This window comes from Oryzias latipes, chromosome 8 (assembly GCF_053564925.1).
Source record: "Oryzias latipes strain Hd-rR chromosome 8, Olatipes_Hd-rR_3.1".
Lineage (NCBI taxonomy): Eukaryota > Metazoa > Chordata > Actinopteri > Beloniformes > Adrianichthyidae > Oryzias > Oryzias latipes.
Genome location: NC_136244.1, coordinates 4,064,621 through 4,206,628, shown reverse-complemented (window position 1 = coordinate 4,206,628; position 142,008 = coordinate 4,064,621). Strand labels below are relative to the sequence as shown.

General features: G+C 41.6%; 7 protein-coding genes and 1 long non-coding RNA gene across 13 annotated transcripts; 5 read left to right on the top strand and 3 right to left on the bottom strand.

The window, feature by feature from the left end:
* Positions 1–20,360: 20,360 nt before the first annotated feature.
* LOC101160911 (prostaglandin E2 receptor EP1 subtype) lies at positions 20,361–25,885 on the top strand. Its single transcript, XM_004071980.5, has 3 exons — positions 20,361–20,859; positions 21,815–22,719; positions 24,677–25,885. Exons 2-3 carry the CDS (start codon positions 21,853–21,855, stop codon positions 24,953–24,955), a joined length of 1,146 nt encoding a protein of 381 aa, XP_004072028.1. The 5' UTR covers positions 20,361–20,859; positions 21,815–21,852; the 3' UTR covers positions 24,956–25,885.
* Positions 25,886–29,057: 3,172 nt separating this feature from the next.
* On the top strand, positions 29,058–49,678 carry ilf3b (interleukin enhancer binding factor 3b). Of its 2 annotated transcripts, none has more exons than XR_013657648.1 (18): positions 29,058–29,185; positions 31,596–31,677; positions 32,013–32,236; positions 32,322–32,496; positions 33,846–33,993; positions 36,800–36,891; positions 37,980–38,075; positions 38,458–38,569; positions 39,122–39,219; positions 39,293–39,404; positions 39,500–39,613; positions 40,482–40,687; positions 40,762–40,929; positions 41,004–41,285; positions 46,874–46,997; positions 47,069–47,119; positions 47,489–48,988; positions 49,069–49,678. XR_013657648.1 is itself a non-coding variant. In XM_004071842.4 (18 exons), the coding sequence occupies exons 2-18, from the start codon at positions 31,675–31,677 to the stop codon at positions 49,197–49,199; spliced, it is 2,526 nt and encodes an 841-aa protein (XP_004071890.1). In that variant the 5' UTR covers positions 29,058–29,185; positions 31,596–31,674; the 3' UTR covers positions 49,200–49,678. The 2 variants fall into 2 exon arrangements, 1 of the variants encoding a protein (XP_004071890.1); XM_004071842.4 differs by having other exon boundaries at positions 48,599–48,988.
* Positions 49,679–50,636: 958 nt separating this feature from the next.
* Positions 50,637–63,483, top strand: farsa (phenylalanyl-tRNA synthetase subunit alpha). The gene is made up of 13 exons (XM_004071843.5): positions 50,637–50,848; positions 50,961–51,098; positions 52,746–52,844; positions 52,919–53,031; positions 56,826–56,918; positions 57,480–57,608; positions 57,683–57,798; positions 57,873–57,957; positions 58,032–58,131; positions 59,673–59,841; positions 59,924–60,001; positions 61,396–61,510; positions 63,019–63,483. Exons 1-13 carry the CDS (start codon positions 50,702–50,704, stop codon positions 63,122–63,124), a joined length of 1,488 nt encoding a protein of 495 aa, XP_004071891.1. The 5' UTR covers positions 50,637–50,701; the 3' UTR covers positions 63,125–63,483.
* A 1,723-nt stretch (positions 63,484–65,206) lies between these two features.
* Positions 65,207–68,258, bottom strand: LOC144994213 (uncharacterized). Its single transcript, XM_078951198.1, has 3 exons — positions 67,954–68,258; positions 67,230–67,498; positions 65,207–67,149 (listed from the first exon to the last, which is right to left on the bottom strand). The coding sequence occupies exons 2-3, from the start codon at positions 67,441–67,443 to the stop codon at positions 66,848–66,850; spliced, it is 516 nt and encodes a 171-aa protein (XP_078807324.1). The 5' UTR covers positions 67,444–67,498; positions 67,954–68,258; the 3' UTR covers positions 65,207–66,847.
* A 5,436-nt stretch (positions 68,259–73,694) lies between these two features.
* Positions 73,695–81,692, bottom strand: gcdhb (glutaryl-CoA dehydrogenase b). Its single transcript, XM_004071845.4, has 12 exons — positions 81,406–81,692; positions 80,002–80,117; positions 79,383–79,415; positions 79,154–79,294; positions 78,998–79,060; positions 78,713–78,883; positions 77,053–77,182; positions 76,274–76,490; positions 76,084–76,187; positions 75,856–75,981; positions 74,245–74,405; positions 73,695–74,176 (listed from the first exon to the last, which is right to left on the bottom strand). Exons 2-12 carry the CDS (start codon positions 80,102–80,104, stop codon positions 74,103–74,105), a joined length of 1,323 nt encoding a protein of 440 aa, XP_004071893.1. The 5' UTR covers positions 80,105–80,117; positions 81,406–81,692; the 3' UTR covers positions 73,695–74,102.
* Positions 81,693–84,490: 2,798 nt separating this feature from the next.
* On the top strand, positions 84,491–105,213 carry LOC101167211 (choline transporter-like protein 2). Of its 5 annotated transcripts, XM_020705497.3 has the most exons (23): positions 90,098–90,191; positions 90,307–90,437; positions 91,393–91,441; positions 91,523–91,596; positions 91,689–91,773; positions 95,728–95,812; positions 95,937–96,050; positions 96,144–96,204; positions 96,282–96,405; positions 96,507–96,590; positions 96,682–96,794; positions 98,733–98,864; positions 98,941–99,040; positions 99,168–99,260; positions 100,285–100,369; positions 100,443–100,705; positions 100,772–100,866; positions 100,966–101,069; positions 102,072–102,145; positions 102,218–102,288; positions 102,369–102,457; positions 102,549–102,633; positions 103,033–105,213. In XM_020705497.3, exons 1-23 carry the CDS (start codon positions 90,184–90,186, stop codon positions 103,185–103,187), a joined length of 2,274 nt encoding a protein of 757 aa, XP_020561156.1. In that variant the 5' UTR covers positions 90,098–90,183; the 3' UTR covers positions 103,188–105,213. The 5 variants fall into 5 exon arrangements, with proteins under 5 accessions (XP_078807321.1, XP_011476897.1, XP_011476896.1 ...); XM_078951195.1 differs by lacking the exons at positions 90,098–90,191; positions 90,307–90,437 and adding an exon at positions 84,491–84,647 and having other exon boundaries at positions 104,645–105,213; XM_011478595.4 differs by lacking the exons at positions 90,098–90,191; positions 90,307–90,437 and adding an exon at positions 84,491–84,647.
* LOC111947840 (uncharacterized) lies at positions 88,445–89,785 on the bottom strand. Its single transcript, XR_002873790.2, has 2 exons — positions 89,656–89,785; positions 88,445–88,583 (listed from the first exon to the last, which is right to left on the bottom strand). It is a non-coding gene; the product is annotated as an uncharacterized LOC111947840 (long non-coding RNA).
* Positions 105,214–114,745: 9,532 nt separating the features above from the next.
* Positions 114,746–130,870, top strand: rgl3b (ral guanine nucleotide dissociation stimulator-like 3b). Its single transcript, XM_004071981.5, has 17 exons — positions 114,746–115,087; positions 116,787–117,076; positions 118,072–118,116; positions 118,223–118,422; positions 119,279–119,436; positions 119,523–119,753; positions 119,833–119,936; positions 120,276–120,360; positions 122,507–122,578; positions 123,651–123,737; positions 124,354–124,386; positions 126,320–126,441; positions 126,518–126,607; positions 126,729–126,852; positions 127,309–127,623; positions 129,311–129,425; positions 129,513–130,870. Exons 1-17 carry the CDS (start codon positions 115,064–115,066, stop codon positions 129,650–129,652), a joined length of 2,235 nt encoding a protein of 744 aa, XP_004072029.1. The 5' UTR covers positions 114,746–115,063; the 3' UTR covers positions 129,653–130,870.
* Positions 130,871–142,008: the final 11,138 nt, after the last annotated feature.

Here is a 142,008-nt window from a genome sequence, read left to right as displayed (position 1 = left end):
GGAAAAAGTCAACAGAAATAAACTAAACATCCTTACACATAAACAGCCTGTTGAAATAAAATGATCTGTGACGCACTGAGGATTACATAATGTCATAACCTGTGATTACAATGAGAATTCAATTCCAAAATGATTGAATTATTACTTCCTGAGGTACTAATGAACGTTGAGTAAAATGACATGGAAGTGCTTCGATGGTTGCCAAGACTAAGAAAGGAAATTCAACCATTTTTATTGTTTCCTAAGGCAAAAAATCCATTGTGTGCAAAAGACGGAGTCTGATTTAAGCCAGACGAGAAATAAATTTCAGATTTGACAAAATGCAAAAAGACTTGCACGGGTTTTCCGGCTCCGTCTGATTACTGTAAGCCTGAGTCCCACTAAGGGGAAGCCAAACATTGGTTTGCTCAATGTACAATAGCCCTAAAGTTTAGTGACATTCAGTATCTTTGGAGTTATTGAGCATTTTTGAACAAATATGATCCATATTTAAATTAATGAAAATTCTTAAAACAAACAAAGTGACTTTATGACATAAACTTTCTTGTGGCAAGACAATTGGGTCATGATTAGTCAGAACAGAAAGTTTGGTGAGAATAGCTTCAGTATCTTCAGAGCTACTGGCCACCTTTATTATAATTTATATCTCTGTTCAAATTTGAAAAAATATATACAATAAAATAAAATAAAGACTGTCTCACAAAATATTTATTGTGGCATAATACTGATGAGTCTTCATTGCCAGCTAATATAAATGTGGACATTTATTCGTTATTGAGAGATTATTGAATTTTACACAATGTTGTTTTTTATAGAGTTTGCACTTTGTTGACGGTCCCTTGGCAGCCGCCTCGCTGCTGTTTCTGCATTTACAGATCGAAGAGAACAATTCTCATTAAAAGGCAGAAAAAGACAATTTTTTTTCTTTTGAAATGCATTTGTAGTTCACTCTCTGTGTTAATGCACAATGATTGAGAGACTTGCTGTCACATTTGAATGTTTACCAGAAGAGTTATTGATGCCAGAAGTCCGAAGCTGTGAAGATCTTTCTAACTTTACCAAGGCTGTGTCCGAATTCCCGCCCTAATCCCTAACTACTGAAAAACAAAATATCGCGGCACTATGTAGTGCCCTGGATTTTAAAAGCAAATCGGATGTCTTGATCACTACTTTTCTTTTTAAACGTTGGATATGACATCGTCGATTTCACAAAGTTAAAATCTCATTGATATGAGCATTCTGCAACGATTATTTATGAGTCCACTGTCTCCTTAAGATAAAAATGTTGATGGCAAAAATAGTTCCAACCCATCGCATTGTGGTCAATATTTGCCAATCTAGTGAGCGTCGATGCACACTAGTTTTTCGCAGAGACTTCTGGGAAATTTCTAAGGCACTGGATTTTGGAATTGTAGATTCGGACAGCACTACAAAATGGCAACTCACTATATAGAGCACTTTGTAGTCAGCAGTAAGGGAATTCGGACACAACCCAAGTCTTCTGAGTCCTGCACTCTGATTGGTTGATTCCCCCCTCCTCTAACCCCACTCCCCTCCTTGTTCCATTATCGGAGACAGATTTGTTTTGACACAAATGTCTCGCAAGGAATGTGTCAAAAGTCTGAGCGCAGGCGTAGCGCTCGCGGCAGCAGATTCACGCAGTTGTATTCCCCGATTAGAGGTTGTAACTCTAAATGTTGTGATTTTGTTTGTCAAATTTTACTGCGGAAGATTTCTAAATACAGATACAGATTTTTGGTGCACAAGTTCTCACATCAAATCTACAAGTTCATCCATTTAGACACATTCTACCATCACATCTGGCTTTGATTTTACTCAAATTTAAATTTAAATTTGAAGTACGCAGAAAAACAATTTCAGTCCCAGGTGGGAAAACAGGAAACAGATTTAGACCCAAAACGGAGGGGAAGAAAAAGACAACAACTGCTAGAACATCATGTTAAGATGGGTCAGCAATGAGCTTCAGAAGCTCGACTTCAGCCTCCTGGACAGAAGAATAACAACATCTTGGCTTTGAAATCTGACATCCTAGAGGAAGATGAACCATCTCCAGCTGTCCGTCTTCTGAAGAGAATGAAACACGAGTCCAGGATGGAGGTGTCCGTCTGCGGGGTGCATCCCTTTTTCACATCACTTCAAGGGAACTATTTCCAAAGTGCTCATAAAGTCAAACATCTGCTTGGCTGCCCCAGTTCTCACTGAGATCCTTTTGCATCATCCAAACCTCCATTTACTCAGCCATAACTGTGTGCTAACTCCCTCAAGTCTAACGTTACATAATCTCACTCTAAACATCCCAGAAATCATAAATAAACATGACTGCACAAAGGCAGCTGAAAGCAAACGGCTTCAGACATTTAGGACCTTTTCTTTCTTTTCCTAACACTGGCTGAATATTGTTTTTTTCACATTCACTAATGGAGTTTCCATTAAATGAATAAAGTAAGTGAGTGATAAGTGTTGGGCTGCTGATGTTTCACACTTCACAGAGGAAGCGAGCGCTCTTATAATGAAGATGGTGAAAGACGGGAACTATGGAGCGAGCATTTTGGTCACATCCGGGACAGCAGAGATAAGCGTTTGGAGCCGACAGACAGCTCTGCGGAGAAAGGGTCTACGATGTTCCCATAGTGGGATCTGAATTCTGCCCAAACCCAGGGAATCTTCTGAAAAACACTTGATTATGAACAAACATATGAAACAGCTGTGTTTTTATCAGGACAGAGGTTAACAAACATATAAACCAGGCCTTTGATGTCACTTTAAGAAGAATGTAATGTTATTAATGAGACTTATTTTAGAAGTTTTAGGCAATCAATCAAATCCTATTTGACAGTGTTTTACAACTAAACCAAGACGATTTTTTATCCATTTAATGTTAAAAAAGATTAGATTTATAAATCAGACAAATCAACATGTGGTTCCTGGCCAAGTTTTCCAATCCGTACACATGTGACTAAAGGAAATATCTTTCTGTGGCCTTAAACCGCTTTTTTATAGGTTGTCTAGAGGAAAAGGTCCTGTACAGTGATGCCTCAAAATAAAGACCTTACACAACGATCTGCATAAAAAACTCCACTAAAGAGAGCTGCACACTTCACATAACAAACCCGCCTTTGGCTAAAACAAACAAAAGGAAAATTAAAAAATTAAAATTTCCATTTTCATCCTGTCTTAGTGAGTTTTGCTTTTAACTGTTGTTTCCCCCAGGTTTTGCATAATAAACTGTATCCACTGCTGGGACAAACTGCAGATGTTAGTAGCATTTTGCATAACAAACTACTTCTATTGCTGGAATAAACTGCAGCATTTAGCATAGCAAACTGTATCTACTTCTGGAATAAACTGCAGATTTTATCTGTTTTTCATATAACAAACCACTATTACTGCTGGACTAGACTGCGTATTTTAGCAGTATTTAGCATAAAAAACTGATTCTAATTGTTTGTATTGTTCAAGAAAAGTTAAATAGAAGACAAGTGGTGAAGCTTGATAAAACAAATGCTATTGCAGTCCTGGTAAACCTCCTCAAGGTAACAAACAAACAAAAAATTTTAATGGGAACCTTTTTTCTACAAAACTAGCAAATCTGTGAGCCCATAAACAAACGGAGCTCAGAAAGGTTATAGTTAGAGATTGTAGTTTAAATTGCTCCCGTTTGTCATTGTTTTCCCCTTGTTACCCTTTCTCTAACCTTTTTGACGTTGATTTCTGATGTTTTGGTTTTTATGGAACAAAATATCCCCCAATAACTGTCTAAAAACTAAACAAAAGATACATCACACCCAACCACCAACCACCAGCGAATACACGCAGCGTTTGAAAGTTCCTAAAAGCTGTGACTTGTGGTCTGTTCCATTAATTTGTTTGTAGAAAATCGTTTGCAGATGTTCGTTCTCCGTAACAACTGATGTTTTCACAAAAAGGAGCATTTGCTTCTCACTGTAACTACATCGCCTGGTATGGTGGAACATCACTTCCAGCAGTGGAAGCAGTTTGTTATGTAGAACAGGATTTCATGGGAAATTCTGCATGTCCCAAAAAAAATCACGAAAATTAGGGAAAAATTAAAGACAAACCACTTTTTTGTAGCGTAAACACCAGTGAAACAGATTTACAGAGACAGAAAGTGTCATTAGGCGTTGATGTCAGAAATTTTGATTGATTTGGAAATTGTGTATTTTGTTATGTGAGGTTTGTGTGAGTTTGTTATGCAGATTGTTAGTTCCGTTTATAGGACTGCACCACTTCTCATTTAGACAACCTTAAAAAAAGAGGGTTGGGGTCACAGAAAGTGTACCCAATGTCAATTTGATTTAAACTTGATTGTTGTGTTCATTTGAGCTTCTGTGTCCACACAATGTTCATTTTAAGCCATAAGAACCCCCTGTGACATCAGTGTAGCAGAAAATAACACCAGAAATGTGTTCTGTGCTCCGCTTGGTCTGTGGTATATCCCACATCATTTTCCTTTTTAGGAAAAATGGATTTGGGGTCCTTGTGTGTTAACATTTACACTTAAAACTTTACTGAACAAAGGTAATTCCCATGCTACTGTGTATGATTGCTCAAATTGTGGAACTACAGTACTTGTTGCTCTTAACAATCCAGACCTAAACACAAAATAGCATGTAGAACACATAGGAAGAAGGAGATCTTAAGGCTGAGACACGAGGACACCACGTTGTGGCTTCAGGGTGCAGCATCACTTGAGTCATTTCCAATATAATTATAATAATTATAATAATTATTAACACGTTTGAAACTCAGAGATCCTTCTAAATCATTTCATGAAGATACATGAGCATGGAGGCATGAATTTCAGTTTGTTGAGAAGAAACTAAATAAAAGGAAACTGGAAAAACTTTGTCTATGTTGAATAAGAACAGGCGATGAGGGAATTTTAAAAAAAAACTATAACACATCATCATCCTGTACTACAAATATATATTCCTCCATCAGTAATATACTATTATAGCGGCTGGGTAGCTCGGTTGGTAAGGTGGGAAGCTACCATGCAAGAAACCAGGGTTCGATTCCCGGAGGGGAATGAGCAATGGTACTGGGGGCAATTACCATATCAATGGCGAGCAGTTAACATCACCCAGTGAGGGTCCTTAGGCAAGACCCTTAACGCTACTGCCTCCCGAGCGCGGTTTCGGCTGCAGCTCACCGCTTCCCAAGGGGATGGGTCAAATGCGGAGAAAGAATTTCCCTTCGTGGGATAAAATACAGTGTATAAAAAAAAAAAACTAAAAAAAAAATAATGACATACTATACCTCTGCTAAATGACTAAAGTGGATAGATGAAGAAATGTCCAAGTATAGATTCTTTTAAAATGACGTACAAGAAATGTATTCTCAACAAATACAAATACAAGTATGATAAAGTTGATTAAGTTAATTAAGATGTGTTAAGGATGAAACATTCTTAAAAACAGAATTAATCTAATTATTATTCATTTTTTTATGGATCTGTGCATCAAAAGTCAACCTGAAAGTAACACAAACATCACATGTTGGCCAAAACATACAAAAGATGGAGGGGGACACCAGCCCAATCCTGACAAGGGCTGTCACACCCAATGTGCTTAAATTGCAGACAGACAACTCCCACTGCTCTGCTGACAGCACGACAACAGAAAGCACCCCTCAAGGACAAATAAGCAACTTAATTATAGGAGAAACATGTTAGCAACAAAACCCACTTGACTAGCAAAGCCACAACAGAAGATAAGCAACAGCAGGAAGCGCAAGAGTTCCCATATATTAATATACTGTTTAGTGAACAACCATCTGTCAGGTTGATTTTTGTCTTTGTTGGTTCTTATCTCCCCTGTTTTCTACCTGTGGCTCCTTTTCAGAAGTTTCCCTCAACACACCTGTGCTCCCTCACGATACGGATTTTTTTTTGGGAGTTTTTGAGCTCTGGTTCTAGTTTCTGCTTGTTTTGGCTTTTTTTTTTTACTAATAGCAGCAATCTTGTTTTATAAAAAAGAAAATAAGACGAATTGCTTTAGCAAAAATGTGTTTTCTTGCGTCAGAATTCTGGTGCAGTGGTAGGGCGGTTGACCCCTGATCTGAAGGTTGCAGGTTTGATTCCCGCCTTGCCGAGCCTGCCCGTCAAAGTGTCCTTGGGCAAGACACTGAACCCCATCTTGCCTCTAGTGGAAGGTTGGCACAGACATCAATGAGTGACTGTGGCTGTAAAGCGCTTTGGCCCTTTTAGGAAGGTAGAAAAGCGCCAAATAAGTAAACACCATTTACTATAAAAATCATACTGTTGCCTACAGTATCTTTTAAAGCTCTCTTACTAGTCCTAGCCTTGAAGTTGCGTTAGCACCAGACGCAATTCATATCAATGTTAAGTCAATGTACAGACGCCAGGATCCTGCGGCGTGACTCGAGCGTCAGGCGCAGCATCTCAGTCCGGCTGCAGCAAGATTTAAGCGTTCCAGCACACTTTTGCCATCAGATGCAACGCATCTAGATTTAAAAAATCTGAACTCAGCTTTAAGCGCGTGACGCTCGATCACAGGGTATAATACAAATCCAATATGGTTAATCAATGCCAGGGTTCTCGACCTAAACTTCTATCCATTTCCTTAACCCACTGGTGCCCTGGGTTGCCGGGTACTGTTTAGTGAGGGCGGTGTACACCCCTGACAGGTCGCCCAAAGGCCGCCCAAAGTAGGGAAGGAAAGTGGCCGTCAATCAGACACAGCCCCTGCTGCAGGAGTGAAGCTCGCTGTACTGGGAGAGACTCTGAATGATGTCATGAACCCAGATATGGAGACGCAATTACCGATGCATTTGTGGAGCTTTTTAAAATAAATCAATCCGATCTCGAAACATCCTCCATGCATTGTAATGAGATTTACCCATACGTCCCTCTATGTAGCGAAAACATTTAGTGGTAGCTCCTCCCACACTTGTCTGGGGCGTCAAGGTTCCACCACAGTTTTGGAAAGGCGTTGAGCATAAAATTTTACGCGCGTCAAAAGAGAGCGAATTAGTGGGAATGCAGCATAACTTTTTGTAGTTTTCAGTTTTGTCAAACCAGAAATACACCGTTTTCAGTCTTGCAAAGAAAAGTCACAAAAAATCTGTTAGAAAGGTAAAGAAAACATGAGGTTGTCCTTGAATGACCATCAGCAGTCTAAGCCCTTAGCAGCAACACTCAAGGTCACCCGTGCCATCCTTGTACATAAAACCACTGGTATAATAATATGTGCATTTCTGTGACCTCCATGTCATTAGCATGATCCAAACGTTCCTTACAAACCCATTGCATAGAACTTGGTCCAGGTGTTCTACCCTGTAGTTCATCATCATTCCATTAGGGGCAGTAGAAGGGTTTTTCCTGCTCATTTCAAAATACGATGAGGCTCAGGCACCGTACACAGAACAAGCCACACCTTAAATGAAGGCATAATTACTAACTGAATGCATTTGAGACTCACGCAAGAGGCCTCAGGGAGGGGGAAGACATTCAGGAAAAATAAAAGACTGCCAGACAAAACAACAAACAGACATTTGATGACATAACCCCTCCCTCTAAGTCCGGCTACCAGACGGACGTCGAGGTTGTTCAAGATGGTCCCGATGGAAACGGGCGACAAGGTCCCGGGCAAGGACGTGACGAACTGGGACCCATTGACGATCCGCAGGACCGTAACCCCTCCCAGTCGACAAGGTATTGTATACCCCGACCCACTTGTCTGGATGCAAGTAGTGCTTTGATCATGTAGACTGGACCACCATCCACGAAACGAGGAGCCGGAGGGGACACTGGAGCAGGTTGAAGAGGCGAGTCTCTAGCTGGCTTCAACTTGCTGACATCGAAAACTGGGTGGATTAGTAGAGAGCGAGGCAATTCCAGTCAAACAGCCACAGGATTTATCATTCAGGTGATAGAGTATGGGCCGATGTAGCTGGGGAGCAGCTTCTTGGTTCCTCCCTTTAAAGGAACATCAGCTGAGGAAAGCCACACTTTGTCTCCCACCTTATAGGCTGGAGCAGCAGACCTCCGACAGTTGGCAACAACAGTGTGTTTCTCCTGGTTCCGTAGGAGCTCAAGTCGAGTTGCTCCAAGTACGACGACAGCGTCTCATGAATGCACCCGTTCCAGAAGAAGAAGCTACTTGCTCCTGGAGAGGAAACAGAGGTGGTTGACACCTGTAGGCTGCTTGAAAGGGAGAGTACCCTGAGGAATTGCTCAGGGAGTTGTGGGAATACTCTGCCCAGGGACGCTGAGACGACTAAGTCCTGGGATTCCAGAGACACATAGCTCGTAAGGTCGTCTTTAGGTCCTGATTATACCGCTCTACCTGGCCATTGGTCTGGGGTTGGAATCCAGAGCTTAGACTGACCTTGATCCCCAGGAGATTTCAGAACTCCTTCCAGAATGCTGCTATGAACTGTGGGCCACGCTCAGAGGTAATGTTTAGTGGAAGTCCATGCAACCGAAACAAATGCTGGGAAACGATCATGGCTAGTTCCTTGGCTGATGGTAGTTTCTGCAAGGGTATAGCATGCGCCAGTTTAGAGAATCTGTCAATGATGGTTAGTATAACACTTTTACTTCTAGAGCTGGGTAGACCGGTTATGAAGTCCATAGCTACATGGGACCAAGTTCTGGAAGGCACAGATAGAGGGTGCAACAAACCAGCAGGTAGGGTCTACTGTGTCTTGACGCTGGCACAAACAGGACAAGCTGTCATGACCTGTCAGCTACTCCCTCCTCCCCCCTCCTTCCTGTGTTTGACGTGACCAGCTGGATCCACTTACCTCATCTACACCTGCCTTCATAAACTCCTCCAGGATCATCAGCCAGTGCCAGTTCTTTGTTCCTCCTATGGTGCATAGTCTGGTCAGCTCACGTTTTTGTCTCACGTCTCGTTGTCTGAAGCTCATGGTATTTCTCGCTCTGCCTCAGGACGTAAACCTTCTGGATCCTCACCTGGTCGCAGTCCTCCAACGCTGCAGTCACGCCGCATCTAGAAACCTCCAGCCAGCCGCCTCTCCTCGCCTTGGTTCAAGCTTCGCCTACGCCGTCTCATGTAACCTCCAGCCAGCCGTCTCGCCTCGTCTTGGTCCAAGCCTCGCTCCCGCCGCTGTTCCCCCTCAAGGAGATTCCAGCTCAAGATTCCTCCAGCCAGCCCACGTTCTCTCTTCCTGGAAGAAAGTCCTGTCTAGTTCTGGTTCAGATTAAACCACTGAAATCTTACCGTTGTGTCAAGCCTCTTTCCGGGTTCCAGCATCTGGGTCATTTTTGAACTCACGTTCGAATCATGACACAAGCAGCTACAAAAGCCCATAAGTCAGAGGACATTGTGGGCCACCAAAAGCGTTGTGGCACTACGAAGCTGGTCCTTGTCACTCCAGGATGACAGGCCAGACGAGAGGAGTGACCCCACTTCAAACCATGGAGCTCAGAGAGGAAGGAACAAACAAACCTCCAGCTGGACATCCTGCAGGAATCGTGGCTGGATCAGAAACCGAAGCCTTCACTCTGCATTCCAGAGACCAACGAGCGGTTCCTAACACAAGATTGGGAGGAACAATAGTCGTGATCGCTGCTGGAGCCTCAGTCTCTTCCTCCTGCTGCTGGAACTGGCGTGACAGGGTGTCAAGCTTGGTATTCTTGCCAGGACGATTGGACAGCGTGAAGTTAAACCTATCAAAAAAGAGGGCCCACCTCGCCTGGCAAGGGCTTAGACGTTTGGCAGTTTGAATGTACTCCTAATTCTTATGGTCAGTCCAGACAAAGAAAGGCTGCTCAGCCCCCTCCAACCACTGAAGCCAATCTTCTAAAGCCAGTTTTACTGCCAGCAGTTCTCTGTTCCCAATATCATAGTTTCTCTCTGCAGTAGAAACACCCGCAGGGATGGACTTTGTTATCAGACGATAAAACAGCCCCACCCCAGACTCAGAGGCATCCACCTCCACAATGATTTGTTTGGAGGGATCAGGCTGAGTCAGAATGGGAGCTGTAGAGAAACGTCTCTTAAGCTCGGTAAACGCTTTATCGGCCCCCTCATTCCAGATGAAACGTACCTTGGCAGATTTGAGTTTATGGAGGGGTGCAGCAACGCCATTGAAGCCTCTGAGAAAGTGCCTGTAAAAATTAGAAACCCCAAGGAAGTGCTGGAGCTGTTTATGACCTGAGGGAAAAGGCCACTTTAGAACAGCTTTGACCTTGGCGCTGTCCATCTGCACACTCCCTGGCGAAACCAGATGACCAAGGAACCGTGTTTGCTTGGTGTGGAATTCACACTTCTCAGCTTTGCAGAACAGCTGGTCCTCGAGAAGGCACTGGAGAAAGGCTCTGACGTGCTGCATGTGGGTGTCGAGATTTGGAGAATAAATCAGAAAATTATCAAGATAGATGAACACAAATTTGTTAATCATGTGTCTTAGAACATTATTGACCATACATTGAAAAACTGCTGGTGCGTTTGTGAGTCCAAATGGCGTGACTAAGAACTCGAAGTGGCCACTAGTAGTGTTAAAGGCAGTTTTCCGCTCATCCCCCTCTCGTATGCGAACCCGATGGTATGCGTTTCTGTGGTCCAGTTTGGTGAAGACTTGGGCCCCGCTCAACAGATCAAACGCGGTCTGCAATAGAGGAAGAGGATAAGTGTTCCAAGTTGTAATGCTATTTAAGCACCAGTAGTCAATGCATGGCCCCAGGCCTCCATATCGCTTGCCCACAAAGAAGAACATGGCTCCAGCTGGAGAGGAGGAGGGACGTATGATTCCAGCCTGCAAACTCTCCTGAAGATAATCCTCCATAGCCTCCCGTTCAGGTGGAGACAGAGGGTAAATGTGTCCCTTAGGTGGATGTGTTCCTGGTAGGAGGTCAATAGCACATTTGTATGGACGATGGGGAGGCAGAGACTTAGCTCAGACTTTTCAGAATACTGCACACAGGTCATGATATACAGAGGGTATAATACTAAGATCTGGCGGATCAGGAGAATGTTGACTACTGACAGAAGAACGCACAGTAGCAGCAGAAAAACAGTTCAACAAAAAGAACTCCACAACAACACGCACCCAGAAGACCAGTTAATATGAGGGCATGTTTGCATAACCAGGGAAAACCTAAAATAACCGTGGGTTTTAAGTCCTCAATGTAAAACCTCATAGGTTCAGTGTGGTTTCCAGACACTGTCACTTTAATGTTCACAGTGCGTGAAGTGACCCTGTGAATGACTGTACCATTCAATGCTTGAATGTCCAAGGCTGGAGACAAAGGCTCAACAGGAATCATTAGTGTTCTAACCACTTCCCGAGAAGTTAAGTCTCCATCAGAACCGGAGTCAATTAATGTCTCAAAATCCTCCTGTGTGCAATCCTCCAGCATGTTCAACCAAGTCCTTGGTATGTGGCCTTGAAAGTGGCGAAAAAGTGGAGACACAGCTCACCAGTTCTGCCTTTTCTCTGGAGTTCTTTGGAACAGAACAGAAGTCTGAAGGCCCGTACACACCGGGATGAATTTCGCGCGCGATATTCGCCGATGTTTAATGCCTCGTCACTAAACAAAGGGCACCAATGTGAGTGTGCACACCGACGCGAAAAAAGCCACGCGTAAAAGCGTAATTTTTTAAAAAACGCCACGCGTAAAAGCGTCATTTTTTAAAAAACGCCTCGGTTTATTTTTGGGTTTGACGCGCCGCGTCAAAAACTATACGACCAATGAGAATGGCGCTTTTGCACACGTGTCTGGAGCTTCTGAAGTTACAGTAAAACACAACTTGGGGGCGCTCAAACACAAAACTGCCTTTCTGAGCACACATACCAGTGAAGAAGATAGACGCCAAGTAGCATCTACACTGCCGCAAAGAAATAATGACGGACATTCTAAAATATCCCCGAAAACGCTCACGATACATTTTCAGCTTTTGTACCAGTCGATAAAACTCCCCATGTTCTTCTCTTCTCGTAACTATGGGATTTACCCAAAATCGGCGTCTTTTCCGGCGTCTTTCATCATTCAACAGAACAATAATTTCTTCATCGCTGGAACTGCAGCCAGAGCTACTGGTGCTTGAAATATTCATGTTTTCTTTGTATTATTCTGACAATCGCGTAAATTCTTGCTCTCTTCTTCTGAGTGAAAAGCGACTTTAAGAAGCGTAAAGTTGCGCAGCACCACCTTGTGTACAGGAGTATTTCTGTTTTACTTTAAGCGCCATCAAATGTCAGGGAATGAAATTGCATGTTTGCTCGGCTCATCGTCAGCGACAATCGCCTGGGTATGAGCACAAAAAACGTGTTCAAAAACGCTGGCGAAAAACGGCTGGCGAATATTCGTCCCGGTGTGTACGGGCCTTGAGACGCTGCGTCACTCCAGACCCCGCTCTCTCATCCTCCGATCAATGCGCACAGCCAGGCTGATCAGCTCCTCCAGCTCCTCTTGAACCTCCCTCGCTGCCAACTCGTCCTTGAGTGCGCTGGAGAGACCCCGAAGAAAGACATCCACCAGCGCATCGTCCGACCAGCGGGGTCCTGGCAGCCAAAATCCGAAACTCCACGGCGTAATCTGAGACGCTGCGGGCTCCTTGCTGAAGACGGAGAAGCTCAGAAGCGTGAGCTTGGTGAGGTGTGGTCGGGTCGAACACCGTGAGGAGTTGGGTGGAGAAAGCTCGAAACGTGCGACACAGTTCAGCTCCACGGTCCTACTCTGCCAACCCCCATCGCTTGGCTTGTCCCGTAAGAAAACTCAGAGCGAAAGCCACTTTGCTCTGCTTGGAGGGGAATTCCCTAGGTTGAAGTCAAACTGGAGGCGACACGAAGTGAGGAACGCCCGGCAGTCCTCAGCGGTCCCATCAAAAGGCTCAACCGGATCATCCGAGATGGATAAGGAGACTGAATCTGGGGAGCTTGCTCAAAACGTCGGTCATGAAGCTGCTGAATGCCGGAAATGCAGTCACTCAGATCACTGGCGAAGACAGACATCTCTTTAGCCGTGGTGAGTTTTCTACACTATAACCTGTGTAGAAAACCTAATCTGATGTTAAATGTTTGCTAACTTGACAGTGGTGGCTAAAATTAGTTGATTTACAAACTCAAAAATCTATTTCAGGCAAAAACAAAGAGCGCAATCATTTTTGTGCACTCCAATGTATTTGCCTGAGCTTCATCCTCAATCCTTTTGCAAGGAGATTGTTAGTCATCAGCACAGAAACAGCATGAACAGAAGTTGAGTTGGTTGTTCTTTTTAACAGTTAGCATTGTGTGAATCGCATGTTTAGTTTTGACCCTTTTTCTACACTTAAGACTGGAACGCAAAAAACACTTAAAAAACACCACCAGAATGGTTCCAGTATCACCTAAAGCTTCAGCTTTATCTCCCATATCAAGTAAAACAATTTACTGTGAGTACATTTATTTAGGAATTTAGTCAACCGTACAAAGGAGAATACATTTGTCAATCCTAGTGTTGTATCTTCATCAGCTTCTGTTTCACATTATTTTGCTTTAAAGGTGTTTTTTCTTTTATCAAATTGCCACCATTATAGTTCCTTGCCGTAAACTGCATTATTTGGTTTTGCTTTATTTGTTTTGAAGAATAAAAAGTGCAACTTTGTTTCAATAAGCCCCCCTGAGCTTGAGTGCTAGGGGCCCTTGTGAATCTTGTTTCTAATTTGACCCTCACACTATACAATCCCTCCTAGGATACGATAAAACAACCCTTATGTCCTTTTTGAAATGCAGCAAGGCGTGGAGTCTTGTGTGAGGTTGTGGTAAAAATTCCTCAAAAGTCTTATCATTGCTTTTCAAAAGTTCTTTTAATGATTTTCAAAGCTTCCACTGATAACATCATCCTTGCTGACAACATCCCCTGACTCTGACAACAATCAGCCACAATCAGTAAAGTGTAGGTCAATAGTGTCCTCTAGCCTGACAAGCTTTCAAAGAAGCAGGTCTGAGAAGAAGTTAATGACGGTTCAAATAGGTGAAAGCAAAGCAAAAGAGCACAGCAAAGACCTCAAAAAAGGGTTTCAAGAGCTCAGCAACAAGCTGTGACATGGACGGATAAAGGTCTCTCTAGTAAAAGTAAAGTTGTTAAAATGACAGAGAGCTGTACAACTTAATTTAAATAAATAAGGCTTTTTACCGTTTCTGAAAATGTTGTTCTCAGGAACAGTCACCGTGTTCCCAAATTAGGATCAAAGTTGGGCCTGAAAAACCAACTATTGATAATGTGATAGCGAAACATTTTTTTTTAAATAACTTCTGGGACTGTTTAAGAAAATGTCTGTAAATATATCCTAATTCAATATTTGATTTTGTTAGCTTGATTCATATATCAAACTACATCATAATTTATAGAGAAGTTTCTTGACAGGAAATCGCACCTAGACTCAACAAAGAATGTCATGAAATGTCTGTTTTGTCTGTTTTCTCTGGCAGTCTGTTATTCCTCCTGAATCTCCTCCACCTCCCTGAGGCCTCCTGTGTGAGTCTCAGCTGCACTCAGTAATTATGCCTCTATTTAAGGTGTGGCTTGTTCTGTGTTCGGTGCCTGAGCGTCTTCGTACCTTCTCTAGTTTTTGTATTAAATCCTGCTCTAATTGAGAATTTGTGTCATGTCCTTCCTGCTTCTGGGTTTCTTCCCTGGCCACTCCGTTACATTACGCTCAGGCCATGTCAAACCCAGCAGAAGGATCCCAATCGCCACGGCCTGCAAACATTAATCATCAGATTAGGTTTTCTACACAGGTTATAGTGTAGCTTCACTTTTTTTGTGACCAATTCTTTTGCTAGTTTGACCTCAGTCCGCTGTGTTTGTTTGAAACTACAGTTTCTTTCATATATTACTTTTTCCAAATTGGTTAAAAAAATACATCAATACTTCAAAGAATAGGAGAATATCTAGGTAGTTCAAACGTTGACAAATCTCCAAAAGATGAGTGTGTGCCAGAAAACAATTTAGAATCTGAAGAGAATTAAGATGCATCAGGACCAGGATGCAGAGCAAGGTCCGCATCCTCCGTGGTGTGTGCATGGTGCCTGACTACTTTTCAAGGTTATAAAAATGTTTGGAAATTTTAAGATTTCGCACACTTCTCACAGATTGAAAGGCTTTATTTGTATTTATGAGAAACCTGACCTGGATGTGACACAGAAACAAGCAGAACCCTGTTACTGATGACAAATGGGCCAATCATTCTACCTGGCCTGGACAAACAGGAGCCAGTGCTTTCACACAGGAGGATGAAGCTAACCAGGTTTAGACTAGTACAAGAAACAGAGCAATTCACTATAAACCGTTCAGAGATCCACTCCAATAAAAATGGTGTTTTGGGTGTTTTTAACATGTTCTTGTGGCATTTTTATAATGATGGTGGACATTTATATAGAAAATTAATTTTAAAATTACTTTTTTGAGTACTACTTTATTCAAATGATCGTGAAACAAAGGCAGACGAAAAAACCCTGTTTGAACAAAGCGCCCATTGTTGACCATAAGCTCCCTGCTCCACTCTGATGCATCCACTTACAGACAAATAGATCCATGGACGTCTTTGTTTTCCTGGTCTGAGCTGGAATCTGGATTTAAACAGTACAGATGGATTGCTCCAACATTGTTCGCCATTTTTGCTGCACCGGTAATGTTAGATTACATGACTTTATTTATCCCACAATGGGGAAATTCACTTATCTGTGGCAGCAAAAACAACATTCATAAGTAACAGCAATAAAAAGGACATCAAAAATGACATTCTCATTATAAATAAATACAGCCATGAAAGTGGCGTGTGATCCACTGCAAACATGTGATACAATTTTTTTTTAAATATCCAAAAATAAATAAGTAAAAGAGTACAGGAACAAGAACATTTGCAAAACAACAACAACTACAACAAAAGTAAACAAATAAATGAGTGAATGAAAAACACCCGTGTCACTGTAACACGGTGTTGTACAGTCTGATGGCTGTGGGGGGGAATGACCGGCGGTAGCTCCTTCTCTGGTGCTGAAGGAGCTGGTCAGCGCCTCTACAGTTTGGTGCAGGGGGTGGGAGGGGTTATCCAAGATGGATGTCAGCTTAGCTAACATCCTCCTGTCCGCCACCTCCTCGATGGACTCAAGTGTGCAGCCCGGGACAGAGCCGGCCTTCCTAACCAGTTTGTTAAGCCTCCCCATGTTCCCCCTGATACACAGCCCACAATGGCACTGTCATCTGAGAACTTCTGCAGATGACAGTGGTGGGAGTCGTAGGTGAAGTCCGATGTGTACAGGGTAAACAGGCAGGTAGATGATGGCGTCATCCACCCCGATGCCTGGTCGATATGCAAACTGCAGCGGGTCCAGTGCTGAGCTCACCTGGGTGCGGAGATGGCTGAGGAGGATCCTCTCCATAGTCTTCATCAAGTGGGAGGTGAAGGCGACAGGTCTGAAGTGGTTCGGTTCTGTGGGACGAGGTACCTTTGGAACCGGAACCAGGCAGGAAGTCTTCCAGAGGACCGGTACCTTCTCCAGTCTGAGGCTCATATTAAATATGAACAGCATCACCACACAGAGCTGGTCTTCACACTCCCTGAGGAGCCTGGAGGTGATGTTGTCAGGGCCTATTGCCTTCCTGGCCATTGTTCTCCTTAATTCCATCCTAACCTGATTCAGGGTGAGGCAGAGGGGGGTTGGTTGGTTGGTGGGTGAGCGGTGGCTGGTCTGGAGCTGTAAGTTGTTGGGGAGGTCCCTTTGTTCCAGTTGGAAGAAGGGCAGAGTGGACTGCTTGGTGCTCAGGTGTTAACAGCTGCAGCTGGGAAGAGACGCCTGAGTTGGAAAGGTGTGAAGAGGGGGCCGTGTGGATGGAGACGGGGGACTGGGCAGAATCAAATCTGTTAACGAACAGATTCAGATCATTTGCCCAGGCTTGGTCACCTGTGACCTGGCAACCAGTGATGTTGGGGTTGTTGTGAGGGACTGTAAGTTAGTGGGAGAGTATGTAAGCAGATGGGTGGTGGTAAGTGGGGGCGGGGCTAATAATAAAAGGGTGAATTTCTAATAAACTAATGCCGCCGTGCAGAGAATATGTCCTAGAAAACAACAGGATATTTTATTTTGGCTAAAAACTACATAATTATTTAATTTTTTCCCCATTTGAAATGGTTTATTTCAAGCAATCAAAGCAAGAACAATGCACCAAACAATACAATCATCAGTTATATATTTATACAATGACATATCAAACCTAGGATAATTAGACATTATATCAAAGATTGCTGGAAAGGGAGTGGAAGAAAGCAAATTTATAGAATCCCACCCTGATCTACCATAACAATTTTTATTTCATGATTCATAAATATCAGGTTCATGACTTTTATCAGACAGAATTGAGAATCCTGAAGTATCAATAAATCACATGACATAGATGAATTACTTAATTATTGTGTAAAAATACACATAACTCTATTTTAGCCATCAACATAGCACATTCAGATCAGTTATCTCAAAATATGTGCAGATTATTTTCATTAGAAACATCCTGGCTGTGATTAAAAATAATATTATGTAACAAAAAATAGACATTACACTGTTTCAGAAATTATAATTTATAGACCACTGGGAATCCTTTGAAAAAAGATGAAGAGATGATCAGAATGTGACATTAAACCCCACTGTGACTTTGCTGATCACACTCCAGTATTTTAAAAAGAAAGCACTTCTTTAGACTCCTCTTTCCCTATATTATCTTCTCTCCATGTAGCTTTTATAATTCCAACAAGTCTGGGGATCTAAATTATTTGTATGCATGCCTGCATTACCCAGCATGTAATGACTGAGCCCAGCAGAACGTGGACTATAATGGTCTGAATACAGCTGGAGTATTCCATTAAAGAGTTCTGTTACAACATGCTGTAGATAGCAGAGCTCTGTTTTCAGTGCTGGTAATGCCTTTTGTGTTTTCAAAATTAGTTTAAGTAATTTATTCGTACCGATCTGTAAGACAGGTTAATGCAACTAAAGCCAAAAAGTTGTCTGTGATTATAAAATAGAAAATAATTTCAGAAAAAAGGATTAAGCTTTTTGAAACAAGCTCTGATCCGCATTATATACGAAATGATCTCAACACCTCCATAGACAAATGCTGTTTTCTGACATTGAAAACGGCATGATCTCGTTTGTTGATGCAGACGTTGAAAAATGTCCTGTTCTGTCATTTCTCTCTGCTACGTGATAAGACAAAATTGTCCCTAATGAGAGTTTCCCCCGCTTGTCCCTGTTTTGTTGTCCAGAACTGGATGTCTTCTGGCTTTGTAATTGCCAGGTTTATCAGCAGATCACTCAGTCTCCTCTCTGGCTCCTTTTCCATGTTCACTCTTCCATTAAGATGTCACGTTCCTCCTCACACGTCTGACAGGGCTGGATTAACCTAAGCTGTGTTTGAAAGCTCCTCTGTGGAAGCTGTGTATCTCCTCTATAAATATCTATGTGGTTCTTCTTGGTTTGATATAGATCAACAAAAAACACATAAAGTTAACTTCACTCACAAACAAGTGTGTTTAGCAGAGCTTGCCGACTTTTCAGAGGGATCAAAAAGGGAACCAGGCTTTGAAATCTTATATAATGATAAAATAAGGTCTCAGAAAGTCAGATAAGCGGCTGCAGTTTAGTTTACGTCTATGCGTCAAATCTACATGTAAGCCCTCAGGGCCGAGTCTCCTTCAGTGTTCACTATCTTGCTGTTGTGATGTTTGTTATCCTCAGGCTAGTTTCTCGAAGGCTTAATGGGCTCTTGGAGACTCCAAAAGACATTCAAAACAATGACACTTTTCACTCTGGAATACATTAAATTGTGTGATACTCAAACTCTAGAAATACTAGATAAGATGCACTCAGATCAAATATTGATCTACTACAAGCGTTCCCAGTGGAATTTTAATGATGATTATGCAATTTTTAGCCACAATTTTTAAAAAACTGTCGTCTTTTTAGAGCATAGTTTCAGAAGAGCGTAAGGAGTTCATCAGAAATTCACCTCTGAATTGTGGGCGGGAATGTTGGTGCAGAGCAACCTTCGCTTCAAATGGTTCAGGCTTCCACGGCGTGCGTTAATTTCTGATAATGCACACTTGGTCGGCCGTTAACCCTTTCATATACTACAGTGAAATACCACATCTAAAAAAGAAGTTCTGGTCACATAGCCCAAAATTTTTATATCACTGCACTGCCTAAACTTAGCCTGTTGGTATTCCAGTTATTGCTACTAAAAAAAATCATCAATAGATTATACCTTATTCCACAGTATATCACAACAGCAAGACAGTATAAAAGATGAGTGATTTTATTGCCTTTTTTTTAACCTGCTTGGTTAATTTGATCATTTTGAAGACTGAGATGCAGCGTGAGAGAAAGATAGAGAAGGATCTAAGGATGAAATGAGACACGAGGAGGAATTGATCGTGATTCTTTCTCTCTGAATTGATGCTGTTTTTTAACCTGTCATGGCGATCAGCAAATCGCTTTCCTTTGCCGCTGCAGTCGAGGCTGTCACCATGACATTAAATAGTATGAAATGGTCCGCTTTCTGTGAAAAAGTGATTTAAACCTTAAAAAGAAGACAGGATTAAAGTACTATAATTTGATTGAATACTTATTTCTTTCGTCAGTGACCGTGGTGTATGTGAGATAATGTCCTTTGATGTGTCCATTATCCCATGTCAGATGGTTCAGGCTTCCACGCCGCACACTTCGTCAGGTATTATTCCTCACTTAATATCAGCCCAGCTGAAAGAACTGCTTTTTTAATATTAATAACAGTTACCAAAACAGTTTGAAATACATATTTTTCTATCCTTTCATTTGTAATGGCCGTCCACTCGGCTGTTCTCATCTGCTCCCCTTCCAAAGCCCCCCCCACCCCCACATCCCCTCCTTATAAAATGTTCTAGCGACGTCGCTGGTTTCAGCCCAAGTTCTTCAGGTCCAGAGACATTCCAGTTATCGGTTCACTGCGCTGGCTGTCAACGTCGATATTTTTCCAAGCTCAGCGGTGAACAATGCGCCACATTGTGTATGTGGTGTTGTTTTAATTTTCCCCAAAGATTCCTGACATTGTTTCCACAAAATAGGACAGTAATTTAAGACGTCATCTCTCCGAGAAGGAGGAATTTCTCTGGATTGTCCTATTTTTTTAAATATTTACTCGCAGTTACTACAGCAGTGGGCCATTAAAAACCAACCCCAGAGCAATACATCCTGGAGGTTGCAGCAACAGGAGTTGGCCCGTCGTATGGAGAGCTGGAACAGGCTTTGCGATCACAGCTGCAGCTCCACACTGTGACAGACAGAGGCTTGCAGGGGAAGATCTCAGCTGGAGCACTTTGATGGAAGCTGACCGCAGAGAAGCTGTTTAGAGGATCTCTGGTCGATATGCGGAGAGTTGTAATTCCTGCAGAACTGAAAGGAATGATCAGTAATAAGCCAAACTCCAATCAGTCACGACAGACGGTTTCATGTCTGTTGTCACGCTCTCTTGGTGAAATGAAGCCACAAGCTGCTGATTTTGAATATTCATCTGTTTCCCCCAGGGAGCCTATTCACCCCCAGAGCCTCTGCCTTGAGGATGGAATAGCTTTCTTTTGTCTGAGACACCCAGAGGCAAAGTGAGCTCAGTGCAGCAGTGGGATATAAAAGGCAGAGTCAGGCTCAGGCAAACACAGAACATGCTTGAGCAACAATACAGGGAGGCTGCATGGTTTCTTCAGCTGCAAGGCAAGAAAACCCTTCAGATGAAGTCAAAGCATGTCGGATTCATCGGGGAATTTATGAAAAGTAAAGCAAACTGAGAATCGTCTCAATGGATTTCTCATTTCAGAGGTGGGTGAACAAATTTCTTAGCCTTACTTTAGGAAAAAATCCTAGTTTGGCCTGATGAGTAATGAAAAATATGAAGATCTGTGCTTTTGAAGGGTTCTAAAACACGTTAAAAGTTGGAAACTAAAGAAGGAAAAGTATAAAAAAGGCTGTAATAACTTGTAACATAGAAGCTTTCTTTAATAATCTCCTTGAAAAAACAAACCTTTGTCTCAAATAATTCAAAAGAGACAATCTAAAACTTTTTATTACAGTAAAACACCACAATGAATATGTTCAAGTGTCATTTTGTTCAAATTGAACGAAATATTGGGTTATTTTCACAGAGATGATAACATTTTATGGCTGTGCGAGTCTTGGCCGGGCTCCTTAATCATCTGTCCTGCAGAATTATTGATCTCTGTTTAAATGAATGCCCGTCTCACCTACGTGCATATTGCATGTTCCCCACAATCTGATTGAATGCGCTTTAGTGACCGTTCTGCGGCGGTTGCAGCTCTCTTACTGCATTTTTTAAGGAATGCGAGCTCCAGGCTCAGAGCTGTTTGGGCTTGTTTCTTCTCGTCTGGAGGGAAAAGACCTTTCTTCCTGAACCTCACACGCCGCTGCTGATAAATTAGTTGTTTGAAGGGGAACAAAAACAGGTTTTATGTCTTTGTGGAAGAATTTGCATGGTATTGATTTGGATTAAGTTACAAAATCGACAAAGATTACTCAAAGTCGTGAATTTTGCTGAGATTATATGCAAGGAGAGGAGAACAGAGTTTGCTTTCATTTTTATTTTATTTTTTCTTAACTTTGATCCCAGGAGGTTTTACCAGAGAGTAATTAGGAAACCAGAAAAGGATTTAATATTTATCTGAAGAGTGTTTCTTCTTTAAGATGAAGAGGAAGCGTGTAGCCAAACATCAAAATCTAGTTAATTTACCCCAGCCTTGCTTCTTGTTTTGTCTGTCAGCCTCCTCTGGACTGAAGGAAGCTCACAGTCCCGCTGGGATGCTGGCCATTCAGCACTTCAACTCCTCTGGCGCCACGGTCCCGTCTAACGATATGGCCATGCTCCACAAACTTGAAATGAAGGGCTTAGCGTCACCAAACGCCACCGCTCCGCGGAGCCCCACCTCCGCCAGCCTCAACATGACCCTGGGCATCCTGTTCAACATGGTGGCCCTCATCATCCTGGTCAAGGCTTACAACCGCTTCCGCCGCAGGTCAAAGGCCACTTTTCTGCTCTTTGCCAGCTCGCTTGTGGCCACAGATCTGGCCGGACATATTATCTCCGGATCCTTGGTTCTGAGTAGATACTCCGCGAGCACGAGCTCCTCCAACAACGGGACCTTCTGCTTCCAGGGGGACCCAGACAATCCAGATCCCTCCTGTCAGTTTCTGGGAGGCTGCATGGTGTTTTTTGGTCTGTGCCCACTTTTTCTGGGCTGTGCCATGGCTGCGGAACGCTGCCTGGGCATCACCATGCCTTTGCTGCACGCTCGCCTGTTGACCACGGCGAGGACGAAAATGGCGCTTGCCGTCATCTGGTTCCTGGCCTTGTTCGTGGCCCTGCTGCCCGTCTTCCACCTAGGGGACTACACTTACCAATACCCATGGACGTGGTGCTTCATCAGGGTGATGCATGGCACCAAAGCCACGGATCTGGCCTACATGATACTGTTCTCTTCTCTGGCACTGAGCTCTCTGGCCGTGGCTTTTGTGTGCAACACCATCAGCGGGATCACGCTCGTGAAAGCCCGGCTTAGGACGAGGTGCCCCTCCCAGCGTTTCTCCGTAAGGTCCCACGATACAGAGATGGTGGTGCAGCTGGTTGGCATCATGGTCACATCCTGCATCTGCTGGAGCCCTCTACTGGTGAGTTCACAGAAACGCCAGTGTGCAGCTCAACGTTTGGTGGAAAAAGTGAGAAAATTCAAGAAACAGGGTAAAAAAAAAGGGTTTAGTTGCTACGGTTTCACACTTGGACATAAATACAGAGATTTTATTGTAAACAAGCTTTCAATTAATCAATGAAACTTAATTTTTCTGTCATTTTTTCACCTACTAACATTTTGTTTGCTGCTATTTAAAAAACAGTAAAGATAAAAATAAAACACAAAAAAAGTTAAATAAAGCGGCAAGTCTATGTTATTCTCTTGTAAAAGAGAAAATAAAACCTTTTTACAAACAAAATCAGCCTGAATTTAGCTTCAAAATCCTGTGCATCAAAATGTTAAAGACAAATTAAAAACTTTTTAGTTTGATTATGATAAATAAGACAAAATAAGTAAGTAACGTTTTTTTCCTCTAAATTGTCTTTTAGACTTATTTTTTTGGATATTTAGGACCTACTTATTTCTTTTTGTGTCAAAATGCTTTTATCCATTGTGTAGACTCCTTCTACTTCTATTTTTAATATTATTATTATTTAATACAAATTGATTTTCCTCACATATTTCTTTTAAGTTTCATTTAATGTGTCTTCAATGTTTTTTTTAATGTGTGATATTGAGATTTCTGAATCAATAAATACAAATCTGACATTTTGGTGTACAAAACTCAAGGTAATTAAAGTGAGATTTCTGGTCTACAGCTGTTGCTTGTAAAGATGTATTCTTTAGTTTTTATGTCCTGCAGCTGTCCCAAAGAGCAAGGACCAGATTTGTTTTTGCAATTCCTCTTAATGCATGCATACTCATGAAGTCACTCAAATTTGCACATACCTAGTACCCGGTGTGAATTTGTTTCCTGATATTGTGACTGAACCCCCTCCAGAAAATCATGACATCACACAGAATTAAACCGAATGGAGTCAAAATCTCTTATGGGGCTGAAAGCAAATATTTCAAAATTCACTCATTAAACCAACACACACGTGTCGGGATATCCGAAAAGGAGATTTTGAAATTATTATGGGATGTCCACAGGACCTATAGGTTGGCGGCGATGTTATGGCAAAGTGTGAAATTTGTTCATTTTCCCACAAGGAAACTTTTGTTTGAGCGATCAAACACATTCCTTAAGGTTAGGCTTTCAATCAGAACCGACACGTTGACCTTTGACCTCAAGAAGAGGCCGCAATTTTGAATTTGAAGGAAAAAAATCCCCTTTAATACCAGCAACCACTTTAAAGTCCTAAGGATTTTAATCCTCCTCGAGCATCACTGAGAAGCTACTTTGGAATTTCTAATTGATTACTTTGATTTTGGTCACACTCAGGCGCAGTTTGAGCTGATATTGTCAGACATAAACAACGTCCAAATAAGTCATCGTCGTTTGAGGAGAAGGTCGCCTCAAGGATCACTGAACCGCAGCCGCCTGCACAGCTGGAGCCGCCTGCGCAGGCGGCTCCAGCTGTGCAGGCGGCTGCAATTGAAGTCAATGTCATCAGTGACCAAGCTGTGTACAAGGTTACAGATTGATGCATAATTGTTTTTTTATTGTGTGTACTAGCAGACATGAGGTGATTATTAATGAAAATCCAATAATGAAAATCCAATTCCTAGTGTTCTGATTCCAACGAGAAATACCATGTTGTGGTTTTGTCATCACAGGGGAAAAAAATTGTTTTCTCGTGATGGCAAGAAAAGAGATGAGTAGGCCGTTCTTAGCTTCCATAGAAAACTGCCTACATTAATTGCTTTTTTTCTCTTTTTCTTTTTGTCATGATAACGACATTTATTGTTTCATTGGTATAAGAAACAATCTTGTTTTCTTGCAATAACGTGACATTATATGTTGCAAGAAAACAGGCAAAACAAAATAAAAAAGCAAACCACACAAGTTAAACCACACTAGTTTGACCTTAAAGATGTTTCTGTTTGCGTTCCAGGTCTTTGGACTGATCTCAGCTACCCTCTCCTACACTGGCTCTCTGGACACTGACAAAACCACCCAGTACAGCAAACTGATGGTGACCGGCGTCAGAATGGCCACCTGGAACCAGATTTTGGACCCCTGGGTCTACATCCTGCTGCGGCGGGCCGTCCTCAGAAGAATCTACCGCATTACCAAAAAGCGGGCCAGTTTTAAGGGCAGAGCCCTCCGGTCGAGCCGCTGGGAGACCAGCTCCCTCTCGAACTCTGTAAAAAACAGCGTCAAGAAGATTTAAATGGAGAAAAAAAAAAGGACCTTTTTTATTTTATTAGCTGTTTAAATGAGGGTGGTTCCCTCATAAAGTGAAAACAATTTGTTTGTTGTTTGTTCTAAGTAAGAATGCAGTGTTTCACATCTGAAACGTTTGCTTATAACGATGTTTTAGTTGGTTAATTGTGACAACAGACATAAAAAAACAGATTCCCCCACATTACCATTAAAGAATTAATTTTCCTGTCTGAGTGCAATAGTAATGTGAGAAAACAGTGGTGCCTAAAGGGTTAGAACCCTTACTTCTAATTTTGCACACAACTTTAAGCTGATTTACACAAAACAACAAATCTGTGATGCATGAGGGATACATTAAATTACAGATGAATGGTTCCAGTTACAGGTTGTATACCTGACTCAAATAAGCTGAACGGCTTTTAAGACAAATGTAAAACAGAAATGACTCATAAAGCAAACAAGTTCTCCGGATCTGACAGCTCTTTAACGTGGATTTGTAGTTCAAAAGGGTCACATTTGACCTCTACTCCTTTAAACGGCTTCATTCTGAACTTCCCTTGAAGCACCATTCCAAATAAGGAAAACTGTCATCCAGATCCTACGGATAGTATTTTGACGTATGTCCTTTCTCCTGATGATGTCATTGGGTCGTAACAAAAGCATCTCAAGTCCAAACTTGGTGTGTAAATGTTGTCTGTCTCTGTTTCAGTGTAAAAGTCAAAGACTTGTGCCGATGCTCATGACTGAGCGCATAAGAAGCTGTGTTATTACCTCAGCATGAAGATGTGAAAAACACATGAATGTAGGTGTTGGTGTTGTATTTGTGTGCATCCCCCCAGGTGTCTTAAGGGCACAGAAGTGAAGCTTTAGATGATCTTGTACAGAAAAGTGAATGTGTGTTTGTGTATTATTAAATGGTTTCTTTTGAAATCCTTCACTGCCGTCTGGATCTTTATTCAAACCTTTGCGTGGTCATATAGACGGAGTTCAACAATGACATTTTTCTGTATAACAAGAAGGAGATTCCTTTGGAAATTGCACATTTGTGCAGCTACAGCTACAACATGTTGTTTTGAGCCTAAGGTGGCCAGAGGGAAGTGGAACCAAGTCGGTCTGGAACTTGGTCAGATCAACATTGAGGGCCCCATCAAAGCGCAGAGAGGCAGTGATGGAGGACACAACCTGGCTGATCAGCCTGTTCAGGTTGGTGTAGGTGGGACGCTCGATGTTCAGGTTCCTGCGGCATGTTTCATTGATGGCCACAGTGTCCACCATGAAGGCACAGTCGGAGTGCTCCAGGGTGGTGTGGGTGGCATTGTAGGGCTCCACCACAGCAGTGGACACCTGGGGAGCTGGGTAGATGGAGAACTCCAGCTTTGGCTTCTTGTCGCAGTCCAGACAGACGCTCCATCAACAGAGAGGTGAAACCAGAACGGTGCCTCCACCAAAGCTGTGGAACACCAGGAAGCCCTGAAGACCACTGCACGGTCCGCCTGAAGACACACATGAAAGCAAATACCAGATTCTGTTGTGTCATTGCAGAACTTGAAGAGAAACATAAACACTTGCTCTGAATTTACCCACCAGTTTGCAGATCCTGTCCAGAACCAGGTTGATGATTTCTTTACCGATGGTGTGATGCCCACAGCCGTAGTTGTTGGCAGCATCCTCCTTGCCGGTGATCAGGGTGGAACAGCTGTCTGTAGGTCCCAGTTCGCACCTCATCTGAGGACACAGATGACGAATCTGTTTAGTCCTCAAAAACATCAGCGCCTTCATCAGAACACGTTCAGCTGTAAGTGATGCTCATCGATAACAGTGGGCTCCAGATCGATCCAACACAGCTCGGGGAACGTGCTGTCCACCTCCAGTTTCCCTGAAGAAGGCGTTGAATGAAATGTCTCCTCCTCCAATTGTTACGGGAATCTGGAAGATCCAAATGCAGGAACAAAGAGGCCATTGGAGTGAGGAGAATAATTTAATTTAACAGAAGGCACCACTCCACTTTTAGAAAAGCCAAGCCCATGACGAACCAAACAGAAAACTTCAGCAAGCCACAGAATAGACACTGACTCATGACACCCTGTAAACAGACAGAAGACGGACAGATGAGTTTGATACCACCTGACCTGTGATGCTAATTAGAAATCATGCTTAAATTTCCATGTTTCTATGGACCAATTTCTAAAACCTCTCTAGGAGTACCATATTTTGTATTCATATTTTTTCAGTTTAATTTTTAAACAATTAATTTAGACAATTCAGAAGTAAAATTAGATTTTTTTAGAACTCGTCAATTTTAAATTCGTTATTTTTTGTTTTTGTTTGACTAGGCAGAAGGGCACGTTGGTGTAATTGGTAATGATGAGATGAAGCCTCATCAGTAATGACAAAAGGTGAACTTAAGTGAGAGAACCAAAAACACAGTTATTACAACACATTTGTGCAGATACCATTAATATAATGATTTGAATGTCTAAAGCAGACTGGCAAAACAATGGCTTCTGCAGAAGTTGTGGATCTTAAGCACACACTCATCCTGCTCTGACCTTTCAAACCAGCACACAGTCTTCATTTCATCTGACATTTCAAACACTTGGGATGTGAATATTTTTAGCCCAAAGCTTCATTTCAAAGCCCAAAACACAAGATTGTTTTCATGTGTTTTAAAACAGTTTACACAAATATTGGCTGTGAAAAGGTAGCAGATACAGACGTTTGTGACCGCAAAATATGTGCAATAGTGACTGCAAATGGTATTGGCAAGATCCCCCACCAACAAAACCTAAAAATGTACACTATATTGCTACTGCTTAAGTCTGGTCTGGGTTTGGGGGTTGCCAGGAGAACAGTACATTTTGGACCGCATTGTGGTGAATTTGAAATTTGGTGGAGGAAGAATTATGGTGTGGGCTTGTTTTTCAGTACTTGGGCTTGGCCCTTTGGTTCCAGTGATAGGAACTCTGAATGCTTCAGGATACCAAAACATTTTGGATAAGTCCATGCTCCCAACCTTGTAGGAACAGCAGGCACCTCAGTTCATGTGGGAGTCAAGGCAGGTAATATGGTGTACATAAACTTAGAAAAATTCATTCATCTTCTTCCCGTTTGTCCCTTTTGGGGTCAGGGGGCTACCGGAGCCTATCCCGGCCACTTATGGGCGAAGGCAGGGACCCTGGACAGGTCGCCAGTCTGAAAAGAGAAAAAAAGAAAAAAACAAAAATATTTGTATTGTAAAAATAAACTATTTTCAGATGTTTCTTTTTTTACCCTTTCTGAACAGTTTTAATCTATGTAGGGGATGAAAGTGGACATTTCTCAGTTTTAAAACTTCAACTATTTATGTTCTGTTGATACCAACATAATTAATGCGTTTTGAGCTAAGAAATTAGATAAAAATATATGTCAAGGACAAATTGATTAAAAAAGAAACAAAAAGTTTATTATTTTAAACTATTTTTGCCTCGTTTCTATGTAATAAATAATATACTCTAATAGTGATACTACAATAAAAAATTTATTTTTTTTGCAGTGAAAGTATAATTGTATCCAAGATGTGCTTTTTTTCAAAGAAAATTTTCCACAATTGTGATAAAGAATTCCAATTTTACCACTTTATATAAAATTGCTTCTTTTCTCTTCCTTTAAATCAATTAATCGCACTTTATGAAACAAACATTACATTTTATGGATTTCATGTATACTGCATGCATAAGTGAAAATATGTCCATAATTAGAAGTAATTTTAATGTCAAGAAGATAAAATCATTTTCTTTTATTTTTTATGTCTTCAATCAGTTTATAAATTACTAGATTTGATATATCTATTTTTTTTACTGTCTTTTTACTTTGTTTAAATTGCTGAAAATCAAACATTAAAACTCTACTATTAATCGTTTTTCTTTATGAATAGATGCGAAAATTTTTTTAATAAAAACAGTTTGTAACATACATTTTCTATACATACAGAACAACAAAAATGATAAATGTGCCATAAAATGGGATTGATATGATTTATTTTAAATAAACGGCGCATAATGACATCCAGTTTTGACCCCGCCCCTTGTTCAGTACCCCTTGTTCAGTATTGCTGATATTCTATTGGATGAAATGGAACCTCGTTGGTATTTTGTCCAATGAGCGCCATCGTTTGAACATAGTGGGCGTGTTCTTTCTTGGCTAACTGTTGCAAGCTAACTAGTGCGCAAGACGCGCAAGCTCTCGAATTCAGATCAAGGCAAGTAACGTGTTAGTTTTATTTTATTTCACTTTATTATTGTTTTTGTTTATTGGTAATCGTATAAATATAAATAAACGCGTAAGATTGTAACACTGTTGCAACTTGAACTTAAGTTATATAAGTGTTTCTATTGATTCGCTTGTCTGAGATATATGCTAACCCGGAGTCTCTCTTCTACTCGACTGTTTTGATGTTTGAAACCATTTATTAATTCCGTTGAAACATTTAGTTAATTGTAACACGAGAGACACTTCCATTCTTGTTTTTATTGGTGGTTTCACCTTGGTGTTGCGGGCTTATTTCTTTAAACGGTTGTTGTTCAGTCGGATGCGGCGCGCGTTAGCTAACTCTGCGGTCTTCATTCAAGGCTCTGGGTCGAAGCAAAATGGCGTCTGTTTTTTTCCTGTCTTTCTTTGAATGTCCCTCTCCGGGATTATTTGTTTTGACAATAAGCGTGTCTCCAGTTGAATTTGATTTAGAAATAAAACATTTCCCTTGTTCTTAAACCTGCGACCTAGTAGATGCCGGCCTTTGTGTTCGAGTGGTTTGGGTAAAGGCCACACAAGGCGACAGTAGCCATCTTTCTCTTGGCGTTTACCCGTGGGACGACATGCCGTTAACGGAGATGTTGGGGCTGTTTGTTTATCATTTAATGGGGTGCGCGCGCAGCTGCAATGAATAATAGGTCCATTTTTTACAACAGATTGTTCGCTGTATATTAAGATAAGTCATTCATTAAACATGATAAGCAGACTAATGTTGGCTTTGCTTTTTCGTATGTTCGTTGCCGCCTTCATTCTTGTTTAAATATTAGATTTCCATCTGTTGTTACTAGGTGCCATTCTGGATTACTCAATATCCTCCCTTTTGATTTATTGTTGAGTTTCAACAAGTCATGTAACTGATCGATGTGTGCTGCCTGTCAAAAACATTGACGTATGTTTTGAATGCAAAAATAGGTTTACATGTGAATTATTGAGATTGAGTCTGCAAACAGAACAATTTTAACATAAAAAGTTTCACTGTTTTTTAAAATAATGTATTTAATTTAAAAGTACTTTGTTAACAAAAAAACACAAACAGCCATTGTAAATTTAACAAATAGTAAACAAGAATTTAGTAGATGCAGTAAACACTTCACATTTAAACCCATCTATAGATCATACCCATGTTAAACATGCTTATTAAAGACTCTGATCATCTTGTGGGCTATTCTGAAAGTGTACCCAGTGCTCTTCTTATTAAGATTATGCCGGTTTTAGACAAAACTTAAGAAACCTGTGTCGTTTTCTATAACATAGTTGTCTGCATAGCGGCAGCAGTTCAGTAGAAACTACCCCGCCCCTTTCCCCGTCCCCATTTCATCTGCTCCTAATTAACAATGATTTGATAAAGTAATAACCAGAAATGCAATTCTGATCTTAATTTTCCTAATAAATTCCCACGATGAGGGAAAAATGCAACTAGAACATGTTGATTTTCCTCGGAGCGGGTCTTTAAAATCCAATAATAATAATAATGGATTGGATTTATCTGCGCTTTTCAAGACACTCAAAGCGCTTACATTGTGTCCATTATTCATTCACTCCTCATTCATACTTGATGATGGTAAGCTACGGTTGTAGCCACAGCTGCCCTGGGGCAGACTGACAGAGGCGTGGCTGCCAGTTCACGCCTACGGCCCCTCTGACCATCACCAGGATCATTCATGCGCATTCACACACCAGTGGAGCCACACTGGAGGCAAGGAGGGTGAAGTGTCTTGCCCAAGGACACAACGACATTTTGGCTGGTGGGAGCGGGGATCGAACCGCCAACCCTCCGATCATTGGACGACCCGCTCAACCACTGTCGCCCTTATAATTTAGACCCCTGTAAAGAAAGGAAAATGTCTTTCTGTTGTAGATTCTTCTTCCTCTTTCGGCTTCTCCCATCAGGGGTCGCCACAGCGAACAAGTCGCATGATTAATCTTCTTCTTTTCCATATTCCAGTGTTATCTGAGGTGCATGGATGTCTAGAAGAACTAGTTGGACTAAATTCCCTCTGAATTTTAAACAAATGTAATAATTTAATCAAGTTATCGGGTTTAAATTAGATGAGTTTAAACAGGTGAGGTTTAAATTATGTTTCAATGACTTATTGACATATCCACCCTAAAGGGGCTCCATAATTCTGCTAAAATAAACATTAGGTTTCACACAGTTTTATTCATTTGCATTACAGTGAAGGAAGAGCTTAAAGCATGCATGTGATGTTGGGACACTGAGTAACACAACTTCATCACTAATTACTCACTTACTAGGTCTTTTTGTTGGTGCCTTTAATGCTTTAACTCACAAAATATCCACAAAGGTTTACTAAAAACATACATCCTGCTCATCCTAGCTTATTGTTTTCCATTTATAGAGGCATTGACATCCACCCTGCAGAGCTTTCAGCGCCGGTTCTTACTGAAGACGGCAGTTATTACGGCTCTCCATCTCTAATGGTAATGTTTGGAAGCAAAGCACTCTTTTTCTGTCTTATACAAGTCAAACTGTCAGTGTTACTGTAGACATAAGCACGAGACCTTTTGTTTAGACACATTGTTTTGCATTTTTGATTATCTACTAAAGTTTTGATAAAAAAATTATCTGGGTTTTCTTTTCAGCTAAATAGAAACTATCTTGGTTCAGTTCTGTAAACTTGGTTGTTCATTTCCATAAAAGTGTACAAAAGTGTCCTCCGGGAAACCTTTTTCTCTTTGTTTTTCTTCTTTTTCAAAAATTGTAATTCGAATTTGTGATTTGGTTCAACAAATTTCTCTACTCATTTCCTCTCAAGGCTCCCCCATTGCGTCACAGGTTACTGCGCATCTTTGTCAACGATGACCGCCATGTCATGGCGAAACACTCTGCCATCTATCCAACTCAGGAGGAGCTGGAAAATGTACAGAACATGGTTTCTCACACAGAGCGGGCCCTAAAGGCTGTCTCCGACTGGCTGGATAGACAGGAAAAAGGGACCTCCAAACCCGACTCTGACGCTGCAGACGCTGAGAAGGAAATGTGAGGGAACTTTATGTTTTCAGCTTGAAGATGGACTCTACGGCCAACCTCTAACTGGTTTGTTTTTCTCTGTTGTTTCTGAAAGTGATTCCAAAGACCCTGCCACTCGCACTCTGCGTGGCGTAATGAGGGTGGGCTTGGTTGCTAAGGGTCTGCTGCTAAAGGGGGATCTGGATCTGGAGCTGGTGCTCCTCTGTAGGGAAAAGCCCACCACCGATCTGCTGAGGAAAGTGGCAGAAAACCTTTCTGCACAGCTAAAGGTGAGAACAAATAAGGAAAGCACATTGGTTTTATAAGGGAAAAAAAGCTTTCTTTTTGACTTTACAACAAAAGTATGTTTTCTGTAAATTTCACAGTGGGGCTGCATATCCCTATAGTCTTAATTCTCATTTACCTAAAATAAGGCCTCGGGAAAAAAAACACAGTTATTCACTTTAACTTTTTAGTGTCATAAAGTTCTGTTGTTTTTCCACTTCAAAATAATACAAACGTAACATTGTTAGAACATTCTACCACATTACATGGTCACACGTGTTTCCACACATTTTTTTTTTGCAATTGATCAGTCTCAGTGGTGTGATGAGGCTTAAAACCGGACATAAAATCATCAAAGAGCAGATGTTGATCAGGAGAGTTTTTCTAGAAGTCTTTAAGAAACAGATTTTCAAGGACTTTAACTAAAAGCAAAGCTTAAATAACTATCAGCATAAAAAAGAAAGCTGCTGATTGTTAGGTGTTGGCACATCTAGGTTGCTCTGCTCATTCATTTGTCTCCAGTAAGTTAGACTACTGTAACGGCCTGCTCATTGGCCTTCCCAAGCCAGCTGTAAAACAGCTTCAGTAAGTCCAGAACGTTGTTGCCCGAGTCCTGACTAGAACCAGGAAGTGCCATCACGTCAGTGCTCAGGTCTCTGCACTGGCTTCCTGTAGCTCAAAGAATAAACCTTAAAGCAGCTCTACTTGTTTACAAGTCTCTCCATGGCCTTGCACCAAAGTACATCTCTGACATGTTAGCGCCATATGAACCATCTTGGACTCTGAGGACCTCAGGGACCGGCCTCCTGCGGTGCTCAGAGTCAGGACTAAACACGGGGGATCTGCGTTTCCGTCTCATGCAGCTAAAAGCTGGAAAGTCCTTCTGAGGTTGTGAGACAGGCCTCTACTGGTTCAAGGTTGAAATCTAGACTCAAAACATTGCTGTTTAGCCGTTGATATAACTGAAGGCTCCTTATCGACACCCCTTTTCATTTTATACTCTCTTTCCTTTCTTTTTAATTACATTTCATAAAGATTATGTATGTTTTTAATCTTTGCACTGTTATGTATTGTAATTTTAATGCATTTTTCCTGTTTTGTGAAGCACTTTGAATTGCTTTGTGTACAAATTGTGCTTTACAAATGAACTTGCCTTTCCTCCTGGAGGCTCAATGACCGTTTTCAAGGCTTTTTTAAATATTCCAGACTCCTGGACTGTTTCTCAGGAACAGCTTTGAAGCTTGTCTGCTTTATCTCATAAATGTTGTTGTTTTTCCTGTAGCAAAAAGAAGACCAGAGCTGTTATTGCAGCGTGTTCAGAAAAAATAACCCTCTCTCTTTATCTGCGTCTCAGCTGATAACGGAGGAGAAGTATGTGGTGACCCAGGACATCCAGGAGGCCAGCATTGTCATCCAAAACACAAAGGAGCCCCCGCTCACGCTGACCATTCACCTGACGTCCCCGCTGGTCCGCGAAGAGATGGAGAAGACCACTGCTGGAGGTAAGCCCCCCTCATACAGAGGAAGGCCTCTTTGTTTGATTCCTTTACGACCTCCCCTTTTCTGTGGCGCCTTTCGTGCCAGAAGGCCAGGCAGGCATCAAGGCTAGACAGATATTGTTTATTGGGCCTTCAATGGAGCTAGAGGACAAGAACGCTGACATTTTAGCCCTGCTGACACTCTCATAGTTCCATGTAATGTGATTGTACATTTTTGATGGCCCAATATACAGTATAGGGCAGGTAGATGACAGAATGCTGAAGACATGGTTTTTGTTTCCCCTTTAAAGATCAGGTCATCAATGAAATGAAGGCTTACTGAGAATTAAACTAAATGCAATAAAAAACAACAAGAGACCACTGTGTTTGCATGTTTTATCACTGATGATTAACAGTTTGCATTGCAGCAAAAATGAGAAGCAAACATGCGCTGAAGCTGTCTTTGGTTGTTCGACCCGGCTGTGGGCCGAAAGTCTCTGGCGGTCCTTACGCTGCGTTCACACCAAATGCGATTTGAGTGGCACGTTTGCGTCCACCACCTCTGTATTGATGCACAGCAGATTCACTGCTCGCCGCTTGTTCACAAACCTGCTGCGTGGGAGGAGCTGCCATGAAAGCTTTTAGCCTCCTCAGTACATGTAGGACACAGGTGATCAGGAGAGCTAAGGTTTATTCTTGTTTTTCTGAAGAGCTCAGAGATGTCTGTAATGGCGTCTCTATGTTTGGGTTCATGAGATCATTCAGGATTTAGAGCGTCACACCGTCTACTACAGCAGGCGCATCTGAATGACGGCCGCTTTCAGCGGTACTACCGTGTCTCTGTGACCTAGTCAGGTTACCTGCAGTCATTGGGTAGAAACAACCAAAAACGTCTTAATTGAGCGCGGGGAGAAATGGCCAAATAGGGACACGACTCAAAGGATTCTGGCTGATCTGAGTTTGCTCAGTTCGTTTGGTCAAAGGTCAGTTATAACTTGTAAACCTCTGCTAAACATACTTGTTTAGCAGAGGTTTTATTTGTTTTGTTTATGCATTTATCAAGCTTCTGGTGTAAATATTTAGGGAAGGAATTAGCATACGTTTGGTGCTTCACTACACCATAAACACAAGGAATTCACAAGATGCACAACCAGAGCTGCAAATGTCCTGCATTGGATCTTGATGACTTTTGGTGGTTTTTAATTGAGGTGGTTCTTGTATGATGCATCTTTAGCATTCTATTAACCGGGTTTGTTGACAGAAGTTGATATTTCATAAAGTCAAGATGCGTCATTTCTGGGAAAAGCAGCACGTTCCACCCAAAATTAGCCTGTCTGTAGACCGATTTATCCTTTAAATGTATCGTCATTATTGCTGATTGGTGACCAGATCTTTAGGCTGTGACTGTTGATATTTATTGTTAATTTGCATTTAGTTCCACCATTGCCTTCCAGCATGGTGGGTGGGTGGGTGAATACTGATGACGTCAGCGCAGCCCGCCTTGACAGTGACTCAACATTTCAACTGGATGCCGCTGATGCACGAATAGCGTTTGGTGTGAACGCAGCTTTTAAAGGGAGAGGCCCAGGGTTACGGATAACGACAAGAAGCTTTGAAATTGGCTTGCAGGTCCAATGGTTTTGCATAAATCAGTGGCTGCATTTCGTCCACAAACGGGCTAGAAACCCCCCCCCCGTTGTGCCGTTTAGTGTCCGCAGTAAAACAAAGTGGTCTCAGCTGGGCTGACCTTGACCTTATCCGTATCCCTGAGCTCACTCTCGACGCCCCGTTTGGGGTCTGGTTTTCCCTCCTGAAGCCATCAGTTTTGCTGCAGTGTGGACTTGTTTTTGATACCAACCCATTTGTGCATCTGATATTTTATCTGCCTGTGGTTCCAATTCTGATTCTCTCTGTCAAGCCTTCTAGTCTGTCAATTTTTAGGGATGCTGGACCTTTGACCAACTGGCCGCTCTCTGTCTCGGAAGGGGCAAAGTGCAGTGTACCCAGTTCAGGGCCAAGGGGGAGGGGCTCCGCCTCCAGTTAACCCTACAGCAGAAAAGTGGACCTCTCTAACGCACAGAAGCTAAAGCAGCAATTTGAGCTGAAGCAACCACGAAGAGACAACCTCCCTTGTTTTAAACTCTTTTTTTCCCCATTTCACCACTACTTTAAACTTAATGCACAATTATTTAAAGTCCCACTTTGGTTATCTTTTGATCATGATGCAGTTTTTAGTCAAAATCAAAAAACATAGTTTCTGCAGAGCGGTAGTATTTCATGAGAAATTTTACGTCCGAGTTGTGAGCAGGACTGTTGGCCGCAGCGTACGCCCATCCTGACTTACCATCATCCCTTTTGTTTACACTCTCTCCCTCTAGCTTACAGCCCCTCACAGCTCCAAGGTAACATTAAAGAACAATCACGGTCGTACATGGATCTAATTGCCTGTGGGTGGATTGTATTTTCTACGTCACCAATTGTAATGCAGTTTCGACCTCAATTTTCTTTCAAACGTCCTCCATTATGAGAAAAACGACACAGTAAATACGTTTAAACAAAAAAAACCACAACCTTCCTCAGAGTGGGTCTTTAAGAATTTATTTCTTACTCCAAACCCCGTCATTGGATGAGTTTTAGCTGTAGTCAGTGGGTTTGAACCCACTTAAACTGGGAGGTTGAGCGGTTGTTTGCTGGTTGTCCAGTGGAGGGGCCCCCTCCCCCTCCCCCTCCTGCCTGTGGTTTGAGAAGGCTGCCTGTGTTCCCCCTGGCCGGCTGACAGAACTCCCCTTGGTCAAACTGTACCTTGTCTTCTTATTCCACCTGCCAATAGAAACGCTTTCAGTCATCGATCCCCCGGATGTTCTGGACAGGCAGAAATGCCTAACTGCCTTGGCATCTCTACGCCACGCTAAGTGGTTCCAGGTTTGAATCTTGACTTTATTTGTCTCTAAACCAGAAGTAGCTTTGAGTTTTTGGTTTCATGCTGTTTGTTATCGTGTTCTTTTCTTTATTTCCTCTTTTGGAGTGTACTCTCAGTAGTATTACTCAATGAGCTGGGTGTTGTTTCATAGAGAGCATTCGTCATCACACCGCTGCACATTACCTTTGCTCAGGTTTTATAACCATAACTGTTGTTTGAAAGGAAATTGTTACTTGTCTTCCTGGATTTTCCTCCTATAACTCAGTTTAACTCCAATCACTCTGGGACTAATGCACTGTGTCTGGGTGCAATATTTCTGCAATTTCAGTGTCGCTATGAATGATTTGTTGCTCTGTTGGTTTATTCTGTGCCACATATCTGCAAAGAACCACATCTAGTCATTGACGGCCAAATGCTAACCATCGTGGATGAGCCGTGTCCTGTCATCTCACCGTAACTGCTCCATCTTTGCAGCTTGGCAAAGCTAGAGTGTGTGGCCTCCACCTTTCTCACGCTCTTGCTTGTTCTTGTTACCGTGTGCCCCCCCCCCCCCCCCCCCCCCCCAAAAAAAAAAACAAAAAAACAAAGGGAATATTGCACCTGCCTACCGTAAAATTACCGTACTGCTAACCTTTCATTGATGGCCCACGTAAGCTACACCTTAACTGATCCTCCTCTGTACCACGCCAGAGCAGATTTCTGAGTATGAGGTTGTTTCTCCCTCCTTCTCCCTCTCGGTATTTAAATCCAGTGCATGAAACCCCACCCCCCACCCCCCCACCTCACATAGAAATGTTTGGCACTCAATACTAGCGCTGTAGATTCTCCTGGTTGCTGATTTAGCCACGAGTGGGACTGATCATGGATAAGGTTTTTCCCCCCAAAGAGACGATCAGACGAGTCTGGATGTGTTAACAATATGAAACTAAGCCGTTCTAGTCTGTGTGGCTTCATTTTCATTAGTTTTTAGTTGGATGTTGTTCTTGCTTGTTCCATATAGTCTTTCATTTCTTTCTATTGATGTTTCCTTCTGGGTTTATTTAACTGAAACTTGTTGACCCCCCCACCCCACCCCTGCTTTTGTTTCCAGGCTAGAGCGAACGGGCTGCGCTCCTGCGTCATCGTCATCCGCATCCTGAGGGACCTGTGCGCCCGTGTTTCCATGTGGGCGCCGCTGCGTGGCTGGGTGAGTTAAGAACCCCAAAAGTTATTTTTTAAGATGAAATGTAGATTTTGTACAACAGATTTCTCTGGTTTACTGCAGGCTTATGTTCTAAAAATAACCCGCAATAGATGAAATTCGTAAAGTGGGATGTTTTGAGGCTGTTAAACTGCTCACTATACACTTTTTACACAGACATAAACATGTTCACACTTTTCTCTCTTGATTAAACTCTTAAAGTTCAAACCTGCAGACACACGGTGCACTTTTTACAATGAAATAAAAGACATGCTAATTGCACTGAAAACAGCAAAATGTGATCCATGATATAGCGAGGGCACACTGTATTAGCAACTTGAGTCTGTCACTTTGACTTGAACGTGCACTGTTGTTTGCTGCGGTGCAGCCTCTGGAGCTGATCTGCGAGAAAGCAATCGGCACAGGGAACCGGCCAATGGGAGCAGGAGAAGCTCTGCGGAGAGTTTTGGAATGTTTGTCCTCAGGAATCCTATTATCAGGTGAGCTTTTTACGCCGCTCCTGTTAAATGTTTGCCTTATTTTTGTTTGAACCATTGACTCCACATGAGAACTGAAGCGAGTGAGTGTGACGTCACCCGTAAAAAAACGAATTACTGCCGGCTCCCACCAAGTTAAGTCAATTCAGTCGCCATCTTTTGCGATATGGACGGCGCCATCTAGGTGCCAGATGACGTCCGTAAGCGCTGATTGGACAAAGCTAGTCTGAGTCAACATTTCTATGGCTTGTTGGAAGTTCACACCCCTACCACTTGACGGCGGGTTCGAGAGAATCTGTCATTGTTCAATACTTTTACTGAGGCATCTGATTGATCAGTTTATAACTTGAATAATTTGCAAGAATGGTTATTCTGAGCAAAAGAATGACTAACAGCTGTTTCTCTATAGAAGTCTATGGGATTTTGGCTTCTTGGAGCCAGTAGGTACTTCCTGTTTGGAACGCCAGGGGGGAGGGGTCACTCAGTCCAGTTCTCATGTACGGTCGGGGGTTTCAAAACACACCTACAAAAATAACAGTTCCTTTAACGCCACAGAGGGTCCTGGAATTTCTGATCCGTGTGAGAAGGAGCCCACGGACGCCGTCGGTCATTTGAACAGCCAGCAGAGAGAAGACATCACCGCCAGTGCTCAGGTGTGCTCTGTGAGAAGAAACCACCTCTGATTCCATAAATGCTCTGCTGACATGACCTTCTCTCCATGCTCAGCATGCCTTAAGACTGTCAGCCTTTGGACAGCTTCACAAAGTTCTTGGAATGGACTCGCTTCCCTCTAAAATGCCCAAAAAGGCTCGAACTGAGGCTCCTATTGGTTACACAGGTAAACAGCACCGTGGGAAGCGGTTATCAAGCGTCACCATGGATACCAGGAACATTTTAGTGAAATATTTTTCTCCGTTTTCTTCTGATCTTTAGTCCAAATCCCACCAAGCACGACCTACGCCACACCAATGAAAAGGCCCATCGAGGAAGAGGAGGGAACAGATGACAAGAGTCCCAACAAAAAGAAGAAAAAGCTGCAGAAGAAATGTGAGGATGCCTGTGACTCTGCTGTGCAGAGTCCCACTCCCATCATCCATTGATCAATTGTAAAAGTCTTCACGGCATAGTTTCTACGTCATAAGTAACTCTTTTTCTTTTTTATCACAACAAATAACAAACAACAATTCCCTGAGACCAGTTTGACCAAAAGTCCACATCCAATAAATTGTATGATAAATTTATTTTCTAGTTAAAACAGAAAAAAAATTGCATCGAGGCAAGATGAGACATGTAGTTCAGTTAAGCAAATATTTGTACAACCATGAATAAAGATACATATTACAGTCACAACCCCAAATAAAGTTAGTGGTAGAGACGCTGTCATTTCACCCCCGTATTTGATTCTTTGTTTCCATTCTGGTGATGTTACCTTTTTCCAATTTCCTGTTATGTTTTTTTTGCAACCAAAAGTAAAATGTGCGATACATGTGTTTGATCAGATCCAAATTCTCCTGGAAATACACCAAGCCAACACGACAGGGCGCTCAAAGGAATGTCCTGCTTTACCATTGTTTCAATCTCCCTCTTAATATTTTTCCAAAATTCACTAAAACCCGGGCAGTCAGAGAGAACATGTGTAAGGTCTCCAATTTTTCCACATTTCCTCCAGCTTATGTCTGTAGTAAGGAACTCTTTTTCAAACTGCGTTTTTTCATCTGCTCCTGATTCACAACAGTTTAGGGAAAATTACTCAGAAAATCAGCTTAATAATCAAAAGAACCCCACAAAAACACGTTTAAAACCAAACAACCATCGTTTTCAGCTGAGCGGGGTCTTTAAGACGATTTCCAGAAAATAATGAACATTATAAAGAGGCCTTTGTTCTCATTTTTCCTGTAACTTTTGCATTTCTCAGCTGCTGAGGAGAAGGCCGAGCCCCCTCAAGCTATGAACGCCCTCATGAGGCTGAACCAGCTGAAACCGGGTCTCCAGTACAAGCTGATCTCCCAGACGGGCCCGGTTCATGTTCCGGTCTTCACCATGGCCGTAGAGGTGGATGGGAAGTCCTTCGAGGCTTCAGGTCCGTCCAAGCGCACCGCCAAGCTGCACGTCGCTGTGAAGGTGAACGTCCTGCCGCTTGTGTTTCGCTTCAGTTGTTTTTGGAGTTGGATCTAAAGCTGCCAGTCTTGTTCCAGGTTCTGCAGGACATGGGTCTGCCCACCGGAGTGGACGTGAAGGCCGCTGAACCGGCGGCCAAAGCAGACGAGCCGGCCGCAGCCACGCCCGCAGAAGAACCTAAACCCGCCACAATTCCAGCCGAAACTCCTGCAGCCACCAACGCAGACCAACCCGAACCCTCAGAGGTCCGGCAAACCCCCCCCTCTCTCTCTCTCTGCTCACTCGACACTTTGATCATGTCCGTTTTTTTTCCTGTCAGGCCGCTCGCCAGCAGGGACCAATTTTGACGAAACACGGCAAGAACCCCGTCATGGAACTGAACGAGAAGAGGCGGGGCCTCAAGTATGAGCTCATCTCAGAGACTGGCGGCAGCCACGACAAACGCTTCGTGATGGAGGTGGAGATTGACGGGCAGAAGTTTCAGGGCACCGGCTCCAACAAAAAGGTGGCTAAAGCGTACGCAGCCCTGGCCGCCCTGGAGCGCCTTTTCCCAGAAGGCTCGGCGCCCGAGGCTGTTAAGAAGAAGAAGGGCCTGCCCATGGTGAGGACGGCTAAATGTGGACCAAATGTTTGTTTAGCAGGCAGTGTATTTGTTTGTCGTTGTGAGTCCCTCTCTGCACACTCAGTGCAGTGTGTTACCGCATCACATTTCCATCCACGAGTCAAATGCAGTCCAGATCATTTGGGTGATTTGAAGGGGATCCGAGTGAACCCCTTCCTTCTTTTGGTTTTGTGTAGTTGTGTGTTTCTTACATTTCTTGTGTGGCGCCTCGAATCCGCCCTTCGTTGTGCTCCTTCGCCATAATCACTTTTCTCACCGTTTTGCAACGCTTTTGGTTTTTTCTCGCAGGGCACTGGGTTCTGCGTCCTGATTAGCGGTTAGCTCGTCAATCTCCTCAGAATGCATGCAGTTTGCCAAAGCTACAAAAATCGTCATGGCGATCAGATCTTTGTTTTCATTCCGTAAAACTGGACTTTTTTTTTTTTCTGTGAAGGTTTGAACTTTGAGAGTTTGAACAAAAGAGAAAAGTGCAAAAATCTGCATGTCTGTCTGAGAAAAGTGGATACGTAGTGAGGAGTTTATAGCATTAAAACATATATATGAATTGTAAAAAAAAAAAAAGAGGACTATTTCATGGACTTCACCTATCATGGGCTATCTGTAGAGCGTCGGATGGTTCCACGGCGTGCGTTAATTTCTGATCAGGCATACTTACAAGCCCATTAACTCGCCTCTACCATGATCACTTACGAAAGGTTTTAATATTCATATATGTATATATGTATATATATATATGTATATATATGTACACACAGCTAGAGAAAGTTCACCTCTTACCGCTTGTTTTTGTCCAGATGATGAAGCAAAAGTTTGTTTTAAAGAAGCCGGCGCAGAACATTTAAGCTAGCTGTCATGTTCAGCTCGTAGTCTCGGAGACCATCCTCATGGTAGAAGCACAGGCGGAGTCTCAGGACTTGGTTTTAGCTCAAACTTTATTTCCAATTTCTTCAACTGGCATTTAACAGTCATGCCCCGAGCTCTAACTGCTAACCAACAACAACCTCCCAATGGTTACAACTCACACCTTTATAGGATTTCACCTTTGGGAGGTACCAATTCCCAGGTTCCCACAGATAATCTATTTACACAATATATTAAAATATGTACATTCAAAGTTTCCCCAACCCCTATAAAAATAGATAATTTCCCCATGCAAAAATAGAATTCACCGACTGTTCCTAAAACATTTCAATAATTCACTCAAATAATAAAATCTTCTTCTTCTTTCTCTTTCGGCTTTTCCCATCAGGGGTCGCCACAGCGAATCATCCTTTTCCACCTCACTCTATCATGGACATCTTCTACCCTAACATTAGCCAACTTCATGTCCTCTGTTAAGACATCCATGTATCTCCTCTTTGGCCGTCCTCTTGCCCTCCTGCCAGGCAGCTCCATCTCCAACATCCTTCTACCAATATATCCACTATCCCTCCTCTGAACATGTCCAAACCATCTCAGTCTGGCTTCTCTGACTTTGTCCCTAACACAGGCAACATGAGCCGTCCCTCTGATGTACTCGTTCCTTATCCTGTCTAACCTGGTCACTCCTAAGGAGAACCTCAACATCTTCATCTCCGCTACCTCCATCTCAGCCTCTTGTCTCTGTCTCACTGCTACCGTCTCTAACCCATAGAGCAGAGCTGGTCTCACCACTGTCTTGTACACCTTTCCTTTGAGTCTTGCTGGCACTCTTCTGTCACACAACACTCCTGACACTTTCCTCCACCCGCTCCAACCTGCCTGCACTCGCCTCTTCACCTCTTTTCCACACCCCCCATCACACTGAACTGTTGACCCCAAGTACTTAAACTCCTGCACCTTCTTCACCTCAGCCCCCTGTGACCTAACGCTTCTACCTTGATCCCTCTCGTTCAGACACATGTATTCTGTCTTACTACGACTGACCTTCATGCCTCTTCTTTCCAGAGCAAACCTCCACCTCTCTAGCTGTTCCTCCACCTGCTCTCTACTCTCACTGCAAATTACAATGTCATCCGCAAACATCATTGTCCAGGGAGATTCCTGTCTTACCTCGTCTGTCAGCCTGTCCATCAGCATAGCAAACAAAAAAGGACTCAAAGCTGATCCTTGGTGTAGTCCCACCTCCACCTTGAACTCCTCTGTCTGACCTACAGCACATCTCACCACCGTCATACTTCTCTCATACATGTCCTGAACTACTCTGACATACTTCTCTGCCACTCCAGACGACCTCATACAGTACCACAGCTCCTCCCTCGGCACCCTGTCATACGCCTTCTCTAAATCTACGAACACACAATGCAGCTCCTTCTGACCTTCTCTGTACTTTTCCATCAACATTCTCAAAGCAAAAATGGCATCAGTGGTGCTCTTACGGGGCATGAAACCATACTGCTGCTCACAAATCTCCACCTCTTTCCTAAGCCTGGCTTCCACTACTCTTTCCCACAGCTTCATTGTGTGGCTCATCAACTTTATTCCTCTATAGTTGCTGCAGTTCTGCGTGTCACCCTTGTTCTTAAAGATCGGAACCAGAACGCTTCTCCTCCATTCCTCAGGCATCTTCTCACTCTCTAAAATCCTATTGAACAACCTCGTTAGAAATTCCACTGCTGTCTCTCCTAAGCACTTCCATACCTCCACAGGTAGGTCATCAGGACCAACGGCCTTTCCGCTCTTCATCCTTTTCAGAGCCTTCCTAACCTCATCCTTTCCAATCTCTGCTACTTCCTGCTCCACAACAACCACATCTTCCTCCCTTCTTTCCCTGTCATTTTCCACGTTCATCAGCTCCTCAAAATACTCCTTCCATCTTTTCTGTACACTCTCTTGGGTTGTTAGCACCTTTCCATCTCTGTCCTTAATCACCCTTATCTGTTGCACGTCCTTCCCATCTCTGTCTCTCTGTCTGGCTAGCCTGTACAAGTCCTTTTCTCCTTCCTTTGTGTCTAACCTGTCATATAGCTCATCGTAAGCTTTCTGTTTGGCCTTTGCCACCTCTCTCTTCACTCTACGCTGCGCTTCCTTGTACTCCTGTCTACCTTCCTCAGTCCTTTCTACATCCCACTTCCTTTTAGCCAACCTCTTCCTCTGGACGCATTCCTGTACTTCCTCATTCCACCACCAAGTCTCTTTACCGTCTTTCCTCTTTCCAGATGACACACCTAGCACCTTCCTACCTGTTTCCCTGATAATTTCTGCTGTAGTTTCCCAGTCATCTGGAAGCTCATCCTGACCACCCAGGACCTGTCTCAACTTCTGCCTAAATTCCTCACAAGTTTCTTCATTCTGTAGCTTCCACCACTTGGTCTTCTTTTCTGTTTTCCCTCTCTTCTTCTTCCTGACCTCCAGAGTCATCTTACACAACACCATGCGGTGCTGTCTGGCTACACTCTCTCCTACCACCACTTTGCAGTCAATAACCTCTCTCAAATGACCTCGTCTGCATAGGATGTAGTCCACCTGAGTACTCCTACCTCCACTTCTGTATGTCACTCTATGTTCCTCTCTCTTCTGGAAGTAAGTGTTGACTACAGCCATTTCCATCCTCTTCGCAAAGTCCACCACCATCTGTCCCTCCAGATTCCTTTCCTTCACACCAAACCTGCCCATCACCTCCTCATCACCTCTATTGCCCTCACCAACATGTCCATTAAAGTCTGCTCCAATAACAACTCTCTCTCCTCTGGGAAAACTCTCTATGACCTCATCCAACTCACTCCAGAATCTCTCCTTCACTTCTAACTCACAGCCAACCTGTGGCGCATACCCACTGACTACATTCACCATCACCCCTTCAATTTCTAACTTTAGGCTCATCATCCTGTCTGAGACTCTTTTCACCTCTAGAACACTGTTTACAAACTCCCCCTTCAGAATCACACCTACCCCGTTTCTCTTCCTATCAACACCATGATAGAACAGTTTGTATCCTCCTCCAATACTACGTGCCTTGCTGCCCTTCCACCTTGTCTCCTGCACACACAGTACATCTACCTTCCTTCTCTCCATCATGTCTGCCAGCTCTCTGCCTTTCCCTGTCATTGTGCCAACGTTAAGAGTCCCTATTCTCAAACCTATGTTCCTGCCTTTTCCCTTCTCTCTCTGGCCACGGACCCTTCTGCCTCCCCTCTTTCTTCCACCAACAGTAGTCAAATTTCCACCGACACCCTGTAGGTTAACAGCATCGGTGGCGGTCGTTGTTAACCCGGGCCTCGACCGATCCGGTATGTCTAAAGTGTTGTGGATGATTCGCATGGTTATTTTGGCAATTTTTACGCCGGATGCCCTTCCTGACGCAACCCTCTCTATTTATCCGGGCTTGGGACCGGCACAGAGGCAACTGGCTTGCAACCCCTGCGGCTAGACTCAAATAATAAAATGACTAATCTAAATCTCCCCTGCTAACTTCACAATGATTTTGGTTCCCTCCCTGGAACCAATATAAGGTCCTTGTACCCTTAGGGACCTCTTTTGCTGGCGGACCATTCCTGACATAGAAAACAGAGGGAAGTCACCACAATCAGACAAGGAATAGACATACATGCAGCAGCGGTAAAACATAAATATTTAAATCTATGTGCTTTCACAGGTGCTCCTGACTAGAAGAACGTTGCTGCTGCTGCTTAACTTTAACTGCATTAAAATAATAAACTCTGTCAATTAACCTTTTCTGCCTGTTTCTTTAATGTGACAACTGCTCGTTGTCACACTAGCTGACCGGAACTTCTGTTTTTAGGTGTGCATTATCACTGGATTATCCGTTTATAATTCACACCCACCAGACAATCAGTATCCAGAATTTACCCGGACTGTGGTTTAACATTTAAAAAATCCAGGGATGGGGATTTTGACACCGGGGTCTAAAATTGGATAGAAGAGCAGATGAGTGGAGTGAGAAAAAAATAACATGGAATCTGGATGAAAACTTTTGGATTGAAAATTATATTTTAAAACCCCATTTTAGAGTTTATAGGTTCAAACTTTTGTTCTCATTTTAGAGCCAATTGCACCAACGGCTCGATGTACCTCATGTAAAACTTTGAGAAATGCTGCCTTCAGGTGGTTTTTCAATGATAGGAAGAATGAGAAACAGCATCACCACATGGATGCTAGAGCAGGGGCCCCTAAGCGTTTTCTTGTCAGGGCCACAATAACTCTTTTTCTTTAAAACTTTACATTTCTTTTGTCTTTCCTTTATTGGGAAGCCCTTTGGTACCTTAAAGGAGTTGTAAAGTGCTATATGGATAGGGGGTGCGCTGTTTAAAGAATTTAAAAAGCAGCATAATCGCTCTAAGAGAATGAGCTAAACTGTAAAAGATGAACTACAACGTAGAAAGGGAAGACTGTCTTCTGTTCTGTTTGACAGATTTTAGAGGTCGGGGCACAGACTGCAGAACGCTGGAATAAAATGTCACGTTCTATGCGGGTCTCGATCGTGCGGCCAGATTAAAAATAAATACATTAAAAAAATCATGGGATCGTTTGCCCATCCCTGCTGTAAACAGAAACAACTAAACCCGATTGTTATTTTTCTTTGTTTCAGTTTGATTTGAAGTCAAATGTCGAACCTCTCTCCTTTGCAGCACCCTCCACCGTTTGCTATGATGGGTGGCGGGGAATTAGGCGTGGCCAGGGGCCGAGGAAGAGGAGGGCGAGGCCGAGGAAGAGGCAGAGGCTTCAACAACGGAGGCGGCTACGGCCAGCCAGGTGACGACCCGACCTTCCCCGCCGTGTTGGTATTTAAGGGTGTTGGTAATGAGCGTGTGTTCCTCCCCCAGGTGGCTTTGGATCCTATGGTTACGGGAACGGTGGTGCCAACTCTGGCTACAGTGAGTATCAGTTCAGCCTTTTCTGTCTGTCCTGGAGTTAGATGGAGCTCTCCGGGAAACCTCTCTTTATTTTTATTTTTTTGTTACTGTGAAAAGCGATTTTACATTTCTCTGCTTGAAGCCACCGGACTGAATGTGATTTTTGACTAGCCTCCTCTTGTGAGCACCTCCTCCCCTCCTCCTTGAAGCTTGTTCTGAGGACTTGCCTACCTGAGCGTGACAGGAGCAGAGAAATCTAAAAAAAACAAAAATAGTTCAAATACATCTGACCTGACGTGTCGCTGCCATCTTTTTAAGGCAGAACTTTTTCAGCTAGAATCTAATCGATCCTTTTTTTTTTTCCCTTCTCTGCCCTGTCTCACTCTTTAGGTGACTTTGTCTCAGACTGCTATGGCTACCACGAGTTTGCAACATAGACTCCCTCAGGCTTAGAAAGTGAAAAAAACAAACAAAAAAAAACTGTCCCGTAGAGAGGATTAAAATGGACAAAATTCTCAGAACTTCCTTCACCGCCGGGCCCTGGGACGGCAGCGACAGCGGCCTTCTGCCCCTTCCTTCCACTTTTGCCCTGACGCTTCAGGGAGACCATCTTCCTTCCTCTGCATGCATGTTGCCCCAAGATGCCCTCTGTCTGTGTGGATGCATCCGAGCGGCAGGGCTTCTTCTTCACCAATAATGGAGGGAGGGAGGGAGGACCTTTTGCATCGAGCTCAGCTTTCCTCGTGTTTGTTTGTTTTTATTTCAAACAGCACTCCTAGAGAGTTTTCACATTTTTATTTAACCTTTGCGGGTTTTTCATTTTTTTACACCCTGCTTTAGAGGAAAGCCGTCATGTCTGCGTCACCTGTTCAGCATGAAACTGACCAATGGATGACCAGGAAAAAGTCTCCGTGTTTTACTTGTTTTTGTATTTGTGCCATTTTTTTTTTTTTTAAATAAATGTGACATTCATTACTTCTGATGTGTTTTTCTTCTCTAGAGTTTAAAGCTACGTTCACACCGGAAATCAGAAGAAGCTAAAAGCGCGTTCTTCCGTTTAGCTTATGATGTTCACTGTAGACCAGCAGGGAGGGGCTTCCTCTGTAGGACGTTTTTCTACCAGCGCATGTCCGCCACCTACAGTTAAATGTTGAAGCGGTGCCAGTCTTGTGAATATTTGTCTTTCACAGCTTTATTCCTGTGTATGAAAGGCTTGAAGACAGAATCAAACCACAGTTATTCAGGGACTCCATCCGTACGCCGCTACCAAATCCAATCCCCGGATCGGTCAAAGTTGGACCCGCGTGTTCAGTAGCCGCCGTGCGTTTTGCACCTAGAGGCCGAAAACGGCCGTGGAAACTTGAGCACTAAGCTTTACGTAGACTTTTCTGTGGAAGTGGTGGCTGGACATCTGGTTGGCGAGGCCGCCGTGAACATAGCTGAAGATGCAAAGAGGATCAACGTTTGCGTTTTTTCAGCGTCTTTTCTGTTCTTTCCCAGATTACAGCTCTGGGGGTTCAAACGGAGGAGCGGGGGCATTGAGCAACCTGTCCAGCGGACCCCAGCTCGGAGCCGCACAAGGATCGACCCCCGACCCCTACCCTTCCTTTTACCAAAGCTATTCTCCTGCTAACAAACCCCAGAAGAAGAAACCCCCCATGCACAAAGGCGGGAAAGCCCCCTTTCCGGGTTCTCCGGGCGGGGGGCCTGGACCTGCAGCGGGGTACCAGCCCAGTGGGCCTACAGGTCTGAGCTCATACAATCAGTACGGGCAGGGGAAGAAGAACTTCAGCCAGAACCAGGGGGGGGCAGGCAGTTACCTGTACAGCACCGCCTACCCCAGCCAGGTGACGGGGGGAGGCGGAAGCAACCAAGACTACAGCTACGACGGTGAGGGGGGCGGGCTTTTTAAAAAACTTTAAACTTCTTTTTTTGTTTTTGTTAAATCTTGAGTTTTCTGGTGATTTCAGGTTTCAGCAGCCAGTCCACCTACAGCTCGCAGGGGGCCGGAAACAACCTGGGCTTTGGCTCCACCCACACGCCGTACCACAACACGGGCTACGGCAGAGGAGACGGCGGCATGAACTACCAGTACAGATAGACTCCTCCCTCCCCCCCAAGCATCGGCGAGTCCAAAGAAAGACGCTGCTTGTGCTCTGTGGCTTCTCCGTTCAGCTTCCTCGGTGTTTGTGTAGATCACAGTGAGGCTGCAGCCCAGCAGAGTTCTGCTTTAGTGGTTTGGTCCGTGCTTCTTCCCGTCTTTTGGCATATTTACCTTTTATTTTTTTTTATTTTTTTTCTTGCTGCCAGTTCTCAAACACATCTCTAAATGTGAAGAAATATTTTTCCTTTTGAGAAGAGTGACGCCACTTTTTCCCCTCAAATGGAAGGACTAGCGAAATGCTGTAAATAAGTTTGGAAGTTGGTTTTGAAGCGATGCCTGTAATTTTGGCTCATTTTGTAATGAAGCTGATGTTTTAGTTGGGAAGGTTTCCAGAAGACATTTCTGCTTATTTTATTGAATGGAGCGTTGCTGTTCATGTGTTGGTTTTAATAAATGATTTTTATTTTAGATTCAGAGATTGGATTTCCAGCATTTTGTCTTTTTTCCTACCAAAAACATGTCTGTTAAACACTTGGAGCAACATTTACACAACCTTCTTTAATCAATCAAAATAGAAATGTAAGACACAAAAAGATTGAAGCACTATTTTTACATCAGTTCAACTTTTTTAGAGTCTCACGCCCAGTAAGTTATTATTAGACTTTACCAGTTATTATTGATTGTAAAGTATATGTTTTTTTCCATACTCATCTTTACCTTTAAATACAAATTAGCTTTGTGACTAAGGCATGTTTGCAGTTATTTTTTAATATTTTTTGTGTGGAGGGATACAAATATGTTAACAACAAAGCAGACCAAATACATAATTCTAAAATACAGCAGCAATTGAAAGGCAAAATTATCCATTTATTTGGAAAAAAGGATTTATCCAGTATTTAGTAAAAAGCCGAAATGGCTTCATTGATAGTAGAGAGAAGTTAATAATTTCTAGCTTCAGGAAAAGCAGCTTTTGGTTGAAGAAAATACTTGTTTATCCTCTTTCCATAAACCAGAAGCAGAAATGAACAAACGATGCAGCAAAAAGAAATGGAAGATGAAACGACTAAAATAGCTGTTAAAATCGCTTTGCCAATGGAAATAATTTGCAAATAGAAGCTGACATTAATTACATGTGTAAAAAGATGCTGTCAATATTAAATGAGCTTGGTTGGAGAAACAACAATTCACGTGGAAGAAATGTTTTTCTAATTAGTATTTTTAGGGCTTTACGTGTTTTTATCATAGAAACGATTGGTGACGTGCCTTTATGCCTCTGGTTTTAATTTTTACTCAGTAACATTTACCATTTGTCGGTGTTTTACTTTTTATTTATCATGACTAATAAATGTCTAAGTAACGTGTCTTTGCTGTTAAAAAAAACGCAGCTTTTAACTTTCAACGCTAGAGGGCAGTGTCGTTTTTTATCCTCCACAAACATTGTACGTTGTCCGGGAGTGCGACGTCATATCCGTTCTCTGTCACGCTCCGGGATTCCCATCATGGCGGACTCCGCATCTGTAGAGGCGCTTCTGCAGCATGTTGAGAAGGCGGACGGCGGCGTGGACAGCCTGGATGTGGCGAGCAGCATCGGAGTAGACCACCAGGTCATCGTCGGAGCCGTGAAGAGTCTTCAGTCGCTTGGAGACGTGAGTTTTCCCCGCTGAGAGTCACCGGAAGTGAGGATATAAGAAGTCGGCGTGTGACTGATGCAATCCGGTTTGAGAGAAGATAAACTTTTCTCTGTTTTGGTTTGTCCAGGTTATCTCAGCCGAACAGCGTTCCTCGAAGCACTGGGAGCTGACCGACGAGGGCACGGAGTTAGCCGAGCAGGGCAGCCATGAAGCCCGGGTCTTTGGCTCCATTCCTCTGGAAGGTCTGCCGCAGAGCGAACTCATGGTGAGAACCCGAGTCTGCTTAGGTAAAGGTGGTTCTTTCTAGGATCCGTTAGAATCTCAAATCTATCTACTTCCTATTTTTTCGCTAATTGTCACCCCGTGCTCCTCAGTTTTCTGGAATAATCAGTTAATCCCGTCGTTTGTATTCTTCTAGCAAAGTCCATCTGCATCTGTTTTTCTCCCTTCCTTCCTGCTCCCATCATCTCTCTTCCCTCTAAATCCTCCTTCGGCATCCAGAAGTCCTGCAGCTTAGATTCTGCAAGCAATAAAAAGAACCAGCGACTATGAAACAGATGCAAATACTGTTTTTCTTCTTCTTCCTGTTCTAAACTATCATAAAAGCTTTCAATTCGGTATGAATTAAGGCAAATAAACTCCTGTTTCAGTCAGATACAAACGGCCGTTCTGCTCACATTCTTATGTAACTTTACCAGTTTAACCCTGAAGAATCCATTGGGTCAGATAAAGCCACTTGGCAGTGTCCCTGTTACTATGGGGTCTGGCGTTGTCCCTGTTAGCGCGGGGTCCCTGTCACAGTGGGGTCTGGCGTTGTCCCCATCACCGTGGGGTCTGGCGTTGTCCCCGTCCCCGTGGGGTCTGGCGTTGTCCCCGTCACCGTGGGGTCTGGCGTTGTCCCAGTCACCGTGGGGTCTGGCGTTGTCCCCGTCCCCGTGGGGTCTGGCGTTGTCCCCGTCCCCGTGGGGTCTGGCGTTGTCCCCGTCACCGTGGGGTCTGGCGTTGTCCCCGTCACCGTGGGGTCTGGCGTTGTCCCCGTCCCCGTGGGGTCTGGCGTTGTCCCCGTCCCCGTGGGGTCTGGCGTTGTCCCCATCACCGTGGGGTCTGGCGTTGTCCCCGTCACCGTGGAGTCTGACGCTATCCCCGTCACCGTGGGGTCTGGCGTTGTCCCCGTCACCGTGGGGTCTGGCGTTGTCCCCGTCACCGTGGGGTCTGGCGTTGTCCCCGTCCCCGTGGGGTCTGGCGTTGTCCCCGTCACCGTGGGGTCTGGCGTTGTCCCCGTCCCCGTGGGGTCTGGCGTTGTCCCCGTCACCGTGGGGTCTGGCGTTGTCCCCGTCACCGTGGAGTCTGACGCTGTCCCCGTCACCGTGGGGTCTGACGCTGTCCCCGTCACCGGGGGGTCTGACGCTGTCCCCGTCCCCGGGGGGTCTGACGCTGACCCCGTCACCGTGGGGTCTGACGCTGACCCCGTCACCGTGGGGTCTGGCGTTGTCCCCGTCCCCGTGGGGTCTGGCGTTGTCCCCGTCCCCGTGGGGTCTGGCGTTGTCCCCGTCCCCGTGGGGTCTGGCGCTGTCCCCGTCCCCGTGGGGTCTGGCGTTGTCCCCGTCCCCGTGGGGTCTGGCGTTGTCCCTGTTACCGTGGACAGTGTACCTGTGACCGGTGGTCTGAGAGCCACACCTGCAGTGTGTTTTTCTGGTGTTACAGCTTGTATTAAATGGGAATAAATGCTGGTTTTTGTATCTGAAGCAGATAAATCATCAACTATTTGAAAATGTTGACTCTTTCGTGTTTACAGCTTCCTGAAAAATTTTGCGTCTTAAGTTTGCAGAAACCTTTCACGTGTTTTTACTGCCTCCCATCAGTCTCTAGAATCCTCTCTCGGGCTTCATCGCTCTGCGTTCGTCTGTTGCAGAAACTGTCCTTTGGGAAGATCGGCTTCAGCAAGGCCATGTCCAACAAGTGGATCCGGGTGGACAAGTCCCACGAGGGGGGGCCCAGGATCTTCCGAAGCGTACGCTCTTCGCCGCCCGACAGTGCGTCCCCACGCGGGTGCAGCTTCTTCATGCGTGTTTGCTTGTGCTTCAGGTGGAGAACATACAGGACCAGGTGAGGGAAAAGCTGCTTCTGGTGCGGAGCGGAGCTCAGCTGGAGGAGAAGGACAAAAACGAGCTGAAGAAGAGGAAGCTGCTCACCGAGGTGTAAGTCATCTCTGAAAGGTTTGCTGCTCCTCAGAGGAGGCGGCTGACTGGACGGGATTGAGTTTTTTTTTCCCGTTATATGAAGCAGCAATCTTTCCAGACAAACTGGAAGCAGGTGTTCTGGTTACAGATTTTCCAGAACACAGTCTTCCAGTTTGTCTGGAAACAGGTGAACACCTGTTTCCAGACAAACTGGAAGCAGGTGTTCTGAACAGACTGGAACACTTGCTCACGCCTGAGATGATTGGCACGTAAGCCCGGGGTCCCCCTATGACTTACTAAGCATAATGAGACGCGTCGTGTCCCGTCTGGCCCTCTCTGTCAGCCCGTGACAATGCGGGGCCTCAGACCGGGGACGCAGAGAAACAGCCGCCCAAAAATGGGGAAAGGTCCAAAGATGTGGACTCGGTCCTAAAGGCAGGATGGAACAAACGCATGAACTTTGCTGCTCATTATCTAAAATACAGTATTGATGAATCAAGTCCTGCAATGAAGCTTATCCCTTGTGCTGTCTTGTGGGGTCTAGATGACCCCACAAGGGGTCCAGATGTCCACTGAACCATTTTTCTTCAATGATTTGTGATCTTCACTGGTTTACATGAAATCCTCTCCACCTTTGTCATGGTAGTGATAACAAGTCATTGTACGGGTGGGGTCATTTTGACCCCACATGGGCTAAAACAATGCTATAAAAAGGATGAGGCTTAAAAAGAAAAAAACAAAGGGATCTTTTTATAGGGATTTGTCTCATGATCCAGATGATTTCATGTCCCCACATTTTCTGCTCTCAATCCTCTCACTCGTAAATTAAAGTGTCATCCGGTCCCGTCACTTTTGCAGGTGGTCCAGAACACCTGCTTCCAGACAAACAGAAAGACAAACACCTGCGTCCAGTCTGTATGGAACACCTGCTTCCAGATAAACTGGAACACCTGCTTCCAGATTGTTTTCCATTTTGTTAGGAAGTAGGTGTTTTGGAACATCTGGTGTGTGAATTTGATTCATGAGAGCCTCAAAAACCTTCTCGATTTGAACATTTTTATTCCTTGGGTCTAATATTTCTAAAAACTCAAAATGCGTCCCTAACAACTGAACTGGTGCCATTTTAAAATCGTTCATATTTTAAACGTCACCCTGATCTTTATTATTAATGTTGTTTTCCTTCTCTTTTGTGCCCTGATTATGTTGACCAAGCAGGAGGCAGCAGCATGGTTCATCGACATTATACTCACACCACCGTGTTTAACTATGGAAGCTTTGTTTGGCTTCCACAGAGCAAAACATTTTAATTTTTTTACAGAAGTTTCTGATCAAAAAGTTATAACTATGAGGACATTTCTGGTTCACACAAAAAAATCACGCTTTTAATATAACTTTCTAATCATACTTTTAGATAGTTAGATGTAGATCAGTTTTTAGGAGAAATCATTGCAAACATCGAGGAAAATATTAGATTTCAATTCTAAAAATGTAGAAATGTTAGGCAGTGACTTTAAAGAATACTGCATCATGTAAATCTGTGTGACCATCACTTACAGGTCAGCGTTTTTTAAGGAAATGCTCATCGATTGAGAGTCAGGATCTGTCAATGGATCATTACGCAAAAATGGAGATGGAATCTAGTCGATGGGAACGTTTGGATTAAGGTGTTAGATCACCAAAGTATTTATGTAAGTTGTGTCGTTCACCAAAATCCTCTTTTCTCCAGAAGCTTTGGCTCGTAAAGCCACCGCTGGTGCAGAAAGCTGATCAAGGGGCCGCTCTCCTCTGGGCCGCTTTGATCCGACTTGTCCGTTGGTTTGAACCCTCTTCACTTCTGGGCTCTTGGCTGGAGTTGGTGGGGAAGAAGCTGTTGACAGGAAGTTCACGTCTGCGTTTGACGCTTTCGTTACGTCTCTGCGTTCGCAGTCAGGGGAGGAGCCACAGCAACAATGGACAGACTGAGATTATATTTATTATTATTATATTTATTATTATCATTATTTATTCTTTAGATCAAAGCTGCAGACATATTGAACACTTTTAGTTTGTAATAATCAGAAATGCTTTGGAGTTTTTTAATTTAATTTTTTTAGAAGATTGATTTTTACTGAGATACAGGAAGGTCTGCAGGTTCAGGAGAAACTTCTCTAGCAGAAGCTTTTTGAGGAATCTATTCCTCACTCGCTATAGGTCCTTCTTGTTTTCTGCAGTGGTGTGGCAAAAGTCTGATCAATTGTTTTGATAAACTTATGAAAGTTTTTAAGCTCTAAACATTACTGATAACAATCCCGTTATCGACTTTTTTCCATTTTGTTTTGTCCTCTGTTTATTCAAAATCAGTTTAATGATCTTATTTTTGAACTAAATGATAGATTAAAGGTCTCATTCTGGTTAAATTAAAGCCGTTTGCCCCTAACAGATGCTTTAAAATAAAAAGGTTATTGAGTTATGAGAAAAATGAAAAAGTTTTTCTGTTGCGTTCGGCTAAGAGGTTATATCAAGCTCTTTTTTTTGTTTTGTTTTGATTTTTAATCTAATGTTTACTACAATGTTCCTTTGTTTATCACAAGCGGTTCCACAACTAATCTATTATTGGTGAAATCCACAAAGTAGGATGTTTTAAGGCTGTAAAACTCCTCACTTTATCCACTTTTCTCAGACAGACACGAACATTTTCACATTTCTTTTTTGTTTAAACTCTCAAAGTATTTTAGTAGAAAAATAAGGATTATAGAATGAAAACAAAGATTTGATCATGATGAACATTAACTGTATGTAGATTTGGTAAACTGAGCACGTTATGTACAGGAAAGCCAGCGGAGGAGGTTGATTGACAGTCGTCTACAGCCAGTGTGCTGTAAGGAAAAAAAAAAGAGACTGCATGCATTGTTCCCTCACAATATTACAGTTCACCTTCTGTAGTCTCGCTGTTTTTTATTTTTTTATTTTTTTTACAGTGCGATTTTGAAGCTTTTATTTTATTTCTTTAGGTTTTGTAGGTTTGAAAAACTAATATTGTTAAATAATTCTTTTAGCTCCTCCCACCCACCTGGAGCTACACTCCACAGCTATTTTCTACAGTTACAGTTGGATGTCGATTACTACTAATAATAATGACAATAATTGTAATTCATTTTATTTCAAGCGCCTTTCAGGTCACCCAAGGTCACTGTATAAGGTTAAAAAACATCAATAAGAAATTAACAGAATAAAACGTAAAGATCAAAATAAAACATCAGTAGACATGATAAAACAGGATAGAAAAACAGCAGACAGTTTAAAGCTTTTGGTGTTTTGATCATTAGTACAACGTTGAGTCAACACGTGTGCACTAGCAGCAAACCGCGAAATATGCTAACATTTATTGCTGTCTTAAGGATTTGCATACCCAACTCTTCCTGTTGGTGGTTTCATTACAAGGTTTTATGAGGATTTTTATCATTAAAGTACTGCAATCAGAGCGAGTCTTCACTTCCGCATTTTAGTCCGGGGAAAAACAAACTGCATCCACTGTTGCCCACTAAAAACACAGAGACCCTACCTAAGCATCCTGATAAATGTTGGCATTTGTGGCACAACTGACACAAATATCACGTCATTTTCTAATAACACGACTTCTTGTGGTACAATATACAAAATAAAATGTCTTGACATCATTTGTTGAAATGCTCCGGTAGAACTCTAAAGTGGCTCATTTCTTCAAAGTCCTATTCAGAAACGGAGCAAACTCTGTTTTTTTTTATTTATTATTTTGATGATTGTAAATGTAAAAACAAAAACTATTCTTTGTCTCCTTGGATTTCTTTCTTCAGAACAGTGAAATCTTATTGGATCACCAGAGGAAGCTCCTTCAGCACCACCCTGACCAAACAGGAGACGGAGCTCACGCCTGAGATGATTGCCACGTAAGCCCAGGGTCCCCCTATGACTTACTAAGCATAATGAGACGCGTCGTGTCCCGTCTGGCCCTCTCTGTCAGCCCGTGACAATGCGGGGCCTCAGACCGGGGACGCAGAGAAACAGCCGCCCAAAAATGGGGAAAGGTCCAAAGATGTGGACTCGGTCCTAAAGGCAGGATGGAACAAACGCATGTCCTACAATGAAGCTTATCCCTTGTGCTGTCTCCCAACGTTACACGTTGGGAGTGGGGTCATCTGGACCCCACAAGACAGTCTGCTGAACCTTTTTTCTTCAATATTTTGTGATTTTCACTGGTTTGAATGAAATCCTCTCCACCTTTATCCATCTTTGTCATGGTAGTTATAACAAGTCAATGTAAGGGTGGGGTCATTTTGACCCCGCAATGCTATAAGACTGATGAGGCTTAAAAAGAAAAGACCCAAAGGGATCTTTCTCTGGGGATTTGTCTAAATTCATGATCCAGATGTTTTCATGTCCCCAAATTTTCTGCTCTCAATCCTCTCACTCGTAGATTAAAGTGTTATCTGGTCCCGTCACTGTTTCAGAGGCAGCTGGAAGGACCGAAAGTTTAAACCCTACAACTTTGAGGCCATGGGCGTGGCTCCAGACTGCGGTCACCTGCACCCGCTGATGAAGGTGCGAACACAGTTCAGGCAGATCTTCCTGGAGATGGGGTGAGCAGCTGGCTGGGAGGGGAATAACAAAAGATCAATAGAAGCCCACGACTCAAACTCTCTTCTGTCCACAGTTTTAGTGAGATGCCCACAAATAACTTCATAGAAAGCTCCTTCTGGAACTTCGACTCCCTCTTCCAGCCGCAGCAGCACCCCGCCCGGGACCAGCACGACACCTTCTTCCTGTCAGGTGATTCTGTGCACCACACGGGCCCCCGCCCTCTCGTTTCTACCAGGTCAGTCACCGTCGTTATCGTTTCTCAGACCCAGCACTTGCCCACGAGTTCCCTCAGGACTACCTGGAGAGGGTGAAGACGGTCCACTCAGAGGGGGGCTACGGGTCTCAAGGGTGAGGCGGCTCCTCGAGTCCGCTCCGTTTCAGCTGCCCAGTCACAGGCGCCTCACGCTTCTGTCGCCTTCCAGGTACAAATATGACTGGAAGATGGAAGAGGCTCAGAAGAACATCCTCCGCACTCACACTACAGCGGTCAGCGCACGCATGCTCTATAAGCTGGCACAGCAGGTATGACCACGGAATCCCATCCGCACGCCGTTTCAGACCCACGAAAAACCTCGCTCCCTTTGAAAGCCATGACAGTTGAAAAGCATGAGTTTGATTTTAAAAAGAAAAGAAAAAAAATAATTCTTCAAATTAAAAGACTTAAATCACTGACTGTTTATAAGAACTGTAGTGACCACTCCCCCCTGGCGTTCCAATCAGGAAGTGGCTCCAAAAAGCCCAAACCCCACAGATGTCTATAGAGAAAAAAACAGCTGTTTTTCAGTCATTCTATAAAAAATCTTTTTTTTTTTCAAATTTGTTTTTGCTTTCAATTTTTCTTTTCATTGAAAATTTTTATTTTTGCTTTCCAAAAACTTTCTCAACTATTTTTATTTTTGCTTTCATCATTTTTTTTTTCTCAATCAACAGGCTGTTTGACGGCAGCTTTGTCACCCTAAACTGAAATGTATGTGAGCAAATTCAAAGATGCTCACATACAAAATCAAAGCGAGATGAGACGCATCGCATGTGAAAACATTTGTTTTGCAGAAGCAAAATTTGAAAAAAAAGTTTTTGAAACCAAAAACAAAAAAATTAAAGCAAAAAAACAGAATGGAAGGCAAAACAATTTTCAATGCAAAAAAGATTTTTGAAGCAGAATTAATAATTTTGAAAGTAAAAATATAAAATATGAAAGCAAATATATAATTTTTTTCATTTAAAGCTTAGAACGTTTTGTGGTGGCGTAAATGTCACTCTAACACTTTTCTTCATAGCATTTTGTTTACTGACTCACCAATGGGAAGGAGGACAAAAATCTGCCGTTGCAGCTCTTCAAATATCAAAAAATGTCCTTGATTTAGTTTCTGGAAATTAGAAACTATGAAAGAATTTCATATTCATGTAAGGAAATCTAAACCTCAAAAGAACAATCCTGTAAAAAAAAAAAAACACAAGCTTCAGAGCTGAAGCTCAGAGGTTCGAACGCGGTGGAAGTTCTAATTAGTTGTATTTGTGACCGCAGCTTTAGCGAGCGCCATGAGAATTATCCAATCACCTTTATTTACAGAGCACGTTTCCCAAACAGTTTCCAAAGTGCTGTACAGTGACTAAAATTAAATAAAAATTATTAAACAAAATAAAAGCAAGTAAAATGCAACAATAAAACGAATACAAATAAGATAAAAACAGAGAGCACCACACAACTAACGCGGCGTTCAAAGCCAGAGAGTAAAAATGTGTTTTAAAACACTCCACAGAGGACGCCGTTCTGACATGAGGAGGCGGAGCGTTCTACAGCTTAGGGTTGACAACACAGAACGCTCTGTCTCCTCTAGTTTCATCGTCGTCATGGGCTCCACAAGCTGGAGCTGACCTCTGACCTCATTAAAAACAAAATATAACAGGAAGCCAGGGCAAGGCCCCAAGAACGGGTCTGGTGTGCTCACAGGTTTTGGTTGCTTTTTAAAGTCGTGCAGCTGAGTTCTGGACTAACTGCAACCGGGGAAGTGGCTTGTGGGAAATCCCACTGTAAGGTGAATTGTAATCCCGCTCTTCCCCAGGAGAAGTTCACTCCCGTCAAGTATTTCTCCATCGATCGGGTCTTCAGGAACGAGACCTTGGACGCCACCCATCTGGCAGAGTTTCACCAGATCGAGGGGGTGGTGGCCGACTACGGCCTGACGCTGGGGGACCTCATGGGCGTCCTGCACCAGTTCTTCACCAAACTAGGTCTGATTCCAAGCATGGAATGGGGGGGGGGGATCACCGGATACGGGTCTGAGACTCGCCAAACTCCGCTTTCTCTTTTCAGGAATCACTAAACTGCGCTTCAAACCTGCATATAATCCGTACACGGAGCCCAGCATGGAGGTGTTCAGCTACCATGAAGGTGAGGGGGGAGGGAGGGTTCTGTCCATTATTGGATTTCAGAAACATTTATTCATCTAGAACTATGGGATCGATTGAATTGCTTTTTCCACACGATTTGTTTAAATTTGCAAACTTTTCTATCTGAAACTTGATTACAAAAAAATGACTTTTGCATAACTTCCTGTTTAAACTGACCCAAAGTAAAACATTCAGCAGTAAAACAGTGAATTCAGGAATTAAACTGCTTCCTTTTCCAAATCATTTAAAGAACCACTCCGATGAAAATAGTGTTTTTTAACATGTTTATTTAAATCATTGACGATCAAGAGCGAATGACAAACTCCGCGCCCCCCTCTGGAATCTGGATCAGAACTGTACAGCTGGATAGCTCTGATAAATCGATACAAATATCGCCAAATCAATTTTATTTATTTTTTCCAACACCTCTGTCTAATTAATTTTTGTTGGTTGGGGGTGTGAGGGGCTGGAAGTTAGTGGGACAGCCTGTACACAAATACTAATGGTCCCGCCCACAAATCAGAGGAAAATTTTAAAGAACTGCTGCTCTGCAGAAACTATGTCCTACAAAACAACTGCTTTTTGGGCTAAAAACAGCATTATCATAATTATAAGGCCACTATGAACGTTTTGAAAATAGATCAATAGAGGATCAACATGAAACTTTAAAAAAGTGTTGAAGAAAACAATTTAATGGATTAAAAAATGTGAAATTATTAAATGGATTTTTATTTAATGCTCACCTCGAAAAAAGAGTGAAACTTTTGTGATTAAAGCTGAATTAAGTTTTTCTTTTGATGCATCAAAAATGCTCCTTGTATTAAAAAAGTTTTCCTACAAAAGAATATTTACTTCGGCATGAAATTGTTCAAAAACGATCAATTTGATTAAATTACAGCTTTATTCTTTGAAAATCACTGAACGTTTTTAATTTTGTGGCATATTTTACCAGTTAAATAGTAAAAAAAAATAATATAATATGAGAGAAGAAATAACTTCCACAGGAAATCTCGCTGGAAAAACAATTAGAGATGAGTTTTCCTTTCGCTGTTCCTGCTTTTCATATTTTTTGTGTAGAAACGTGCTGCCTCTTGGAAAAGAGGGTTCTAATCTCGATGGGACTTTCCTGGTTAAATAAAATAATAAAAGCTTATTTACAGATCTGCATATGTGAAACCAAATGATCTTTTAGCTTAATGTGAACGGAATACCTTTTGTTTTCACTGTAAAGTATGAAAACTCATTGAGATGTGAGGATTCTGAGGAGCAGTTTTCGTTACCGTGGAGACGGCTCCGCTCGCCGTTTTGTGCCCGGAACGAGCTGGTTCTGGCTCCTCCTGCTGCCGTGTCCTGTCCTGCGGCTTTCATCCAAACGGCGCCTCTCTGCACACGCAGGACTGAAGAAGTGGGTGGAGGTGGGAAACTCTGGCGTCTTCAGACCGGAGATGCTGCTGCCCATGGGGCTGCCGGAGGACGTGTCGGTCATCGCTTGGGGCTTGTCTCTGGAGAGGTGAGCCCAGTTTCCCGCTTGGTGGGAACCTTCAGAGCCTGATCCAGAACCCAAGCTTTGTATCCTGAAGAGGATCACTGCAGTCTCTGAGGGTTTAAACTCTTTGTTTACGGCTGCAGGTGGAATAATCATTCAGACTTCATCCAGCCGACTGCAGTTATTATTTTGGACTGCAGGAATCCTCCAGTGAAGCACTCCGGGCCTGACCCGGCGCACAGATTAAAGCAGGAAAGCCTTAAACGGCATTAAACGCTGCAGGGTTACGTTTACTGTCATCCTTCTAGGGAACAGATGCAGCAGAAATGAATGAGTCACTGTCCTCACATCACGAGTGAGCATGAAAGTTAAAAAAATAACAATTTAACACAGAATTTTTTTAGTTTTTTAGTTCATTTCAAACATAAAAACAACAGATAAAGAACTTCAGACTGAGAACAATCGCATTTCTTTCAGACATTCAGTCTTTTTTAGTTTTGGAAGGAAAAAAAAACGACATTTGACAGAAATGAAGAAAAATATGTTTGAAAAGGAGATGAGCAGAAGCTGTGGCTTCTTTAAGCCTCATTCAGACCCATTTAACTGACCGTGTGTGTTTTATACATTAGAATCATCACGAGGCTCAGACTAGAGTAAATTCTCACATTTAACCCTTGTGCTATCTTCTGGGGTCCAGATGACCCCACCCTTACATTGATGTGGATAAAGGTGGAGAGGATTTCATGTAATCCATGGACACCATGGAAGATCATAAATCATTAAAGAACAAAGGTTCAGCGCACTGTCTAGTGGGGTCCAGATGACCCCACTCCCAACGTTAACATTGGGAGTGGGGTCATCTGGACCCCACTAGATAGTCAAGGACTAATCAGTTTTTGTATCACCAGTCCATATGAATTTAAGTCCTTCTGATGTTTTATATTTATCTTTTTTTTTTAATGATAAACAATTTGGGGCCCAGAACTGAACCTTGCGGTGTCCCGCATACATCCTGCATTCTGTCTGGTGCTCTCCAATTTGCACAAAGTGGTTTTGTTTTTCTGCATAGCTTTTTATCCACTGAAGCAGCAATCCTCTGGTTTAAGAGTTGAGCTTTTATGCGCCTTTTAATTGCACGATAAATCAAGTACAAATGTAATTATGCAGGAAGTAAAGGAAATTAGTGAAATTAAAAAAGGAAACCTCAAAAAAAACAAAAAAAAAGTAGCAGTTAAGCTTCTGGTTTTAGGATGTAGAGTAATTTGTATTCTAAATAAGGCAAATCAAAAGAAAGCATAAAAGATCCTTTTTACAAAATAGTGTCACAGGTAAAGAGAATAAAAGTATTTTTTTTGCTCCCACAGAATTGTAGGTTAGGTTTCATGAAAAATAAAGTTTGTGGTTCGTTTGACCTGCTCTGAGCACAGAGGAATGATGGGAAATGAGAGCCTTCCTCTGTTCCAGAACCTCAGCTGTTCTGTGATGCGGGTTTCCTGTGGTTTTTCATTTCGCCCTTCTCCTCTGACCCGCAGACCCACCATGATCAAATACGGCATCAACAACATCCGAGAGCTGGTGGGACACAAGGTCAACTTGCAGATGGTCTACGACAGCCCTATATGCCGGCTGGACTCTTAAGCCCCGCCCACCTGCTGCATCATTTCCACCCCCCCGGACCTGTTTTTCACCTGAGGTGCTCCGTCCTCCAGCTGATGGAGGGTTTGTCCGCAGAAACCCGAAGGCAGCATCTGCCTGAACTTTGTTACAGCCCTCGTCCTGCAGACGATCTCGGATGGAAGGAAATAAAGAAGCTTTTTTTGTAGCTTTAACCTCCGACTTTTCTTTTTTCACTGCAATTGTTTTACGAAAATACTGTTTTAGATTATTGAGGCTAATTCTGGCCTTTTTGGAGGAGTATCCATGACAACAGCAAAGGTCTATGCAAGCTTTTGAAAGCTTAAATCTTGTTCAGATTAAAACCTTCAATGGAAAAAAAACTGTGAAGCTGAGTCATAATTCTGGACTTTATGCTGCAAAAAGAATTTCACACAGAGGATTTTATTTTCCAGTTTACCTTCTGATGGTTCCCAGCTCATTTCTAACTTAAGTTATTTATTAACCGGATATTTGGGACATTTCCTACACCGTTTTCCAATTTTAAAATCTGCCGTTTTGGTGTCTTAAAAAAAGGATGAACTAATTTTTTACAGCAGTTCATGAAAAAAAACCTTCATTTTTTCCTTTTTTTCTGGCAGCTGCTCAGTAAGTCTGTTCAGTCTGCGACGGACAAAGAGGAGATTCCAGGAAGGCGGGATTAAAGCTGACCTTTCTGCTGCCTTTTTCCATTTAGATGTTTGTCTCCAACATCAAAACCGTGAATGAGCTTGTTTGAAAGATTAAATCAATTAATTTAAAGGAGCATTTTCCTCCTCTGCCTGAAGGCATCAAACTCCAGGCCTCATTTGGATCCATGTTTGACACTAAAAAGGGTCTCCTCATGAAGCTCAGATAAATAAAAAACACATGCATGAACTTCTTCACACCTTCTCTTCTGTCATTATTTGGAAATGAACTTGTATCGAGCTCCACACAAAAATAGAAAATAAAATTTTATTTAAAATCCAGGCTAACCCTTGTGCTATCCTAGGCACGTTAACGTTGGGAGTTGGGTCATCTAGACCCACAAGACAGTGCGCTGAACCTTTTTTCTTCAATGATTTGTGAACTTCACTGGTGTCCATGGATTACATGAAATCTTTCCACCTTTATCCACCTTTGTCATAGTAGGGAGAACACGTCAATGCAAGGGTGGGGTCATTTGGACCCCATAGGATAGCACAAGGGTTAAACTAGATTTAAAAGAGAACTTCATTTACAAAAAACAAAAGTTTTATTTTTAAAATCCATTTTTCATTGGTTCAAAAATTAGATTTTAACTTTTTTCTTTTCTTTTTATAATATAAATTATTAAAGCTTTAGTTTTGTGTGGAAAACATTTGTTTAAAAAAATATTGTGTTTAAAAATGTGACCATTTAAAGAACCCAATGGTTTTTAACCCTTTATCAACCCCAGTAAAAATATCAATGTTTACATGTGTGCAGAATATGGACTGTAAACCCCAAGATCAAAATGGGAAACACCTCCGAAGGTGGTAGAGAATGAGAGGGCAAAGATCCTGTGGGACTTCCACATCCAGACTGATAGGATGGTAATGGCGAACCAACCAGACATTGTAGTGCTGGATAAAGAACAGAGGAAAGCCGTTGTGGTGGATGTGGCAGTGCCAAGCGATGGGAACATCAGGAAGAAGGAACATGAGAAACTGGAGAAATACCAGGGACTCAGAGAAGAACTGGAGAAAGCATGGAAAGTGAAGGTGACAGTGGTGCCTGTGGTAATTGGAGCACTCGGGGCAGTAACCCCCAAGCTGGAGGAGTGGCTACAACAGATACCTGGAAAGACTTCAGACCTCTCAGTCCAGAAATGCGCAGTGCTAGGAACAGCTAAGATACTGCAGGACCCTCAAGCTCCCAGGCCTCTGGTAGAGGACCCGAGCTTGGAGGAGAAACCACCCGCAGAGGGTGAGAGGGGCGTTTTTATATATATATATATATATATATATATATATATATATATATATATATATATATATATATATATATATATATATATTGCTTATTGTTTTAGAGTAATAAACACAACAATTTTGGAAAAATATGTTTTAAAATTGTGCTCGACCGTTTTAATCAGGAAGTTGCAGAACTAGAATGACCTTTTAACATTTAATTTTTCTTTTTCAGCAACAGCATCTGTCAGGCGAAGCAGGAAAAGTCGATATAGTAATTTCACTCTTTTAAATGTAAACATAAAAAAACTGCATCTGTTGACGAATTCTACATGAACATTTTTAAGGTTAAAAATCAGCAAAAAAACATGAATTCAATTAGCCTCAAACAGAATGACAAAATACAGTACATATATGGCAACATTTAAATGGAAAAGCAACTTGATGCTTCTGTCATTTTAAACGTCCCCCTCCGATCATCTTAAGATCCATTTTCAAAGCACTCCCATTGTTTTTTAAAATGATAACTATGTTGGTTTTTAGCATCAATCTAAAAATGTCGTTTTCTAGGACATAGTTTCTACAGAGCGGCGGGAGTTCAGTTGAAATTTACCTCTGAGTTCTTCATGGGGAACAGCCCCCTTCCTGTCACCCGTAACTGAGAGCTCTCTGTTTATATGCTCTCCCTATACCGCACAGCCCCTCACACCCTCAAGCTAACATTAGCAGTGCAGCAAAAATGGCGAGCAACATTGGAGCGATCCAGCCGCACAGTTCTGATCCAGATTCTAGCTCGGACGAGGAAAACAAAGACGTTCACGGATCTATTTTTCTGCAGGTGGAGGCATCAGAATGGAGCAGAGAGTTTGTGTCCCGCCCAGCGTATTTTCTACGTCACAAATACGATGTTTTTCAATCCGCTTTTTTACCTTCTGCTCCTGATTCACAACAAATTGTATAAAAAAAATTCTCAGAAAAGCAATTTTTAAAATGAATTTTCTTAACATACATCAGAAAAATGCCCCAAGAATCTGTTAAAAACACCAAAAAACACAATTTTCAGCAGAGTGAGTGAGTAAAAAAAAGTCTAAAATGTATTTTTTGTTTCCAAAAGTGACTGAACTCTTCTTGTGACCTGATGACCCACAGATGAAGTGAAAATAATCTGCCGTCTCCCAGCATCTGAGGTGTTTTTGGAGCAATGACCTGAGCCGAGCGGTGATGAAGGCTGCAGGATTAAGGTGTCTTGTCTTGTGCGTGAGCATGTTGAATAGCAGGAACCACGTTAAGTCTTTCCCTAGATCTAATCCATCTGAAAATAACCTTGGAGAACCGTGTGAGGGGGACGCCTCTGTGGCAGGGCTGGAGCCGCAACGGAAACTCTTTTTTTTTTTTTTTCCCCACAGCTTGAGCTCCAAGTAATAAATTCCTAGAAGTGAAAACAACTTTTGCAGCTAAGTCGTTCCTAATGCAGAGTGACTCCTGACTTTACTACTAATCTCGTCACTTAAATGGATTAGAGTGGCACAACAGGTGGACAATCTCCTAATCGAACAGTGCCAGGGTAAACAAGAGTCATATTTTGTTGAATAAAAACTAGGAAAGAGACGTTTCCTTTTATTAAACCCACAGCAACATAATGTGAAGCAGTCTGGCTCAGCAGATCCGCTATTTCTTTAGTAGTTCTTCTCAGGTTTGACCTTTCTGTGAAACGGAGAGCCTCTTGGAATAATGCGGACAAATCCTGGCAGATGAGTCGCAGCAAAGAGGGAAATCCCAGCTGGGGGGGTCAGAGTCAGAACTCCCTGGGGATGCTGACCTCCTTGCTTATGCCTGGGCTCCCCGACAGCATCTGGGGGTTGTGGTTCCCTTGAGAGTGTGGGAAGAAGGTGGGGATGTAGGGGATGGCGGCCAGCAGCAGCGGGCTGGTCTGAGGGCTCTCGTCTGGAGACAGAGGGATGACCACGTCGTCCTGGTCCCACACGTGGAAGGCGTTGTGGGCGAAGGGGTGCACAGAGGGGGGGTGGCCGAAGCGCATCAGCTGAGGGTTGTCGTCCACGTTCTTCTCCTCGTCGCCTGTCGGACCCAGCAAGCACTCTGAAGAAAGCAGACGGTTGAACAGGATAAAGCAGACTTTTCCTGCTGCGCTGGTGGCAGAAACCCGGGACTCAACAAACCTGCAATGTCAATGGCCAGATCTTTGATCAGGTGTCCGACGATGGCGTAGGCAACTCCAACGACCACCAGTGCGGCCATGATCAGGTAGAGCACTCCTTTGGGTAAGGGGATGAGCTCCTTCACCTGGGGCTTGTACTGCTTGTACAGGGGGTCCTCCGTGGATGCCGGGTACCCATGAGTGGAGTTCACGCCAGTGAAGTTAAAAGCATTCATGGCTTCTTCCTCCTAACTTATGACTGCAGCATGCTTCCAGTGTGAGTGTGAAGGTCTTTACGGAGATCCAATACACAAAAACAGGAGAGAAATGAATCATTTTCTTACAACATCATATTTTAAAATACACTATATTTTCTGTTTTTAGCATTTATACGTATACTAGTGGATGGATGTATCTTTAATACAATAGGCAAGTATTTTCTCCCAATTTTTTCACCATGTATTAATTACTTGTCACTACTAACATAAAATCAGAGGAACATGAACCATAGTCCTTTCATTTTGCAAAACTGTGGCTTTAAAAGAGCTTCTAAACTTTGTGTATTAGTCTGTAATCACATAAACAATAACATTAGTTTACATAATGCCACATGTGAGACCATTTATTTATAAAATATTCAAATGACATATGAAGATATATTATTCAATAGTCTGTCTTACCTATAAAAATAAAATTGTAATCTATATATATTTTATGAAAAAAATAATGTTGTTGTTCTTGTTTACCTTTTTCTTTTAAATTCCAAATATGTGGATCTATTTTCTCCGGCGGACGCTCACACTAGCTCCCACAGGTTCAGGTCACAGGTTCCGCTGCTCCGTCCTCCAGCGCCAGCGACGGAATGAGGTGCGCGCGCTCGCTCTGCACTTGTGAGCTCGCGGCTCCTCCCGCGTGGCCAAGCCGCTCGTCGTGTGGTGACGCAGCTGCCTCGCGCGCCAGATCTCCTAATGCTCGGAAAGTACTGTAATTCGTCAAAATTCTGAGTAGAAGTCGCCTCGTGCCCGACAGCTATTCTGGGTTTAAAGCTGCAGAAGTCCACAGGACTTTTACTCTGAAATAGAGCCAAGGAAAATATATTACTGTCTGACGCCATGCTGCTTCTAAAAAGTTATTTCACTTTACACTAATAAAAAAAATAGACTAGAATAAACCCCTTTTTAGTAGCTACATATATCATTAAAGAATGTAAAAACATGTATCTGTCGGTTTGAAAAACAAGCTTTTTACCAGGATTAGATAAAACAAACAATAGCTTTATCATGTGGATGTAGATGAAAGAAATGTAGAGTTGGGAACAACATGGCGATTTCTTGTGGTAAAACCTTACGACCCACTCCAATCAAAATGATGTTTTTAACATGTGCTTGTGGCATTTTCTCATGATTGAGAACAAATATGAAGAAAATCGAACTCAAAATTGCTTTCCAAAGTATTTTTTATTCAAATCACTGTAAATTATTTCGTCTTTGTTTTTCTTCGTCTGAGCTGGAATCGGGCTCAGAACGTTACATCTGGATAGCTCAAGTGGCGGTTTTTCCTATGGACGATGTGGGCAGTCGCCCAGGGCGCCATCTTATAGGGGACGCCCCAAAAAAGAACAAACATTGTCAGTTTTTTATCTTCAGCAGTTTTCCTAGACTAGAGCCGCCCCATTCTCCATAAAGTTAATCAAATTTGCGCTAGGGCGCCCCACTTTCGTGTCAACTTGCTGCTGTCATGACAGGTAGTGGATTTATTCATTCATAATTGATTTCAGGGTTTGTATTCAACTCAAGAAAAAAATAGAACAGAAAAATTTGGACATTTTTACCAGAACCAGCCTTCAAAAGGAAAACACAAACTGATAAGTGTGTTAAGTGTGAACTACCTTACATACTAGATCTTAATTGTAAATTCAACTATACAAGTATATTTTAGTTAAATGATTGATAAAGTAAGATAAATTATATATTTTGTTTTTGTGTTTGTTTGTATGCAGACCTTGAGTTGTTGAGGGTGGGGCTGGAAAGGGGGGTGAGGGTGCCGTCCAGTCTTTCACCCAGGGTGTCAAACTAGCCAGGACCGCCTCTGGATAGCTCCAATATTGCGCACCTTTTTTTTCTCCCACTACTAATGTTAAGTTGGGAGTTTGAGGGGTAGTAATAGCGAAAGAGAGTGTAAACAAAGAGCTCTCAGCAATGGGGAAGAGAAGGAGGGGTGAGTTTACCATGTGCCGACAGTCCCGCCCACATCTCAAAAGTACATTTCTAAAGAAACTACTCCTTTTCTGCAGACTCCATGTCCTAAAGAAACATGTTTTATTGATTTAGGCTAAAAATGGCATAATCCACCAGGAACACCTATTTTACAATAGATCCAAAGATGATTGGAGTGGGACTTTTAGCTTCTTTTTAAAGTTTTAAAACTCAAATAAGCAAAAAGACAAAACGTCAGTGCTCATTTTCGCATTAAACTGCAACTAATTCACCATTTTTATGCAGTGCTTCTGTTTGCTTTTCCTTTGCTTTTAAATATGTCGGTATTTAATTAGAAAAAAGACTTGAGAAAGACAAGATTCTAACTAAAGAAACCAAAGAGAAACCCTAGTTTGTGTCAGTGTTCCCAAACATATTTATTTTTCTATCTATCAGATATGTGATTTGTTTTGATGAGGACAATGCCATGGCTAGACTAAAGGTGATTTGCCACAGCGGGGAGCCTCTGGTGGACTAGCTGGTTGCATCATTTCTGAATTCACAGGAGGATTTTAAAACTCGGAAAATGTGTTTACATAACTGCAGAAGATCCATCTCATTATTTTCCTCCAGCTGCTCATCGGCATGAAACAGCATCTCAGTGAGATTGAGGCTTAGACTTTGACATTCCACTTCAGGATTTTCTAATCTTCTGAAGCTTGTAAAACTGCAGTGCAGACCATCACACCACCATGGTTGACCATGTATTCTATCAATGAAACATCATGTCTGCAGTCGCCTTTTTTAAATTCCATTATTCGGAATTGTAGTAATATTGATGGTTGACTACATGTTTCTTTGAAGATTAGTGTGAAAAAAATACATACACAGTGGTATTAGTTTTTGCAAATGTTCGAAGGTTACAGGACTGTCGGCGTGTCTGCCTGCACCCAGTAAAAAGTATTTTGCTATCCTAGGCACTTATTAGACATTGGGAGTGGGGTCATTTAGACCCACTAGACAGTGCTCTGAACCTTTTTTCTTCAATGATTTGTGATTTTCACGGGTGTCCATGGATAACATGAAATCTTTCCTCCTTTATCGACCTTTGTCATGGTAGGGAGAACACGTCAATGGTCATCTTGACTCATTAGGATAGCCCAAGGGTTACAGTCTCACTCCGATCATCTTTTGATCTACTTTCAAAACGTTCTCAGTGTAATTTTTTTGGCAAGGCCCAGCGCTTAGGGGCAAGGACCAGAACTCACACCACAGGGAATAGGAGACCCCCAGGCTCAGATTTGATGTGATCCCTGGCTTTTAGTCTCACCAGAGAACTCAGGGATCCCTCTCCCTGCGTGGAGAGAGGACTGCTGGGCCCAGGAAACCAGCACCCAGGGAACACGGTCGCCGTTGCCAAGGGCCCAGTATCCCCTACCAAGGATGGGGTAGAGGACAAATGGTCCGAGGTCCCACCTTCCTTGTGAAATGCATGTGTCTTTGTTTGTGAGGGTGTGTGTGTGCATGTATGTGTGTCTGTGTTGGAGTGTATATTCCATTTGGCATCCATTGGAGGGGGACCACTGCCAAGGACAAAGTTTGTGCAGAATTAATCAGAAATGAATTGTTAACAGGATTCTTGACGGGGACCAAGCCTGCACTCATTTCCCATCATCCCTTTGTTTACGTTCTCTCCTGCTTGCTTATAGCCATTCAAGCCAACATTATCGGGGCAACGGAATTTGGCGAGCGATATCGGTTTTGATCCAGATTCCAGCTCAGACGAGTGGAAGACAAAGTCGTTCATGGATCTGGTTGTCTGCAAGAGGATGCATCAGAATGGAGTGGAGCAGGGAGCTGGTGGCTTCCTCTTGTAGGTCCTACATCACACCTACAAGTGTTTTCAAACTATATTTCTTTTGTCTGCTCTACAATCCCAATGATTTGAATAAAGAAATACTCAGAGATGCTATTTGAAGATCAATTGTCTTTCCTCAGAAAAAGGCAGCAAGAACATGTTAAAACACCATTTTCAGTAAAGTAAGTCTTCAAAACCTCATTCACAACCAAAACATCTGGAAGTTGACATGTTTTCTTAACAGTAGTTGAATGAAAAGTCATTTTTAATCACACAAGCCAGTATTTCCTTCGTACAGGACATGCATGACACAGATGTAGACCTCCAGATACATATGCACATATTTTTAAGACAGATTGTTGTACGACAGACCAGATTTTAGTTTCAAATTTGCTTTCGATCCTTTTTTTTCTTTTATCTTTTTGTTGCCCAGAACAACGGCACACCAGAAATAATCTTTGAAATGAGTTCATTTGGTGTATAAAAATGTAACATTTGTCAGTTTAACCCTTGTGCTATCTTAGATGACCCCCCCTTCCATTGACGTGTTCTCCCTACCATGACAAAGGTGGATAAAGGTGGAAAGATTTCATGTAATCCATGGACACCAGTGAAGATCACAAATCATTGAAGAAAAAAGGTTCAGCGCACTGTCTAGTGGGTCTAGATGACCCAACTCCCAATGTTAAAGTGCCTAGGATAGCACAAGGGTTACACATGAGTTCTGTGATCCATTTCAGCTCAAGTGATTTGACAGTTTTTCATTCAAAAGAAAAACGAAATTTGTGTTTTCTGTGTCCAAAAAGGACCTTTTATGTCGTTCGCTAAGTAAGATGTTTGTGTGAGACTGAAAATCTGACATTAAAATGCCTTCTTTAGGATTCAACAGAGCTTTTTCACCTCCAAACGCGCCAGAAAAATTCTGATGTTCTAACGCTGAAGCTGCTGTCACCAACCTGATGTAAACACTGTAAATCCAGATCAGCTCAGCCACTCACACAGAATAATATTCACATTTAAAAGCTGCATTTTCTGCATCATTTAAGACCCATCCTTTCCACAGAGCCCCTGACACATCTATAATCCAGATGATTAGTTCTGATTAAAAGATGCCTAATTACACAAGTGGCTGCTGGTGTCTGCAAGAGAAAATATGAGGGATAATACCAGAGCAGCATGATTCATCATCTCCTTCATCCCTGATGAAGAGGTCCGTTCAGGGTCCGGTTTGTCTCTGTGAGTCACATCCGCTCTACAGATTACCGCCTGCTGCTCGTATGAAAAATGGGATTTGCTTATATAAGTCGGCGTGCGGAACATGACCGGCCACCACGGGGGGATTTGCTGCATTTTAAGTCCTTTCCCTTCAAAAAGTGACAGCGGCACACGTGTGACGAGGCCCCCCAGTACATACATCCACCTTGATGGATTTAAAGAGGGAGGGGCCAAAAGATTATCCGATCAGAACATTTTGTAGTTTATTACTCAGCTAGCTGAGTTAAAGTAGTTTTATGTTTTACTAAGGAATTGGGTAGTAATGAGTTACTTTTACTTAAGTAACTTTTTCTGCTTGGTTACATTTTATAATAATTTGTTCTGATTTTGAACACGTTTACCTGTCCATGATCTGTCATGCATTAAAAAAAACATGTAAATATGAATGAAAACTTACCTTTCCAATAATAACTTTTGCTGGTCCGACAAAATAAAAGCACCAACACAGCTGCAGGAAACATGGTGGGACGTGGACAGATGGGGGGGGGGGGGGGTGGGGGGGGATTATTTAGTTGCAGTAAATCATGGCTAGGGGAAAATTGTATATATTTAACAATGGAAAGGTGTCAAAAATTAGGAGGGAATCGGAGTTAAAAAAGAAAAAGAAAGGGATTTTATATTTTGCTGATCCACTCACTCAGTTTTCAAAATATCAAAAAATGATGTCAACAAGTGCATTCATTTTTATCAAGTAACTTTAAGTGTTGGCAATTTTTTTTTATGATTTAGTTCAGTCAAGTTTTAGTCTAAATTATCAAATTGTTTTTTTAATCGGCAATTCTTACTCAATTGTCTTAATGACTATTTTTATAATATTGCTTTGAAGGCTTCTCTTACAGATCATCTCATTTCATAATAAAAACAAAAAAATTGTAAACCTGCTGCCCGGGAACTTACCTCACCTCAAATGCAGCATGGATTTATGGGTAATATTTTAAAACAATATAAGATCACAAGTGGGAGTAAAAGATTCTCTTGTTAAACATGGTGGTGGTCCTATTATAACCTGGGAACCTGCAGCAGCCATGTTTTTAATCAGGAAGAAACCGCCTCCATGTGTGAGGAAGATGAGGCTTGAACGTGCATTTAAACCCTGAGGAAGTCCATTAAGGTTTTCTATGCAATAATGTAAAACCAAATGTCAATAAACAAGAAAACATTCCCTTTTTGTTAAATGTTTATTCATTCAAATTTTTTTGCAAACTTGGAACACTTTAGTGTCAAGAGCCTGTAAAGTGCAAGAATCACTGAACCATTGTAACTGAAAGACTCCTGTTTACATTAAGAACAAAATAGCCTCACAGGCGATCACACACACGCACACACAGACACACACACACACACACACACCAACTGTGATGATGCTGTATAATTTCTGCAAACTATTTATTGTAAAAGATAAAACAAAGAATCTTTTTCGATCCTGCTGTTGTTTGACAGACCTACTTCTACTAAAGCAGCGACAGGCTTAAATCATGGGTTTATCTGTAGTTAAAGTCTGTTTTCAACAAACTCTGCTTTGACTTTAGACCACGGAGGTGAAATCTGAGGCCTGGTTGTCGGCTTCCTACTTGCCCACGGTGAAGGACTGCAGCCCGGTGATGGCTCTGCCCAGGATCAGGGCGTGGATGTCGTGGGTGCCTGCAGGAGGAAGCAGACGTCAAGCAGCTGCAGGCGGTGGAGGAGAGACTCTGCCGCCTCTCCTTTACCTTCGTACGTGTTGACGGCCTCCAGGTTCATGACGTGGCGGATGATGTGGTACTCGTCTGCGATGCCGTTTCCTCCCAGCATGTCTCTGGCCTGCCGGGCGATGTCCAGCGCTTTGCCACAGCTGTTCCTCTTCAGCATGGAGATCATCTCCGGCGCCGCTCTGCACGCAAACGGCGAACACGGAGATTAGTTCCAACGTGCCGCGCAGAGTGGGATCAAATCAAAACATTTTTGTAGGACCCACTGGAACAATAGTGAGAAGTTGATACATTTGGCACTGAAACGGACTGGAAAACCTGCCAGCAGTAGCTGGGATAGGCTCCAGCAACCCCGAAAGGGAGTCAGCGGGTTCTGAAGATCAATGGATGGCATCATCGATATATTCTACTGTCACGTGACACACTGGCGCATGACGACAAAATAATCCCATTGAGAGGAATCCCCATTCACAGCTAGTTTGGTTCTTTGATGTATTTTTTTTTTCACATTGCTGGAATAATTTTAATTGCGTCTAAAATGTTGCTGTCTGTCTCACGTGTTTTAAGTTAAAGTCCCATTGGTAATTTGTTCTCCCCACCTCCTGGGGGGGCGGTGAGCTGCAGACACAGCTGCTCAGAAACCATCTACCCGTGACCCCTCCCCCGGGTCAGTGCCGTCCAGAAAAAAGGTATTTAGAAAATGACGTGTGAAAAGGTACTTTCATTACATATTAATAAACCAAAGAATTTATAAAATCTATAATAATTCTATTATATTATTATTATTATTATACAGTGCAAAAAGAATGAAAGGCAGAAGTTTTTTGCCATTATGGTGGATTTTTACAGGTGTTGCTTACCTCAGTGTATTTGTATGTGTGGTAGAGGGAGTTTTTTTTTTTCATTGTACATCACTTTGAGGTGTTTTTAATAAGAAAAAGGTTTTGTTAGTTAACTTTTAGGCTTGGATCATAAGCATTTCCAACCTCAGTTACATAGATTCTGGCATGTAGGTAAAATAAATAAATAAATAAAATAAATCACAGATATTCAGAAGCTGTTACCACTTGACAACAATGTGTTACTTGTAACACTAAAAGGCGCAGTTCTTACAGTATTCACAGATTAATCTTTAGAGACATTAAATATTGAAATAAATCATTTTCCAAGCTTATATTTGAGCTGTGTTTTGGGAAAATCGGTTAAAAAATGAGGGAGCTAGCCTGATTTTTGCCCGTCTTCAACTGGAACAGCAGGTTTCTGTTGTCGGGACTGAATGTGTGGCAATGGCGCCCGCGCGCGCACGCCACTGTGTGTAGCAGCAAATAGGCAAGTGCCAATCCAGTGATATATGTCGATGGTGGGTATGTTTGAATGATTGATGGTTTTTCCATCGCCGCTCACTGGAATTGCTCACTAAATGGTGGTGGAGCCACTATTGTTCCCACCGTTTACAACTGGTGCTATGTTCACACCATCTCTATTATCAGCTGTTCTGCCTTTTTGGATTTAAAACTCCTGGGAGAACCTGCTGGAGTTCGTCTCAGTGTCAAAGCGAGCAGATTCCCTCCCCAAAAAATTCTTATTTCACGAATGGACTGGTGCAGCCTTAGATCACAAAGGTTCCCTCACTTTTTCTCATCGATGAGTCTGCCCAGCTGCAGACAGGACTGCAGACCCACAGTGATCTCCGTCAGCATGTCGGCCATCTTCTTCTGGATCAGCTGGTTCCTCGCCAATGGAACGCCAAACTGGATTCTGGTTCAGGAAACAGACAAGTGAATCTTCTTGCTCCATAGTCATCCACTGCAGCAAACATGGATATCTCTGTGTAAGACAATAAAAAGAAGTGCTTTGGACCTGTCGAGCGTGTACTGACGAGCAGCATGGAAGCAGAACTCGGCTGCACCCAGAGCCCCCCACGCAATGCCGTAACGGGCGTTGTTCAGGCAGCCGAAAGGACCCTGAGGGAAACGGGAGGGAAACTCTTCCAGTGGAACCTCATTCAAACCTTTGAAAAGATCCTCTTGAATGGAAAAGATGCGCTCACCCCCAAGCCTGTGACTTTAGGCAGCAGGTTCTCCTCGGGGACCTCCACCTCATCCATGAGGATCATTCCTGTGGCTGAGGCTCTCAGAGAGAACTTCCCCTCGATCTTCGGCGTGGAGAAGCCCTTCATGCCGCGCTCCAGGATGAAACCGCGAACTTTTCCATCCTCGCATTTAGCCCAGACCACCGCGATGTCCGCCACTGGAGAGTTGGTGATCCTGAAGGAAAGTGTCATGTTATGGTTAGAGTTGTCTAGGTGTTAAGCTGGTGAAGAAAAGAATGCTCAAAACGGTTGAAAATCTAAAAAAAAAAATAGCAGAACTACAAGAACTTTTCTGGAAAACTTTGTTCTGAGAAATTGAGCTCAAGTACATAAAGGGGCTAAAATTAAGGGAGGTACAGGCCATTTAATAGGAACTACGACTGGAGAGCTCCACCAAGTGGACAAATTCTTAATTACAGTCGTTTCCTAAAGTGTTTCTGTGAAGGCTCTTCATCATCCACATGGTTCCATAAAAGAAAAAGGTTTTCATTTGGACTTAGTTTATAAGTTTTTCTTTAGGAAATACATTCTACAACTCCTTCATCATGAAAACATGACTGTTTTTCTCATTATTCTGACTAAACGTCACTTAATACAATCTAAATCCATTTAATGAGATTTAAATCAATCAATCATGGAATCAGATTGGAGAAGGACATTATTTATATGTTTATTATGCAAAAGATCAGTGAGGATTGGGCTTAATCTGTGATCCACGCTGGCAGAGCAGGACTCACCACGTCTTTGAGCCCGTCAGGGAGTAGGTGCCGCTGGAGGGGTTGTACTTGGCTCTGGTCTCCATGCCGCTGGGGTCACTGCCGTGGTTGGGTTCGGTCAAACCAAAGCAGCCCAGGATTTCCCCACGAGCTGAAGGGGACAGACAGCACGAGATGTGGCGTCAAAATGGGATTTGCACTCATGGAAAGCACAAGAGTGAGTTAAAATGTACAACTTCTTTACCAATAAATTACAACTTTATGTAAAACGATTTCTAAGAATCTGTACGAACCTGTTCTAGAAGCAAATATGCACAAAAACAGCAACTATAAAGGATAAACTTGACCTCATTCTGAATCTCTACAGTTGGCTGAAGAAGACTTCACAGAAAAAAAAAACCCAATCAAATCACCGTGAGATATTTCAAAAGCGTTTTTAGCCAAAAGTAAATAAAACCTCTCATTTTCTAGGACATAACTTCTGCAGGGCAGCAGTAGTTCATTACAAAGTTGCCTCTGAGTCGTGGGTGGGAGCATTGGTGTGGAAACACCGACCCTCTTCCCCTCCCCGCTGCAGAGAGCTCTCTGTTTACATTCTCTTTACAGCCTCTCACGACCCCAACCTAACATTAGTGGTGTAACAAACATGGTGAGCCGTATCGGAGAGATCCAGCTGTACGGTTTAGATCCAGATTCAGTTCAGACCAGGAAAACAAAGACGATCATGGATCTGTTTGGATCAGAATGGAGCGGAGCAGGAAGACTGGAGTCATTCAACGTCACAAATACCAGTACTCTATTTTGAAAAACGACATTTTCTCATCTGCTCCTGGTTCACAACAATTTGAACACTAAGGGATGCAGTTTGAAGCTCATTGTCTTTATACATGACCTCCATCATCAGAAAAAAAAGCCACAAGAACACGTTGAAAACACCAAAAACACTATTTTTCTCAGAGTGAGACTTCCAGATTGAAAGACAGAAAGCAGCTTTGTTAGAAATATAGTCTGAATGCCAAAACTCAACAGATTTGAACTTAAACATCATATTATCTCTACAGGAGCTTTCAGCATCTTTATGAGTTTATGAGGGATACAGTCCATTTCATGTAAAGACACAACGTAAAGGAAAGCATGGTTACCACTGATTATTGCATTAAAACCAATTTGGATCCGTATCCTCTACAATTTGAAATACTAAAGGCGAATAAGTGAATACGTTTCTATGCAAATATGTGAATGAAAAGAGGCTTTCACAGCGGAAACAGCAGAGTTTATGGCAATCGACTTTATTTTATCTGGGACTACAAATTTATTTGACTAATATAATATAGACAAACACAAATTCTTCCGATTGCTCTGCTTTTCATCTCTTTTGCATCCTGGTCTAAAACTGACTGTGGATACTTTCAAACAAATGGATGTCATTTAGTGTTTGGATTAGTGCTGCGAAACCAGAGATGCAAATAGCAACGTTTTTTTATTGATACAAACTATAGAAAAGTGGCTTAAATTCATAAAATCTGTTTTAGATTTTGAATCAGGTGTAGAAATAAAGATCAAGTATCGCAAGTCGATGCAAACTGGTCTCCTCAGATGTGTCTGCTTGAATTGTTTTAGCTTCCATGCAGGTTTCTTTGGAGCGATTTGGACATTAAACTGAAGGTGAAAATGCTCTTACCCAGCCTGGGAAGGTACTTCTGCTTCTGCTCCTCTGTTCCGTATGCATTAATGGGATGCATGACCAGGGAGGACTGAACGCTCATCACTGAGCGGTAGCCACTGTCCACTCTCTCCACCTCTCTGGCAATCAAACCGTAGGCGACGTAGCTCGTTCCCGCACAGCCGTAACCTTAAAATGTGTGGGGGAAAAACAGAGCACAGATCATCAGATGTTCCCCATTTGTTAGTGTTAATATCATAAGATAATAAAAAAACAGTTCCTCTTTCATGTGATCAAACTGACCTTTGATGGTTGGGCCAAGGACCCCCATATCTCCCATCTCTGACACTATTTCTCTGTGGAAGACTGGAATAAAAAAATGACATGTAGGATGAACACGTCACCTCTAAATGAAAGTTCAGAGTTTAGATAGGGAGGTAAAAAGAGATGCTCTTTCACCTTCATGTCTGTTTGCCATCAGGATGCGAGGCATGAGCTTCTCCTGGCAGTAAGTCCGAAACGAATCCCTGATCATGACCTCCTCCTCCGTCAGCTGGCCCTCGAGGTCCAGCGCATCACGCCAGTCGAACTGGACCTTAGCTGCCACAAAATCAGGACAAGACCAGCTTCAGAATCTCAGTGCAACCAAAAAGACCGTCAAAAAGGATTTTTCTGGATGTATACTCACGCGCCTTAGCCTTCTGTTCAAACTTCTCTGCATCTGTCCAATAAAAAAGAAGAATTTCTATCAAAATACATCGATATCAAACCTTTAATTTGTATCACAGAGCAGTAAATGTAGATTTTGCGTTCAAATGTGATTTAGATTTTACTCATTTTTTTAAAACAGGACCAAAAAACGCCACCACCTCAGCTGTCGTGGATTTATGGATTACAATCTTCTTCAACTCTATTTGAGGAACCGGAAATGCAGAACAAATATGTGGGAGGAGCCACGGAAAGTGCTGATGATCAGATCTCTGCTTCATGGTCTGAATACCAAGTAAACAATCCCACAGGTTTGCAGCAGATACCAACACAACGCAGCTATAATATGGTGGTGAATGAAGTACAGTGCACCTAAATGAGCTGAAAGCCCTGATCATGGCTGTGGTTCACCCGTAGTTTCAGAACACTCCCCCTTGACAGAGCAAACATCGCATTTTCCCCTCGTTTCTAAGATTTACTCAGTAACTTTCAAAGTGGTCTTGTTCTCCCGTAAGTTGTTGAAATCTAAAAGATTCATCAAATCAGAGTAAAAAAAGGTTCCCCTCTGCAGCTCCTGTAACCGGATCAGGGTGACTGACCGTGCCGGGTGGCCGCCGCCGTTCCTTGAGCTCTGCAAGCGGAGACCAGAGCGCATCTGTGAGGACGGACCAAGAGACGGTGCACAGCGTTTCTCAATGCCATGACAACAAAGAACCTGTGGCAGAGTGAGAACAAACACTACCTTCAATAATGTTTCTTATCAAGAACTTTGGGTTCAACCAGTCCACAACACAAACAGGTGAAAACTGTTAGAGACCACATCCAGCATTTTTAGTGGATAACATATCCCACACACAAAAAAAACTTGTGTTAATCCACCTCATACATACACCAGGTGGGACTAATTTTTTTTTCTACAGTCATAATGTGACCCTGTCACGGAGTTGGCAAATAAATCTTTGTACGGCTGAAAACCGCACCAAAAAGAAAAAACGAGTAAAGTCCAGCGTTGCTCCAACTATGATGCAGCTGTATGTGACGAATACCAACAAAGGCTTCCACAAGACGCGGGCGTTGTGTTTATGTCCGACTAGCTAATTAAATGTTTAATTATTTCCATATATTGTGACAATCAATTCAAATCTTTGGTAGATATTGGCTTGAAAAGTTAAAAAAAAATGAACACACAAAGTACAGTAATGAACAGTCAATTGTGACATGTTTCAAGGATATGTATTATTTTATCAGTATTTTAGGAGGATTTAATTATTATGTTTTCCATGTATTTAAAGGATTGCATTACCTCTGCTGTCTTCAGCCTATTTGAGAACCACTACGGTATAGTCCAACAACCAGCCAATGACAATAGCGAAAAATATTTTTTTCTGTTTTAGTGTCAAAGGTCACGAAAGGGACAAAGTCAAGATCAGCAAGACTCATAAATGAATGAATAGAGAAAGAAAGAACAACCGGAAACTAACTCGGAAACTTCCGGATGTGCTCAAGGTTTTTCAAAATATCTCTAAAAACACAAATCTGACGAAAAATAATAGCACAAACAGCAAAATGTCTCAAGACCGATCCCATAAGAACGAAAGTGATCAAATAAAATCAATTTGAATACAAATGAAAAAGAAGAATTAAGACAGAAATATAAACCCGCAAGCAGTTAGCGCCATCGGTCTTAAGACAGCAAGAACCAGAAGTTACAATTTATAACTAAATAAACGATTTAACATTTTCATCTCCCTCGTACAAGTGTGAAAGCGTCGAAACAGTGTCGACAAACCAAACAACCACGACAGTTCAGCCGAGCTTGTAACAGCAGTGATGCTAGCTTGGCTAACCTGTGCAGTTAGGTAACTGTACCCGGCTACATGCTAACACCTGGTTTAGTAATACATTGGAGTGGATTTCATAATGACTAGAAATACAAAAGGCTGAATTTTTGTCAATATATAATACATAATACGAAAGTAACGAGCATATAGGCGGGTTTTTACCTGACTTAAGTGGACGAAATATCGCAGACTGAGCTCGTCGTCCCTCGTTACTTTTTAGTGAAGCGACGTCAAAACAGATAGCTACGTCATCGCGTAAGGACAAAAAACTTTCAGTGACTGTGGTCTAAATCTAAGCTAAATATACAATTTTTGTACATGAACGAAATAAAAAGAATCTTTGAATTCCTATATATATTTTATTTATCGTATTCAATGTATAAATTCATCAAATATGAAGACGAATTACTTTAAAGGAGTCGAGCTGCATTTGACGATTCTGATTGGCTGATAAGTGGGGGCGTGTCTGTCTGTTTTGCTCAAGCTCCCAAAATAAAAGTCCAACACACAAGGAAACCTCCAAGCTTTTGTTACTTAACACGTTTTTCATTTAACACTAAAAAATAAAATCCAAAACACCAATACAACTGTATACTGGACAATTATCACTGTTGATCACTAGATGGTGTGCGTCATTTTCTGTTGTCCAGAAATTTGATTCAATTAAGGAGCAAAACATTTGACAGAATTTTATTTTACAAACAACTACTTAGTATTGGTGTGTTTACATTTAATAACATAACAGACACAAGCAGTCACAAGCAGTTGATTTTTTGTTTTAATTGTTAATTAGTTATTATTATTAATTGTTTTAAGTGCTATAAATTGTAATCAAATGTAAAAAAAAAAAAACTCTAAAGATTTAAACTTTGAGATAACTTTTCCTTTAAAGTTTCTTACTAAATTATAAGAAAAATCAGCAGCTGGATGGGCCGCATGCATGAGTGAGCAGGATTCATTTCCACGACAAGCTTACTCCAGTGTGGGTCCCCAGGAGAGACCCTTAAAGCTACTGCCTAACTATGCCACCACAGGGGGGTACATCATCCAGGCCAGGCCGAAAGGTGAACAACAACTACATCATTGGACAATTTGTCCTTTTGTAAAATGTTGCTGTTTGTTAACATCTTAAATTAGAGATGTATGACGCAATGCCTAAGCGTAAATAAGTATTGGACATCCTGACTGGGTACTTGGGGGTCTTAGTTAAATGTGTCGACTTTTTCTGGAAACTTGAGTCTGTTTTATAGATTATAGTTGTTATTTTGCTTTTAAGATTGAGTATGAGAATGTGTAGTTGTGTGAATCTGACCCTGTGATGAACTGGTGACCTGTATTGATTGCACCTTGTCTTTTTCCTGAGGACCATCAGGGTGGACTGGAGTCATCAAAAATGGATTGCTTTTAGGACCCAAACATGGTGGAGCCAAGACAAGATTTGGGGTTATTTAAGGATACTGAAACTTAGGTGCAAAGCAGCAATGATGAAAGCGGCTTCTATGGTTGCCACATCTGCAACTTAATTGAAAACAGCATGCTTTTAGCAGTCAGAAACAATTTCTTAAGTTTACTAGTTCATTTGTGTCATTGATCCATTCCCACTCTTCTGGATGATGTTCTTAGAAACACTTAGAGTAATGTGTTGAGCGTTTAATGCCCCTGTCAGCCTTCCAGCAGTCAACAAACATCAGCTGACAGATAAGACAGAGCTTAAAGTTGATCAGTCCCACGTCCACCTTGCTTTTGCTTCACCTACAGAACATTTCACCACTGTTTTTCCATCTCCAATACATGTCCTGAACAACTCTAATGTTCTTTCATCCAAACCACACAGATCCTCTCTCTGTTTTCTGTCAAAGACTGTCTCTAGTTCTGCAAAAAGACAATGTGACTCCTTCTGACTCTTCTCCAGAAACATCATTGAAGCTAATTTTGCATCTGTGGTTCTCTTTCTCTACATGAAAGTATGCTGTTGCTCAAAATTGCTCACTGCTGACCTCAGTCTGGGTTCCACCGCTCTTTCCCATAATGTCATTGTGACTCATCAGCTGGTTTCTTCTGTAATTTCCACAACTTTTTTTCTCATTCATCAGATCTCCAAAGTTCTCCCTCCATCTTCCCATCCCACTTGTAGAATCTGTCAAAAAATTTCCCTTCCTGTCTATGTTCATTCTAACTTGCTGCACATCTTTCCACATCTCCTCATACGCCCTTCGTTTGCCCTTAACCACATACTCCAGGTGCAACATCTCCTTGTACTCATGTCTTCTGTTTTTTTAGTGTCTCACTTTTTCTAAGCTAGCCTTTTCTTCTGAACTCGCTCCTGAACTTCTTAATTGCACCACGGGAATTGCTTTCCCCTCTCCAAATGAAACACCGAGCCCCTTCCTCTCAGTCTCCTTCATCAATTTAGTTTTACCCACTCGGCTATGAAGAACCTTCTGATCTCCCCAAAGTCTGCTTGAACTAACCCTAACCCTAAAAGCCGCCTTCTTTTTCAGCTTCCACCACTTGATACTCGGATCCGCTTTTAGTCCTGTTCCTCACCATCAAGGTTATCCTACATGATGGGACACACCTTGATCATGAAGAAAAGGTCTTTCAAAAAATCACCGAAAACAAAACAGCTCAACTTGTAATACTTTCACTCTGCATTTCCAGTAAATCAGCTGGTAGTTTTAATGGACATTTAAAAGCTCCCTGGTGTGCCACAAAAAGCCTCCTGCATTGGCTTTCACAGGCTAAGTGGAGCTTAAAGTGAACAAATGGCTGCTTACAGCCTGCAAGGTATTCTGCTATCATTGCTGGAAACTTATGAATTACTTTGGATTAAAAAAATATTTTCAAAATCTTTTTAATTAATTTATGATTTACTTTTTTCTGTATAAAAAATCTGTAATGCATTGTACTGTATTGTGCTTATTTGTTAGTCAGAACAGGAAATGTTGGTGTTGTAAGAAAATAAGGTAAAATAAATGTTATTTGTACGTATTTTTTTTACCTGAAATCAACCAAGGATCAAATTACCTTTCTATTGATTTATTTTCATTATTCAGTCTAAGTATATAATAATCATGGGAACATATAAACAGCCGAAAAACTACTTTGCTGCTGTTTGGTATAACGATAACATGAATAGTTTTTAGTTACCGGTACCGAACTGGACGTCCTCCACTGGCTTCTGATTGGATCGGAGAGCTGTCAGTCAGAGTATTCTGCGTTCTGATTGGTCAGATTCCCTTTCTAAAGAGTCTCTCTTTTAAATGACTCGCGACAGTCAGGATTTCTGAGCGGACTTTTACGAAACAACTAAACTCCGAGCAGCGGCTCGGTTTCCTCCAGTTAAAGCTGAAGCGTGCGGGCTGCTGTGGTCCAAAGGAGGCGCGCCGTCACCATGAAGCCAGGTAACTGCTTCTGACTCCAAGCGGACGAGTTTCTGCCCATTAGCGTTATCTTTAGTTACAAGTTAAACAACTTAATAATATTCGGACAACTTCGATATTATGAGTTCGCACTATCATGGTTACTCACTGTTTTCGAGTTCTTATCAGAAAAACAGTTACATCTACATTTAGTTTGCTCGTTTTAGAAACACGTTCTTTTTATTTATTGTTAATAGACCTCGTGCGCCGCTGCGCGAACGCAAATTAGTGCTAGCTAATTTTTCTTAAACCTGTAATTGTTGGGTCTGGAACCGTTTTTGTTGTTGTTTCTCATCGGAAAAAAGTTTGGGAGCACTTTGAGAAAGTTTTGGGAGCACACAGAGGATAAAGTCCCAGTTGAGCTCCCAGTTGCTGCCACATTCCTCAGACTGGTATGAAAGAGCAGCAGCAGCTTTTAGCTGACAGCTATGTATGGAGACCAGCTAATCAAAACAATCCTTTCCAGCAACTCAGGCTGGCTCAACTTTATTTCATATTATAGGATGCCTCATCACGTGGTTGTAATAGCTGTATGACATTGTTATTAACCCTAAAAATAGCTTTTGTTGTTGTTTTTGTGCTGTTGTTTTGTTATGCCAGAAAAAAGACTTCAAAAATGGGTTTGTCTATGATGAAACTTTTCACAGCACTAACAGCTACTGAAGAAAGTTCCCCTTATTCTTTCCACATCTAGATGTGCTTCATCATAGGTGAAATACCCCACGCCCTAAAAACTTAAAAACCTTATAATAAAGAGGAGGAACTTCTCATATCAGTAAATCCATCTGTAACACCTCTAAGCGGTAGTCCAGATGAAGCGTTTACCACAAAAATAAATATTATTTAGGTCTGTTTACAAAAGTTAGGTTTGTTTTAAACATGAACATTGACATTTAGCCTTCAGTTATTTTGAACCACACATGTAATCAGAGGCAAATAGTATGAAGTTGCATTTACAGAAGTAAAAATGTGTACTCAGTAATTTTACAGCACCATACTTTATACTTTGACTTGATTAGATTGAAGATTTAAAACAAACCGTGTGTTGTACCCATCCACCACCCTCTATTGAACCGCCTTCAACACCCCTCACTTTCCCCTTCTGCCCCTGCCCCCCTGGTCAGAGCTGAAGACAAATTCCCTTTTATTCAAAATGGCGTCTTTTCTGTAGGTCTTATCTCCATAGCAACCATTCTATTTTTTGGTCGCCTGGGGTTTACAAACAGGTCTATGTTATTTTTAGAAGAATTGGTAAAAGTACATTTTGGGATTCCCTTGGCAACAGAGATTTTTTGTTTTTAACCACACCCTCATGGCTAATGTGTTCTCATCGTATGTCATATATTTTTGTTCAGCCTGAGCCAACGATTTCGCGAGCTCGCCCCTAGGGCTGGGTTGATAAAATGTATTAATCGACCCGAATCGATCCAAGCTTCATAAATCAATAATTGATCCACAAAAGTAGAGATCGATCTTTTCTGCTTTTCCTAGCTGCTCTCGTCAGATTTTGTGAGATTAGTCGGTGAACAACTGTGAAACTGCTAGACAGTTTACAAAATACAATCATGGATCATGTTCTTCCGGTGCATGTGTGGGTTTTCTCCGAGCACTTCCCCAGTCCAAAAACATGCTTCATGCAGGTCGATTGGTTACTGAGTCTATAGTGTCCCTTGGTGTGCATGTGAGTGTGTGTGACCAGAGTTTACCCCGCCTTTGCCCAACTGTAGCTGGGAAAGGCTCTGCCAACCCAGTGACCCAAAAGGGATAGAACCAGTTTAGAAAAATAGCTGGATGGATGGATGACAACCTCTTCCAAAGGTCAGAAGTAAAAAAAAACAAACGTTGGTTGTGGTTGTAGACTTAAACCTGTGTGTTTAAAATTTCGTGAAGATTGCTCAAACAAAAGTTTTCTTTCCCCATATTTTGGGAAATTGGAAAATCTCCACTTTTCCCAGTTTGCCACAAAATAGCCACCAAACCATCGATCCTCTGGCGATCTCATAAGAGTTTCAAAAATTCCTTTGTTTTGGTTTTGTTAATAAATTTGGATTTTCTTTTTATTTTTGAGCCACATAAGAGATATTGGTCCCATTCATTTTGATGGTTTCTCTGAGTGTGATGTCATCGTTTTTTGTTTTTTTTGGGTAGTGGGAGGTTGCTCACGATAGCCAAAATTCATTTTCCCCCCCAAGTACTCTGTCCGTGCAAATTCTGCTTAGTTTTTGAGCCGATTTTTACTCAAAGGCGCAGTTAAAAGGAAAAAAAAGGATGATTGCTGCAAGCAACAATAGAGAGCGTAAAAGATTGTAGACGTTTGCAGAGGTTTACGATAGAGTCCAATGGGAAACATGTGACGGAAAATTCCCTTACGTTGAGTTTCAGTAAAGTAATTTTGGTCTAATTCCAGCCAAACTGTGCCACACATGGAGTTTTTCCAGAGAAGCAGCTTCAGGATCCACCCCGGTGTTCTGTGTTGGAGTAATTAAGGGTTTATCTGAATGAAGAAACTTCATGAGGGGATCTGCAGCAGCCTTGCGGCTATGTCCTGTTTCAGATTAGTTGTAATTACAGGTAACTCTGAGGAGATTTGCTAAATAGCACTCAGATTATTTCCCAAGTTCCCTACCACACATTCAAACCTTCATTGGAAAATTTTCTCTCTTCTTTTTGGTTTCAGTTTGAATTCTTGGGCCTCTTTTCTTTCTAAACAACAGCTGTAGTTAATATCCGCCTTTGCTGCCATCCTTTACCACTCAGATCTTTTTGAAGATGTGCTCAGAAACCACACACGAGTCAAAATGTCATTTCTGAAACCTTTCAGCGTTTAGCCGGAAGTTGAGCTGTTTTTTGCAATTCTATGGCTAAGGAAATAAAAAAAAGAGTTCTTAAAAAATCTTAAGTGGCCAATCAGAGATATTTAATGAAGTTAAACTTTTTTTTCTTAAACTTTCTGAATTACTGTAGATTGATGTCAGAGCAGTTAAGTTAAACAGATGCACCAATGTGTCTCTGTGTTTGCCGTTTTGTTTTCATGAACAAACATGTCAGTTAATCTTTTGTGGTCTTTAATTTTAGTCGTCTGTCTGTGAAAAACAGGAAAAGCTTCAAGACAAAGATAAAAACCTAACGTCAAACTTTTGAGAAGTGAAAGCATACTCTCCTGTAAGGGTGTCTGGACTGGAAAACATTGAGGTAACATCAACCTGTTCTACTCTTTTCAGAAAATGGGATTTTACTCTCAGATAACAAAAGAAATCAAATCATTTTACATTCTTCAGTCAAATCAAATTGCCGGAATTTAGATTCCAGGACTAAAATAATCATAATCTAAAATGATCTTGTATATACTTTCTAAAAAACAGGTTTTCCCAAAATTTACACTTATTTGTTTTTAAATGGGAGAAGCATCAAGATCAAATGAGCTAGGCACTTTAAAACAGCTGAAATGTTTCATCTAAACACTGCTTTACTACAAACATCTGCAGAATAAATATTTGAGGAAATAGATTAGAAGTTCAGGAAACTAAACAGTTTAGAAAAAAACTCCTACCCCTTTGGAAATCCTCATAAAACCGGTGTGGCGTGTGAATTTTACAGTTGGGACCATCCTTTGTAGTTTTTACAAGTGGCGTTCTGCAGGAAAATCAACTCACAATACTGGAATATGGTGAACTGCAGTGTTAAAGACTAACTAAAACCTGCTTTTCTGTGTTTTTAACATGTTCATTTTTCTTATGATGGAGGACATTTATTAAGAAAATGAAGTTTAAAACTGCATCTCTGAGTATCTCTTTATTCAAATCACTTTGAATGGAGAACATATGAAAAACATTCTGTTTGGAACAAATTGTATATGTGACGTAGAAAATATGCCACAAGCCACAGTCTCCCTGCTCCGCTCCAGTCTGACGCCTCCACCTGCAGACAAATAGATTCATGAATGGTTTTGTTTCTCACTCGTCTGAGCTGGAATCTGGATCTAAACTGTACGGCTGGATAGCTCCAACATTGCTCGCCATTGTTGTTGCACTGATAATGTTAGATTATGGGTGTGAGGGGCTGTAAGCTAGTGGGAGAGAGTATAAACAGAGAGCTCTCAGCCAGGAAGGCTCTAATCCGGGGGGGGGGGGGGGGGGGGGACTTTTTGACTCGCGGGCCACATAGGGTTCAGAGATTCGATAGAAGGGCCGGAGCAGGCGTAGATGCGTGGAGTGAGAAAGGAATAACATGGAATTTGGATGAAAACTTTTGGATTGAAAATTATATTTTAAAACAGAACATTTTAGAGTTTTTAGGTTCAAACTTTTGTTCTCATTTTAGAGCCAATTGCACCAACGGCTCGATGTACCTCATGTAAAACTTAGAGAAATGCTGCGTTCAGGTGGTTTTTCAATGATAGGAAGAATGAGAAACAGCATCACCACATGGATGCTAGAGTAGGGGTCCCTAAACCTTTTCTTGTGAGGGCCACAATAACTCTTTTTCTTTAAAACTTTACATTTCTTTTGTCTTTCTTTTATTGTGAGCCCTTTGGTACCTTAAAGGAGTTGTAAAGTGCTATATGGATAAAGTATTATTCAATCATGATCAGTTTGATAAAATAAATAACACTATTAAATAACTCTCTCTGTGGTTTTCAAAGACAAAAAGTCAGGAAAAAAAAAGTCATGTTCTATGCGGGTCTGGATCGTGTGGCCAGATTAAAAAACAACAACATGGGGCTCTGACCAAACATGGAGGCGGGCCGACCCGCAGTTTGCCCACCCCTGCTCTTTGCCAATGGTGCTGCACACAACTCAGAAGTGAATTTCTAATGAACTCCTGCCGCTCTGCAGGAACTATGTCCTAGAAAACAACAGAGGTTTTTGGATTTTCACTAAAAATGGCATTACCCCTGGGAATGCTTTTACAATAGAGCTAAAGATAAAATTATAATAAGAGGTTCCTTTTGCACTGTCTCACCCCCTTCCAGATGAATAAAGGAACTGACCTTTTTTGTTTTGATGCAGTATCACAGTTCCACCTTAACATTTCTGTGTTGCTGTGAAGCAAAAATAGAAAGTGTTTTCGTCTTTTCCTCTGAAACCAGAGCTGAGAGGATGGAAACTTTCTACTCTTTATGGCTCTTGTGAAAGTTGGCGACTTGTTCTTGAACTTTTTCGTCTGATCGCTGTTGGCTTGTGGTAGCAGAGCAGTGAAATGTACAACACATGGGCATGAAAAATGGAGGGAAAAAAAGCTGGTTTTTGTTCCTCTCAATCTGTTCCAGGACAACCTGACAGGGTGCACACAGGACTGGAAGAATGTTAGAAGGAACAGTTTCTCCCACAATACTTCTCATTTTGTGTTACTGGTGCCCTCACACCTGAAACCAATCGATCATGACAAACAAACAAGTCTGAATCAGGAAGAAGAAGTCTCCACCCTCTTCTCCCAGGATCTGTTTTCACTCCCGACGTCCTCCAGAGGTCAGATGCTGGCGTGTGAGGCTCTTGAGATTGGGGGGCAGTAACTACAGATGCACAGGTGTGGACGGGACTGCTGAGGTGCATTTCCTGTACAGAGGAGGAGGAGGAAGAAGAAGAAGAAGTGTGAGGGAAGGTAGAGACAAGGACGGGTTCAACTGGTTTCTTCACAATAGCAGCTCACCTGCCGGTCAGTGTTGCATTCCAGCGCAGAGGGGGAAGGAAGGCAGATCACAGCTTCTCTGTACTTTCAACTCCTGGGAGAAATTCAACATGGCTGAGAATGAGAACTTTTACGGCAAAAACGGTAACTTCACCTTGAATCTGTGGGATTTTTAGTTCTTGTGGGTTTAAAAAAAATCTTGTTTCTTCAGAAGAAAATCTTTTGAGGGTGTGTCGCTGGAATGATACTGTAGTTGCTGGGTCAGCAGTGTGTGGTTGAAAGTGTGCGCTTGTTTGTGAGGAAATGCAGAGTGTAGCTGATTATCCAGGTGTGGCACTGCACGTGCTTCTGTGGTGCACATGCCGCTGAACAAAGCTCACTCTCCAAAGCTAAGCAGATCAATCTTCCCTAAAACCGATCTTAATTACGTGCACGGTTCTGATTTCTGTTAAATAAAAGTTGAAAGTTGTGACGGTTGTCGGAAGCGGGAATGTCAAAACACGGCCATGAAATGTGACTCCTCCCCCTGAGATTCTGACATGAAGCCGCCTTGTCCGGCAGCCTGAGAGCTAAATGCTAGCTGCAGCATTATGTTATTGAGCACATGCATAATTAATGTCCTGATGCACCACATGGATGTTATGCATTTGTCTGTGGATGAAGCAGTGCAGAGGATCATGTTAAACAGCTGAACTGTTTAACAGGAACTGTACATTTTTCTACTTGGGTAAACTTTTTAACATCTTTAAAGTTTCTATTCTTCAGTGAGTTTGTGGTTCAAACTGAGTTGGGGATAGATCAACAATAACTCCTTTGTTCTCCCATCAAAGGGGGAAAAAAACATGAAGTCTGATTAAGTTTCCCAAGTAATTTCTCTCGTGAGGACTGACTCCTGAGTCACCAGGGGAGAATTTTTCAGGGTGTCCAGGCGTGTCGAGCCAGGAAGGAAAAGTCATCTTGGAAAAGAATGGGAGGAAGATGGAGGAGCGCTCATATGACCTCCAGTCTTTCAATTAAAAAAAGCAAAAATCAGATTTCAAAGCTGTGGGGTTTCATGTTTCACGTTCAGAGAGTGATAAATGTTCCGCCTCTCTCATAGGTGAGCCTCGGAAGTATGATCCCAACTTTAAGGGTCCGATTGAGAAAAGGTGAGCTTCCTATGTTTCTACTGATGACCTCCAGGGTCGTCCAGGCTTGTTTCTGCTCCTCCTAACTGTTCCTCTTTTCAGGGGCTGCACAGACATCGTCTGCTGCATCCTCTTCATCATTTGTGTTCTGGCATACATCGCAGTGGGAATTCTAGGTAAGGATTTGCTTTTCCCGAGAGCCCAACGTGGAGCTGGCCGGCACCTCTCAGGTTGTGTAACCGTTTCGTGTGTGTATGTGCGACTCCAGCATGGTCCCAAGGTGACCCCAGGAAGGCCATCTACCCCACAGACAGCCGAGGGCAGTTCTGCGGGCAGGCTGGAACCCCACTGCAGTGAGTAAACGCCCAGCTTCCATGCAAAAGGATCGATGCTTCCTTCAAATGGAGATGCTGTTTTGTTAGGGGCAAAATTAAAAGAAGAACTGCAAGTCAGCTGTTTTTGTAAACATAATGCTGAGATCAATACATGTCTCAATGTTCTGATCTGTCTGTCGGGCTCCTACAATCCACTTATCTGCCCTAAAAAAATGAGAGGCTGCTAAAATCTAGGATAATGCAGATCAATTGGTGCTCATAATCGGCTCATTTACACTTTTTTGTGTCGTCGTTTCAAAAAATGTGGAGGAAAATATCAGAATAAGCTTTATTGACAAAGTATGAGTGCAAAGTTGACTGGTGATCTATGCTCTCATGTACAGGGACAAAGCAAACATGCTTAGTTTTATGATTCTAATTCATTTAATAGTGATTTTAATTATTTTAACTGTGTTTGTTATCTTGCTTATATCAGTCTGAATCTCCTGTAGCTCCTTTTATTTTTCTTGCCATTTGCCAGGCCACAGTTGAAAACAAGAATCTTTTTCTTCATATGTCTGTTCTGGATAAATAAAGGTTAAATAAAATAAATATGCATAAAAAATAAAAGTGACAACAAAGCAAGACAAGTACAGCATTTAAAGCGGTTTAAAAATTCTCATTCTGTGGTTTCACTCTGACTGGTTAAGAGTCCTTCAGAGCCATGGCTCAGGAAGAAGCTGTCTTTGTGGAGGGTGGTCGTGGCGTTCAGAGCTCTGACACTTCGGCCTGAGAGGAGGAGTCTAAACAGATGTGCGAAGGGTCTATGGTGGTTTAGCCGTCCACTTCCTGACCCTGGACCGGTACCAAAAAATGGGCAGCAGCTCCCCAGGCAGGTTGTTGCTGGAAGCACAACCTCTGCTTCTATGACGGAGGCCCACTCAGGTCCTGTGAGATGAGCTGAAGGGATTGTTCTGTTGAGGATTGTAAGTGGAGTGGGGTTCTTCCTGAAGTCCGCTTTCATCTCCACTACTAGTGATGGGTCCTGCTCAAAAGCATGGTAGTGAGTAGGGATCCAAGGTAGGGCGTTGAAAGAGCCGACTCTTTCTTTAATGACAGATTCTTCACTTTCTTTTTTTTTTTTTTGCAGTGTGCTCTCTGCCTGCACATTTACGCCGAACGCGATTTGTGCGTCAAGGCGTCGAGTTTTAATGTTAAGCCAACGTTACGGACGCGATCTGAGATCCTGCGGCACAATTTCAGTGCGGGGTGTGGCATGTCGGCCCTGCAGCAGTATGCAAATATCTGTACTTGTCTCCTCTCCTTAGGTTTCAGTGGGAAAATGAAGGAAAAAAGTTTTTTTTTTTTGCTAATCAAACATGTTTCCATAAATGTTCTGTTCTACACTCTATATCTATAATGCATGTTAATTTACAGATTTAAATATCATGATTTTGAGCTGCTGTGTCAAAACACGTCTATTCCACCCTCTCAAAAACCAGTTGAATGTCTTTTTATTTTCAGTGATGACATTTCATCTTAATTTTCAAATTTGTGTCTCTAACTTCTCTTGAATGTTCCAGAGATAAATGCTGTGAGAAGGTTGGTTGGTTGGTGTTGTGGGTTCTTGGGAGGGTTTATGGTTCTTTTCGGTGCTTAACAAATGTGATAGGAGACCCGGCAGTCTAGGCCTCTCACACTGGAATTCCTCTATGATGATTCTGCTTTTAGCAAGTTATGAAGTTATGAAAGCATGTCATTTGTGAGTCACCAACCACGCAATATGGTCATATTTTGGAATGCGGTGCAAACAAAGGACCTTCACAAGACCTGACTTGTAAAAGGTAAAATATTTAACTGATGTTGGTGTCATACAGAAAGTAAATTTTTTTTAAATGCTGAGTCACACAGTCACTACGTTCATTTTCCACATATGAGATTTCGGTCTTTCGTGATACACGCGTGATTTATATCATTTGTCGATGGCAGTCTAGGGTTTCAGCCAATGGGTCTTTGCGTAATTTTGTTTTAAACGGTTAAACATGTTTGGTCGGTTGAGAATGACACAGTTTACGCGGATTTTATGTAGTCTATTTGCAATTATAATGTAAATCTTATGCAATTGAGCATGAGTTTTGTGAGATGCATAAGCAAATTTGTTGCTTTCCACAACCATTGCACGTATCTGTAGGCGACTTTTCACAAATGTCCCATTGAAATATAACTTTTAGATCACGTATGCGGCCCACAAATGTTGAAATTACGTAATTGACGTACAAATTGCTAATAAACTGCACATGAACGGCGCAGGAATCGTGCACGGTTCATGTTCTACGTTGACTTGTGTTCTTTATTTGTACTTCTTCCGTGGTTTTAATGTGGTTCATTTGTGATACATAAGATCACAACTTGGCTCACTTTTTCCAACACATACGGTATTTGCTTATGAACAAAACATTAAAAAATTGCGCTACAAAAGAAAACGTGCAAAACTGCGCTGAAAAATTCCCTTTGGGCCGGTTGGAGGACAGAGAATGAGATATTTGAGATGGGAGGGACGGGAGCGTAAGAAAGGAAAAGATGGGGTGAAGAAGTTGAACGAATACAGAAACAAAAAGGAGGGGTAGGATTACAAACAAAAAGGGGAACCTGTTCCTACAGGTTTATCATTTTCATTCTCACGTTTAGATGTTTGAGCGTCTCTGTAGACGGGCCTTTGACAAATAGTCTTTGCTGCATCGTGGTTCACCTTTCACTGTTTTGCTTTATTTTCATAGTGTGCTGGCATCTGCTTGGATGTCTACCATTGTCAGTCCAGCTCCCATGTCTCCATACAGAAGGAATTCAGTTTGACCAAGTGAAAATGTTCATGTCTGTCTGAGAAAAGTGGAGGAAGTGTCCAGTGAGGAGTTTCACTGCCATAAAACTTCCGTTCTCCTACTTCCTGGATTACAAACGAACATGTCGGATCCAGACTCCTTCCTGAATATCGACAACACGAATGCTGATAAACTTTCACATGTGCATAAAAAAAACATGTCCAGTATACACCATTCATTGCTGCATGGATATGATTATCCTGTTTGTGCAAAGATGAGCTGGCACCTGTGCACAGGTGAATCATTTATCTCACAGTGCAGGTCTGTTTGTTAAAAGGATTTGTGAGCCTTACCATATTTTTGGGCCTTTTTTATGTTTTCTTCTAAAAGATTAATGCTATTTAGCCAATTACCAGGTACTGTATTTGTTTTTAAACTTGTTTTGGGGGGTTTTGCTCATCTTTAGCCAAATTTAAATATCTTTTTAGTCATTTTTGTCTAAAACTTATACTATGCTGGAAGACTGGCAAACATTTATTACATTTCTTTCGGTTTCAGATTAAAGTCTCTCTCCAATCATCTTTCGATCTATTTTTAAATGTTTGTTTATTTTCTGATTTGCTCTTTTTAGCCTAAATTTTAAAATATCTATGTTTTTCTTGGAATTATTTTCCGTAGCGCTGCCGTAGTTCATTAAAAATTTGCTTATGACTTTAGGGCGGTACAGTTGGCGCAGAGGAACTCCATTTCCCGTCACCCATAATGGGGGGGTTCACAGTTTCCGTGCTCCCCCTCTAGCTTGCAGCCCCTCCCACCCCCAGCCTATCATCACCAGTGTAACAAAAAAGGCGAGCAATACTGGAGCTATGCAGCCGTATACAGTTTTGAACTTAACGCTAGCTCAGACGAGGAAAACAAACACGGCGACATTTCTACGTACAATCTATTTGTCTGGAGGTTGATGCATCGGAATGGAGCACAGATATTAAACGGTTCCTCGTTCACAACAATGTGGATAAATACTCAGAAATGCAATTTTATCTTTATTTTCTTTTATACAGGTCCCCCATCAGAAAAATGCCTCAAGAAGGTGTTAAAACACCATTTTCATTGGAGTGGGTCTTTAACAGAATTCCTTACAGTAGTCTTTTTTTTATCTTCTGTTAATCAACAGAAATAAGTCGATGGTGTTTTACTTCAACATCCTTAAGTGTGCCAGTCCCATGGTGCTGCTGGAGTTCCAGTGTCCGACCACTCAGGTCTGAGTCATTGCAGTTCAACTTCTTGAAACAGTCGTCCTTCTTGCTTGCAGTTGTTGAATTCTGCTCAGGCAGTCTTTCTGAACCCACGTCAGTGTTTAACCGCTCTGGTGTTCACTGGTAGATGTGTGTGGAGAAGTGTCCCGAGAAGTACATGACCTTACTCTCTGCGTACCCCATCAAAAAGGATTTTGATTACTACAAAAACTTCTGCCAGGAAGGCGTGACAAACTCAATGGTGAGATCAGATTTAGGGACACGTTTTTCTTTGTTTTCTTGATGGTGCTGTTTTTGAATTTTCCGACTTGTTTTGGATTTGGCATTTTTGTAGGGAGTGCCAGAGATCCTCAAGAGAGGCCTCTGTCCCGCTGTGCTGATTCCCAGCAAGTCCTGTGAGTGGAACAAAAGGCTCAAAGTGAATTCTGGCGGCCTGCTGCAGATGATGAGTTTTCTTCTTGCTGTTCCTCAGTCACCAAAAGGTGTTTCCCTTCTCTGGGCATGAACAATGGCAAGGTAACCGTGGGAGGCCAGGATAAAGTGAACGATGGAGAAGGAAACACCGTTCCAGCTGAGGATCTTCTATATGGAGTGAAGTGAGTAGTTGGGATTGGTGTGAGAAGCTGCATTCTCGGCCTGCCACGTTAAATCAGCCTGAAAGGAATGTACAAGAATGGAAAAAGTTGTTTCTGTTCAGGAACGCCACTGTGGTGATTGAGGCCCGTCAGGTGGTGATGAAAATCTTTGAGGATTACACTCATTCCTGGTACTGGATCCTCATGTGAGTAACCTGTCCTCCTGTTTTTCCCTTCACTGTGCTTGGAGTTGCTTGGAATTCAGTGCCTGGCTCCTCCTTTGTGTTCTCTCTGCAGAGGGTTGGCAATCGCCATGGTCCTCAGTTTGCTCTTCATCATCCTCCTGCGCTACCTGGCGGCTATCATGGTCTGGGTCGTGATTGCCTTGTTGATTTTGGTGATAGGATATGGTAAGGCCCAAAACACAAGTTTGCCTTCTAGAGTTCTTCAGTCGTCCAAAAAGAATACAATAGAATCAGTGTTTTGATCTCATGACGAGTGAGCCAGTGCCCATATGTGCATGTTGTGAGTCGTTTGTAGGATCAGGCTTTGAGGCCACCAGCTCACACAAAGCAGCGGTTTCATAGATCAGATATGGAATCTGTTCCAGTTTGGGAAAAACAAAATCCGAACATGAAATCATGGAATTTCCTGCCTTCTCGGCCACAAGCCCTCAGACTTTCAAGCGGCTTCTCCACTGCTTTGACACTTTACTGCAGCAGCAGTCGTACAAGGGGTTGTGTGTGCACCACCTCATATGTGATGTGAGCATGAATGAACGTCTCTCTTCTGTATTGAGACTGACTGGTAATGCCAGCTAAAACCCATTGACTGTATAAGAGAACTGAACTTCTAAACAGGAAGTACCGGGGAGGGTCTCACCCAGGGGGTAATCCTATGTAGAACCGCCACGGTCAGCATAACCATTCTTGCTCTACTGCCTTGTTTTTTTTTTTTTTTAAACACACTCTTTTTTTCACATTTTATTTGAAAAGCGAGTTATAAAATGACCACATAAAAGTAATCAGTCGGACGTTTGACAGATTTCATGTTTAGCCCACTTGTAAGTGGTAGGGGTGTGGACTTCGAACAAGTTCGCTCCTGATTGGCGAGAGTGGTTGCCATAGAAACGCTGACCAATTCACACCCATCCGTGCTTGCTTTCGTAATCTGGCTCCAACACGACGCCGTCTGTATCGCAGTAAAAGAGCGACTGAATTGACTTTGTTTTGCTGGAGCAGGAAATGAGTCACTTCCGTGACTTGAAAAGGAAGCCAACCCTCGTCACTGCAAAATCGGAGTCCCTGATTGGTTAACGTTTGTATGTAGAGTCCAAAAACGGACTTAAACTTGCATAGTGATGCGTTAAACGTGAGAGTTTTGAACACACAAGTCCGAAATGGACATTTTTTTTTTTCCAGGTTTACGTAGGGTGCGTCCAAATTTGAGGGCTGCGTTCTTCAATGGCAGCGGCCTTCCCGGGAGACGTTGGCCGGGTCCTTCGTCGAGCTCGTAGGCCGGATGTTAACGGCTGTGAATTCGAGTCTAGTCCTTAGATAATTCCAGCTGTTACATCAGTGAATGAATGTCCTGTCGCCTAGCAACGTTGAGTCCCGAACAGAGAAGAGTAGTGAACCAGACGCGCGGACCTCAAAATTATCCTGGCTTATTTGATCCAACTTTTAATCTAAGAGGCCTAATTATAAAAAAGGTGTAATTATCTTCAACTCTGGGTGCCACTTTACATTCAGCCATTGATTTTTAGAAAATCTCCAGGTTCGGCTGCAATGCTTCTTGGGATATGGACAGCATAGAAGGATACACCAGACCAATCCTTGAAATCGGGAAAACGGCCGTATTCGTTGGCCGCCTTTGAAGGAGTTTTTGAATTTGGACAGCACTTGTTGTGGCGCTGTGATGTAAGCAGCCTTTAAATGCAGCCCAGGAAGAACACGGCCCTCAAATGAGGACGCAGCCTTAGACTTGTGACTGGAAGCGGCTGCTTGAACGTGCGCTGCAGAGCAACATACAGTCAATGATGAAAGCAGAAAAAAAATCATTACTCTCCTTCGTTTCTTCATTGCATTTCAAGAATCGTGCACATTTTTTGTATGTTCATACCTGTTTATTTTGGGCTCAGTTGGAATTTTATTAAACTTCAGTCGCCCAGAGGTTTTTCAAAGAATTCTTTAACCTTTCAGCTTCGTCTGACTGTGGGTTTGGAGTGAAATTTGTTGTTTGTAGTTTTTTGGCTTTATTTCTACCGTGTTCTGGTCTTGCATTCTTCTTCTTTTAGTTCATAGTTTCACTTCCATGCTGTTCTCTTCTAAGATCATTCTGGTTTTCAGGTATCGTCCACTGCTACATGGAGTATGCTAGCCTGAAGGGAGAGCCAGGCGCTAACGTCACTCTCCAGGAACTGGGCTTTCAGACCGACTTCGCCGTCTACCTGCAGCTACAGCAAACCTGGCTGGCCTTCAGTCAGTACATCTCTGTGGTCTAAGGTTCTAGCTGAAGGTTAGACACAAAAGCAAAGTCAACCCTCTCTGTCCACAGTGATCATCCTGGCTATCGTAGAAGTCATCATCATCCTGCTGCTCATCTTCCTGAGGAAGAGGATCCTCATCGCCATCGCTCTCATCAAAGAAGCAAGCAGGTCATGCTTTACACTGGAACATTTAATGGGGGCTTGGATTCCTATCGATTCAGATCTGTTTTTATCTGAAAATGTCACACGACATCTGATGGAGTGACTAACATAACTCTGGGTTCTGTGTTTACAGAGCCATTGGTCATGTGATGTGCTCCTTGTTCTACCCGCTGTTCACCTTCCTTCTCCTGGCTTTGGTCATCGCCTACTGGGCAGTGACTGCTGTGTATCCTCTAGTGGAATTGTTGATTTTTATTTTTTATGCAAAAACATAAAAAACAAGTAAAGGTTTAATCTGCTCAAATAAATGTTTAAGCGTCAGAAGTACAGGCATGTGTGACGGAGTATCCGGGACACCATTTAGAAAAATATTTATATATATATATAAACCACTTAAGAGAATCAAATGGAAAATTTATGATTGAAAAAAACTTTGTTTCCAGGAAAAAGTCATCCTTTTTCAAAGATAAAGTTGTCAGTTATAAAAGTTGTGACGTCCGTCTGATTTCTCTGGATTTTCTGCAACATGAATTAAACAAGTAATGTTGAATCAGTTTGATGAAATTTTTTTTTTTAAAGCTCAATGTAACTTATTTTTTTAAAAAGCGTGACTTTTTTCCTTTAAAAAAAAATACAACTGTCCCATCATAAATGTACAAATTTATTTCTTTTCATACATGTGCGACTTTATTCTCATACTTTTTTATTTTTCCTTCGTAGGTATGAGATTTTTGGTGTTTGAACTGATTTTTAATTTATTTTTCTAAATTTTAAAAAGATCAAATTCCTTTTGGATCTCTGATTAACCACCAGAGGGCGACACTCGCTGTCTAAATTAAGCTTTGCAGAAATGAACATTTTAGTGTTTGAGGATTTAAATAAATGGGTTTTGAGATGCTCCAATCAATTTGAACCAAACTTTTTTATTTTTTATTTTACTCCTATGTGTGTTTTACAAACACTAAAACATCAGAATAAAATACGATTTTCTTCACTTTCTATGACTATGCTATTCGCGGCAGCTGTCCTAAGACATGTATGAATGTAGCTTAGTGGAGTTCACAAGAAATTAGTAATTGGGGTCAGGTTCGAAATTAGCTTTTATTTAAATTTTAATTTTTTGTGCCGTTTGTAAATGTGCTGCACCAAGTCAAGTTAGTCTTCAACTCTTTGGAAGTTCACAGCTTTCTAAACAAATTAGGAAATCAGCGCTTTGCTATGTTGACTGTTGACCTTGACTGGAGCTTCAGTTTCTTGTCTACCTCCAACCAACCCATCTACAAAGTGTTCAACGAGTCTGCGTGTGAATACTCGAGACAAACGTGCAGCCCGGCAGTACGCTTCCTCCATTCTTCCTCCAGACATTTAAACGATAACCTGACAGTAATTTGGTGAAACTCTCTTGCAGAATTTCTCGGACTCTCCAGAGAAAAAGGCTTGCCCGGACTCCCAGTGCCTTTTTGCCTTCTATGGCGGAGAGACGCCTTATCACAAATACCTGATCGTCTTACAGTTCTACAACGTCTTCCTCTTCTTCTGGTGTGCCAACTTTGTCATTGCTCTGGGACAGATGACCTTAGCTGGAGCCTTTGCCTCTTACTACTGGGCCTTTTCCAAGCCGGACGACATTCCTACCTTCCCTGTGTTTTCTTCTCTGGGGAGATCTCTCAGGTTTGTGCTTTTTTGTGTAAGTTTTATTTATTTATTTTTGTTGAACCAGGAGGTTTTGGGTTTCAGGTATCACACAGGGACTCTGGCGTTTGGCGCCCTCATCCTCTCCATCGTTCAGCTCATCAGGGTTCTGCTGGAGTATCTGGACCACAAACTTAAAGGTGCGTCGGGAAAATGTTCTACTTTTTTAGGTTTGAAATTCAGAGCTCAAATGTAAGGTCTGCTTGTGTTTGGATGTTTCTGTCCGTTCTGCTCTCCAGGAGCCCAGAATAAGTTTGCAAAGTTCCTGCTGTGCTGCCTGAAGTGCTGCTTCTGGTGTCTGGAGAAGATCATAAAGTTCCTGAACAGAAACGCCTACATTATGGTGAGGATGCTGCTGCACACAAAGCCTTAAGGGGGGGCTGGACCTTCCACTCAGGGGTGGGCAACAGGGTTTTAGAATTTGCCCTACGGGTCAGACCTGGAGCAGATGCTGGAGTGTTCTGGTAATCCATCTATTATTAAGAGAAATGGCATGGAATTTGGGCAAAATATTATATCATTTTGATCTTAATTTTCTTTGTTCTCCATCAGAAAAATGCCACAAGAGCATGTTAAAAACTCAATTTTCATTGGACTGGGTCTTTAAGCAGTGGACAACTAGAAAACAGGGTCAAATTTATTGTCTGGTTGACCGTTTAATTCACATGTTTGAACCCTGATGGGTGTATCTTCACTCTTAAAAATGAACCAATTCTATTAGGTACCCGATGACCTAGAAATGTTATGCTATACTGTATTAAGTAGAGGCTTTCCTTAAAGCACGTGTCAAACTCAAGGCCCGGGGGCCAAATGTGGCCCTCCATGTCATCTTATGTGGCCCTCAAGACCATAAAAGATTTTAATTTCTTAAAAAAATAAAAAATTGGTGTGTATTTATTCATATCTAGGGGGAATCGGACTTGAAATATTTGAATTGCCAACTATAAATTAGGACTTAAACACTATACATATAACCTAACCTGACAGAATCAAATCTAAAAGGATTGAGTAACAAGCAAACATATGTTTTCTATGCAACTGCAATTTATTTATTTAATTATGAACAACATAGGACTCCATAATTGTCACTTTAAAAATGTAATATAAATAATGAGTTATTTAACACTAAGGGGTAGTTACATTTATTTTTCATTACATTTAGTTACATGTATTATTGACATCTGGCCCTTTGAGGACAACTACTATACTGATGTGGCCCTCGAGGAAAATAAGTTTGACACCCCTGCCTTAAAGCATTTTGTTGGGTGTGTCTGTTGCCATAAATAAATAAATAAAACCCATCTTGCCAACACTGACCTCTGCAATGTGTGTATTTGGCCTCTAGGTGGCAATATATGGCAAAAACTTCTGCACGGCTGCCAAAGATGCCTTCTTTCTGCTCCTCAGGAACATGATTAGGTATAAATTAGTTTTTTTTTTCATTTATTGACCTTATTTTTCTCAGACTAATAAACACTTTCAACATTTCAGGGTTGCCGTCTTGGATAAAGTGACAGATTTTCTCCTGTTTCTGGGTAAACTGCTGGTCGTTGGGCTTGTAGGTGAGTCCACTTCCTGCAGGCCAATGCTTCGGCCACGATGATGCCTCTGTAATGAACAGAAATGGCATTTGCTTCCACAGGAATCTTTGCCTTCTTCTTCTTCTCTGGGAGAGTGAAGGCCTTTGCGGACACGGCGCCGAACCTGCACTACTACTGGGTTCCCATCCTGGTACGCTGAAGCTTCTTTCTGTCCCCTTTGAGAGCTTTGCCTTCAGAATCCCAGAGAGAAGAATGCCTGAAAAGTGCGTTTCCTCCCTCAGACTGTAGCGGTCGGCTCGTTCCTCATCGCCAGCGGTTTCTTCAGCGTGTACTCCATGTGCGTGGACACGCTCTTCCTCTGTTTCTGTAAGTGACCTTCTCTAGTTTGAATGAACATGCGTGTTACAGCGACGGTTCTTTAAACTGGTCTGACTCTTTTTGTTGGGCTGTCCGTAGCTAAAGTTGCTTGAAGGTGGCGTTTCTCTCTTAAACCTTTCGATCTGACATTCTGGCTTGTTGTTGTTGTTTACTGTGTAACCTGGTAACTGTGGCTGCTCGGTGATGAACTTTCAGAATCTGCTTGTGGTGCTTTTACTGGCTCGCTTTTTGACTTTTTCTCTTTTTGTCTCTTTTCCCCTTTTTCACACTTCCTATATTCCTTTACTCCCTCCCATTTGCAATTGGCCATCTATGCTCTCTTCTTCTTTTAATTTACTAAACTCCTGTTTCCACCCATTAACACAAACGCACACGCAAACAAACCAGGTGAAGACCTGGAACGCAATGACGGTTCACCTGCAAGGCCTTATTACATGTCATCAAGTCTGGGTGAGGTTCTGTGGAAGGACAAGGCCGGAGACGCGTCCTCTTCTGTGCAACACCAAAGCATCGGGACCGGGCCTGAGGCGGACCGGGCCTAACTGGACTTTCTCAAGTGACGTGGAACGCCTTGTCCGCCTTTTAGGAAACCAGGCTCTGTTAAGTTTAGCTGAACAGGGGATTTAAGGGGGAATTTACAGTTGCATCTTGTCTTGGCAGAGAGGTGAGGTCAGGTTTCTTCTGACATGCAAAACAGTTTTTGTTGGAACATTTCAAATGATGCTGTGCAAAACATGATCAAAGAATAGATCCAAGTGTTTTTTAATTCAAATGTGACAATACTGCAGTATTAATATTCTCTAAAGGATTCATCAATACACTTCTGTGCTCTGTAGTGTTTTAATCTGGATTAAGTCACAGTGATGTTAACACTACAGTATGATTGGGCTGGACAGAGTTATAATTCAGGATAAAGAATGTAAATATGACATTTAGTATAATTTTGTTTCATCAGTTGAATTTTCAGAGATGTATGAACTCTTTCATCCAGATTGTCCTGAAAGATCTGGACATAAATTCTCAAAAATGATGATAAATTTGAGTTTGATTCAAATTAGAATCATTATCTGCTGTATCATCAGCTGTAGAACAAACTATGTGAATTCTGAATGAGAAATATTTTAAGGATTTAGGATCGATAGAAGCATTTTTTCCTTGAATATAGAGGTTTTTTGTTGTTTTTTTTTTTAATTATGATAAAATGCTCCCCTTTGGTTTTGGATTTCCATTGAACTAACACGGGTAAAATACAGTTGAACCCCTGCAAGTCTGTCTGATTTCTTCAGTTAAGTTTAGTTTTGGCATTTATATTCAGTAGATTTCTTTAAACCTGTAACTGAAAGGAAATCATTCATATTTTGAGTATTAAAAACCTTTTTATTTATTTATTTTATTTTCTCTGACCTGAAATAGTGAAGTGCAGGTACCTGGAAAAAAAAAAGTCCTAAACTTCTCCTGTGATTTTAAATCTTTTTTTTTTTTTTTTACTGTATTTTATGTCATTTGAAAAGTGCAGAGAAAAGCTGGGTTAATACTGGGTGGGGGGGAGAAACAGCCAAACTTTTGTGGCCTTTGAACCGTAGAAACGGCCCACAGAAAGAAGGGCTGCCGTACTTTTCCTGGCACGTTTGGGTTCGGTTTGAGCATCTGGTCAGACTCCAGAACCACATGATCACTGGAGTTCTGCTCGTTGAAGCACTTTGGCGCTGAACCGAGGCCATATGTCAGTCTGGATGAGAAGTAAAGCAAGTTTTGTTGTGCATTTTGATTATTTTTTTTAACTCTGATTTGTGTTTTTCTTTATAAAATGGTTTATATTTTTATTTTACTTTGAAGAAACAAAGTTTGAGGTCTTTATTAAAGCCATGTGCCTTCTTTTCTTTTTGTTTTTTTAATAGATGAATAACTATATTGCTGTCTAAACCGATTAGCATGGTCAGAAAAGCTCCATGTGTCATGGATTTGGTTTAATCTCCTCCTTTACCTAATGTTTTTCCAGTGGAGGACCTTGAAAGGAACGACGGCTCTGCAGAGAAGCCGTACTTGATGCCTGAAAACCTCCGTAAAATCCTGAATAAGAAGAACACAGCTCAGCCTGGTCAGTAAAGAACTTGATGCGACCAGCAGCTGCTTTTAGGTTTTCTTGGACTGTCAGAGCCGGAGCCTGCTGGAGACATCTGCTGTTCTACAGCTTTTGGTTACTTTTAGGTGAGAAACTCGAGTTGTTCATCTTTTTCTATTTAAATATTTAGAATATTCATTTTAAATTCTGAAATATTTGCATGTTTTAAAGAGTTTTTAAAGTTTGTTTAACTTCCTGTTTGACTTTTCTGAAAGCTGAATTTGATCTGTAAAGTGAGTTTTATGGGTCTTGTTGAATACTGTTACCAAAGCCATTGGTTTGTTTTGTATCGGTGAGTAGTGAGGGTTTCTGGAAAGTCTGCTGCCTTTTCTGATACTTTTAGCTGACATTATAGATTATGTAAATGGAAACTGTCAGTATGTTTATAAAATGATGTGGAATAAATGTTTGTGTGCTAATAAAGTGGATTTTACTTTAAAAAAAAAGATTTTGTGTCCCTTTTATCCCCCCTGTTATCCCTTGTGCTACCTTGTGGGGTCCAGATGACCCCACCCTTACCTTGCCTTGTTTTCCCTACCATGACAAAGGTGGATAAAGGTGGAAAGATTTCATGTAATCCATGGACACCAGTGAAGATCACAAACCATTGAAAGGTTCAGCGCACTGTCTAGTGGGTCTAAATGACCCCACTCCCAACGTTAACGTGCCTCCAATGCAGGTGCGTCTGAATCATTGACTGTAAACGAGAACTGGACCGAGTGTGACGTCATAGAAAATGAGCGACCTTGGTGGCATTTCAGGCAGATACTCAGCAGTGTTTTACCTAGTTACTCCCCTAGGGCGGTTCAGGTAATCAACTCACCTGTTCAGTGTCCTATTTAAGTCCAGGTGTGCAGTTGTCCATTCTCTTTCTTTACCACAAGCGCTGCGTTCGTCGCCCCACCCTCCTCCCCGGCTTCCACCTGTGAGCTCCGTTAGGGGTAGTTATTACCCAAAAGTTTTATGGAAATCTTATCTCATGGAATTGTACGAAGCCTTATGCCAAACTGAAGAATGTGAAAATAAGTATTTTACTGCACGAGTCGTCTGACTGAAATGACTTATTCCGGCTCCAGTGAAATGAAGTCAATTTCTTTCTCCTTTTTTATTTCTTTTTACTATACTGTTGTATAGTGTATATAGACAATGTCATTAATCTTGGAGTTGTCACCCCTTAGTAAAAAGATGTTAAAGTACACTACAATTAAACTTAGTCTATACTAAAAGTGAGGCAGTGTACTTGAGGTTTACTTTATATTTACTCATAGTATGTCGACTTAAAATCTACTTTAGTTTGAAGAAGTTTTCAGTCTGTACACTTCCTACACTACTATGGTATACTTGCTATATACCATATATAATCAAGTATTCTTAATGAAATCCTTTTCATGTGTACTACGTTTTGCTAAAGGTTAGAATGTCTTTAGACATCGTCTTAAAGTCTGGATAAGTAGAGGGAGGCAGAATCTAAATATTGATGGATGTTTGGATTCTTTGGTTTGCCCTTTGTGTTTGATCCGGATCGAGGTCATTGCAGCTACAGCAAAGTTCAGAACGTTTATGGAGTTCCTGCTGGACGTTTCCTCTAGAACTTGACACAAGAACACTCGGCTTATGGTTAAAGATTCCTGCCTCAAGGACATCTCTGTAAATTCATCTGATCAAAATCCAAACTCGATTTGGTTTGTTTTCACTGCGGTGTCACTGAATTTGAACCCTTAAATATTTTAATTGTTTTGTAACACTTTGGCAAACATTATCTGCTCAAAAACTGTTTAAATTGTAATAATTTGGATTAAAAAAAACAAATCAGCTTATTGGTTCTACATTTAGTTTTTCTGGTGTTTGTGTGACTGAACTATAAAAGGGTTGCAGAAAAAAAAGGTTTTAAACACAATTTTATAACTGTGTAAAGTTTCTTATAATTTTATTTAAAAATATTGGAAAAAAGAACAACGCTTTCAAATAATAACTGTGTAAATGAGGCGGCTGCAGCCGATGCCTGGAGGCTTCAGAGCTGGAAAGCTGTTCGTGGTTGTTCTTCTGCAGCTGAAACTCCTGAGGTGCTGCTGAAAGCTGCTCTGTTTACAGTGTAAACTAAATCTGGTTCTTCAAAGTGCATCACACGTCCTCGCAAGGATTTAGCAAAAGAGTATTTCAGGAATGATTCAGCCCCTCCGTTTCCTGGATGCATGACCGTCATGGGGGTCAAGAAACCGGAAAGACCGGTTTGAAAAAAGATCTGTGACAAAAACATGGCAGCGGCTTTTTGTACTTTCAGGCGTTCGCATCCTTTTGCTCTTCGTCCTCAGATCCTTAGACGTGTTTCAGCCCTTGAGGCCGACTCCTGTGTTGTCAGCAGGTGCCACTCCCTTCCTGCTAAATCTGAAATAATGCAGCATTTTCTGGCAACACATCCATAGGTTGTATAGAATATACAAACCTGGAGTCATTTTAGACCATGATATCATAAGTGGAGCTGCTTGAGAACCAAGAAGGCTAGTATGAGGTTTCCTGATGACAGTAACCTAATGTGGTTTTGTCACAGCCGCTCTTTGGGATCAAATTTACTGCACGGTTTGATCAAAACGCTGTATTTGAACTCTGTTTAGGCTGGGAAAAAAAAAACATAACAGTGAAGTGAAAGCAGTCAGTGGCAGTATTACTTCTTCTTTTCTGCAAAACGACTATAAACCCAAACAATTTGTGTGCAGAAAGGTTTTTCTTTAACCATACTGTACATCAGGCTCGTCACGAATGACCTTTTTGAACGGTCTTCTGCTTGTGTTTTGATTAAAGAGCCGTCCGTCTGCATTCTTACCTGCAGCCATGTGTTCATCACGCTGCAATCCGACCATTCCTGAGGGGAAACGCTGGATACCTGAGATGTTTTGAAACTGTGGTGACAAAAGCAAAGACTTCCTGAACCATTGCTCAAAAAAATTATTTCTTAAATTCCTATTCATGCATTAGAGGTGAGGATTTTTGTGCGCGTCACCTGGCATGTTTCAGACGTGAAAAATAGCTGCTCGTTTCAAGAGCAGCTGGAAGTGCCTCTGTGGAATCTGAGTGAGTTAAAAGTCAGTTTGTGGAAAACATTGGACAAATCTGACAACATAAAATGACATTTCTGCACCGATCTGAGCAACCAGCTAAGAAAATGCAAGAATTTGCATTTATCACAGTTGGACCTTAACAAGGTTCAAAATGCAAGAAGAAAGAGAAGCTAGAGAACAAATATTTTTAGCTGCCAATATATTGATATATCTAAAGACCCTCTCCAGTCGTCTGTTGATCTATTGTACCCCGTGGTCTTTTAATGATGATAATGCCAAATGTGTCGTTTTCTAGGACAGAGTTTCTGCAGGACTTCATTAGAAATCCACGTCTGAGTTTTGGGCGGGGTTGTTGGTGGGCAGTAAGCCCACCCCCACTGCCCATCATCCACCTGTTTACACTCTTACACTTAGCTAGTAATCAGAGAATATTTAACTTACCATTAATATGTTTGAATTAAAGCTAATAACAATGAGTTGCTAGTTGGCTGCTCCAGATCCTGCCTGCATCTCAACCTACAACCTGACCCCACCAAGGGATGATCCGATCCCATCGCTACCACAGAATACTTTCAAGGGACCTCCAGATGCCGCCTGCACTACAATATATCCACGACCGTACCCACAACACTCCCCTTTAGCCCCCACCTTTTTTAAAGCCTAGTCTTGACCTGAACCCTAAGCTTAACCCCAACCAGAAGCATTGGGGTTCTGTCCTCTACTCTCATCTACTTCTCCTCTCCTCTATTCTTGATCATTTATTTATCATTCAGTTCTCATGCCTCTGTCTGGTGTTTTGGTGCGATCCATGGACTGTCCCTCTTTCCCACCATACCAGATTCCAGTTGGGTCGTCCGTCCTCTCTGCTCCTGCTCCCACACTTGTTGTGGACCCAAAGAAGCCCATAAAGCCCTTCTGCTGGACTGTTCAAACATGTAGTTGTAGAGTTAGAAAGAGTTCTGGTACATCGCCTGTCAGTCCTGGGGGAGGATCCCTCCCTCATGTGGACACCCCTAAGGTTTCTAGGATTTCTAAGGATTTTTTTCCTCACCGCGTAGGAGGGTCTAAGGGCGGGGATGTTAAGTCTAGTTTAGTTTAGTCTGAAAGTTTAGTTTAGCCATCACTTGTTGAATTCTATGGCTTTGTTTTTATTAGAAAGCCCATTGAGACGACTATTGTTGTAATACTGGGCTTTATAAATAAAATTGAAATGAATTGAACTCTCTCGCGCTAGCTTACAGCCCCTCACACCCCCAACCTAACATTAGCGGTGAAACAAAAATGCGAGAAACATTGGAGCTTTCCAACCGTTCAGTTTAGATCCAGATTCCAGTTCAGACGAGGAAAACAAAGACGTTTATCTATTTGTCTGCAGGTGGATGCATCAGAGTGGAGCTTATTACCTGCCCAGCGTATTTTCTACATCACAAATACAATCTTTTACAAATTATTTTTTATCCATCTGCTTCTGTTTTGAATACAGAAATACTCAGAAATGCATTTTTAATCTTTTTTTTTAATATATGTCCTCCATCATTAGAAAGATGCCACAAGATTATGTTATAGACACCAAAAACACATTTTTTCACAGAGTCGGTTTTAACTGGTCTTTTCTTTATTGTTTTGACAAATCTGACATCATGAAATTCATGCACAACTCTGACTAACGTGGTGTTTTGTGTGTCACAGTCCACAAATACTACACACACACATACTGTCGGACATTTTTTCTTGAACTGCTTTAGTGGAACAGATTCTCGTCTTCACAATTTTTTGTTTGGCAATAATTTAAAATCACCACTGATTCCTTTTTTTTTTAAATTTGTCATCTTTTTAGTATTAAAATCTGCTTCTTGGCCAAGTTTTCTTCTAAATTTAGACACAGCTTTGACTGACAGTGCTGTTAGATGCCACGCTGTCGTCTCCATAAATAAACAAAAATAACCACGATGAAGATTTTCACCACAAAAAAACGGGGTAGGAAAAAAAAGTTTAAGAAGTCTGAAACAAACAAACAAACAAAATAATTAAGGTGACAAATGGTGAAAAGAAATATATGGCGCAACTACTTTTTACTTAATTTATGAGATTGATTTATTAAATAAAATCTACTACGATGAAATCCGATTTCTTAAATCTTTTGTTTAATTTTTTTGGTTGTTTATGATTAGTCTTCTCTGTTTAGTTGCCCGTTTTGGAAATAATTGAGAAAGAGAAAAAAACAAAAAAGCTTCCAAATCTTTTTTTAAAAAAATGTTCTTGCATGGAAAGAAATCCCAGAAAAAACTTTCAACCCTGCAGTGTTTTAGGGAGAACTTTAGAAATATTTTCCTGAGGGAGTTTTCAAAGGTTCCCTGACAGTCACATGGATTTTTAAAAGTGCAGCCTTCAGAAAAACCTCCTAACAATGCTCACTAAAGGCCTTAAAGTTCCACCCAAACAGGACATTTTTGTTTTACAGCTGAATTCTTTTCTGTGTTGATTCCAACAGTAGCTTTCAATCTCTGAACCTTACAGATAGAGGATTTTGACGGCACTCCTGTGCTTATTTCCTCTCTATTTGTTTGTATTTGTACATTTGCTGGAGCTTCAGAAAAGAGTTTTTCCGTTTTTATTTTTTGCACTTTAGAGTCTCTTGATATATATTTTTAATCTGTTCTTCCTCCCAGCTGTGACCCGTGAAGCGGCTCTATTTGTGCAGCACTTTTTATACAAGGAGAACATTCAAAGAGTGTCACAGGAGCACAAAAAGCTGTTTAAGTTAGACAAACATGGAGGAATATGGCGCCTTTTTTATTGTCTTATTCCACAATTATGATGTTTGAAATAAACCAATAAAAAAAACAAAAACAAGAAAAAGAGTTTGCTGCATGAATTCATTCATCCACTGGGAATAACTTCAGAGCAGGTGATGTGTTTTTTTTTTCTTTCTTAATTTATTAAAGAGAAGGATAAACATTGCACAAGTTTATGCAGGCCGACAAAATGCCCGTATGCAGGACAGGGAGGCAGCCCTACACAGAACAGTGGAACATGCTTTGATTTTTCTTGGAAAAGCAGGCATGGGATAAGTCACATTGAGAATTGCCCGACAGGCAAACACGCTTTAAGAAAAGCGGTTAAAAGTTACAAAGTCTGAGTGACGTCACCAAAAAGTAAGAGTCTGAACACCTTTTTTTCTTCTAATCCAAAGCAAACATACAACGGTGTGTCTCGTTTGTCCACATTTCAGCCATCTGCTTCTCTATAAGACAGAAAATGGGTTAAATGGGTTAAAAACTTTGGGAAAAGCATTGAAAGCTGTAAATCTTTTGGACTAATGACATAAGTTTACTCTTGCATTTCTATTTGTCTACATTTATCTCATATTTTATTTTTAGTTTTTATTTCCTTCTATGATTGTTCTTAATAAGATTTTCCTAAGGATAACAAGTTTATTCTGTATTCAGAGCTGTATCGTACTTCATATTTGTGTAAACGCTGCATTTTTGTGTTTTTTTGTATCCTGCAATTGTTCAATTAAAAAAAAACATTTAAAGGGTCAGGTCAGACTGTTCTGAAGCACGTCTGCTCACCTGAGGTTTGGATCTGCCGGTAGAACCTGTTTTACTGTGTGTGTGGACGACTGAAACATGCAGAGAATGATCAACACTGCTGCTTTGGTTGGTTACACTTGCATGTCTTAACGCTGGTAGTCTGAGCACCGGGGCTGCTTCGACCTGAACACACGAAGACGAAGACTCTGCTTCAACGCAAGAATGCAGCTCAGAAGATATCAGGCGCTGGTAATGCGAGAACATTCCCCACAGCACTGACACCCACAGTCGGCATGCGACACAAGCTGACGTATCTTCACGTCCTCCACAGAGGGCAAGGTTTTGGCGTCCTTGCTCTAGAAAAACAAAACAAAAACAAATGATCAATAAAAAGAATGAACACTATAAAGTAGATTTTCATTAACTAAGAACTGTTGTAATCCTTTGAGCAACTTTACTTTAGGTAACATTGGGCTGCACAGTTACAACTCAAACCTAACCCTGAAACCAATACAAGAATTTAAAAAACCTTGATTTTTATTCACCGGAGCTCAGGATGTAAGAACACACTGGATTTAGTTTCAGTTATTAAGGTTTTAGTACAAACTAGATTCATTTGCTGAACCCTTTTCCCCCGAGTTAAAGACCAACTTCAACAAAAATGGTGTTTTTCTGACACGTACTTATGGCATTCTGATCAAAACGTCATTTCTGCGTATTTCTTTATTCGAATTGCGATGGATCTGGAGCAGATGAAAACCTGTTGTTTGAAAAAGCTCCCAGTTGTGACAAAGCAAGTAAAATGGGCGGGGCAAAGTCTCCCCGCTCCGCTCCATTCTGATCATCCACATGAAGGCAAATAGATCCATGAACGTCTTTGTTTTCCTCGTCTGAGCTGGATTCAGGCTAAAAACTCAATAATCATAACTAAAAGACCACTGGACACAATTTTACAGTAGATTTAAGAAAAAAATAGCTGAAGTTAAAGTGTTGCAAGTGCCAAAGTGTCCAAAGTCCAGCAGTCTGTTGCTTTTATTTATTTAGAAAAGTTCATGAAGAACCACTTTTACTTCCCCATGATCTTAAGAGGAAGAACCAAACCAAACAGCTAAAGGATTCTGTTCATTATAAACAAGGCAGTGTTGTCATATTCAAGCCAGTTTGTGTGAAAGCAGAGTCCACAAAGCGTGTATAATGGTGCAACTATTACAAATATTCTGACGTTTAACAGAATCCAACATGTCTGACTGCGAGAATGAAAAGAAAAGCAGTTAACAAGTGAACTCCACACTACTAAGACGTGGAACAGGAGCCTGATGAATGCTATCAAACGGTGTTAGAGGCTGTTTAAAGCTGCTCTTTGGTGTCAATTAACATTTAGTTGGATAAAGATGGCGACCATTGTCCAGTTGTGTGATTGTCGTAATGGTGTTGCTGAATAACCCAAAAATAATGCTACTTCTCAATTTATTTTAGTCTATCTTTTTAGATGTTTTAGCTCAAAATCATGAAAGTTTTATTGCACAACCTCTGCGGGGGGGGGGGGGGGGGGGGTCTGCTTTTGTAAAGGATTAGAAGTACAAATGTCAAACACACTTTAAACTTTAGTCGTGGAGGCTAACCTTTTTTTCTGCCTCAATTGCATTAGAGAAAAATGTAAACACAGCAAGAATAATTAAAAACTACGATGGAGTGTCAGTCAGGGCCAGCTTACAAACAACGTCCTAAATTTACCAGAAAAAAGTCGTAACTGTTAAATTACAAGGATAAATTTGTATATCTATGACTTTAAAAGTCATTGGCTAAATGTATGACTTTTTTTCCTTATAATTATATGTGCTTTAAAATTGTAAATGTATGACTTTAAAAGTCATTATATTATTGTGATTGTATTGAATATCATATATTGTGTATTGTATAGTTATTTTAAAAGCGTTCCCAGTGGACTTTTAATAATGATTCTGCTATTTTTTGCAAAAAAAAAAGAAGAAAAAACCTGTGTCATTTTCTAGAACATAGAACATTCTGCAGAAGTTTGGAAGGAGTTCATTAGAAATCCGCCTCTGAATTGTGGAGGGGGTTGTTGACCTGGAGTGAGCATAACCCCACTTCCCATTATCCATCTGTTTACACTCTCTTTCTGCTAACTCTTGCAACCCCAATCTAATACTAGCGGTGCACCAATGAGGGTGAGAAACCTAAGAACATTCCAGCTGAACAGTTTAGATCCAGATTCCAGCTCAGGTGAGTAAAACAAAGACGTTAATTTGTCTGCAAGTCCACGCATCAGAATGGAGCAGAGCAGGGAGCTTGTGGCCTGCTGATTGTGGTTTCTACATAGCATCTACAAGCTTTCATAAATAATTCATATATTTTATACTCATAAACACAGTTTTAATCTTAATTTTCTTTACACAGGTCCTCCATTATGAGAAAAATGCTACAAGAACACGTTAAGAACACGAAAAACTCAATTTTCATCGGGTGGGTGGGTCTTTAAGTAAAATGTTCAAAACAAGTCCAAAAAAAATACAGCAGTATTGCACTGGTCGTAGAATCAAGCAGACATAACAATAATTGCAAAAATCAGGTATTTTATATCACATTAAAATTATTGGAATAAAAAGATCATTTTGTTGTTTACATGTTGTTTTGCAGCAACAAGGCTTTTACTGACGTGTAGAACAACTTAAGTATCAACAATAATGATTTTCCAACAAATCAAATGTAAAAAGACACTTTGGCCCATGACCATTATGTCTTTTATTGAATAAACGATGCTTTATCTTTCCTTTATTATGAAATATTGTTTCGAGACTTGATAATGACTTTTGGTCTTGTCTCGTGATGTCAAACAGTAATATCATAACTTTATTATATTCAGTTAATTATTATCACAATGCTTTTAATCTTATCATTTTGTCTCATTAAAACAGTTTTGGCCATTTAACAAGCCCACCGCGAAAAAATAAAGTTGTGACAAAAAGGATTTTCCAATGTAAATCGCCTTGGCCAACAAACACAATTATTATTTTTTTAATTTTCTTAAATGAATGGACAGTTCAATTGTTGAACTAGTTTTACACTCTAGCCTTTTTAATTTAATATTTTACAATTCTTTATTTTTTTTGTCATCATCTTTTATCCCCAAATTTTCAAATTTCCCCTTATAATTTTAGCAAATTCTTTTTATTTTTTTTATCTATTCGGGATATTTAGATCCAATCTTATTGTTCTCAACTTTTAGTCAAAAACAACAACAAAACATATTTCAGTATCGTTTGGAAATGTCTCCCCACAGATCCTCCATGTTGGTTTGGTCCTTCCGGTTCCATGAGGACACGCCCCCTCAGGGCAGTCTCCTCCCCCTCATATAAAACCTGACCGTGTCAGGGGAGCTCAGTCCCGGCGGAGGCTCCCGACTAGTGTCGCTGTCAGTCGGTTTTCCACTCAGTCCTAGAAACTCAAATCATCTCGGAACTACTCTGAAGAAACTCAAAGGAAACAAACCGAAGTTTTTGGGAGCGCCTAATATTCACCGGAAATACCACTGTCGGACATTAAACTTTCTTTCTTTGAAGTTGAAAGGCGAGAATTCCAAAATAAATGCAGCCACAAACTAGTCTTCCTTAGATGTTTCAGGGTGGATAAAAGTTCAACTCACTTTGAACATGGGGAGCTGCAGTTCCTAAAGAACAGACGAGATGGGAAAATGGGAAATAACCATGGTAAGCTGGATAAAGGAGACATTTCTGCTGAGGGATCACTTTAGTTTTAACATCGACTTTTTTACATACATCCACTTTCCTTTTTTTGTGCTGTTTCAATTCCTTCGCCTAATTTTTTGTTTAGGAATTTTAGCCTCTAAAAGAATTGCACTAAGCATTTTTGTTCTTGTTTTTTTAAATTGTAGCTTCAAATGTAAAGATTACCATATTTGTCAGAATCAACTGTAAAAGTATTTTTGTTAGTCAGAAAACGATGCCTGCAGTCATTGTCATTGTTTTCAGCATGAATTCCTGGAGATGAGAGTTTTTCCTCTGTGATCTGAGCAGATCCAAGATGTTTGAGCTCTTAAAATGTTCAATCTACACTTGTTTTTAAAAAAACATTTTTTAAGCCTTTTTTTGTTTCTTTTTTAATATTTTACAGAATTGAAAACAAAGCAGGTCATATATTAAAATGTGAAACAGGCTGCAGGATGCTTTTGTTAATCATAAACTGAAAGAAGGATGACAGATTTGTGAGGAATGAAGGTTAATCATTCATGGTCTGGAATTTTTAAAATTTAAATTAGACAGAGCCTCTAGATTATTATTATTTTAGCGGATGGATAGTTTATACTTTTATTGAGCAAAAACAAAAATACAAGCAGAATATTTGTACGGATTTACCTTTTGGTGTGGGATATTGTTGGAAGAAGAAGCTTCCTCTCTGCTTTTGTCATTTAATTTTAAAAGGAATATTTGTGGCAAATTCCTTCTTTTTCTGGGACGGTATCTACAAGGGCGATCCAAATGCAGGCATGTTAGCTTTTGTGCAGATTCCCATCTGTATAGATTTGTGGGGCATTTGCATGCAGTCACGCAGAGCCGAAGCTGTCTGGCTGAAGTTACCCATTTCAAGTGAGGTCCCGGTAAATCACCATGCACGACGCTTGCACAATAAACCAAGCTGTAAAGCTGTAAAATAAAAGCAAATTTTAGCCGCTATGTTTTTCTTTAAGGCCATAAAATGCTAGAAACATCCTCACCCACCGTGATGACAGAGATCTGCTGAATCGGCGTCTTCAGATGACAGGGAAGGTTTAATTTTTCCGCCGCTTAAACTGATTCTGATCTTTCATGGAGGAACAGAAAAAGTTCATTTGTGCGCAGAATCCTTTTTTAAAAAAAATTACGGGTTGATTATGCAGAGAGGCAGCTGCAGGCCTGTGTGGAGATCATCTGAGAGAAGGACCACGAGGAGCCTTCACCTTTGATCAAACTGGGCTTTAAAACCGATGATTAGGATATTCTCCTATTATTTGATGTGCTGACCTTCCAGCACGCATGTTTGTCCGTAAACATTCCTGTCGAATTCCACGATTTCTTGGAAAGTTCAGGTGCTGCATGGAACCCGTGGGAGCCGTGCTACCTTTACCATTTGCTACCTGCAGATGTTGTTCTCACCACTGTGGCGTGTTTCTGCCGTGTCTGCAGAGCTGATGGAAGTACATGGTAGTTTCTGTGGTTCGTGGGGGATCAGCGTAGGACTCTGCGGGCGGTTACATCACTTATTTGCGTGCAGTTTCGCCTCAGCGGTCGTGATGTGTGCTGCTATTTTTTTAACCTCTGATGTTGCAACCACAAACTTGTGCTTTGTTTCTGCTCATGACCCACATCTTTCTGGGACTTGATGGGTTGAACTGGTTTCTGTTGTTCCCAGAACCCAGTGCAGGAGTGGGGCGAGGAGACGGAGGACGGGGTCGTGTATGGGGTCACCCTGCGCCGGGAGCCCGTCTCCACCTCCCCAAACTCAGAGGAAACGGGTCCGTGCTCCGCGTTCATCCAGTACCGCACTTGTAAGGTGCGGCGCCTGAAAGCCGCCACGCTGGAGCGGCTCGTGAGCCACCTCCTAGACGGCAGCAGCCAGGAGCCTGACTTTGCCAAGATCTTCCTGTCCACCTACAGAACCTTCACCAGTACCACCAAGCTCATAGAGATGCTGTTCCAGAGGTAGGAAGCTGCCGGGTCCACTCTCGGAAATTTCCAGAAACCTGTCCGATTGGCTCGATTCTCAGAAGGTGACGTTTTGAACCGTCACGCCAGACTGTGGGAGGATCCCTGCACAGAACATGCCATCGCCACGGCATCATAGATGTAATGACACGGACTTAGCAGCTGAGGTTTTCAACAGCAGCAACTATGCTTTAGAGCAGGGGTCTCAAACTTGCGGCCTCCACCTTAACCCTTGTGTTATCCTGTGGGGTCCAGATGACCCCACTCCCAACGGGAGGCACGTTAACGTTGGGAGTGGGGTCATCCGGACCCCACAAGCTAGCACAAGGTTAATATGAAAGTTTAATGTTAGTTAGTTCTCTAAAAGAACTTGTGATTGGTGTTTAAAAGTCATAAGAAAGAAAATCCAAAAATGGTCACTGAATTTTGTTTCTCCTTTACTGAGCAAACGTAAAATTCAACTCAGATTTAAAATTGGGAGCACATACTTGTGCAAAAAGCTCTTTTTTTTAAAAGTCTTCTTTTGTGTTTAATAGTTATAATTTAACAGTGTGTTTACTGAACTGTGTTAATAAGGATGCTTAAATCTGGAAAACAGTAGATGTAGAAGACTAAATAAACAGAAATGTATTTCTGAATTATTTACTTTTTATTTAGGTATTTAGTTTTATTTGATTGAGAGTATTATAAGTACATTTTGTACAGAAAACACTTAATAAATGGAGTATAGTAAATAATATCGTACATGTTCCATCCAAATTTACTACCAAAGAAGGAATGTTTGTCCATAAACATAAGCCTCCGCTAAGACCCCGCCTTCAGTGGCCCCAAAGTAAGGTTTGAGACCCCTGCTTAAGAGGCTTTAGTGTGGTTGGCGGGATTTCAGGTTAGCGTCTTACATTAGCGTCTTAGCGACGAATGATAATTATAAAACTGCTGACTTGGCAACAACACTTTACAGCTTTGACATTAGTGAATCTTTTTTTTTGCAGAGACAGCGCTTGCTCAGACCTTGAGGCTGCTGATTACAGCAAAAGGTTGGTGGCTAACTGAACAGCTCAGGATGTAAAACCTAGCCAGACGACTTTTGGCTTCAAGTGTCACTGACGCGGTTAAAGTATAACGTCTATTCTGCCTCTGCAGCCCGCTGTTGACCCTTATCCAGACGTGGCTGGACGAGTACAGCGAGGACTTCAGGGACCCCCCGCTGCACCCGGCTCTCCAGCTGCTCCTTGACCACCTCAGGATCAGCTCTGCGGTGCATGACGGCATGCGGAGCCAGCCCAACTTCTGCTCGCTGGCTGGACAAGCCGACGATCTTCTCAAGCTCTTTCAGAAAAAAGGTAACTTCCTCAAGGAGCTTTTATTTCAGGGATGTCCAAACGTTTGACAAACGGGGCCAGATTTGGTGAGAGAGCCAACCTGGATTTCCATTTTCTAAACCTTTATAATAACATTAAACGCAAATTGACTATTTGATTAAAAAAATGATCGCATTTCATCATATAAAACACAATAAAACACATTTAACACATTTTTTACTAAAATTACGGTGAATTTTATATTTAAAGTCCAGGAATAAAATCAAAAAGTTTGTTTGGAAAATATTGCATTTTATTTACTATTAAATGCTTTCCGTAAACGTCAACATTTAAATAATGTGAACATATACATTTGACCAATTGGATGGACGCCTTCACGTTGTTGACCAATCAAATGGCGCCCTTTTCTGTTAGATGTTTGCCTTCTATGCAGATGATGGTCAATTGGAGTATAATTTCTAAACTGTTGCAGTAAAATGGAAATGATGTTTTTGGTTGTTTTGCTATTTGTTCATGTACTGCAAGTTATATCGCCATCGCAATATTGATCACTAATATAGTAAATCGCAAGTTTTCATCATATCGTGCAGCCCTAACACAAATACAGTAGTATCTTCTTTAGAAGTACAACCCACTGTGGTTTCGATCAAAGAAACAAATTTATTCTTGTAGTTTGGCCCTTAAGGCTTTAAAGTTCAAGTAGCCACAGGTTTACAGCGCCTTATAACGTAATTTAGCCAACCACAGGAGCAGGCAGGCCGCTGGAAACTTGTCTGTGAGCCGCATTTGGCCGGACTTTGGACATGTCTGCTTTATTTCTTCTGCTTCTAATTTCTCTGTGAAAATGTTCACGCGTTCCTGATGTGTTCCAAAACAGAAGAAGAGTCGAATGGCGGCTCTGCTGCCGCTGATGTCGAGCAGAACGAGGAAGGCTCTGGTGATGAAGACTCTGGCTGTGAAAGTCCTCCAGACCAAGGCGGCATCATGGATTTCAGTGCTTTATCCGTCGCCGAGCAGCTCACACGAATAGACTCGGTACTTCAGATGAGCTCTTTTCATATTTAAATTCCACTTTTTGCTGCAGAAATGCTGATTTGTGTTTGGTTTTTGTTTGTATGCAGGCTCTCTTCGTCAAAGTGGTGCTCTACCAGTGTTTGGGCTGTGTTTGGTCGCAGAGGGACAAGAAGGAGAACATGTCTCCTACCATTCGAGCCACCATCACGCAGTTCAACGCCGTCACCAACCAGGTTATGGCGTCCCTGCTCTGCCAGCCCTCGGACTCTGGCCGTGCTCCGCCCACCTCACCGGCGCAGAGAGCGCGCATCATAGAGAAGTGGATCAAGGTGGCGCAGGTTAGTCGTGAGATGGAAGACGCAACTTTACTTTGGACAGAATAAAAGAAGACCGCCTTTTTGTTTTTGTTTTTTTCAGAATTGTCGCCGGCTGAAGAACTTCTCCTCCGTCAAGGCAATCCTGTCTGCGCTGCAGTCCAATGCGGTTTACAGGCTGAGGAAGACCTGGACGGCGGTCAGCAGGTTCGCTCCTTCCTTTGTTTACGTGGTAGCTGTTCTCGAAGATGGTGGTTTAATGAGGGCACTTAACCACCGTTAAGCAGAATTCAGTAGCACTGATAGAGGGAGTCACAGGTCCCCCTCGTGACCCATATTCTAGTCCAGGTCACGGACTTTGGAGCCTAGCAGTTCAAGGATAAGTGTTGCATAAGGGTCTGTTGCTCGCCGTGAGACAACTTCCAAGCAGGCCAACGAGTGTTAATAGAAAGTCAATCTTTAACGTCACTGCTGTGTCAAACTGTTTAATGATTGAAATGACAGGTTGGAATGAAACAACTGTGCTTTTTTTTGTTTTGCGTGCAGAGACAGCATGGCGGCGTTTGATAATCTCTGCGACACCTTCCCCGATGAGAACTGCGTTCTGACCAACAGAGAGCTCACGGCGGAGGTGAGTCCTCTGTTGACCGAGCCGATGGTCGGTGTGAACGGCGAAAGCTGAAAGCAACACATTTGTCCACAAGGATCAGCTGGAACAACAAAAATACATCTCTATTTCTGAAAGAGCCTCAGGTCTATAGCAATAGGTATAGATTTCACATCTCTGGCTGGTAGGCCGATGCAGACACACCTTCATTGTTGCCACGGAAACCCAAAGCATTCAGTGTAGAATGAGTACGCTAAAAGGCCACACCCCTTCCACTGAAAGCAGGCTTGGGAGAATCTGTCAATCAAACGCTTCAAAAATTCGACCCAAAGCCACTTGCTTTTATTGAAGAATCTGATTGGTCCGTTTATAACTTAATAACTTAACTACAGAATTATCAAGAAAATGTAAAAAAAAAAAAAAGTATCAGAGCAAGAATGGTTCTTCTGACCAATAGAATGACTGAGTAACAGCTGGTTATTGTTTTTTCTATAGAAATCTATGGGATTTTGGCTTTTTGGAGCCAGCAGGGGGGATAGATCACTCAGTCCAGTTTTCATATACAGTCAATGGTTGAAAGTGGTTTCATGAAAATCAGACAACTATTATTGCCCCCGCACTCTTTAGGAGGGTTGCTGTGGTAACTGTTTAAATAAAGTTTTAACCCCGGAGAACCCAAGATCGATTTTCTTCTTGGCTTTTAAAGTTAACCTGTTAGTTTGTTTTTTGTTTGTTCTTTTTGGGTAGCTGCAATTAACAAAGGCCAATAAAAAATAAAAATAAAATTAAAAAAAGAGATATTCCCACTGCAAAAAGCATCTTTAACTCTGGACGAAGACTCAACAGAACAAACAACAGAACAGCGCTCTTCACTGGCAGATCTCAGCCCATCTGGTAATCGATTTGTGGTCAGAAAATAAAAGCTTCTCTTACTAATTCAGACTTTTATTGTTGTAGGACAAAAATACATATGTAAAGTCAGTTAAGCATGCTATGGTCTTTGTGCATTTTTAGGTGTAAAAACAGACATTCAAGCTTTTGTTAAAAAAATGTTTATGACAACTACAGAGTTTGTTTTCCAAGAAAACACTGATTATTTTAAGACTTTTTACATCATACTGGGGAAGAATATTAATAAAGGATCAGTTACAAATTCCTCTTATCCCACCAGCATCATTGTGTGGTTCAGTATTCAGCTATTCGAGTAAGAATTTCTTTAGTTTACGGTCAAAATTGTGCACTTTTCTGTAGTTTGCATGGTTTTCAGCATGTCGTTCATGTTTTTTGCCTACTAGATTATATTTTTTTGTTAATTTGCTGAAAACCAACTAAAACTAAAGGAAATTCTGCACATGCTCAGATTTAAAAGAAATAAAAGCCACCCAGAATTTTTTAACAAAACCCCCAAATTTCTTAATAAAGCATTGTGAACCAGAAATGATTGTTGATATATTATCTCAGTCAACGTTAGGTTGAAATGCAGAGAATTTATTACTGTTTTAAAATGTGAAATGATTAGAAACGTGTTTAAAAATGCATTTTTAAAATGGATTTACGTTATTTTACAAAAACCTCAAATTCTTATAAATGCTTTTATCACATTAAGAGGAAAACACTGGTTTATTGAGATTAAGGCTTCAGTATTTGGGATTTATCTTTAATTTAAAGACACATAAATGTCAAAGGATCTAATTAAAATCAGATTCTCTGCTGACAGATTAGCCGTGTGGACAAATGTGGCATGTTGACTTTTTGGTGTAATGATTGCGGTGCACAGACTTCCGTTTTAATAAGTAATAAAAGTTTTCATAAATGTTTAACAGAAGGGGCTTGAAGTACTCGATGTTTCTCTTCAGGCGACGGCGTCACGAGTGTCTTTCTCTTGCTGCACACACAAACAGGCATTCACTGCGTCACAAAAGCATCTCTTCATCGGCGAATAATTCCCTCTTTTCAAGCCCTGCCTTTTGTCCAAGAGTCCTTTCATCTTTGTAAACACTCGCATCAATAACAGCTCCAGAGAGGATTTGGGCTTTTTATGGATCAATGTCTCTTTATTCTGAGAGATGAAATAAGTTAAAGTTTGAACTTGAACTTATTGCTTGTATTTGACTTTTTTTTAACCGACCATATCACTGACTCTTTTTATTTTATTTTATTTTTTTTACAGGATGGAACTCAAGGGACGATGGAAAATGTGTCTCCAAAGATTTCTAAGAAGTGTCCGCTCCCCAGACAAATGGTAAGCTGGAGATTCTACCTAAAAATCCCACTTTTTTTTAAAATGTTCTGTTAATTTCAACCATTTCATGTTTTAGTCGCTTGGGGGGGACAAACAGATCTATGCAAGTTTTAGAAGAATCTGAAAAAGTAAACTTTTGGATTTCCTTGGCAACTGAGTTTTTTTTTAAACACGCCCACATTCCTTATATGTTCATATTGTATGTTATATCGTTTCATTCAGCTTCAGCCGGGGATTCAGGCATTCAATTTTCACAATATTCAGGTAAAACAAATTCAAGCAACACTGAGAACGCCACTTCTGGAAAGCTTGCCACGCAAAAAGCTTTTCCAAATCTGCAACAGTTTTTTCAAGGAGCTTCAGAAAAAGGAGTTAGGAGGCGATAGGTCGAAACCCCAGGGAGGGGTTTAAATTTGTTGGTGAACTCAAGTTGTTTTTTCTTTTTTTTTGAAAATTCAAGGTGGCAACCTCTGCCTAAGGTCAAAGGTCACTGAAACTTTGGATGTGTTAGACTTATCCTTGTGTCAGTTAGTTGAAAACTTTTCCATACGTGTGCCGTAGGTTCCTGTGGCCATCCCATAATAATGCAAAGCTTCCATCGGATATCCCCGACGCGTGTGTTTTGGTGTCGTTGGTGGACTTTTAAAAATATTGTTTTGAGCCTTGAAAGAAATGTATTTGTTTTGATGGTTTCCCCTGCTGTGATGTCATCACTTTGCAGTCCAGGACTGCTGCAGGACACAATCCAATCACTTCTATTGGATTGTGTTGGAGAAGAAGTTGAGTTGTGAGTCCTTGTGATGTGATTCAGCTCAGTCGTCTCTGCTGGGTGGAGTTCCTGGCACGGCTGAAGCCTAAATCTAAGTTTAGCAGCGGTTTGTGCTCCACGGGTTTCAGATGACTCGAGGTCGACAGGATTACAGGACTGTCATAATAATACTTCGGCCTGGGGTCATTTTTTTTTGGGTCATATTCGCATTCTTCTGCGCCGTAACGTGAACTGATCTGCGATGCAGGGACAACAGAAACCAAAGAAACTGCTGCTAATCCGTGTCTGTTTGCATGACCGCAGAGCACCTCCGGGGGCGTGGTTCCTTACCTGGGAACGTACCTGTCCGTGCTCACCATGCTGGATACAGCGCTGCCCGACACTCTGGAGGTATGCTAACACTTCCTGGAAAGATCTTCAGTTAATTACTGTAAAGATGCCACAGTCCTTATTATCAATGTTTAATTCTTTTAATAAACATAAATAATTTTATCTTTAATTCTATTAATGCAAATGTGCTTCAAAGCACTTTGGCTCCAAAAAATTCTTAATTTAGGATCTACATTTTCATAGCGGAAAATAAATAAATATGAAGATAGTTTGACAACTGTTTTGCTTTAAAAAATGTGCATTATATTTTCTCTTTTTATAAGTTTAATTTAGACTTTGTAAATTATCAATTATTTTACTGATGATATTTACAGCAGTTTTTTGTTCAAATATTTAAACTTTTTATGTTTTTTTCCAGGTAAAACTGGTTTAAAAATGTATTTTTAGACAGAAAAGATCTATTAAGATGACCATTTTTTTAATCAAAGTAAAAAAAGAAAAAATATATATTTCAAAAGCTTTAATCCAGCATACAGATTTACTTGGTGATACTTTATTATTTACTTATAGACATCTCCTGCAGTGCTGTAAATTCTGCCTGCATTGTTTGCTTGTCCGCCGTTTTCGGTCCGATACTGATGTGCTGTAAAGTCTGAACCCTGTTTTATTTTGACAGGATGGACTCATAAACTTTGAGAAGAGGAGGAGGGTGAGTGCTTCCTCTTTTATCCCAAAAGCATTCATTCTTGTTTGTTATTCCAATGTCAGTTTAAAACGGGTCCAAGGGTTTTTAAAGGAGTGTCATTTAGGCTGCTCAAAGAGCTAACGTCTAAAAAAAACCCCAAACTTGACCACAAAACCCCCAAGTGCACCTAAATGCATGAAGCCTTTAGGAGAAATCCTTCTGCTACGCCGATGACTTCATGCTCCACCGCAAAACATATAAGCCCTAAAGCTGCCAAATTTAGCCCACATTCTTATCCTTCCACCACCGTGCTTAACAGTTGGTGTGCTTTTTTTTTTAAACTAAGGCACCAATATTTTTTTGACAGAAATGCCTTTAATTTGTCTCGATTAGAGCAAATTATTTCACGCACAGCATTTTTGTGTTTCCTACATGCATTTTAACTTTCCAGCTTGCTCTGTTAATCTCTCTTTAACACTGCACTTCCTTCCCCTTCAGTGTTTTGTATTGATAAGTGGTGCGGAGACTCCTTTGAATTACAAACTAAAGGACGAATTCTCATGGAATTGAGTTTATTTGTTTTTTTACAATTTATTTTTTATTTGATATGGTTTATTTCAAGCAATCAAGTAAAAATAATACACAAAAACAAGACAATCAGCAGTTATACATTCATACAAAGACGTATCAAACGTATTAAAGAATGTTAGTTCAGATGTGGACACATGTACAGTAAAATAAGGGCCAGGCTTGTGTCGGTAAAAGACTTGTTTGTGTATCAGTGGACGAACCTAACACTACAGCCGAAAAATGGGCTCGTCCCCGGGAAGTTTTGAGTTGGCAGCAAATTAAAAAAGATGTTCATGGATGAAGGAGGACATGAGGAGCAGCCGAAAGGCCAAGGAGGATGATTTTGTTGATGCCTTTGCACTGTTGACTGTTTATAAGAACTGGACTGAGTGACTCCCCCCCCCCCCCCCCACTCAGCCCTTCTATTGGTCAGAAGAACCATTCTCGCTCCCACACATCGTCCATGATAATCCTTTTTACGATGTATTTATATTTAGCGAATTATTCAAATCATGAACCGACCAATCAGATGCCTCAACAAAAGTGGGTGGTCTCACGTCGAACGTCCAAAATGCTTGATTGACAGGTTTTGTGTTGTAGGGTTGTGGCCTTACAACAAGCTCACTCCTGATTGGTGAGAGTGGTTGCCATAGAAACGTTGAGTCCGACCGACTTGGACAAATCACTGCTCACTGACGGTTTCTGGCTCCGACAGGGCGACGTCCGTATTGCAAAAAAAAAAAAAAAAAAAAAGGCGACTCGCTTGAATTCCTACGATGGACGTCCCACTCACTCGCCAACAGAAATGCCATTAAAGTAACATGAATCCACAATGCAGTCATGAGCTTTTAGTCTTTTTCTCTTCATATGTTTCTGTTTTTGTGGAAAAAAAAACAAAAGAAAGATTCTTTTCAAGCCCCACTCTGATGAAAATGGTGTTTTTTCTGATGATTTAAGACATTTATGAAGGACATAAACTGTCTGAACACTTCTTTATTCAAATCAATGTAAATCAGGAGCAAATGGAAAAATGCAGTTTGAAGACGCTTGAAAGTGTGACGTAGAAGTCACTACAGGAGGTTACAGTCTCCCTGCTCCGCCATTTTTGTTTCACCGCAGATGTTAGGTTGGGGGTGTGAGGGGCTGTAAGTTAGTGTGAGGGACGGTGAAAACAAAGGGGTGATGGGGAAGGAGGGGGGCTTACTTCACACCAACAGTCTCAACTCAGAGGTGAATTTCTGATTAACTACCGCCGCTCTGCAGATACTATGTCCCAGAAAGCGACACAGGTTTTTGGAAGTTTTCTTTTAACATGTCCTCCATGAAAGTATCCTGACCGCAGACCGGTCCTCATGTTTTCTCCCTCAACATGTCTCCGTCTCTGCAGGAGTTTGACGTCCTGTCCCAGATCCGTGTGCTGCAGGCCTGCTGCGCCCAGTACAGCCTCCCCTCTCACCCCAGAATTGCTGCTTGGCTTCAGGGCGACCACCCTCTGAGCGATCAGGAGAGGTGAGGAGAGCGTTTGGTTCTTCTCCTCTAAAGGTTCTTCAGTGGAGATGATGGCTTGCTGTGTTTTCTGCTGCAGCTATGAACTCTCCAGGCAGCTGGAGCCTCCGGTGGACTCGTGCTCGCCGACGTCGTGGAGCCAGCGCTCGCTCACAAAAAAACTCTCCTCGTGAGTGTCCGGCACCGGGCTGCTGCCAGTGTTCCTCCTCTCAGAACCATTTTGCATGTTTATGTTGTAACTGCTGAGGCGTGACACTTCAGTGATCTCACCAACAGTTTGTTGTCTTTAGGCTCTTGACACCAAGCGACGGACCTAAAAAAGTTCCTGCTGATCAAATCAGTGTTTCGTCCTCCGGCTCCAGTGGATCAGAGATGGAGGATTTCTCCTCCCCGAGCTGCAGCATGAGACTGCAGGTAACAGCAGTGTCTCTGTGTTTGCATTGTCGCTCATTTGTGTTTTTTTTTTTTGTTTTTGTCTCTCTTTCGTGTCATTGTTTCTCACAGTGGCGGCCTTTGTGGCTCTGCAGAGAATAACCTTCTTTGTTTACGCTCCACAAACAGTCCTCCTACTTTTAAGCGCTCAAACAAACCATTAAAGCAGCGAGTAAAGTAGAACTGCTTTGAATGCTGGGAATCTTGCATAATATGCCGTCACATAAGATGCCTTTGAAGGGCCATCGAAACTGCAGTGAGGTCCGTACAAGTGCCTTTCAGTGGGGCATGTCCTCGGCTGACCTTCAGACAGTTATGTGTGTGCAGTTATGATTACCCAACAGCTAAATGGATTTTTCTCAAAAAACATGGCAGCCGCGCCGTATGTGATGTTTGATTTGAGCAGCAGGTGGTAACACGCTTCCTCCTCCGCTGCAGTCCTTCCACAGCTCCTGCAACAACGTTTCGGAGACCCTTTCTTCGTCCTCCTGCTCCGGTTCTTGCTCCTCCGCGGCTTCCGCCTCGGATTCTCCCACCCCGTCCCGCTCCTCCTCCGACATCAGCGCAGACCTCTCCTCCACGGTTTCGCCCGGAGGCGGAGCGCCGCCAAAGCCCCACCTTTCCGCCTACCACAAACGCTCCGTGTCCATGACCTCCCTGCCGGTGTACAACCGCCAGGGGGCCGACTCCTGCATCATCAGGGTGAGCGTGGACCTGGGCCAGGACAACGGCAACATGTACAAAAGCATCCTGGTCAGTTCACACCTGAAGCCTTGCTTACATTCATATTTGAGTCCATTTTCAGATGGAAAACAACAAAATCGTCTAATCACGTGGCATTGAAATATCACTTTTTTCAGCCTAAAGGGTTACATAACAAACATGAGGCTTAAAGGCAAAACCAAATTCAGTGTTTCCTTGTTTTTGGCAGGAGTTGCATTCTAAAAAAATCCACTATAGGTGAAATCCACAAAGTAGGAGTATAGATTTTTCGAGGCTGTGAAACTCCTCTTTACTACACTTTAATGTATGAAAATGTTCAGACTTCTCTCTCTTCTTTAAACTCTCAAAGTTTTCGGATCAAAGCTTAATGTAAATGTGGCAGTCTGAACTCATTCTGTACAGGAGACACGGCACAGAGGAGACTAATTGACAACAGCCAATCAGGACACAGAACACTGAATTTTTTTTTAATTAACACCTGCAAAATTACAATTGCAAAGATGGAAAGATGAACAGTGATATGCCAAAGGAGCACTGCTCACTATTGTATCTAAAAATACCACAAACTCTGTTCTTTAAACACATAATAGATATTTTAATGCAAAAACATTCAAACAAAAGAATAAAAGGTTGGAAATACTGAAAGCTGAAACACTAAGGAAGCACGGGAGTGGAAGTGTAATAATATGGACTTGGTAAACTGCAACAAGTCCTGTCCAGCCGAGATAAATCAACCAATAAAAGCTTGACCTACATTTATTCCATTTTATTTATGATCTGGTTCTGTAGGAAGTTTTATTTTGGAAAATGACTGGATTCTCTCCACCACGTCCGACTCCTTCTTGACACACGTCAAGTCGCTCGGTCGCGTGTCGAACATCCATCCGCTACTTTCTGAAAGCTCCGACCGCTAAATTGAAACCCCCAAGTTAACAAAGTTAACAAAAAACAAACATATTTAGAAAGCTTCTATTCTCAGAGAAGAGTCAGTGAGGAAACGAGAGCGCCTTTAACTTCAAAATAAAATCAAATTGTATTTAAAAGGCAAAAAGCAGGAGTCTTTACTCCAAATATGGATTTATTGTGACATTTGTTCCCACACACCCAATAATAATGTGTAATATTCATCAACCGGCTGTCTCATGTTGCAAGGATGATGCTAGTAAAGTCGTGGACTCACGTTTATTATTATTTTTTAGAAAATACCAGTTTTTATTAATTTTTTTTGTTTTTATCAATTGCACATTGATTTTCTTTCTTTTTAACGTAGCTTCCACTTTTGGTTACGTGCAGGAAATCTTTTTCTTTCACAGCTCTATTCCGAAAATGATAAATTCCTCCTTTATGAAGATTTTTTAAATGGTCGGAACTTCCGAGAATTGAAAAAGGGAGCTACCCATACGTCCCTGCAAAATCGGAGTCCCTGATTGGTCAACGTTCAACTGGGTTGACCTTTCAGAAACTGAACAGAAATTTAGGATTTTTCAAGGCTGTGTGTGTCTTGGGCAGATTAAATCTTGAGTCCTCCTCAGAAAACAAGTCTTTAGGAGGAGGAGGAGGAGGAAGAGGAGGAGGAAGAGGAGGAGGAGGCCTCCTCTTCTTCCTCCTCCTCCTCCTCAAGACATGTTTTCTGAAGAGGACTCAAGATTTGACCCCCGTGTTCTGCAGATGGTTTCCTCTTTGATGAAGCAGCATTTGTGCTTCTTGTGTGTTGCAGCTGACCAGTCAGGACAAAACTGCTCAGGTGATTCAGAAAGCTCTGGATAAGCATCACCTGGAGCACATGGATGGGCAGAACTTCAGCCTGACGCAGGTCATTTCTCAGCACAAAGGTCAGGGAAGCTCTCTCAAGTCAACTAACATATCTAAAAAGAATAAAACACATCCAACGTTCCCTCTTCCTTTTTCTCTGCTTGCAGAGTTGGTCATTCCAGACAAGGCCAACGTCTTCTATGCCATGTCCACCACTGCCAACTTCGACTTTGTTCTGCGGCAGCAGCGCAAAGGTCAGAAAAAGGTTTTGAGGGCGACGGCCAGTCTGAGCCGGCTTGTGAAGTGAACCCCGGACGCCTGGAGCGAGGAGCCGAGCTCGCAGGCCTCTCCGGGAAAAGCCGGACTCCTGTTGCCCAGGAGACAGCATGTGTCTGTGGAGCTGGTTTTTTTTTTTTTGGATTGCAAAAAAGATGCAAATGGATGGGGTTACCGTGGCGACTGACAAAATGTTGCTGAAGCACTTTACGGGAATGAAACCTTGGCCCGAGGAAAAAAGGCGGAGCTGTGAAAGCACAGACGAGGAGGACAGTCGGCGTGAGAAATGTTCATTTAATACTGAAATGGATCAGTTTTGCCTGAATGCAGGTGACTCACCGGGTCAAGTGTCATTAATGCGCCGCTTTGAAAAGGGATCAGGCAGCGGCTCGGGTAACGCTGTGTCGGCGCCATCTGACAGGAGGGCGAGGCTCTCACCAAAGATCATCGTGCACCTGTGGCGCTTCACAGTTCGCGGTCCTGCTCAACGGCGGGCAGGTCAGCTCAGGGCGGCGGTTAACCTAAAAGGACAAATGGACGCAACCACTTGTAAATAAATAAAACCTATTTGTTTTTTTTTGTGTATTTTCAGTGTTAGTTTGACCTTTTTCACTTTAAATGTTGTATAGTTTTGTATTTATTGTCACTTTCCTGTCATTGTTTGCACTTTTACAGGATTAGAACTTCCCAATGTCACGTCATCGGGTTTCTCTCACCTGGCGGGAAAAAGATTTTAAAAAATAAAAAAAGTGAAGAGTGGCTGAGTTTTCAACCACTCTGGAAATGTTGTCATTTTAAAAAAAGCTTAAATATTTCTTAAGTTATGATGAGAATCCCACCTTTAAAACTTGAAATTCCACTGAATTGTGATCAGGAACTGTGAATTGGAATGGTTTGTTGTGATCAGCCGATGCCTCCGCGCTCATTTTCCCTGCAGGTGAAGCTTCAGGGAGTGTTTGCAAAGGAGGACGGGGAGGATGCAGTTATTGAATCAGAGCTGTAATTCCTCTGAAGTGGCTTCAGGAAGCGAGGATGTTGCTTCAGATCTGACCTCGTCTTCAGGAGTTGACGACAAACACAGGAAAACGATTTGTTCACACATGAAAGCTGCTACCTGTTCTAACTTTCAAATCGCTTAACTTGTCACAGATGTAAAACAAGAAGGAACAAAATAGTTTTTAACCTGAAATGGCATGTGCATTACCATTTTGTATTAATGACTCCTTAATAAAAAATGTTTCTCTCTGCATTTGAACTTTTTCTGTCCTTTTTTTCTCTTCAAAATAAAATGCAAAGATTTTAGACGAAGAACTGATCATTCGAACATGTTTGGGCAAACGAAAGCCTTCACATCTCCACGTGGTTTCATGAATGTAAAGCAAAAGCATAAACACAAAGAATCCAAAAAGAAGTGGTATTTTAGAGGAAAATCATAAAGTCTGGTAAAATCTGGTGTGAGGCTAGACAGCATGCATTACAGTTTTACTCTGCTGTAATTTTCTATGGGAAGAAATATCTGACAGTTTTGACCTCAATCAGGTCCCCCAGATTATTTGGACTTGGAGAAATTCAGATTTTTATTTTTTATTTTTACTATTGTTTTTGGACCTGAGCACCAGGTGGCCTTCATAACGTCTCCATTCACACTCTTTTTTTTCCGTAAATCAATTTTCTGGACTGTTCTTCTTTCCTCCCTGCAATATTTCTAAAACCAGGAACCTCCTGTCTCAGAATGACACAGAGAAACGAGTTGTGACGCCAAGGTTAGACTGCTGACATTCTTTACTATCAGGCTGTCATAGAATTTCTAAAGAATGGAGCCTTAAGCCATCAGGCTCCTCTTTAGGGGAACAACTTGCTGTTTCAGTTTGCGAGGTAGTTAGCTTATCTGTCTGTAACCCTTGTGCTATCTTAGGCACTTTAAGATTGGGTAGGTTGATGGAGAACAAGTTCACAATGATGACCTGAGTTTGCGGCAAAGATATAAACGTTACATATACATGACACCTTCACTCATCCATATTTTTAGCCCTTGTGCTATATTGTGGGGTCCAGATGACCCCACTCCCAACGTTAACGTGCCTCCAAGGCACGTTAACGTTGGGAGTTGGGTCATCTAGACCCACTAGACAGTGCTCTGAAGCTTCTTTCTTGAATGATTTGTGATCTTCACTGGTGTCCATGGATTACATGAAATCTTTCCACCTTTATCCATCTTTGTCATGGTAGGGAGAACACGTCAATGTAAGGGGTGGGGTCATCTGGACCCCACAAGATATTGACAAGGGCTAATAGAAAGTCTACAGAAATCACTAAGTTACTGTTTGCAACAAAAAAGACAGAAGGAGACCCATAAATCATTTAAAAACATCTAAAAATGTCTTAACCCTTGTGCTATCCTATGACCCCACCCTTACTTTGAGGTGTTCTCCCTACCATGACAAAGGTGGATAAAGGTGGAGAGGATTTCATGTAATCCATGGACACCAGTGAAGATCACAAATCATTGAAGAAAAAAGGTTCAGTGCACTGTCTAGTGGGTCTAGATGACCCCACTCCCAATGTTAAAGTGCCTAGGATAGCACAAGGGTTAAAGGCAGCAAAGGAGACCAAGGTACACAACTTCAAGGTGTTCTGCAACTCGTTCAAGTCACAGACCCAGAAAAACAGAACCCTGGATACAACCACTGTCAGAAATTTACTAGAATGCAAACTACGAGTACTACTGGTAGAGAGGGAACAAAAGTAATATGGAGTTTTACCAGTCAGTCTTTTTTGTGCATTTATTCATCTTCTAATCCGTTTTTTATCCCTTTCGGGGTCACGGGGCTGCTGGAGCCTATCCTGGCCACTCGTGGGTTAAGGCCTGTGACACCCTGGACAGTTCGCGGGTCTGTCGCAGGGCCACATTCACTAATCCATGCACACTCACATTCACACCTATGGACAATTTAGACTCTAAACTTTAGAGTAACCAATTAAACTATAGACCATGTTTTTGGACGGTGGGAGGAAGCCGGAGTTCCCGGAGAAAACCCACCTATGTACGGGGAGAAAGGTGCCCTATTGGGGTTCTGGTTCAGGTCCTCCGGCTGGGACTTGAACCGGGGACCTTCCTGCTGTGAGGAAGGAGTGCCAACCACTAACCACATAGCAGCCCTATGATGAGAGTCAGTGTTTTGTAAATGAAATAATACCAATGCAACCGCCTGCGAGAGTTGATGCAAGTGTGAGAAGGGACATCCACCTTATAATAAGGGACAGTTTTGGAAGCTGATCAGTAGATGATATCGCCATAATAATTTGTTTTTTTTTTGATCATTTCTAACCTTATAATGTAGCATTAGTGACATCTTGTAGGTTTTTTTTTTGAATATATGTAAACTATTGCTTCGTTTTAAACCTTCATCCAACCCGTTCCAGAAATCCACTCCACAAATGTATAAGTGCATGTTCTTTTTTGTAGTAGGAATGCACGGTTTCTTGAAGTTCAGCTGATTTCTTGAATCGTAACTCCGTCTCTGTCCTTGAACATTTGTTTATTGGAATTATTTCTGGCTTTAAACATAATGAGTGATGTTTTAAGTTTCACTAGTTCCCATAATTTCAATAAACTCGACTTTAAAAACAGTGCGTTTGTATGTGTCCCATAATCCCTACCATGAACGATACAAATAGCTTTTTATTGTAAGATATAAAAACACTGTAGATTTGTTTTATGAGTATTTCCTCAAAAGCTGTACTGTAAATATGGCAGTATTATCGATGAATGTGTTACTTTGTGAGTGACTGTATGATGCGTTTTCCCCAACACCGCTGTCACTGTAGCAAGTTTAGCTCTGACTTGCTTTATTTGTGGCTTCCAGCTTATTTTGTGATCCATAATTACTCGATTTCAGTCACTCTTTCCAAAACATGATTATCAATAGCAACTTTTATTTCTAAATCTGCAGGAATATGGCGATTTCCAAAAATCACAAATGTAGTTTTGTTAACATTGAGTGAGAGTTTATTTTTGTGGAACCATTGTTTTAGTTTCCCTAATTCTGTGTTTACTATTTTTACTACTTCATTGAGATTCTCCCCAGTACATACTATACTTGTGTCACAGCATATAAAAAGTATTTGAGTGTATTTAACATCAAGTGGCTGTCATAAATGTAAAGGATTAACAGTGTGGGGCCTAATATTGACCCTTGTGGTACTCCACTGCTTAAATTTAGCAGGGATGATTCACAATCTTCCAGTTGTACAAACTGTTAGTGGTTTTTAATATAATTGTTTGACCAATTTAATGGCAGTCCTCTTATTCCACATCTTTCCAGTTTCTTCAATGAGAACAAAAAGAACACTCCTACTGTGAACTCTTTATCATCTATGCCATATATTATTTCTTCAGTTAATTGCATAATCGCCATGGATGTTGATCATTTTTTTTCTGAAACCATACCGATCATATGACATTGGTTTATGTTTCTCAACATAATTTTACAGCTTTGTGAGGAATACTGTTTTAAATAGGCAGAGTACAGACACGGGTCTGTCATTTGTTACTTGATGTTTGTCTCCTGATTTATACAATGGAAGTACTTTAGCTATTTTCATTATTTGTGGAAATGTTGATGTTTGAAAGGATAAATTGCAAATAAGCAGGTCAACAAAGGAATCAATGACCTTTTTTACCACTGTCATATTAAGTCCGTTACAGTCAGTAGACGTTTTGTTGTTCAATTCTTGGACAATTTTTAGAATTTCTTTTGCGTCCGCTGGTTTCAAATAGATTGAGGTTGGATTTCTCTTTATGTAGTGTTTGACATTTTCCTTTTCTGATTTATTAGTACAGTTTATTTTATGCAGGATAAAAGGTGCTGATGGGAACCCTCATTTTATCACACCACAACGTAGGAGCTGCATACGAATTCACATATTTTCAAATGTTACCTCATCCATAACACTCTTCTGACACAAACGCAGGAAGCTTCCACTTTCATATTCTAAAACACATAAGGATATCTTTCCTCCCAAATATTATATATATTTTTTGTATATTTTAAACTTTTTACAAAATAGTAAAATTACACATAGAGGACGAAAACAGGACGTAGTAAATGATGTAAGTGGGATTAAACTTTAATTCACATTTTATCACATTGTTGACTTTTATTGTGAAAGTTTTTCCCAAACTTTCAATGTTGTGGTGTGGCTGACCCCTGCAGGTGCTGATGCAGCCAACATAACAGTGACGTTGCTTCTCAGGTTTTATATTTCAACTAAAGCAAAAGCTGACGTTGTAAAATACGGAGCCCCTAAAGCAGGGGTCCTCAAAGAGCGGCCCGGGGGGGCAATGGCGGTCAGTGAGAAGATTTTTTGTGGCCCTTAATAAAAGAGAGCCAGAGCAGGTTCCTTTTAGGAAAAATGTTGTGTTGGCGATGAGAAAAGACGCTTTCAAGCTAAGTGGACAAATGCTTACTTTGTCGTACCTCATGGGCTGGATAAAGTCATGCGCCTGATTTGCAAGAAGGTAAATGCAATGCTCAAAGTATTCAATATAAATCGTCACCATGTTACAAATCATAAAAACTGTGAGAAATCTACCGGCGAGGAGTGCAACAATAAACTCCAACAACAGCAACGAGGCTATGCTGCACAGCAGATGTTTAAAAAAATGGCTAAATCCAGTGAAGCTGTGACAGAAGCTAGTAGCTACATTGTGGCTTTGGAAATGAGCGGTGCAGCAAGCCCTTAAGTATGGAGCCCGTGACCTGGCATGTGTAAAATAGGAAATATCTCGTTCCCACAAGTTAAATTCTCATTCCCACACATTAATTCATTGGAGTGAAGTCATTCATAGACACGGATGTGAGCAATATTTGGATTTACAGCAGATACCTTCACATTTTTTTGTCTGTGCGTGTCTCATCACATTGCATTGAAGACACTCATGATGTTTAGAAATATGTTGCACCGCAAATGGTGATGGCTTTAATTTCATTGTCCAATGGCCAGTGACAATAAAGGCATATCTAATCTAATATAATTTAATCTAAATAACAAATTGAATTTATTCTACAGCACATGCAAGTTCCTTTCAAAATAAAATTCCCTCTGTGTTGAAAAAGATCCTCCTGCAGACTTCTTTGAATGAAAACGGCCTTTTCCATCATTATTACTTTGGTGCTCCTTCATCCTTTTTCTCCTTTTATTTTCAAATGTAAACATGACAACATTGGTGTGGAATCCAATATAATATACTTTAAAATCTATACATATAAAAGCAGATTAAGCAGAATAAAAATATATGTGTGAAGCTTATTCTAATAGTGAACCCCTTTGACCATAGATTAAACCTTTAATCAGCATTTTGTTTCGTTATATAACATGAAAAAAATGTATGTGCACATGGTAACATTTATTATAGAAAACAAAGTAACCAAAACTGCAAACCCATTGTTAATTTTAACTGTTGAACAATTAATCCAAAGCCTAAACTGCAGACCCCTGGTTTACACAAACATTGCAAACAGAACATCCATTTAATCAAAACTAATTCTGAATGAACCCAGGTCATTACATCTGTTTTAAGATGGTTATGGTCCAAAAAAAGGACAATATTTTTTTAATTGTTTTGAAGTGAGTAAGATGATTCATCTGAAATGTTGGAGTAATGCCAGCATTCCAGGGGTTTCACCAATCCAAAGGGATAAAGCAGACGAAAGTCCCAGCAGAATCAGAGCTGCAGACAGGAAAGACAGAAACACTGTCACATCTGTTTCAGGACTCATAGGTGAGTCAGTGCAGCAAAGGTAAAGGCTTTTCAGCGAAGAAAAGACAACCAACAGAGTAAAAGTGTACAGTGAGAAAGAATAGAATATTACTCATTTTTTACTGTCATTTACACGCGAAAATAAAAATGACCAAATCTTTGGTAAATTCTACTCCAACGAGCAGATTTATACATTACACACAATGTCTGCTTCAGCCCTTTTGTGAAGACAAGATGAGGATTGTGAAAGCACATATGATCTGAAAAACCCAGCTCTCAGGTGGGCTAAAAAAGCCAGCAGGTAAGTTCACCTGTCTTCAATAAAAATGGAAGGAGCCAAAAGAGTGAGCATGAGAGGGGGATCTTAAAAAAGAGAGGGGCTCTTGTTGCTTTGACAGGACCTTTGTTCCGAATTAAAGTGTACTTCATGGAGCCACTTTTTTTTGGTGCAAATTAGTTCTTTCATTGATTTCATTATTGTTGAAGTAGTGTCGCTGATTACACTACATTCTGTAAGTGTTTAAATAAATGCTTGAAATATTCAGTCTGCAGCGTCAGGCTTGTTTATGCGTGTGTGCTAATTATGAGACTGAATTGGCCTCATATAAATGAAGATGCATCTGCATTCACAGTTATTCTCAGGGATAAAACAGGAACATTTAACCCTTGTGCTATCTTAGATGACCCCATCCTTACATTGACGTGTTCTCCCTACCATGACAAAGGTGGATAAAGGTGGAAAGATTTCATGTAATCCATGGACACCAGTGAAGATTACAAATCATTGAAGAGGAAAGGTTCAGCGCACTGTCTAGTGGGTCTAGATGACCCAACTCCAATGTTAAAGTGCCTAGGATAACACAAGGGTAACGTTGCAGTCTGAAAAACAGAGATGGTATCCGAAGATTCATATCTAGTTTTAGAGATTCTAGGGACAGTTCGGAACAATGCAAACTGGGAAAAAAGAGCGCTTTTAAAAAGACATGTGCCATGATCTCTCTGAGATAATCCGAAGTTTAGATTCTGAACGGTTCTCATAGTGGATTCTGGTCTGATTGTGAGCTCTGTACACATGCTCACACAGTAAACGTCCACTAGATGGCAGCAGAGAGCGGCACCTTCAGCTGGATAAATCCATCCTGAAATCTGCACTGACGTGGACACACCACGTGGGTGCAGTGGGCTTCTCTGAGCTGCATCTGCTGCTTTTGCTTTCTTGAGCAATTCTTTTGTGTAAATAATCAACACAAACATACAAGATTTTGTGTTCACATCCTCCCTTTTCTACCCCATAAAATAAATTCAATTATGTGATACATAAAAAAAAGACGGGCGCTTAAATTTGTTGCAGGACAAGAACTTGGCAGCAGCAGATGCACACTCAGCAATGTGATGGGAGTTTTGTAGATGAGGATTTGCTGCACATTGTGTGTTTGGGTTACTGCATGGGTCAGCAATTCTGGAGGAGAATCAGGACACTGGCCCTCACCTCTTACTACCTCATGAAATATGCATGCCCACAGTGAGAGCATGAGCCGTGTGCAGGAAACTCTTGTTTGGGCTACGCTGCTCTTATCGAATGATTATTTAAAAATAAAAGTATTTATCTGCCTCTGGACGGTGTTGTTCTGCAATTAATCCAGGTTTAATCTGCATTTGTTCTGTAAATCTGTGGCACAGTTTATACTGGACGATGGTCCTCACCTCTGCTGACTTGTTTGAGGAAATCAGACGTGTTCCAGTTCACTTTTTTGAGCGAGCGCAGCAGGTCAGAGGTCACTTTTGTAGATGTTGCTCATAGGAATGCAGGCACACAGTGTTCCAGTTTGGCTTTAATTCCTGTGAACCATCTGTCTTGTTTGCACAATGACATCATGTCAGGTGTACTTTGCAGGCTGGATATGGGCCATTTGAATGGTAAAACAACTGCACAAATCCATGAACATCAGTGGCTCTGCTGTATATCTGGCGCATGGAAACATATTTTGCTTAAAAGGAAGGAGCGGTTAAGGAGAAAACGGCTTTCGTTAGTCAGTCTCTGAGGTGTGCAAAGCTCTGATTGCTGATCCTGCAGTGCTGCTTCTCCTTCTGCCAAGCGAGGCCATGCAGGATAAAAGGTGTTGATGGAAAACACATTTTATCGCACCATAACGTAGGAGCTGCATATGGATTCAGATCTTTTCAGATGTTTCCACACCCATAACACTCTTCTGACACAAACACCGGAAGCTTTTCGGAACGTCACCTTCTTATCACTATGGCTACCGTTGCCTTAAAGCAGCTCCATGGTCACACACCAAGGGCTCATCTGATATATTTAGATTTCTTACTTTAGAAGGTTTTAATCCTGTGTTTGGTGGATCTTGTCACTAGAGTTGCAATGAGCTCTTTTTCATCATTATGAAGGCAAACATGAAGCACGTTGGAAAAAAATGTTGATGTTGCTTACAAGGGGGTTTGTTGGAGGATTTCTTTTTTTGATCTGCAGAACCATCTTGTTTCTGCAGTTTAATGCTGCTTAACAGCAGAAAAGGTTTCATGAGCACAGCAAGAAGAAATCAGGAAGGGTTTCCCAGTCACACTGAGCTGTTTGGTCCAGATCAATTATTGTATTTTTCGGAGTATAGGCCCGTACACACCGGGACGAATATTCGCCAGGCGTTATTCGCCAGCGATTTTCGCCACGTTTTTTGTGTTCACACCCAGGCGATTTTCGCTGATGATGAGCCGAGCGAACATGCAATTTCATTCCCTGACATTAGATGGCGCTTAATGTAAAACAGAAATACTCCTGTACACAAGGTGGTGCTACGCAACTTTACGCTTCTTAAAGTCGCTTTTCACTCAGAAGAAGAGAGCAAGTATTTACGCGCTTGTCAGAATAATACAAAGAAAACATGAATATTTCAAGCACCAGTAGCTCCAACTGGTGCTTGGTTCAGGGATATTTTAGAATGTCCGTCATTATTTCTTCACGGCAGTGTAGACGCTACTTGGCGTCTATCTTCTTCGCTGGTATGTGTGCTCACCAAAACAGTTTTGTGTTTGAGCGCCCCCAAGTTGTGTTTTACTGTAACTTCAGAAGCTCCAGACACGAGTGCAAAAGCGCCGTTCTCATTGGTCGTATAGTTTTCGACGCCGCGCATCAAACCAAAAAAACGAACCCGAGGCGTTTTTTAAAAAGTGACGCTTTGACGCGTGCCGTTTTTTCGCGTCGGTTTGCACACTCACATTGGTGCCCTTTGTTTAGTGACGAGGCGTTAATTGTGGCAAATATCGCGGGTCGAAATTCGTCCCGGTGTGAACAGGCCTTAAATGTTGCATTTTCTTTGCATCGTTTGGCTGTGATAAAAAAAAAAAAAACACTAGAGGGCACTGTAGGTGTGTGTATCGGTATTTGCTACTGACAATAACCCAGTAGAAGAAGCCTGCCAGAATTGTTCAAAAATGACACAGGGGATGAAGAATTCATCAGATTTAGTGATTTAAAGTGATATAAAGAGTTTAGATGACTTGTTAGCACGTTATTTATATTATGGTTATCTGAATAATTGCTCTTTTGTTGCACTAACATACCAAATTCCACCTAAATTTCGCGAGGTTCGATAAGCATCAATGTGTTATAGTGAAACGTGCAGATGTTCAGTCTATTATTGCTATCTATTCCGTTAATTTGACTTTAAGGATGAAATGTTCGTTCTTGTGTCATTCCTCCCAAAAGTGTGACGAATATTTGATTTTTTTCTTCTTTATTATGCACTTTTTGGCTGCTGCGACTCCTACACAGAAAAATATGGTGTTTTTTATTAGAAGCTCTGCCGGGATTGAGCTGGTATGGAGGTTAATTTGGATGCAATGCCGTCAAAAAAGGGTGTAACCCTAAAATGAGCGTCTCGGATCACTTGCAAGTGACTCTTGGTGTGGTTCACGGCAGTGTAGATGTGGACAGGCTACACTGGTCATAAAAGACAGGAAAAGCGGCAAACAAAGTGCAGTCGTTTTTTTAGGTCCTAAAAAATGAAACAAACAAAATCCCTAAAGTACAGTGTCTACTTATAGAAAAGTTTAAAAAGCTGCCCTGCTCCATTCCGATGATCGTCTTGTCGACATGTACGCCTTCGTTTTTTCTTGTCTGAGCTGGTATGTGACTCAAAACTGTACGGCTGGAAAGCTCCAATATCTCTCACCATTTTTGTTGCACTGCTAATGTTAGATTGATGGTGTGGGGGGCTGTAAGCTAGCGGGAGAGCATTTAAACAGAAGGATGTCCGGTGGCGAGGGAGTGCTCGCTCCGTGGCAACAGTCCCGCCCACAATTCAGAGGTGAACTTCTAAGAAACTCTTGCCGTTCTGCAGAAGTCCTGAGGAGTCATGTCTACCAGCAGCATAGAAATGCCCGAGTCCAAATCTGTAAAATACACTTTTGTTTCACAGTTGGGGTTTGTGTCGTAAATATAAGCATGACCTAAGCTTAAGAGATCTGGGAAGAGTGTAAACAGGTTGCTGTTGCATAAAAGAAACAAAATCCTCAATAAACTGTGTTTACAAAACATAAACTGTGTTAAAAGGTTTATTAAAACTATTCTTAGGACGCTCATAACTACTACCCCATTGATAGCTGCTCCATCATTTCTGCAGAGAATTGACAGTTGAGGGTCTGCAAACTGAAGTAAATTACTATAAATGTTTTTTTGTTTATGTGTTTTTACCATATTTTAAAAGTCCATCTTGTTTGGGGGCCAACAGCTTCCAGAAACTAAAGTCTCAGTGTTCTACATTTGCACATCTGACACTTTAAAGGAAACAAAATCAGTTTCCTTTTTTAGATTCATTTGAAAATTTGTTTGAAGCAGAGCTTTACTTTTTGCAAATGAATGGGACGAAGACAACATTTGTGTCAAAAACTGGTCCTGCTTGTTCTGCAGCCACTGTTTACCTCTTTTATGTTATCCGTCACTGCATTTGAATGCAAGAACGTGCAACAGAGACAACATGGAGCCGTGCCGGCTGTTACCGTCTAAAGCAGAGGTGGCTGGAATTTTTTCAGATATGTGGAGAGAGATAAGCTGTATTTCCACACACAAATGCACTAAACTCCATTGAAATTCTAGAAAATGTTGAAAAAAACCTCAGTTTCACTTTTTCCTTTAAATCATGACAATGCAAATAAACACAAACGAACTCACAGGATATGTTTTTCAAACACACAGCAACGGATGTAAACAATACTTTGATTGACAGCAGATACATTCCAGTTTCTGCCACGGCGCTAGCGCTCATCATCATCTGTCAAAGAAGACGTCAGCGTCTTATTCAGACCATGGAGCGGCGAGCTCCTTACACGTGGGAGTGGCTACGGATGAAGCCATTTTGGGAAATCATAGTTGGTGATTTTACAGAGGAGCTGTGGATCCAACAATTCCACATGACGCACTCAACTTTTGATGAGCTGTTGGTCACGTGACTCATTTAACTTGAAGAAGTGTTTCCATTGCAGTTTTGCAAACATTTCAATACACCTCAAAAACCATCACCTTCAACATTTTTTTTTAATGAATAGCAAGGTTTTTTCCCGAAATGGTCGTGTTTCCATTAGGCGAATTTATTATTGCAAATCCAATTTAC

Coding starts and splice junctions, on each gene's coding strand:
- LOC101160911 (XM_004071980.5), top strand. CDS start 21,853: ATGCTGGCCATTCAGCACTTCAACTCCTCTGGCGCCACGGTCCCGTCT. Junction 22,720..24,676: donor TCTGCTGGAGCCCTCTACTG/GTGAGTTCACAG, acceptor TTTGCGTTCCAG/GTCTTTGGACTGATCTCAGC.
- ilf3b (XM_004071842.4), top strand. Junction 32,497..33,845: donor ACCTTTCTGCACAGCTAAAG/GTGAGAACAAAT, acceptor TCTGCGTCTCAG/CTGATAACGGAGGAGAAGTA. Junction 40,930..41,003: donor ACCAACCCGAACCCTCAGAG/GTCCGGCAAACC, acceptor TTTTCCTGTCAG/GCCGCTCGCCAGCAGGGACC.
- farsa (XM_004071843.5), top strand. CDS start 50,702: ATGGCGGACTCCGCATCTGTAGAGGCGCTTCTGCAGCATGTTGAGAAG. Junction 57,958..58,031: donor GGGGGCTACGGGTCTCAAGG/GTGAGGCGGCTC, acceptor GTCGCCTTCCAG/GTACAAATATGACTGGAAGA. Junction 58,132..59,672: donor TCTATAAGCTGGCACAGCAG/GTATGACCACGG, acceptor GCTCTTCCCCAG/GAGAAGTTCACTCCCGTCAA.
- LOC144994213 (XM_078951198.1), bottom strand. CDS start 67,443: ATGAATGCTTTTAACTTCACTGGCGTGAACTCCACTCATGGGTACCCG. Junction 67,150..67,229: donor TCTGGCCATTGACATTGCAG/GTTTGTTGAGTC, acceptor TGCTTTCTTCAG/AGTGCTTGCTGGGTCCGACA.
- gcdhb (XM_004071845.4), bottom strand. CDS start 80,104: ATGGCATTGAGAAACGCTGTGCACCGTCTCTTGGTCCGTCCTCACAGA. Junction 79,061..79,153: donor GATGGCAAACAGACATGAAG/GTGAAAGAGCAT, acceptor TTTTTATTCCAG/TCTTCCACAGAGAAATAGTG. Junction 74,177..74,244: donor GGCCGTCAACACGTACGAAG/GTAAAGGAGAGG, acceptor TTCCTCCTGCAG/GCACCCACGACATCCACGCC.
- LOC101167211 (XM_020705497.3), top strand. Junction 100,867..100,965: donor TCTGGACCACAAACTTAAAG/GTGCGTCGGGAA, acceptor TCTGCTCTCCAG/GAGCCCAGAATAAGTTTGCA. Junction 102,458..102,548: donor ACTACTGGGTTCCCATCCTG/GTACGCTGAAGC, acceptor TTCCTCCCTCAG/ACTGTAGCGGTCGGCTCGTT.
- rgl3b (XM_004071981.5), top strand. CDS start 115,064: ATGGGAAAATGGGAAATAACCATG. Junction 115,088..116,786: donor GAAAATGGGAAATAACCATG/GTAAGCTGGATA, acceptor TGTTGTTCCCAG/AACCCAGTGCAGGAGTGGGG. Junction 127,624..129,310: donor ACATGTACAAAAGCATCCTG/GTCAGTTCACAC, acceptor TGTGTGTTGCAG/CTGACCAGTCAGGACAAAAC.